The 121896-nt window shown below is 36.6% G+C and overlaps 1 protein-coding gene across 4 annotated transcripts; it reads right to left on the reverse strand.

Annotated features, from left to right (window-relative positions):
- Window positions 1–24777: 24777 nt before the first annotated feature.
- Window positions 24778–121621, reverse strand: LOC106139092 (ecdysone-inducible protein E75). 4 transcript variants are annotated; one of them, XM_013340454.2, is made up of 5 exons: window positions 121089–121621; window positions 36323–36411; window positions 30359–30503; window positions 26765–27000; window positions 24778–26655 (listed from the first exon to the last, which is right to left on the reverse strand). In XM_013340454.2, the coding sequence occupies exons 1-5, from the start codon at window positions 121348–121350 to the stop codon at window positions 25108–25110; spliced, it is 2280 nt and encodes a 759-aa protein (XP_013195908.1). In that variant the 5' UTR covers window positions 121351–121621; the 3' UTR covers window positions 24778–25107. The 4 variants fall into 4 exon arrangements, with proteins under 4 accessions (XP_013195908.1, XP_060800482.1, XP_013195909.1 ...); XM_060944499.1 differs by lacking the exon at window positions 121089–121621 and adding an exon at window positions 69796–69940; XM_013340455.2 differs by lacking the exon at window positions 121089–121621 and adding an exon at window positions 39617–39958.
- Window positions 121622–121896: the final 275 nt, after the last annotated feature.

Here is a 121896-nt window from a genome sequence, read left to right on the forward strand (position 1 = left end):
TTTATCTCTATCGTTACACGTAATGCCATATGCGAGAATTTCTGTGTTACTTATAATATAGTTTTGTTATTTTTAAAAAAGACACAAGGACTTATTTAAAAAAAATCAAAAAATTACTTAATAGAAAAAAATCTAATAATGGCAAATATATATGCCATAAATTTATTGGTTTATATTTTATGTGTTTGTGAGTATAAACTATCCACAAGTTTATTTTCGTTCGTAACATAATTGTATAACATCATTTAGGAGTAGTTAAAAGATAAACAGATAGACAGAAGAGGTATGCTCAGTTCAGTGTCAGATGCAGAAATAAAAGTGGATTGAGTTTACAGTGTAAACTGACTTACAATATCTAGTTTGAAAAATACTTCCTGAAACAGATTACCTTGAATAAAAATGAAATAACGAGTAGATGCAGCGTGTACACGGGCGGCGCCGTAAATCACGCCGGCTCGCGGTAAACAGTCTGCCCACACTTCGCAAAAAACTAAACGTTTAAAAATGCGCCTTGAAAAACTACCAACCTTGTTGAAAATAAAAATCTAGGAGTTTCAGTGCCAAAGTCAAGACGAGAAAGCTGCGACGTTCTGTTTTTATTTAATATTACAAGCTAGTATTTTAGAACAGATTACCTTTTGTCCTCCTCAGTAAAGTCTACGAGATATAACTTTGAAACATGCTAACATGCTTTTTATGTTATTCCGACAAAATAAAATGCACTTTCAATATTTATATATTATGAGAAGGATGAGAAGGGTAACGCTCGTCCAATTTTAACTCTATAATTCGTAGCGTCAAGAATTCTTTGCAACTATGTAAGGCAGTTTCTAGAGATTCGCCATCAAATCTTAATTATTAGAATGCTTTTACAGTTAACGTTTAATTACGACTTATTTTAGACAGCTCAATAACTCATGTCATAATATAAAGGTTCGACTGGCAGAGAATGCCTTAAGTCAACCTATTGTACATTTTACGAGCAAAAAGTTTAAATAAATAAATAAATATTATTAATATTCGGGTAATTATTCAAAAAGAATCAGTCATACATAGAAGTAGTAAACGATTTCGATTTATGGTTTTCCTATTGACATGGAGCAGGCTGCGCCTTATTTTTCATTTCCAGCGTAATCTCGAAGCGTGTTTATGAATGTGACGCATGACGCTATTCTTGTTTTCCACCGATGACCTTGCTTTACTATTGTTTGGCCAATGAAAACATTCCCCTCTTGACAAATTGTTACCTAAATAGCGTAATTGTTAATTATATAAATATGAAAAAAAATACGAATTCATGTAGTTGTCATTGACATAAGGCATTCATAATATTGTTTGAAAATATGCCCTATGATGCGATAGGAAGTGCGTGCGTACCCTTAAACCACAGATTATATAATATAATAGTACAGAAATAGAAGTTATTAGTAGGTACTGACGAATAGATTATAAAACTATTGTAACTAGAGCTGTACTAAAATATTTTATTTTAATTAAGTATTCAATGAAAATTCATTGAATACTTACATGTGTAGGTATCTTGTGTAATGGTGCTCTTATTTTTGCACCGAGTGGAGTTGTATTTGTATCACGTTACGGTGCCGTGGCGCGCGCACGCTGACCGCCACGTGGCTATGATAACCGTACGCTTCTACGCCGTAATAACTCTATGCGATATATATATATATCTCGGCGTACATATATATATATAATTGACAGGGCTAGCACGTCATGCCCTTAATTATACAATCCTTTGATTAAAAAGCGAACATTATTTTTAAATGGTCTCCCAGTTGCGTTCACACTCAGGAGTATTTCGCAAATAATTCTTAACTTCGAGGTCCTGTTAATAAAATAAATTAACCTAGCTTAAATCATGGTTACCATTCATTTACCTTTCTCTCACGTCGTTACTTAATCCAAACATTATCCAGAAAAGTATGATTGGTCGAATGGCTTAAGTGATATTGGAACCCTAGGTTTACCTATTTGGGTTCGAATATCACTGTATGCATATAACAGAAGCTATTGAATTAATAAATATTTGGTGGACGCTCAGCGATGTTCATCAATTTCAAATTGTATCGGTACGGTCTTCTAATTGAGATTTAACGGGTACCATATGTCAATAAGAAGAACTCACTCTAGAAAAGTACGACGCCACCTCTTCCCCTCAGATGCAATTAAGGCGACAGATTGATCAACACCAATTTCTTCGCCAGCCTGGTAGCAGAGAAAAATATAGTGTGATCCAGCGCAGATTGTAAAAGGCTTGTGAACTTGGGATTGGGATTCTTCTCTTAGGCGACGGGCTAGCAATTAATCATTACCTCTGGGTCTCATTCCGTCATAATTAAGCCATCCAGCTAAGAGATATAGGATATCCTTAGGCAAATATAACCCATAGGACAATAATTTATAACTTAGTAAGTATAAATTATTGTCCTATGGGAATATTATTAGTTTTAATAATAAAAATATAAAGTTAGAACATCTTTAATTCTCTTAACTATCAGCTCTGTCTACCCCGTGAGATGTGATTGTACGTACTATGTATTTGTGGTATGCTCAAAGATTTATATATAAGATATTTCTATTAAAATTCACATTTATCATTATTCTCGCTGAAACGATGAAGATGACTGTATGTACATAAAATTTGGATTTACAAGGATTTCTTATCAAATTCCCAAAAATCTCATGTCCACATGATCGTTAGGCTCATTTGTCTTTATGTGTCATTTGTCACTTAATAAAAAAAAAATCCCCTTTGGAATGATCGCATCTGTAACAAATACGTTAATAAATGGCAATGAACTGGAAAGAGAGTATCGAAGAACAAGCAAGAAATGCAGGTCAGCGACCGCACAAAAATCACCTCACTGAGTTTCATATTGCGCTGAAATAAAACAAAATTGACCACTTTGTTACACCTAGAACGTAAATAAGGCCATGAAAGTGTGCCGCAAGTACAGCAAATGCTACTAGTACAATTTCATTTACAACCATTTTCACTTTATGAATTGTGAAAATTATTAGTAAATTCAGCATAGTCCTCATTTGTGTTTATTGACTCTTTTATTAAATTTACAATAAAAATATAAAACTTAAAGTACTTTTAGCGTATTTATTGCGAAGAGTGTGTGTGGAACGCAGTGGCGCGTGGCTGTGCGGCCCACTGCCCTGACCCACATCTCTGATGATTGTATGTAGATTTTGTAAGCCATAAGTCAAGCGGAGCTCGAGAGTGCGATGACAGCATTTATCCGTTTTCTCCGCCCATTGTGAAGTGCAGGCGGTGTCTCCTGCCGACCACACCGCGCCCTCGCTCGTTGCCTCGGAGAAATTGAGGTGATATCACTCATAACCATACATATGTACTTTCTACCCTAGTGGCCAACTAAGATGTTACAACAGATGCTAGGTGAAGTCCGCTCTCACTAACTCATCAGGCAATGTTGAGGAACTGTAGTTTCGATCATAAGCTTTAACGTTTCCTTACTCTTAACAGGTTCTATGGGAAGATATTTATTTACTGGCAATTAAATGCGTGACCTGAGGAACTTATTAATATTCTTCATCCGCGTCGAACATGGCGCGTTGACCTTATCTCACGTTAATCTGAATATTAAACTATATTCGGAGGTTATGAATGAAGTCGAGTACACATATGAAAGTCGTGTGACGAGCCCTCGCTGTGGGAACAGCTTTGTTCAGTAAGGACGAGGTCCTTTCTCTTGGCGTCGCCCACCAGTCTCGGTCTCGTAGCCTATAAGATTTCTCTCGCGGGCCGTATTTAGATTCAGGTCGTGTTCGCCTCACCCAAACGCAATCTGGTTTACTTTGTGTAAGGGAAAGTACTTACGAACAGTTGCTTTGGTATTATAACAACTTTTAGAAGCGGGGAACAGAATATTTTTTTTTATTAGATATCCAGAACACGTAAACAGAACATTTATGAAAAAATATACCAAAGTTATTGTTTGGATTGTTTATGGCATGACAATGATAATTCCAAAACCTATTTAGGCAATGTGTTTTATGTACTTATATATATAAGCATATAAGATTTTGCTTTTAAGGGATACTAAATTTTCAGGGATTATAGTGAGATTCTTTAATAAAAAAAATTCGACCTCCCATACAAAGTAGACACACGGCTGTAATCTAAACCTCAACACCAAGTTCTTGTCCTAAACTACCTAAAATTTTCGTTCTGTAAACCTCGAACCAGTCCAGTTGTTTTACTGAATTAATTATATATACAAACATGCTTATAGTTAAAACTAGTTTTTAGATAGAACGCGTTTTCCCTAGTTAGAACTAGTTTTTACTAAATGCCTTTGTTAAAACTAGAATTAACTAATGCTCAAAATTAAATATCAGTTAAAACAAGTTCTTACTAGACAACACGCGTTTTTCCGAAGAGAGCCAGTTAAAACTTTTCCGACCAAGGTCAAAAAGGTGTCTCTGCAAGAAAAATGGTTGCCTTTGTAACACAAAATGATCCTCAAGTGTGAGTAGATCCTCATCCTTTTTATAAATTTAAGATTGTTTAATTTTTATATTGTATGGCAGAGTTAAGAGGAATGAGTGTCTTAAACCACTCAGTGTGCGCTCGCACACTAAAAACTGGCTCTGGCTCTGGCTGGCTGGCTCTCTTCGCAAAAACGCGTGTTGTCTAGTAAGAACTTGTATTAACTGATATTTAATTTTGAGCATTAGTTAATTCTAGTTTTAACAAAGGCATTTAGTAAAAACTAGTTCTAACTAGGGAAAACGCGTTCTATCTAAAAAATAGCTTTAACTGTAACATATATAAACTGAAATGAAGTAATTCGTAGTTGTTGGTAACCTATTAATTTATACTAGCTGTGCCCGCGACTTCGTCCGCGTGAAATAGTTATTATGGGCATGATTGAAGCCCTCAAGGATGAATAATTTTCCCCGTTTTTTCACATTTTCCATTATTTCTTCGCTCCTTATAGTTGCAGCGTGATATTATATAGCCTAAAGCCTTCCTCTATAAATGGTCTATTCGACGCAAAAAGAATTTTTCAATTTGAACCAGTAGTTCCTGAGATTAGCTAAATAGATGATATTAATGTATATAAAATAAATTATATTTCACAGTGGATCGCAAAGATAAACCGACCACCTACGATTCGTCTGTCGCCCACTAACATAAATCAAATAAATTAAAATTTCTAATTGTCAACCAGAAATAGGTATGAAGTTACATTTCCATCGCCAAGGTTGGTAGTTATGTTTGCAATATAAGCGCAGTATAAATTGGCAATTTCAGCATTTTGCTCACGCGCGCACGTGTCTCCACATGCATTGGTACAACTTCTTATCGCTCTTATTTCTTATGTTGGATTGGAAAGTACATCTTTCGAAGCCCGTGTATTTTCAGCATTTCCTAGTAGGTAAAAGAAACGAAATTTATATTTTATTTATAGTCAATACCAAAACTATAAGGACTTATAAAGTTACTACGGGTATACTAGAATTATGACATCATTGCCGAAGATATATTTTTATCTATTGTTTGGAATCACTAACATACCGCTTAATTGATATCCTCCCAAAAAATATTATATGTTATGTACTATTTATATATGGCCAGGTCTTTATTTCAGCTATACCCGTTCAGTATTTCTTGTTGTGTCAATCTTCGGAATAATACGTGTATTATGACACGTTACCATAATTATTCCGGTTTCTTTTTTTTCCATAGACATGTTCTGATAAGTAAATACAGAATAGGTTCCTGGAGGTCAGTTTACCACCCATGCTACAGCAATATCAAAGCAAAATTATAATTTACAGTATCTGCGTCTGATAACATTATTTCCTATCCTTCCAATCGAAATCGAATAGCTAAGTCATCAACGAAAGGAAAATGGAAAAGCGACGCACAGTAATGCGATATTACACATGCACATATATATACACACGTTTGTGCCAATACCTATACGTAGAGCGGACATGCTTTATCTATTTGAGTTCGGCCTCGAGGTGTGAGGCGTGGTCAATGTTAACCACAGCTTCCTGGTTAGCAACTCAAAGATCGGGAAATCGTTTGAATGTCATGTTGATATTTTTGCACGGCCATGAACACACAAGGTCGGCACAATTTACGACCGGCAACGATAAGCATGTAGAAAGTGATCCGATCGCAGCTTATACTTGGCTGTGATCCAACAAGAATTGTTGGGACGATAATCGATGCTATTTGCGTTATTTTCGGCATCCCACTTTGTGGAAAATATGTTGATTTTTATATTTTAAGACAATAATTATGTAGGTATGTTTATTTCAAAATCATTGTAACAATTTAATTGAGATAATGAAGTTTGAATATTATCAGAACAATTAAGGGCTCTTCACTATTATTTTTCGTGTTGATTTATTAGGTAAGAGGAGTTTGATAAAAGTAGAAGAAGTTGTTACATCTGTACAACATCCTTATGAAGATCATTGGAAAAGTCCTATTCTATTGTACCAGAAACCACTCAGCAGTTAGCTAAAAATTAAACGTAGGTACAACATGAAATAAACAGCATGTAGTGTCGTCGGTTGGTATAGTACTGTTGGAATAGTTGTTGCGAAGGGTTGCGGAAGTGGTACGCAGCTGTGAACGGCGACGTGCAGCGGCTTCTGCGCGAGCGCTGCGCTATCGGTCGCCACCAGTATCTGGCCGCGTTATCTCGCGGGCACCTCGCGAAGGTCGCGCGCTTACGTCACGTTGATAACGATTTGCGCGGTGACCTTGTCGCGTGAGCCGAATCTCAAGGTTGCCGCTATTTGTACAGTCAGATAGAAACCGCCCGCGCCCGCGCCGCTCCGGGCATCTGCGTCACCCGGACTTGCCACTTTATTGATTATTATTTGCGGAGGCCACCTGGTTGACTACCTTATCGTTTTGTACCTGAATGTGTATATACATATATCGTCCTTTTTTCAATCATTTTCAAACGTCATCATCGGATAGGCACACAACAATCTATAGTCAGTGGCTCTTGCCTCAAGGATTCTTACCAGAAATCGCCTGGTTATCAAAATTCATCTTCTAAGGTATCTTCTTCTATCTCGCTCATCGTCTTCTTATTGACAATATCCATCGAAATTTCAGAACTACAACAAAAACCGGGACTTGTAATTTCAATTGCATCATTTAACCCATATAGAGACAGACAGTAGAAAGAGCCAACAGTCTTTTCAAACTACCTAGCAAGGGACATAGATATGTTTTGTTCATGCACACATATAGTCACATCTATGTCTTGTTGTCTGAGCATTTTTATATAAAACGCCTCACGACTCAACCTCTGACGTGGTCCTCAAATTGAATATTATAAAAAAGGCCCTATGTATGGCCTAATGTAGTTATGATAAGACTAGACTAGACAAACATTAAGAAGGTAGTTATTGTGACAATGGCAATGACTTGGACATGTCCAGTGTTCGCATAATAAAGATCGTTAATTGCTTATTGTCATCGCGGAAATGAAGTGATGGGGCCAGTCTCGTGGTCGAGGTCAAACATTAAATATTGTGCAGATGAGCTTCGTTATAAGATTTGCACGTGCACGTATTTCCTTAATATCGGTTTATGTGTTTATAGGCGCAAAGTCTACCAATCATAAACTGGGAACTCAAGAGAAGAAGTAAAAAAGTTCTTTGCTTAACATAATGGTAGACTGTTAGATAATTAAGTCCGCCTATTAAACTATACAGATTGTATTTTGTACAATAAAGTATAAATAAATAAAAATACTGTACTATTAATATCGATTGATAATTAAAAATCATTAATGGTACCTACAGTTTGAACTGCAACAATAGTCGTTAAGGAATTTAAAGAATTACAATTTAACAGTTCGTTATACATATATTTGGATGACTAGCAGCAAGTTTTACAATCATTAGCTTATAAAATAAACATATAAGAGCAAATAACAGTTATTTCCTATAATATAAGCTATGTGATTTAACATATTTGCAATAATCATAATTGTTACCTATATGGTCCACACCATAGACATGTCCAGAGAATCCTTTTATATATTTAGTGTAATTGCGTAGAACGAATACATAAGCGCCACAAAATATTATAAGTAATTTAAACCCCTTTTTGTTATACTTCTGTACTCTTTGGTTTGTTCCAGTCGTTGTAATAAAATATTGTTCTTACCCGGCAGCCTTGCGACGCGTCGCGGAAGCCACAGTTTGCAAATTAGTATGTTATATACAAGGACGTCCAACATAAAAATCTGTGTTTGGTAATGTCGACTTAGGATTCTTAAGATCTGACAAAAACGGGCTTTTACGTCATGTTTAGCAATGAGGAACTCGCATAATATGTTTGCTTTGACTAAGTATATCTTCCTGTTGATCAATTCTAACGGAAGACACTGTTTTGTTATCATTACAAAAATAACTATATGTATATAGACAAAACAAAGATCTTTAAGGTTGTTAGTATATATTCTTTTTTTATTGCTCCAAAATTAAATTCAAGTCGAATTCAAACTGTAATGTTTAAGTGATTTGATACTAAGATCATCCCATCTATATCCTATTTTATTTATTCTTCTTTACTTAATGTTTGTTTATGTTTAGTTATAGCTATATGCTATTTGGAAAAAATATAGTTTACTAGCTGTCTACGCAAACGTTGTTTTGCTATATAAATATTTTTTAAGTAATTTCTAGTTAAAAAAAATGTTAAGGGTGGACTTATCACTAAGGGTTATGGAAAATATGTTGGCCGCTTCTCAGACCTACTCAATATGCTCATAAAATTTCATGAGAATCAGTCAAACCGTTTCGGAGGAGTACGGGAACGAACATTGTGACATGATAATTTTATATATAAGATTTGAAAAAAGATGGTCCATGACGATCATTACTTTGGTATGAGTGTCACATCAATATCATGTAATTATTGTAGAGTCGAGGTTTGGGCGACGCAACCACGACGCAACTCATCGTGGCCGGCAAGTTCGCCTAGTGTCAATGTCATTGTCGAAATTAAGACACGTCACCATAGCATATTGATATTAGGTAGCAACTTTGGTAAGAACTGAGTGTAGAAAAGAGAGTTGGTGAAGATATCAGGTTTTGTGGTACCTTCATAAGTTAGTATTTTAAGGACATCAACGCATATTCGCACATGAGGCTACTTTGTCGTGTGCTTTTGATAGAGCAGATAAGGTACGTATTGTTTGGAGGCTCTTAATAGTACCTACCGCTTCTCTCCACTTGACCAAGTTTTAAATTACTTATTCTAAAACTTCAAGATTTATTTTATTGCATAGATATATTTATAATTTAGTCATAAGATATTTTATGAATTTTGACCCGTAGTATTAAAATTTTCGATCCAGCCGCTGACAGCCATAAACCATACACAGTAGAATTATGAGGCATATGATATACGAGTCCGACGACAACGGTTTCATTGGCCTGATGGGTCAATTTTCGGATCGGTGTGTCAGGCACGGACGTCGTATAAATTTATCTCCTCTAGATAAATTGGAGTGCTCACGCGGTTGCGGCTGTGAACCGGGCGTGGAGCGCGCGGTTACGCAACCCGCGCCCGCCGCGTGAAGTGTGAAGTTCAATGTCACACACACTCACACGCCGACCTTCACCATGTGTGCACACGACTCAAGTAGATATTTGAGTTAGTGTGCGTACTGCGATATCTGAATAATCACAGCTTACCCGTTATTCGCCTCTATCAGTACTTCCCGGAATTTTTCGCGAAAACAAAATTTTTCTCTTTTTTTCCGTTGTGCTAGCGCTAGCTAGCGGCGCTGATGTTAATGTCGATAGAAGTATTTTGGGCAAGGTCAGGGTAAAGTCATCCAGCTATTTTCAGTTGTTATTACGTTCTGTGTAATTACTTGGTTTATTTCATCACATACATGTCTCAATAATCTACATATATTAATATTTGATTATAATAGCTACGTTATTAATATTATAATTCTGTTACATATATAGCTTAAAACAATATTGGTTCGCTGGAGTATCAATTTAATGGATTTAGTCAATCAATTAATTTAATTAATTAAACTTTATTGTAACATCTGTAACAGTTGCCTCTAAAGCTCAGCAAACAATTGACACCTAACATGCGGTTCAAAGATTTGTGTATGTAATGGGTTTTACTTTTTGCTTCATGCCAGCTTATGAATAAGTGGAAAACCTTTTTAATAAGCAGTTTTAATTTAGTGTTTTTATAAGCAGAACAGTCTGATCTGGTTTTACGTGAGGCTGAAATGCTAACTAACCATAGTTAATGTTTTAGTTCCATTTATCATTTTGGTTCATTTATTTTCAATAATATACAGTTACTGGAAAAAATTCAGAAGCACATGCCCTAAATAAATTTTTCTGCCCTTGTCTACAGCTATTTGGCAGGCAGCGAGCATCGTGGCAAGCTCCGTCCTAGGTCAAGGGCGACCTTACTGACCTACATCCTCGCTAATGTGCCCTTAAAAGGTCGGCAGTCGACTCTATAGCCCTTCAAAGTAGTCAAACTATCGAGACATGATATTTATTGACTAAACATACATACAACAGTCTGTGTTGTATTCGTAACGTCTCTACATATTAGAGCCCAGAGTTTGCTTGACTTCTGTTTCATATGTTATTAAACATCAAAAATTTTAGATAAACACTGTTTTGTAACAATATTTATTTAAGAAGTGGCGGTGACTATCGACTACGGGGTAGGTGAAATCCTAGCTGCCACGACATTCGTAAACATCGAGCAACACTGGCTTCCGACTCGAAAGTCTCGGAAGCTCTAAGTTCATAAACGTAGGTAAAGATGTTGATGAATAATTTTGTGTTAAATAATTAGACCTCCAGTTATTTTCTAAGGTCATCATATAGATACAGCGGTATAGATACAGGTCATACATAGATACGTATATGAATTACTGACCTTGTCTAGGCAGGAATTCTGAAATGCATGCACACATTGGTAAATTATTAAAAGAAAATCACGTCTTCATCAGACATGTGTCCTTATCATTGTAGCAATATGCTATTGGTTTACTAATTAATTGAATACTTTATTATTTCACGCTTAATTGCACAAATAACGAACAAGTTGTATAATGTGTTTTGCTACTTACGTTGAAACTACGTCACGACATTATTCAAGGTGAATTTAAAAACAAATAAAATCAACAAAAGATACGTGTCACGTATGTATTTGCGATTAGGTAGAAATTGATATTATATGGCGTAAAGTACTATTTATATTTGCTAACTTTTATTTTATTCCAGAAACAACAAGGTCCATTCTTTTTCTAAATAAAGGATTTTTTCCAGTATGTATTAGTCGTACACACTTTGCTAATTTTTAACAGCATCATTTACCTAGTGTGAATTGTACCATGGTTCACGTCAAAGTTAATTATGATGACAATAGTGTGACAAAAGTAGTGCAATACAAATTTTGCTTAACAGAAATTTTAACTGCTTGTTATGATTTGGCTATCGTTATTACAGTAATGCAACTTACACTTAAATTGTTTTTTAATAACAAACTGAGAATGATGTCAACAATACAATAGTGTGTAACAGTGGTCGCTGCTCTCTCTTGTTATCTATATATATAAAACTCTTCCGTTACTGAGTGACTGACTGACAGACAACGCACAGTCGAAACTACTGGTCGTAGACAGCTGAAATTTGGAATGTAGGTTCCTTGGGATATGTAGGGGAGCACTAAGAAAGGATTTTTGGAAATTCAACCCTCAAGGGGGGGAAAAGGGGTAAAAACGTTTCTATGAAAAATCTTATTCCTTGGGTTTATAAACTTGAAACTTGGCATGAACACGTACATAGGCAAGTAAATATGTTTGACATTATAAGTTTTTTCAAACTACCCTCCAATCGTGATTTAGGGGGTGCGATTGGGTGACTGATTTATTAACGCACAGCCGAAACCGCTCGGTATAGGAGTCTGAGATTTTGAACAGAGGTTCCTTTAGTAACATAAGTGAGCACTAAGAAGGGATTTTTGAAATGTCAACCCCCAAGGGGTGGAAACGGGATAAACTGAGCCGGGGCTGCGGGAAAGTTCTAACGAGATACCGTGGCCCCGGAACGCAAAGGGCAACTGAAGGAACGAGGTGGGTTTTAGTCAGTAAAAGTCTGACACTCCCTTCCGTTCCACCCAGAGCGGGAGAGGTCATTTGATGATTTCCCATCCTTAAAAAAAAGACTTTGTATGACAACTTTCAGTCGTCTCTTTAACATACATAATAACATACATAATTATGTACATACATGCATAACATTAATGACATCACGCCTTTAAATCCTTATTTTGTGTTAACACTACCCATACAAACAGCTAAAAGGAAACAAGTGAAGAGACGAAATTTGTCCGCATCCATTTTCACCTAAATTCTTAACGTTAATGAGATTTACTTTTTATTATCAGGTCAACCTAATAGCCTCACATGTACGTATAACTTCGTAAGAATTTTCTTTCAACTCCTAACCGTTGAGGAGTTGTACCTTCCATCATCAGCTCATTCACATGGGATGATGACTATCAGACGCAAATACTTAAACAGATCTATGAAATTGTCAAAAACGTAGTTGCCTGTAAATTTGAGGTTTGCCCTTGATTTCCCTGGAATACCATCATCAGATCCTGACTAGGTAACAACGGGACCAACTTGAAAGTATACTCTACCGAACAAAAAAAGAATCACGTAAATATATGTATATATAACCGAATTACACGTGGGCGAAGCCGCGGGCGGAAAGCTAGTGGGTACATAACACTGCTTCCGCAGATGACCAATTACAGCCACTCTTTTTATTTTCCATGACTTTGAAAATCTAAATCATCTTGAAATGAAATCCTGAGTATCGTTTCCTCGTTGTCAATTATGTTTTTCCCGTTTTCAATATTTCCATTGGCCTATTTGTTGAGAATCAAATATTAAAATTAAAAAAATATCCTAAAACACATCTTCGCTTATATGTAATGAAGGTACTAACCGTGGCACCGGCATTATTTGGGTCAATTCGTTCCATTTGACGAACGAAGTCTGCTTGTCCTCGATCCCTACGCCTCCGCCCGACCTAGATCCGCGCCCAAATGCCTAAACCAAGGACAAAGAGGGAGGGATGCTCACCGACTTAATTAAATATAACACACATGGATGTTCAAGTAGGCCAAATTATCGTGAAATTGAAGTCACGGCCGCCTTTTATTAAAATATTTTCGGTTTACTGTCAGGTAGTCAACGGTTAAAGTGCCGAATCTGTATATCATGATAGAAATGTAACGAAAGTACTTGTATGATGTTCTTCACTTCAGCTAGGTTAGGATGTTACTGGGATTAACGCCAGGAGAGATTTGTAGTCTGGAATAAGATGGGAATGGAACATATTCATAAAATATTAAATATCAATTATATAAAAAGCTTGCTTGAAATTCCTGTAATAAATTACATACATCAAATCTGTTCGGGGTTTGCTTTTAGTTAGTTATTTAAAAAATCCTATAGGTATGTATTGTAAACATTCTTTGTAGGTTATGGGTTCGATAGGCAAAGGTGATTTTAAAAGGAAATACCAGAATACAATTCTTCGTATAACTGTATTTCCCTTATACCACTTGTAGTAGGTAGCAGAATTGAATTGTATTTATTTATACGAGTATTTTGCGGAAATCTTTGCGAAGTATTCACGATTAACATTGACATGCCAAAGTCAAGGCCACTGTATGTAAAGTAGGCATATACTTACTTATATTATTAATATATACGTTCACGTTTAGTATATTATAAGTAGAATAGTATGTAGGTAATATAAGTAGGAAATACTATAAGGAATAATAATTTGTTTATTAATAACCGATTTAAAAAAGGTTCTCAATTTTCTTTCAGGTGTTTATAATGCCTCGCTAGTTTGAATAGCCATTACGATAATATTTATATACGATACATTTACTGAATGAAAATTAATCGTGTACCAACGGTACATTGAGCCTATTTTTAAGGTATGATTTTGTATGACAAATTCTCCTCGCGTAATATCTCTTATATTTTCGTATTTCAATTTCATTCAAATATATACAGTATAAATACATTTTGTTTAATGTCGTTGCGTGAAGTTTACAGAGTTTATCATATAAATGAGAGGCCATTCAGTTTGTAGCTAAAAAGATATAAATTATTCACCCTAAATTTTATTTTTGTAAATTCCATAAAGCTATCTTTTATATGAATAAAAAAGTACTATAGTCAAAATTAAAGTGATGATCTTGTTAGAGAATAACCCCCCAACAAACATTTAGGCGACGATTAGAGCTTATTTTGTTACTTAGTGGGCTACAAAGGCATTACAGTAGCAACACTTATGACTATTGGCGATAAAGTGGCGTACCAAGTAACGTATATCACTTCTACTTATAATACAGAGTTACAAGCGCGACAATTAGGCGAGCTTAAAGGTTATGGATGTATTATGGCAAATCTTAACACTGTTGTACATGCACAGCATTTTGTGTTATAGCTTTAAGTGAATCTTAGAACTCTAAGATCTAAATAAGAATAAGAATTAGCTACTACCTCCAAAAGTGCTATGCAGGTGATAATAAACTCTTTACAAGAACCTAAAGTTGCACAATAGCGTTAATAAGCGCTACCAGCCTTACAATAGTGTTTATTTAATCTTATATAGAACCAAATGCTTGAAGTTATACAAAACTCTCTTGCATTACCTTAAGTCAAATAGGAGTATAATTTTTCGCTATAACAGATCCTATAGCGTCTATTGTTACTTTTTTGTGACTAAAGGTAAAGTAATAGCGCTTAAGGTCACTACTGTATTTCTTATATTGACTACTTGTTTTTGACAATGGCGTCGCAACCAAAATAAACAAAAATTGTTGTAAATACGTGGAAAAGTTTTCAGTAAATAGACAACATACATCGGGCGCTCGAATTATTTGCCAATAAATATGTAACATATTCACAGTGTACTTCCCTTCGCAGCAAAAATATGCTTCTTTTCTCACCATACAATATCACTTTTTTTTGTTTAATATAAAAATCATTAGTCGTAAACTTATAGCCATTGAAAATAAAATTATTTATTATTAGATCACAAAATTAGTTTAATTATTTTGAATAGCGTTCAGACCGTTACAAAACACCTATTTACCTCCCTTTTAGCGCTTGAAAATATAATTAACGCCTTTGTATCTCTACTGTACCGCTTAAGGAGTCAGTTGACGCTTATTTACCCCTCTTGTATCGCTAAGAGATCCTGTTACCGCTATAATAACTTTCTTATAGCACTAATTGTACCTCTTAGCCAATTACCATAACTCTTGTATACCGTCATTATACAACCTTAAGTAATATAAAAATTGTGCCCAATTCGGGGGTAAAGTAGGGTTAGAGCGCGCTCTAACACTAATTTGTTACACCCATAAACCACTTTAGAATCTAGTTAGCGCTTTTATAGACTTATTATAAATCTTACTTTAGCGCCTAATTGTTACTTGGGCCGGCAGTCGGTTGCGCGTGTACGACGAAGGTCAGGAGGTGACGCAGGGGGCTCCTGTAGGCGAAACTCCCGGGAAATTCACTTAGCATGGCCCACACCATTCATGTACAACTGTAGCTATACCAACATATTATGTCGGTAAAGAAATTGACTTTGAGCTGTATTGAAATTTTAGTTTTAATTATTATATTAGTTTAATTAGATTCATAATTAGCCATGAGCTGAATGTGGCCTATCAGATTTTTCAAGACTATTGGCTTTGTCTACCCCGCAAAGAATTTAGACGTGATATGTATGTACATACGTATGCATAATTAGTAATATTTATATGTATTTTCATTTTCATTTATATTTTATTTTATTCAGTTTATTTTATTTTATGGTATCAGCTATGTTGAACATAACTTAAACTGAATTTTGACGTTGTCAATAAAAGTTCAAGGAACTTGTCACTATTAAATTATCAATTTAAGCATAAACTCATACAGCTAAGCGAAGCCTTTAGTATTTTATAGGCTCTGTCTACCTCGCAAGGGATCAAGATGTGATTATATGTTTGTACCTATGTTATCAAAAATTTGTCAGGTAGTAATAATATATCAGTCTCATTGCCCAGTCGTTTGGGTAGTGTTGATTCCGTCGAATTCGCAATGATAAGACTACAGAAGTGGTAAGTACTGGTGGACGGGATGACGCAATATAAGGTTGTGGCTTGTGACGCTACAAGTTTTATATTATGTCTCGGTTCTTAGATTTGCTTAATCGCTCTACACTTGCACAGAAAACTGCTTGAGATGCAAGATAAAGATACATCATTCCTATAGTTTAATTAAAGTAATGCTACAATATGCCAATTTTTTATCGCCCGCGCGAATTTAACGCTACCTACACGCGCGATTTAGCACCATCTACATTACAATATAGGGTTTTCTCAAATTTCGGAACTTTAGTTTTAACCAGGATAACAAGTACCCTATGTTCTTCTCCAAACTCTAAATTTCAAGAAGTTTTTCCTCATAGAAGTCTAATGCGATCATTTCGAACAAGTAACAGATTGGTTAGTTTCTACAATTTGACCAATCTTACCACAAATTCCTACTACGAAGGAGGTTTGGTTGTTGTTGGTTAAGACTAAGGCTTGAGTCCTGAACATGGGTAATACCTATAATAATTGACTATCGAGTGCGTGTTACGTAGCTGTAGGTTGAAAAAAAAACATTAAGTATTTATACAATTATTCCCGAGGAGCGTGGATAAAGGTCACCTCCCACGCAAATCTAGGGTGTTATCGGGTGTGAGGGCAAGGGTGCGAGGCGGGGGCGGGCACGCGCGGGCACGCCGACCTTGCCCGGCTGTGACTCTGCGACCTTGGAGCCGACCAGCCCCGCCCCGCGCCCCCCGCGCCACACCGCCATCCACCCTGTGACACCAGCGCCCGGGCGCCCACGCTCACCCCACACCCCCTAACTCCCGCCACCCACACCTCGTGCAAAATTATATGTAGCTAGGTGTGTGGATCTACGGAACTAAAATACCAAACGTTGACCGACCCGGGTGACCGGATAACGACCAATTTGATATTTAACACATTTTCAGGTTGAGTAGGTTTCTTTAAATATTTAAGAGATAACAAATTTATTTGGTTCTATTATTGAGCTTACAGTAACCGGTACTAATGGCATCGTTATTCCGAAATGCTACGGGATCAGAACCTTTGAAATCAGTTGTTTTTGCAAAAACAAAACATACCTAAAAGAATAATAGTAACCTCAACTTAACCTTAAAATATATTTCTAAACTAGTGTTAGTCTAACTAGTTCGACGTGGAAAATTCTATTAAAAATTAAACCTAAATATGGCATATTTCACAGACTAAAAACATTACTTGAAGGCATATTTACATTTTAACTGGTAACACATCTACTTTGTCTGCATGTGTTTTGTGCGATAAGTAAATTAATTAAGTAAAAAATAATAAAATAAACCAGTCATCCTGTTTTTGGCTGAGGCAGTCTCAGACGTGACCTCGCTGGCGCAAGGTCGCGGGCAGTTGGGGGCTTTCCGTGTGTCGCCCGAAGGTCTTCGACATTGGCGATTATGCTCAAATATTATAACAAATATCTCATTATTACTAATAGCTAATTGACGCTTGGTGAATGATTTTTGAACTGATAATACCTATACAAGCGAAGTAGTCGCAGTTTATCGAAATCAAAGTATTTTTTTTTTTTTAATCTTGTCTCTACTTCTTATCACGGTACTGCCGATGAACAAGAGTAGTCCATGTTATTATACTTATATGTATAGCTAGTCCTACCAAGTGCCTTGGCCCTAAGCACGATATAGTTGGTAACAATAAGCTCCTTTATTTACGCGACTCGTTGGAGGAGTGACATAATGGGAACAGTTTCAAGGATGAGACCGATAATGAGAACAGAAGCTGATACATAGCACGAGGATAGAGGACCCATTGTCTAAATGTGACCCTATTTCCCACGTCCGTTCTAACAAAAGAAATATCGATATGAATAAATTTATAAATAGATATAGGTAATGTAATTGGAATAATATCTGAAGGTTTTATACTTGAACGTGCGTGGCCTTTCAGTCTCTCAAACATCTTGGTTCTTGGCTAATAATATGTATGTATACCTACGCCCATTATACAGATTATGAAAATTAAATGCATCTTGAACTTACTTTTTCTGATTGGCTTGGGTGTATGTTTTATTTGTATAAATAAAAATAAATTATCATTTATTTCATTATATCATACTATTTTACAAATAAATTACTATATGATTTGGTTTAATAAGGACTAATTTGATTTAAATGAACTGAAAAATGTATTTCTTTAATAAAAAAAATAGCATATATGCTTTTGGACCAGTATGAAATTAAGTTTTATGAAGAATGTTAACGCGGAAGGTATAAGGAACATGTTTATTTAATAAGCCAAGACAGATAATAATATTGTTATTTACTGTCTAACTACCTTATTGCGTTTAATAAGTTTAAATTAGTAAACTAAAAAGTTTTAAGAAGTTAATTATTAGTTAAGCAAAATAAATATATAAAATACAAATTTAAATTAAATAAATACAAATATAAATTAAAATGGTCAAATATGAAATTTAATCCTCACAAAGCTGATGATACCTATGTGGAAAGTGAAATCCACGGTAAATCACTATTAAAAACGTCAGTTAAAAACTACATCCGAAAAATCTTTCATAGATATAATGAATAAGTTTATCATATTACACAGAAAAAAGGATGTCAATTCTTGGCATTGGTTATCGAGCATAGCCCGGAATCTAGATATATTTGTAGATGCCAATGAGCTCACTAAGCGTTTGTCGTGCTTCGGAGAATGGTTGATGAGAATTGTTGATGGTTGTTGAAGATGCGACATCTTTATATTATTGTGCAAAGTTACAGCGTAAGATTATATGGGTTTATAGTTTAATTCTGCACTATATCGGATTTGCATAGATAGCAGATAATGCAGAATGCTCCACGGGGTCAGACATCGGACAGATCAGATGGATGTAGTGACCTTCAATTTAACATTACTTCTGTGCATTACCAGTTTAAAAAGGGTTCACTTTTTAAACTGGTAATGCAAACAATGATTTAAACATGAGAAAATGAAGTACTTCATATGTCGAAATTAGTATTGAAACTAAACCATGTTGTTAAAATATGTACAAAATTCTAAAATACTATAAAATTTCTACGCATTGTTTGCCCGCCCTTGTTTTAGAATATCTCTATTACCAGATTGGATAATGTCAACGTGAACTTTAAAACTAAGTGATAGTTCTTAGCATACAAGGGATGGATACTCTGAATAATCTCAATGTGAGCTATAAAACTAATTGGATTTTCTTAGTATAAAAGGGATTGAAAACTCAGTAACTCGTGTACAGGTATTAATATTTTCCTAGAAGTGGCTAGGGGTTTATTGCTTACAGTATCTCCGGGAAACATAGGTGATGCGGAGGCTGCGGACGGGAGAGTGGGAGAGGAGGGGTCTCGCGTGGCGGTACACGGGCGGGCGATGCACCGCGCGAGTCAAGTGCAGGGCCGCGCGCACTGCGCCGCCGCTGCACCCCGCTCGACATGCGCTCATACCCCGGTCAATAACATTTGCCCCTCGCGGACATCCTCAAGAGCCTATAACGCAGAACCTGAACTGCGTAGATATCTCAAACAAACAATTTTCTTTACAATATTGAATGCTTAGCATGCATTTGTAAAAGGTTACGACACCTTATGTGTTAGAATAACCTAATTATAAAACATTGTGAAATAAAGGAATCAACAGGTCCTGGATTATGAAAGTGCCGGATGATACTATTAATAGATGACTCTGCGACCTTTCAATTGCATCGATCGAATACCCGTAGGTAGTCAACTATCGTTTTACTCGTATATGATTCTGTTTATGAATATTTCGCAATGTCTCCGCACAATGATGAAACCTAAAGCCGATAATATTTTGAAACGCCTTAATAATTCATTTAATTTATTCTTCTTTCTGAAAGGTAAAGTTGTCTCTCATAATTCTCAATTGCATTTAATGCTTCTTTCGGTACGCGTAGGTGAGAATGGTTTGCTACCTGTCTAACGCCCAACAACTTTTGATGCACTAGTGCTTTGTCTTACAAAATCTATTTTTGGCAAATAATTTCCATTAAATTTTTTCAATATTTTTTTAAGTTATGGCAATTGATAATAATTTTAAGGTTGCTCACAAGAGAAATTAAAGAATGCTTCGTCTTTATTTTCTCTTGTGAGCAAGAGTAATGACAAAACAAGACAAGATATTGTCATTTATGTTAAGTACTACATACTGATAAGCTTTTTACAGCTGGAATGATTCAAAAATTAAAGAAATATGTTCATCAGGAAATGGTTTACATAACAGCAAGATAAATTGCGTCTAATATACATAGTTTATCAGTTTGTTTAAGATAAGCAGAAACGACACTTATTTACTTCCTAATCATTCGATATACGTCACAGTTAGATATAAATCACAACTCATAATATAGTACGAGAATCAAGAGGAAATATAAGGGACAATGTCAGTAAGTACCCGAACCTAATCTCCTTTTTAACCCAATATAGAAATAGAGAAAAAGAAATGTCGCCCGAGTCTGTTATGTTTAGTCATATCTTTGTAAGTCTTTCAATTTATTTTATTTTTTGAACAAAGAAAGTTCTTCGCAGAGTTCTTATTCAAATAAGTTACAAGTATCCCTAAAGAAAACCTGAATATACTCAGATGATGAATTGAAGTAATATTTATTTTTAAAGAACCTTTTCAGTACAATACTTTCACGGAAATGGTTTCCTCATTTTTGGTATTCCTAATAAACTATAAGCATAAAATACTTTGGTACGTTGTGCTAGTACAGCTCTTTTCCAAAACTTAAAATAATCGAGTGTTAGGCCCTATTTACATCTTTCGCCTAATATTTACCATTATCACACAAAACGGCAAAGTGTGACAATACAAGCGAGCACCAAATCTGCAAGTATTTCTTGACTTTAGCAGAAGACTCGCTCCATCGGTCCTCAGATTCATTCCTGCACTGGTACTCATCTCTTGATTCTTCTCAAGTCCTCTACAACCTTTCTTTTCTTTCTTATCTTAGACGGCCTCTATGGCGCAGCGGTAATACGCTTGTCTGTGACACCAGAGATCGAACGAGAGAGAAACAAACTTACTATGATTGATTCTGGGTCTTGGATGCTTATCTAAGTATTTATTATAAAATTTTGTATCGTTGACTTAGTATCTCACAACACAAGTTTCGAACTTATTTCGAGGCTAACTCGATCTATGTAATTCGTCCCGTATATATTAATTAATTTATTTATTTATTTTCTTTCTACAACCCGCGGCACAAGAACTAGCATCTGGTGCCGCGGGTTGTAAAAATAAAATTTCTGTATAGGGCAAAGTTGAACCATGACGTGTCAGGGTGCTCTAAGTAAGAACTATGACTTATGAGAAAGGACGCGCTGTTAGAGTGCAAGAGCAGCGCAAAAAATTAACAGATCGGGCACCTCTGGAAATCCCCAAGAATTTTTGGTACATGAAAATGTATTTCGTTTACCAAAAATTCTCGTCGGAGATAACAATACCATTTTTGTTTGTTACTCTCAATTGTTCCTGGTTACTAAACTTTTATCTTTGTATTTTTTTTCATGATCTTTTAGGTGAAAAATACAATAATGAAATGAAATAGATTTGAAGTCTTAGATCAGTTTTTACAACAAAAATCTACTTTCTCCCCAAATACTATACGCGTGATGGCTCTTTACAAGATGTAATACATTCAGTCAGAAAAGTATCGGGAATGGATTATTTATTTATGGTTCCAAATTCAAATTTTTGTTTTTTTTGTTGTTGTTAGATTGGCACAACTGTTTTCCATTTTGGCGCGGAGTTTGAGTTGCATTTGTTGTTTACATTAAATACAGTGCTATTTTTAGTTATATCATATCTAGTGTGTATTGCTAATTTCATAATGGATAAAAACATCGAACAAAGAGTTTGTCTTAAATTTTGCATTGCCAATGGAATATCGTGTTCGGAGTCACTGAAAATGTTACAGAAGGCTTACGGTGAATCGACTTTATCAAAAACTCGTGCTTATGAGTGGTACAAAGCGTTCAAAAGCGGTCGAGATGTGATGGAAGATTTGCCTCGCTCTGGTAGGCCATCAACGTCTGCAACTGAAGTTAACATCGCAAAAGTGAAGGAAATAGTGACTGAAAATCCTCATTCAACTTTGAGAGAGATAGCCACCGAACTTTCTGTATCTCACGAGTCGATCCGTACCATTTTAACTAATAATTTGGGTATGAAACATGTTGCCGCTCGGCTAGTCCCAAAAGACCTGAATTTTTTTCAAAAACTCAATCGCATGAGAGTCGCTGAGGACATGCTAGAACGAGTGAATTCCGACCTAACATTCATGAAACGCATTGTTACTGGTGACGAGACGTGGGTTTACGAGTTTGACATGCAAACTAGTCAACAAGCTTCGGAGTGGCGCCTTCCAACTGAACCGAAACCGAAAAAACCACGCCAAAGTCATTCAAAAGTCAAAGTCATGTTGACTGTTTTCTTTGACTATCGCGGTGTTGTGCACTCGGAATTCTTGCCGGAAGGTCAAACGGTAAATAAGGAATATTATTTGAGTGTTATGCGGAGTTTAAGAGAGCAAATCCGACGAAAAAGGCCAGATTTGTGGAAAGAAAATTCTTGGATTTTGCACCATGATAATGCACCTTCGCACAAGGCCATCATTGTGAACGAATTTTTAACCAAACACTCAACAAATACCATCGAGCAACCACCATATTCACCAGATATGGCTCCAGCCGACTTTTTTCTTTTTCCTAAACTCAAATTACCACTTCGTGGCACCCGTTTTCAATCGGTAGAAGACATAAAAGAGAATTCGCGGCGAGAACTGACCTCAATTCCGGAAACAGCGTTTAAAAAATGTTTTGATGATTGGATTATTCGTTGGCGTAAGTGTATCGTTTCTAAAGGAGCATATTTTGAAGGTGATAAAATAAATTTGGATGAAAAACAAACAGATTGTGTATTATTGATCTTTTCCTGCTACTTTCTTGACAGAGTAGTACTCGTATAAACGCTAATCAAACAAGCGATTATTTACCGCAGACCTTGGTCAATCATTGCTATTGAGAACACGGAACTAGCGCGGGGGTCAGGTATCCCAGTTTTGTATGTGTCCCTCAATTGTTTATTCTACACTCTATCTTAGACGCTATTATTTTTTAATTTATATTTTTTTAATTATGTAGCTAGTTTTGACATCTTAATGTGTTTCTGCTACAAAAACTCCACTTCCTCTAAAATTTCTATAAAAAAGGAGATATAATAAAAACGCTAATTATATCAACCCGGTTATTTACCACAAACCTTGGTCAATCATTGTATGGAAGTGGTATTGAGAACACGGAACCACGGGGGTCAGCTGGAAGCGGCAGTGGTACGGAAGTCGGCGCGTCGCGGCCATCGGCCGTAGGTCGACGACCGACACCGCCCTTCTAGTTTTAGACGCCGTTTGAAAAGAAATAGCAGGTTTTGCGGTAAGCCATTTTTTATACTGGCAAAATGCTTTAGTCAGATGAACTTGATTGGTTAATCTGTAGTGAAAAATTTCTTTTTTTGCTTAACTATCTGTATTTCTTAGTCAAAGTCACGGTAAAGTCGATGAAAATTTATATTACGCTTACTTCGGTTTTTTATTTTGGTGATATACAGTCAGACTATTGATGAGTGAAAAAATACTTTGTTTTAAGGTTTCTCTATGTTTTACTTATTGCACAAATTTACCAGTATGTCTCTCGAGTGGCTGGATTAAACTTTGTTTAAATGCGTGTTGCGACTTTTTTTCATTTTTAGTCTTTTTTGTCGTCGCATCATTACCGAATGGCGCCGTTTATACAGATAATATTTTTAAATTAGATACTGTTTGGGTGTAATCAGTAATTTAAGAATGTAAATTGAGCCTATGACTATCGGTACTGGTACGAGTACGTAGCGGTGTCTCAATTCGTAGTGGTTCTAGCATGTGCTACGACGCGTGTAGAGCCGATAATAAAGGCGATCGCAGACTGTGCTACAAAATCGTCAAGTCAGTGATAAAAATTGATTGTTGAAACTTTGAATTTATCCAATCTCATAAAAAAAACCTAAAAATTACAATAATGATTTTGATGAAGTTTTCATCAGATCTAGACGGACACAGGACCTTCAAGAGCACTTACTGCATCAGCATAAACTTTGAATTACAATTTATTGAAGAACTTGTTTGTCTACAACATTCGAACATTGGCATTCTAAGGTGGCCCTTAGAACCAAAAAACTAAATAATTCAATTATACCTAAGTGATTCATAATTTATTTTTTGTAGCATTTCTGTCACATATAAGTGGAAATTTAGTTCTAGAATAGAGTATAAATGTCAAATCGGGAGTGTACATTATATAATGTGAATTAATGTGACATTAATAATAACAATTATAAATACTAAGTCAGTATCTATCTGTTGGTATTTGATTATTCTTATGTATCTTATTTCCTTCAATTAGACTTCAATTTTCATATAGTTCAAGTAAATTTAAGGATGTATGTAAGGAATAAAAAACATGTTTAAATTTTTACAAGTTTGTTTTATTTTAATTCGACAACCTGTCATATTAACAAACAAATGACTGAGCACGCTCACATACGCACATACAATACACACACAAACACACCGCGACCGGCGCTGCATTGCATATAAATTACACTTATAGTCTTAAATTATTTTTCAGTCTATTGCGCTCTCCTCGTCCGGCGCCGGCCACGCACGCACGCGTCCTAAACGAATTATCACATATAATATATTAAAACGATCTGCGAACGATTAAACTAGTTTTTCATTAATTTAAAGTAGGTCGGGGTGGGGTGGCGGAGACGTGCGGCTCCGCGGGCCGGCCTCACGCCGGTAACATGGGTGGCATGTAGGAGCGCGGGGGCGGCGGAGGCGGCGATGGCGATGGCGACTTTTTGGATAGGTTCAAGGGCTGTGGCGCATCGGCCTCCGCCACGTCTACTTGGAGCGCTAGCACTGACTGCGGCGCCGGCGAAGTACCCCGGTAGCAAGTTAGCAGACCGCCAGCTCGCAGCGGGCAGCCTTCAGCGGCGCTGGTCTCACCGCGTCGCATATACTGTTGGATGATGTCTGTGCGCTTTAGCTGCTCAGGGGTCATCCGTGGGCCTTCCATCAAACTTTTAGCCAATACAGAATGCGTTGATGAAAGAGATGCTCGCATTGGCCGCGGCGAATGGGCTGGGTGTACAGGACTCGCGGGATGTGGGTGCTGCGGTGGCTGCGGCGACGGCGTCGGCCTCACTGGGCGTGCCTCGGCTTCACCTGTGTCACGACGCATTGCTCGGAATTTCTTGTGCGGTTTGTAAGCTTCGTCCATTAGCAAACCGGCGTCATATAGAGGTGGCGCCTGCAGAACGCGCTTGAGCACAGGCATATCGTCTGCTGGTGCAATTGGTCGTCTGTCCTCAGAGTGTTCTTCGAGGGACGACCTGGGGCTGGAGCAGCCAGAGCCGGGGCCGACTATTCTCTCATGTTTCTCATTGCCAGACTCGATACCAGAATCTGTAGGCGAATCGAGCTTTCGGTAGCGTGGCGGTGGACGCACGGGAGTGACAGTGAGTCCATTGTGAGCAAGATGAGCCACGCCTAGCGCTTCTTCATCGACGGAGCCTCGGGAGTCGAGGCGTCGTCTGCCAGCTAGAGTTGCGGCCAAAAGTGGAGTGCCGCAATCACCAGCCGTTTCTCCAGATTCACTGCTGGATACTGACCCTATAGGGCTTCGTGCGGATTCATCTGCAACTGAGTCTGCCCATGATACCCCTTCTTCTTCGCCCCACATTTGTTGCCGCAACAGCTCTTTATGCTCCGTGCGAAATACAACCAACTTTTCCGTGTGGAGTGTACTAAGTGTTCGTAAATCAGGAAGAGTATCCATCAACTCGCGAAGGAAGCCAGGTCTGTCAGACCTATTCTGTGCGATTACAGTCTGTAAGCACGCCTTGAGTCTTGAATGCATTCTCTCAACTAGTTCAATATTCCGTAAACCTGGCCTGTCAGGCGTAATGAGAACGATAGCGCAGAATAAGCCGATTTCCGCATCTGTTAAGTTCATAGAATTCATACGCTCGGCAAATTTAAATGTAGAGTCTACAAGGAACCTTGCATTGGCACCGCTCTGGATGGAGTCCCGCTTCATGAGCTGGCCGTTTAGACAGATAATGCTATTGAGCGGCGCGTCAAACATGCAGATGAGTCGCACGAATAGCGCATCAAAGAGGCCACTCTTGAGCAACGTGAACTTGTCGTCCTGAGTGAGCAGCTGGAAACCGGGAATGAGACCGGCGAAGTCGATCACACCACGAATCACGTGTGCAAATCTTTGTGAAAATTCTTTTTCTGACTGCAACTCTGGCGCCGGGTTTAGTGGGCATGCCTGTAACAATAGGAGAATGGGTATAAGCATAAAATAAATAACAAAATAGTATTCATCATTAAAGTATTGTCAAAATGCTTAATTAAAATGTTTATTCTAGAATACTCACCAAAGTTGGTTGTGAATAGGTGGGACAATCGCGAGCACGCTTGCGCATCGCAGCGACGCGTTCTCTGGTGAACTCGCAGGTGTCGAGATGAGCTCGCACCACCCGCGCCAGCAGCCGGGGGCCGTCGTCCAGCTCCGCGGCCGCCAGTGCCTCGTGGGCGCGGCTCGTCGACGACTGCTGCATGGCAGCAAGGATTCGCGCTTTCTCGCGCTTTGGCACGCGTCCGAATCGGACGGCTGCAACAAAAGAAAACGTAATTCAGAATATGCAAATAAGTCGTTTTAACAAATATGTATGCAAATGCACCAGACGACATGTATTCAAATAAAAAGCGGGAGCTAACAAGAGAAACGTTGCGCAAGGTCGTGGCTAAATATACGAATAGGTCGGGTAGCAGCTGTCTCGGAGTGCGCATGTATGCGGGCACACACTGAGCCATGTGCATATGCAGCTGACGGCACGAGGGTAGAGTTCATCGCCCGTCGGCGGCCACCCTTGTTGCCAAATCCGTGGGGCTGAGAGCGGTGAAATGAACTAGTTTGCATGAAGAGTGACAAAGCGCGAAACGCGAAGTCACGTTAAAAAGTGTTACGACTTTCTCAGTAGACATGCCGCGAACCGAAAGGTAGTAAGTGGTAGGAACGCACGCGGCGGTTGCGACATTTGTGCGCCCGCGCCGGTGAAAGTGTTGTCCGCGGCGCGCTGTTGAAAATGAAAGCGGAGAGCGCCCTCTCGCCATTTCTCCCGACTTTCGCTGCGGGATGTGGGCCGCGGCCGCGACAGATGCACTACACCTACTTATTGTTCGCTCGATATTATATCGTGCTATGTATATATTATCATTCAATGTTAAATCTTTTTTATGCAACCTTTAATTTAGAAAATGTATTTCTTTTTTATTTCCAATATTATGAATCAGCATATATTATAAACCACACAACTCATTGTTTACGTGAAGGAAGTTGTATCACGGTAGGTTTAATTTTGTGACGCTATTTATCGTTAACGCTGTATTAATTGATGAAGTCCGTTTGAGTAGTTTATTATAGTGGCGACTTAATACGAAACAATCTAAACATATTCATAAAATATGTAAACATACAAACACTATCACACGTTTTAAATCATTAAAACGTATTTTCATTCATTGAAATTTAAATACAATAGTAACAAAGTAAGCAATGAATACATAAATATTAATTATTTATAAATTTATAATTTATAATAATATATAAATAAGTAATATAAATAATAATCTCATAAAAAATATTGACTGTCTATAAAAAGTTATAACAAGAATTGGAAGTGCTACGAACTTCGTAGCAGAAGCTACGATAGTCGAAATAAATTAGCAAAAATTTTAAAAATATACGTCTACTATAAAAAAAATACATACGAGCATTGTGATATTTCACGACTCCATTGAGGATGCCTTTAAGGATTGGCAAATCTTCTCCCATGTCTGACACCATATCAGTTTATCACTAATACTAATTCACAGCCAATGGCCACAGATAACTATAAGTTGGTAACTATTTGTTAGTTTATGACTAATTTGAATTAATCACTAGGTAGAATGTCACATAGCACTCGTATTATATTTATTTTATAAGCACAGACACTGTAATCCCAACAGGCAGTAATCCAAAAGCGCAAGTAGGGCTTAGTCGGAGCCTACACTGGAGCAGTCACTGTGAGCGATGGTCGCGTACTCGTGGCCGACTGCGAAGCGTCGTAATGACATAGCGATAGCAAAGAGGGCTGACGACCGGTGCGCGGGCCGGACTCCCTCGCACTGCGCCGCGGCGCGCGCCGAGCCAACCTTGAACTTGATGCGGGGGGAGAAGGAGGGGGGGAGCCGTCAATAAACTCCGCGCAGGCCCCTGCCCCCGCGAATATACCTCCCCTCCCCTTCCGCCCCGCAAACCCCTCTACCAGCACGCGCTACCTAACATTTGAACCTTGACGATTTGTGAACATATGCGAATGAGGACCATTACCAATTTACCTAACAAAATTGCAATGGAAACTTTATTTTATTGCAATCGCTCGATCTCATGTCGTAGTGATTTACATTTATTTTATTGTTTTTAGATTTCTGCATTGTAAAAGTTTGAAAAACTATTTTATTTTGTGCCTATCTGGACCTTTTAATTTACACGTAGTTATTCAAAATTCGTGTACGTAGCATGTAGCGCTATTAAGTGATTTATGTTCGATTTTCTTTTTTAATGTATTTTGTAAGATAACTCATCACTCTTTATAAAGAAACATTTTTTTTTTAATAATAATTATGACGCCGTGAGTCCAGGTTACAAATAATTTACTTTTTGATAGACTCCAATTAAGACAGCTGAAATGAAATAAAATGATCGAAGAATTAATTATTATGAATACCTACAATATTAGAAGCAGGGGGACTAAATTTAAAATAAGTGGGATATAAAAGAAAGCGAAATCATGTTCTGTTATTGAACATGATTACTAAATTATTAAAAGGATAAAAAAATATTGTGATCAACAAAAGTATTGACATAGTTCAGGAAAATGCCGCAAGTTTAATGATAGCGCTGTGGTCGGCAGCGCGCCATCTATCGTCGAGCGGCAGAACTAATGTTACAATTTATAAATCAAACTAGTGTTTGTGATAAGATTTGTAAGGACTTTTGAGACTTTTTATATTATTAAATTACAATAATTAAAATTGAATTCACATTTTTTAGTTTTAATTTCAACCAAATCACACTGATAATGTGATTTATTAATTTTCTTAAAAAAATTCTTTGATTTAATTAATGTATAAGTATTTTTTAACCTGTTATTTACCAGATTGCATTAAATTTCTTAAAAATCGTAATAAAGCATTCTTATTGGTTCTCTCCGTATCCATGATCATAATATAGAAATCGTAAATGTCGTATACTGGAATGATCACAAAATTTAATTTGCATGCAGTGAATCTATCAAAGAGCAACGAACTTTATTACGAAAGTGAAAACATAAATTTCACTCTCGCGCTTACGAAATGCGCCTTTCTCCGCTTTCACCGCGGTTTAGCGGGTACAGGCGGGCGAGTGTCGCAACAACGGCGGGTACGCAGTGCACGGCCGTCGACCCGCTTAGCGTGCGCTCACCCGCGCTTGCATAACCGACCTCCCACACGATGCGCCCCCCTACGCTCGCGAAATAGGATCTGTCCGCGCCAGAGGCGCACGCGTCTTGCGCTGCGTCTCGCTCGTCCCACTTGGCGCATTGAGATGGCGCGCGGACGACCTTCCCTTGCTAATTGCGTAGGCAGTCGGTGACTCGTTGCATACGTGTTCACGCATCTACGAGTACCATACTACACCAATTAACACTTAGTTACATAATTTCGCACAGGCTGATATGTGCCGCCGCGACCTATTTCTTGCCTATTTATTTTACGTTTACTCAATGAATATAATTTTATTTTGAGATTTCAATAAGATGACAAAATTTTAAAAATTTGATAAAAATTTTATACAATAAGTTTACAATGAATTGATTTTGACTTTATAATATTATAATATATATATATTTTTCTTAATACAAATAAAAATATTTTCTACTCACCATCTCTGCTCATGCCAACAGCGATGCATTTTTTCAGTCTGCAATACTGACACCGATTTCTGTTGATTCTAAGGATGGAGCACTGTTGGTTTTTCGTGCAGGGCCTGTACTGGATCTTCTGTTGTATGGACCGCCGAAAGAAGCCCTGGGGATCACAGCGACAGTTAGAATCTCGCTCAATGTCCGAGCTCTCGTCACTGGAGCAGCCAGAGTCCGAGGACTCCCGGCGCGCCTCCAACATGCTCACTAGTACCGAGTGTCGCTCGCGCAGTTCAGCGCCGCACGACATCGCACGCACCATTCACTAGCACACACTCGCCACAAGCACCACCACTCTCCTAGCTCACTGTGACGTGACTGTTCTCTGCAATAGGCTTTCGACTGCACCGACACGGTTGGCGACTGACAGCGTACTGTGCGGCGCTGCGTCGCTCGGCGCACAGTTACCCGCGCGACCTACTTGTCGGACGCCGACCCAACCGAGAAAGTGAGAGTGCCCCCGGCCCCCTCGCAATCCCTCCGTTCGCGCTCCTAACGGTCCACGCCGCTCTAGAATGCGCTGCTGCCGCTGCACCGGTGCGGCGGATATAGGCCGGGCGCATCCCGGCGGCGTCGCGGCGCACGGCCGTTCACCCCGGGTCGTCGACCGTTCGATTGCACAACCACCGCCCTTCCCCTCCGCACCCCTATGGCCCGGGAGCTAGGGCGCAGCTCGCTCAGGTCGTCGACCGGCTTTACGCCTGATGACGTCAGGACACGTCACGGCCTACCTCAATGCGCGCGCGCTCTTCTCTAGGGGGTTGTATTGTAATATAATTAACCATCGAATTGATACGAGTGCTTATGTATATATTAATTATTTAATATATTTTTAATATGATCTTTCTTGAGGGTGATTTTGTTTAAGTTGAAGTGAAGGCGGGATTTATTATTAAAACTCTTTTTTAATATGGTAAATATATATATGCCTACTAGTAGTGAATAATAAATTTCATAATAAATAATATTTGCCCTACTTTATACTAGACACTAATTCTTTATTCCAACGGTTGTTTGGTGGGGTTCAAATAATTTTGTAGTATTTTGTGTTTACGTGCATACCTACTAATTACATGGATTCGTGAGTACGGTACGGAGGCTGCGCCGTAGTAAGAGAGCGAGCGTTCAGCGCGAGAGGCGTTCGGGTCATTGGCCCAATTTCGCGTTGCCATCGATCCATTGTACTGTGCGAGTGGCCCATAATTGGTCGCAGTGCGGGCACTGACCGACCGCGCGGTCGTCGACCTGATGCCGCGAAAACAAAACCTTCCTCGCTCGTCCCTCACCTCCTCTCACATCTATGATAAATATCAGTCGAATTATTTCGCGTTGTATTAGCCATGCATATTCGTGAATTGTTATATTGACATTCCTTTTGGTACGCTAGACACGTTAGAAAATGACGTTAAAAGTTCGTGAGTCGGTTAACTATTTTATGACACATCTACGTTTTCCCGGCATTTTCATAAAATCAATCGTTATAATTGTCACCGCCATAACGTTATTTATGCCAAATTGGTTCCGAAACCTTTTCCTGTTATTTATACAGAATATATGATAATGACTAATTTTGTATCGAAGCAAAGGTTCCATATTAAATGTTTATAAATGAAGACTATCATATCAAAAGGTCTTTAAGTTTTAATTAAAATAAGCACAATATGTCAACGACCGCTGACTAATTAACACGGTGACTTCAATATAAGCTCTGAAAATCATCCTGTTTGCATTCCGTTCTTACTAAAATCAACTAACACTAAAACCCAAATAAAATACACATTTTGTATAAAGGTATTTTAACAATTTTCCTGATTAATATAACGTTTTTGCTGATTTAATAATGATAACTTGATCAATCAATCAATCAATGAAGTACATCTACAACAGCGTTTTTGCTGAAAGCAGTTGTTTCTTGTCACATCGTTTATTTGTTCTCACAAAGTTATGGGCTAGATATAGATACATTGAGTCATACAAAGCGAAAAGTAGAACAAATAAATATAGCGTTATATAGAGAAGGTTTCGTCAGTCGTATGTAGGTCGAGCCGCCATCCATCTATGCTTTTCGACATAGCGACTTTGCTGATTGTAGGCCGCCCAGCCACGGCGCTTGCTCGGTCAGTCGCCGCGATAAGCGATCGCCCATTTTTTTGGTCGTTAACGTTACATTGACATAGATTGCTTTGGATTATTGCTAACTGTAGAGTATTGTAAGTAGTCTTTGCTTATTATAATTGTGAAGAATAACATAGCATAGCAAGTTATGAATTGATTAGTATTTTCATTCAAATATCTTGAACGCGAATGTTGATAAGTCTGTACCTGACTACTTTAATAGTTACTGAGTAAATTTAAAAATAATAAATATGACTGTCTATAAGAACATCTTAACATTCATGACATGAATGTTATTAAATATTTTTTTTATTAATTGCTACAAATGGTTTTAATGAAAACAGAGAACACTCCAAATTTCGTAAGTGACGTCAGCTCATTCAACATGTAACGGCGCAGGGCAATGACTTGAGCGAAGTCTGCTGACGCATCAGTTTCTTAGCAAGCGACCTCCTGGCTAACAGTCCCCTACGTGCCTGTCGGTGCAGATGTTTATTTGATAAGGCTTGGCCTACCTGAGTCATACTGATAGGTTTACTGATTCATTTTCTGCTCACGAATTATGAAAAGCCGATACATTCACTCTTTCCGTAAAATTTTAAATAGTAGCACCAATGAGATAGTTATATTAATTTTTAATGTTATTGTGGGAAATAAAATAATGTTTTGCTTTCCTATATTAGGTGATCCAGTGTTAAGCTGAATAAAAGCTTTTGACAAAAATAATAGACAAATATGTAAAATAAATATATAATAATAAGTTCGTTTTATTTAAATAGATTAATTGCTTGCATTATTTTAATTGTTTCATCAGATTAGGCGATTAGTAAACAATCAAGTTCAGCAAATATACTACCTACATATATATTCAACAGGAAATCATAAATGGACACTCGCGCGATGATCCCAATAAATATGGCTGCTCAAAAGATCAATGAACTTTAAAAGCTGACAGTTCAAAAATAATGTGGGTTACGTTCACGTTGCGCGTACATTCGTTGTCCGTAAAAGTTGTTTACGGGCGTCGTGAAGCGAATGCCGGGGTCGACGCCCGCAAGCCCTGCACCACGAATTGGTGCCGAAAAATAAGCGACCCACAACATTCGAAAATAAGTCGGTCATGAAAGAACAAAGAAAACCTTTGTATATATCACACCACTGATATTTGTGTTCATTCGTGCAATGTTTATGTTTCGTGATTGTTACTTTTAGGCATTTATATATAGGTACATACTAATTAAAAGTATTAAAAAAATAATTAATGGAAACGGAAACAAATATAGAATACAACGTCTGAATTTATTAGTATAACTTGAATACCCCACATATTTCACTACGAACGAGTACCTTTGATTAATACAAACATTATTATTGAATAAACCGAGTTCATTGACTTCCAAACTATGTTTCCATACGCTACGCCGCCGCTGCGAAGTAACGATACATCGTCATTTACTTTCCATACGTTTCCACAAACTTGGTGGCAGCACTGTCGCTATAGTAAACATAGCGCCATCTCGCGCTTAGTAGCTGAACTTTTAAAATGAAAGTTTCATACTTTTATCGCTAGTTGGCGCTTACAGTCCGAATGACAATTTTTCCAAGTTAAAAAGATTTGAAATTTTTGAATTACTGCTATAAACGAGGTGAGTTACTTCGTATTTACCACTTTTTTAACATTTTGTATTTTTATTAAACTCTATTCAGTAATTATATAATTCCTTTTTTCAGGCTTAATTTTTTTTTAATCGAATCCTGAACGGTTATCCTACCTCAAATAGGGGTGTCTCAGCACATTAATTATACATTTTACATATCATACGTATATCATCTATGATGCGTTAATTTTTGGTGTCATTTTGGTTCACCTTGACTCGGAGTATATTCACATATATGTACTTAAGTATGGTTGTCGACAAACTACCGATAAATTATCTGCAGCCAGTGAGTGATCTTGAGACTATTATCATCTGAAAGTCGTCTGGTTAATAGCTGCACAATGCACCAGACGGCCGAGAGCCGAAGGACATGCTTTGTACCACAGGGCAAAGAAGAGCCCCGACGGTCGTTGGGCGATTTAGTGCTCTGTGCTTTGTCCCATCGAGCTCCAAACTAACTTGTTAAGTACAAAACCAGTTTATTGTACACTTGCACTTCTAAAATAGCCGTCTGCTTCCTTTCTTGTATCGCTGTCACGCTCATGTATGCAACCTTTGTCGGGTCAGCATCGGTTACTGACTCTAATGCAAATTGAATTTAATGGAATCATTAATTATCCGATTATTGCTTCTTTAGATGGTTAATTTAATTGCAGCAAGAAAATACATGCGCCCGAACGATACAAACGTCCTTGCACGTGTTATTTTAAAATATATATTTTACATATAAATTAAGGTAATTTGTTTATATTTTATGTTAATTTACATCTTACTAGAGGTAGAAAATAGTTTTTACTATTAAAGTATTATCGTTTATAAAAAGTTAATATTATTTATATGATTTCGTCTTTTATAACCTATCATCGGTCTGTCAGGTCAGTTTATACCTAGCTTCGTATGGTACTTATATTTTAAAGCGTATTTTGATATTTTCTGTTTGTTGACATTAGTTGGCAGTCGCGCCGGGGACGGCCGGGTCTGGCCTGAGCCCACGACCTTGACGCGTCATCTTTTATTTGGATCCGAGATGCTCGACCTGTTTGGTTTTTCTACTTTTATTTTTTCGCTCGTTCATTTATAAATATCCTGTAAGGCAACGGCATATTTTCATAAAGAAATTTTAAAGTAACGTTTTTCTTTGTATAAAAATGATGGACTTTGTTTAAAAAAAAGCAATAAGTATGCGGGCGCAGTCTTTATTGTAAATATGACAAGACAATGTATCTCAAGTGTCCATTCCATACATCAGTCTCCGTGTGAGCCCGTGACCCAACGATTACCGGGAACCTGCCATATGTTGCATACACAAATAGTGGTCGAAAATAATAGGGGAAGTAATAAATATTCTTACACCGAGGGTCTTTTTTCTAAGTGACGGCGTTTAACCTCGTCATTTGAGTTGACCTCGTTCTATGCACTTTAAAAATGTAAGTTAATTTAAAAGAGCGCTGGTTCCCGTGTGATTGTGATTGCTACGGGACAGGTATCGATACAAAAATTAAATATAAAAGAATTGGGGCGATGGGCCGGCCTCCGCCATCAGGACGAAGCAGGTACCAACTTGTCTGTTGTCGACCCGGGATCGAAAACAGCTTTTTTAACAAGTTCACACGATTGTTTATGGATTTTGTAATTCATATTTCATTAAGAGACCACCCTATCCGCAAATTGATGTGTTTTATTTTATCAAGGATATAAAAAAGTGTCAGTAGCGATAGTGCAATCAGATTTACATGTTTGTATTTATTAAGGTCACCTGGTCAGGCTTTGTTCTCTGAATGCAAGGAGATTGTTTTCCGTGTATTGCGACCTTGGTGTTAGTGCACTAGCAGCTGGTATGAGACGAGACATACCCAGGGGGCGGGGGAGAGGGGCGGAGGTCTGATCTGTCACCCGCAGCCACGCTTCCTGCTTGCCGACGCAGACAATCGACATCGAGACTACCCGTATGCATGACTCAATTAAATTACTTCTATCTTCTGACACTAACAGTCACTATACCTAAACAAGTTCATTAATTACAGAGAACAAAGAGTGGTGAGACAGCTTGAAATTAATGTGGTGCTAGTGAGCATTATAAAGACGAGACTCGTATTGAATAAACATTAAATTTAAGATATTGAAATGAGGCAAAAGAAAGTTCAATAATTACCTTGCACCCTTCACAGGAATGGACACCGTAATGGAACCCACTGGCTTTGTCGCCACAAACTCTGCATAACACTGTAGTTCCATCGAATTCTGAAACAAGCAAAGGATAAAGTTAGATAACATATACATCTTTAATACTTGAGAGTTGAAAAAAAAAAAAAATATAACAGTAGATCCTTAATGGAGCTGCCAAACTTTAATTACCTGTAAAGTAAAAAAACTTGACAAAACATGTGAACAATCAGTTTTCGTAATAAGCAAAGTATTGCATGTTATTTATAGCTTCGTTAAGATTACGTTTTCGACCGAGTTTGGTAAAACATCCTGACTGACGAGCGAGGCTTGTATAACAAACATTTGCACGTGATTTAACCGATAACTCGGTGACCTTGTCGACTAACGAACGTTCAACTTGCGCTCATAATAAATTAGTCACAGCTTTTGTAATGTGATGAGTTGTCGTCAATTGGTAGTCATATGACTACATCAGCTATAATATGAATTGCAATGATCGATATTGTCTTATTGTCTATCTCTTCCTTAAAACATTAATTTTTGAAAAGTACCTACCTAAACGTACCCGTATTTTCGCAGTACGTCAGAAAAGTAATCGGGATCATTAGCAACTACGTTTTAATATTGACATTAAGATTAGAAAAGCAAACCAAAACAAAGACTAGGAAGTTAAATGTTATCAGCAGCACGTGCTTTTACACGTCGCGTGATTTGTGTTTCTCTCTTAGCTAATACCGCTAATCTGAATAGAATTCGTTTGCACTGAATGATTGAAAAATACTCACTTGTAAAATATAATCTAGAAATTATCTAAAAATTTTAATGAAGCCAGCAGAAATCACTTTAACTAACGAAGCAGTGACGCAACCATCATGTTGCGTGCGTCAAGGTGACACTGAATAGCTATTTTAGAAAGTCCCTATTCAAGTTGGATAAAGTCAACGACCCTTCAACGCTGCATAACAATGTTATTTATGATTATGCTAAATTGATAATAAATTCCTTTATTGTTCTTAATAATGTGGCAGCAGGTCAGGCGACAGCTATTATTATCTAACACATAATTGAACATAGTACTATTAGTAAAGTGCTATCATTAGTGATGTAAAATTCGGCGAAGCCGTTAACGAGCGAAGTCGTTTCGTTAGTAGGTCAGAGATAGAGACGTCCCGAAACTACAACAGGTGATTTACAATGACGGCGAGCAAGAGGGCCGCGGGGCGAGCAGGAAGGGCGCGGCGTCTCGATCGGGAAACTGGTTCGAGCGCCCTCGCTGCTCTCACTTTCCTCGCCCCGGAGTTTGTTTATTAGTTAAAGGAACACCATGGGCTTTTGGAAGAAACTTTCTATTTCTGGCGCACACCACTCGCCGCGGGTCGACGTTCGCCGCCGTCGCTTTCTATAATGTTACTTTCTTTTTTCTAGAGGCGGTTACGCGAGGGCTGTAAGTGATTCGATCTCATCTCGTGCATCACTTTCGTCGGTGCGTATACATAGTAAAGTGGGGATCACAATAGAGCAGGGAAAGCGCCGTGGAACGTAACTAGTGCAGTTGCAACAGAGTCGGTGGCATGCAGCCATTTCTCCTCGTGTGATGCAACTGGCGCGTTTTTCTTTCCAGCGTGTGTGAGAGTCGTTCGTTCGTTACGTCAATTAAGAGGCGAGGAAAGCGAACGAGAAAGTGCTGCGACCACGTAACGCGGCGAGCTCGACCGTGCGAGCCACTGACGCGGCTGTTCTGACCGCCTACTGCCCCATCTATGTCAGGGCGATGTTTGTTTGTAAATAAATACTCTACCATTAACATCAGCACGTCTTAAATGTGTCCTTAAAAATAACATGAACACGCCTGATAAAATGTAACTCGTAGCAGTTTTTTCAATAATACCTACGTGATTATATAAATTTTGCAATTTGTCATATTTACATCTCATCATGTCACGATTGGACCACTAATAATATACCTATATTGATTTTGCATAGAGCCAATCAGGCTTATACCTACTTTGGCTTATACTCTTACTGATATTACCGCCTATGGCTGAATAGTTAGCTAGCGGGTGTGATGTGACGGCAACCCAGCGAGAGAAAAGTAAAAGTGGTGTGACCAGGCAGCTGTCGCCGAGCGAACCTGCTCTCTAAGCGTTTATTTACTTCGTACAATTTCTTACATCATTAGTCTGTTATTGTTATAACTCCGTGATATTTGATCGTTGCTGATAATGATCATTAGTAAAAATATTTTCTGTTAACGGTTAACTCTTTGTCAACTTTATAGAAAAGGTTGGGAAATTTTCGTAGAAGAAATCGATTACCGATAAGATCATTAGTAATCGATTGCAAGTATACAGGGACTCCCTGCAGTTACGGTTCGATTTGAACCCGATCATTGTATGCAGGGGCTAAAATGGCATTATTTGACGATTGCAGTACAAGTTTTGCACAATGCAGTTTTAATTGTTTTCCATGAGGCCCTGCCGTGTGGAAATGACATGGTGATTAATCAAATATTAGTTCTGCGAATGGTTTTGACAATGGAATACAAACTTGTATGTAGTCTTTATGTCAGTAACCCTTTTATTTGTAGTAAAGAAATGATCATTAATCAAGTGAAACGTAGGTAGGTATTTTGATGAAATAACTTGGAGAGAACTGAGGGATATGTCTAAAAACGCCGGCTAATATTTCCATGATATAGTTAAGTAGGTAAAAAGTTCATTATATGGATAATATTTAAAAAAAATATTATCCATATAATAATTTTTCTTCATATTTTACGAAGCTAAACACTCTTTACAATTAATTGGTGCAAGTCTTTAGCAAAATTTTCTGAAAAAAGTAAAGCTCCAATATCTTTTGCGTAATAACTAATAACCTATGTACCTACGTACGCAATTAATATAGACGATATATGTAAATACGAGAATCTATAGTTTGCTATTATTGTATTCTATTATTTTCTATTATTGTGTTGTACACATCGTCTCAAATGTTATTAATCCAATGAAATCTCATAAGGTACGATCGTCAAGATAGAAACTGTTGATAGGACTACAAAAGCACATTTGATAAATAAGATGTTAGCAAGTAACAAATTATTGAAAATTGATATGAAAATCTAGGTAGGTATACCTTAGTAAGTACCTACCCACCCACTAAGCGAAGCTCTACACTACGTAGGAAGTTCTATTTCGCGATTCTACTATGCCGTAAATTAGGTAAATTATGTTAATGTTGATCCGAAACTTTTGTAAACAATGTTTATTATAGTATGTCCCACCTATATGCAGTTCTGGTTCCCGCTCCTTATGAACAGGACTCATCATTCTGCTGTCTGTTGGCGTAGGCGCATCGTAGCGCCCGTAGCTACTGTCGGGAGACATCACTAAAGTCATACGTAGGTACTTAAAACTATTTAATTGTCTTTTCTCACTACACTACACGTAAGCCACATCCGAGCCTGATGGCTCCAGCTGTCACAAACGTCCTCCCGGCTCTACCTCCGAATATAGGACAGGAGTGCATGGGCCGAGATGCGCGGCCGGTCCGTCACGAGTCGGGAGGGATGAAGGTCGCTCGCCCGCGATATTACCGCTGCACGCGCCGCGTGCGACTCACTCGAGCTCGATCGACGAACTGAACGAGGGCCGCGCGCGCTCTTGCTTCAAGTCGCGCGAGCCTTCCTATAAGAGTGAAAGTCTGCAAAAAGATCAGCGCTCCGTACGATACAATCAGTTCGACGACTAAGCGCGGCTCGCCAAGCGATATTCGCTCCTACGAGCCACCGAAGCCTGCCGGTCTGCGCTTCGAAGCGAGGATCGGCGCGCTTCGAACTCCGGTCTCCGAGGTCATTGCCGCGCGCCGCACGGACCAATCGCTGGCGCGCACAATCGTGCGCGGTGAGCGATTGGAGGGTTGCGAGCCCCCGTTCCCCTCGGCCCGCTCCGCGTTCGAGTTCGAAGACCCGAACCTTGCGGCGCACCGCGGCCAAGGTCGCGCGAGAGCGGCACCGACAGAGACTCCAACGAACGTTCGAGTGGGACGCGACTGCCGGTTGCGTCACACTACAAAAATATTTCTGGTGATGGAACGCGACTGAACTTGAACACGAAATCGAGCTAATGGATGGCAGGCGCTGTAGGTCGCTGTGTGACGGACTGACCCGCTGCCCGCTTGCCTCTATCCTCCTACCCCCTTAAATATACGCAACACTTCCGGGATTCAAAACAACGGATCACTTTCTCTATGTGATAATATTCTCAACACAAACTGACCAGTCATATTAGGTATTATATAGGTAGGTAGAGTCACAAAATAACTGAAAGTTTGTGAGTTGTGACAATGCAAAATTAAATTAAAATAAACGTAGGTAGGTACATATAAAAATAAATAATTTAAATTCTTATGTAACTTGAAGAAGTAAATAAGCATAAGTATACATACCTACTTCTTTCAAGACGCCATAAGAAGTGTAACGTTATCGTCTGATAACAAGGTATAGATACGTAACAAGGTGTTTTTATAACTTCACATAATTATCACGCACCTACGACGTATTCCTATCAACAATGGATACATAAACACTGCCTTTATATAACAGCGTGTTACGGTTATACTTTTAATACAGAGCCTTATTAATGGCATGATAGAGTGTAGTTTTGTTTAGCGTACGTGTTATTTATGTGAGATCTGCCAAGCGGCGGTGGGCGGCGCGGAGGGTGAATGACCTGGAAATTTTGGCGCAGGCCGGTCAAGGCCAGCCGCGCTACAGGCTTAGCACACTTGTTGGTCTGAATTGTAGCATTTGAACTCCTTTATTTAATTTAGGCAATGAATTTACAATATTTAATGCAATATTCTTCCTACATGATTGGAAACCGCATTTATTTGTCTGCTTTTTTGCTAATAAATCAGTATCGTATTGAAAACTATTTTTTTTCATGTAGATAAACATAGATCGGCTAATAACTCAAGTAAGATGGCACCGTTGAATAACGAAATAATTATAATAAGCGAAGCTACATGGCTACGACAAAGCTACGATGTGCTACGAAATATTATTTTATATGAATTTACTTTTTGGAGCAGAGTGATGAATAATATGTTGTTTTGTTCAAATTTAGCTTAATATTTTCGCTATATTCGAAGCATTTAATTATAAGAGTCAACTTTGCATACGCTAAAACTAGTAACTCTAACTTTGGGTTTTATGACGCAATTATTTCAGTCTTGCGGTTCGATATAGCGTTAAAGAAAATAATAGAGTAGAACGAACACGTCATTGTGTAGGTGCCCTTAGATGGCAGCTTCGCCGGCCGTGTAGAGATTTTATTGGCTTTTTATAATATATACACATTTGCTACTTAATGTAACTAGTCTTTACCAAACACGAAATGATCGATCAAAATATTGCCAGATTTTAGGAGCGTTTTCATTCAAAGCAAGGTGTAAACATGTTTTTGTTCCATTATAGAAATTTTGCGCAATATTTTTATCTCAAAATATGGTAGGTTATCTCATATTTGTTGCTATTATTATCCCGCCAGATGCACGCACACGTGTTTTAAAAAATAGTAGCAGATTATGAATTGTTATAAAAGGGTTAGAATTGTATGTGCGTGGGCTCCGCGCCGTGTCACAGAAAGATGTTCACCCATTTGGCTGTATTTACAATTTTTTGCCACAATTATTTCGCTTCGATACTTTCCCTTTTGCACAAAAGGAAGCTTTTTTAAAAGGTTTCGCAAACATCCACCTACCTGCATTCGATCCCTAACTCTTTCATAAAAACACCGGATTGAACAAAAATCCGTTGATATCATTTAACAATTTTTAGTTAAATATAGAAGTATGTATGTTAAAGAGCATAATTATGTGATAATAATTATAAGCATAAATTGATCTTTTCTTAATTTTGGTATGCTGGAAGAACGATTAAAATATATACATACACATATATATATACATAAACCGTTCAATATGAAAGAAAATATCTACAAAAATTCTTAAAGTCAAAAAAAAAAATGTTTCCTTTTTCTTATTTTTTACCTACTTTGTTTTTAGAAGTCAACCGCTTGACCTTTCTATACACAATGAGGTGGATAATAAAAGCACAAAAAGTGCACCATATGTGAATAGCGATTAACGTGAAAGTGAATAGGAACCCTGTTTTTTCCTTCCTTCCGCTGCCCTCACTTTTTAATATCGGGGTGCGAATATCGAATTTCAAGCTAGAGTCGTAATATTATCAAACGTGCAAAGGAATATGAACCGTATTTGGATAATAATAAGGCCTTTATCGGCTTAATAGTTTGAAGTGACAAAAAGTTGGAGACGGGTGCCGTCAGTCGGTAGCCACATGTACGGTTTGCATTGTTCGCTGTGACCACGGCCGCAGCCAGGAGACGGGACTCGCTTTCGATGATCTCGATTGATCGAACGATTTTTTACCAAATTGTAAAAAGTCGATGCCATATTGTTTGCAATTTATGGCTTCTGTTTTTTTGAACTTCCGGATTAGTTTTTCGTATCCGTAAGATGGTATTATTTTATCAGTTATAAAACTATACATCATGGACAAAATTCAAGTTAAAGTATGGTTTAGACATATCATGTGAAACTCGTTAAACCAAACGAGTTTTTAGTCTTTTGTGAAAGAAATATATAAAGGGGTACCAAATATGGTACAAGGATGAAGGGGGCGAGTGGCGGCCGGCCTTCTTGTGACAGGCGAAGGACACGTGCACAATGGCAGAGCGTGCCCGATGAATGCCTCAACGGGACTGCATACTTTTTATTTACTATCCCGGTCGTAAATTAGTTTAACAACTTTTCTGCTCAAAGAATGTGGTCAAGGATACCTTTTATGACCGACAACCGCAAGGGCCTTGTGAAATGACGTGCGATGTCATTATTTCTTGAGGGTAACGCGCACAATCTTAAGATTGTGTTGCTAACAATAACAATCAAAGCAGAATACAATTTTTATAATATTTACAAATTTTAAGTTGTCCGATCAAAGTACGTGATACATTTGCCAACTGAGAAAAAAGGAAACAAATAGTAAATGCCCTTCATTGGAGAAATGAGGTCGAGGTTGCACTTGAAGTATCAATTAAGTACAGACATATGTACATGATGATTGATTAATTGTTATATACCTAAACGTGCACGTGTCTTCTAAATAAACATTTGTAACGAACGCGCAATAACATTGTAATCGAATGCCACGTTTGAGTCGGCTGGAAATTTCTGTGGAATCACGAGGAGCTTCGTTGGCAGTCCGGCTTGGGGCGAAGCCCGAATGTTTGCAGGCGGCGCGGTCAAGGTCTCCGAGGCGGCGACGCTGCGAAACATGATCCTGGACGATTGATACTTCACCATATTCCATTCCAAAACAATATTTTGACACCACGTTTAAGTTGAACAAAATATTTATAAGTAGGTTGTAAAATATTTAGGTGTAAAGTGAAAAATTTATGACGTAATTATTCATTATTTCAATTATTTAGGTAAATGATAATCATTCGTTTTTTATTTAATAAAAGATATTAAATAATAATTAGATATGACCTATGAACGTTGATTGACTATTTGACTACGTTACGATGCCTACGTGTCATGTTGTATGGAAAATCAATATCTTGATAGCTTAGGTATTGATGTAGTACTTCCTAATGCTAGGTCTGTTTGTTCTGTTTTGTTTTTTTTTAGGTCTGTTTTTTTACTGAAGTGTCAGTAAGCGACGAAGAGTACCGAGAATCTCCGAGTTTTTCCGAGTCAGCGCGAGGTCAGCACAAGTCAATTACCCCATTGGTTGCGGAGCCATGCGGCGACAACAGGCGCGCACCTCAACATCACACATCAATAACCTACCGATTTCTCCCTGATTAAGAATTACAGTGTGAATTTCTCGAAATTAAAGACATTTAATTAAATATAATTCAATTTAGAGAATTTTTTTATTTAAATATTATTCTAAATTATAATGTTAGCCAAAATGATTTGTAATCATTTTACTTCCTATGTTGCGAATAGTTGAAAGAATTTGGTTATTAGTGGGTGTTTATTGATTTCAATAGCTCATACAGACCGTGTGTCCGGACGCGCTCAATCGTGGTCGACCTCGGCTGATTCGGCAACCCGTGCCAAGGTTAAGGTCAACTCGTCGAGTGTGCTCAATTAATAGCCCAAAGCCTGGGGCCCCGCTCCGGCGCTGCCTTATTTAGGTAGTGGCAACTAATAATAATCTCCTTGTTAATCTTATGAGTTGGATAAGGAAAATGTCCTATATCTTTTGTGTTAAAATAATTTATTTACCCACATGTCATGTAAATTGGGAGATCGGTGAAGTCCAATGAGAAATACAATAATGTAGCTAAATTAGGCAAATGAGTAAATTAATTTGAAATACGATTTTACAATTTGTCGTTTCAAGATCTAACAAGAATAAAAATGATTTTTATAATGCGAGTATATTATTTCGACTGCAGCCATATTTACCTTAGAACGATACCTTACGATATCAAAATTATACAATGAGATATAGTACGACCACGCGGAAATGATTTATTCACTATTGCTTAGAAATAAATAGCACGATGCAAAACGTGCGACCCTGTCGAAAAACATGCTAGGATCGTTTCCTTGTTTCAAATATCGGAACATGTCAATGTCGACACCGAATTAGCCGCAATGTCGCGCCCAAGGCAACGTGACATGACACGGAAACCGCACTCGGTCTAACGCCATTATCAAACAATTTGGTCGAGGCCGCACTGATAATGTGTGAACTCTTTAAAATCGCAACAGCAAGATTAATTTGTAATGCTAATCACATGTAAGTGACGCGTAATTGTTTGTTCTTCTTATTGATTTGATATTTAAACAGTGGAATGTTTTTTAAATAATATCTTTACGTTGTGATCTTGAATCTTTTTTTTCTTAATAACTAAACGTAATAAAGTAAACATATTAAAGATAAGACCTAACTTATTACGTTTCTCACAATTATTTTCATACCAAAAAGTATCCTAATATTAAACCAATTAAATGTAACTATGTAACTTGTAATCGTAAAATAGTAGTCTTAATCAAGGATCGCCAACCCTTTCCCTATTTGGTCACCTCGCCTTGATATTAAACAGTGTTAAACTTCCTACTCCGTCTCTACGTCCCTACGTCGTCTCTACTCCGTCCGTACAGACAACAAGAAATCTGAATTTCGTAGATTCGATATTCAATATAACTTTCAGTGCAATCTAATAACACAAAAGAAATTTAATGGAACAGTCTAGTCTAGCCCGCTGACCGAAACACGAACGAACGCGAACGTGCCAATTAGAGCATTGAAATCGGATATTGGTCCAAGATTCCAGAGCTTTGTTTAATTAGACGTTATTATAACGCAATGAGTGGAAATGAGAGAAGACTTGTGCTTGCGCAGCAGATCCTCGCGGTACTCGCGTAATCAGAGCATTGCGGCTGTCCAGACGCTAGCGCATCATCGCTTGTATAATCTCCATGCGGTGTGCGCACGCGCAACGCTGCATTACGTTGTATTGCACCTACTCACCTACCCAACACGTAGCGCGCAAGAATGAGGAAGTGCATTCTCATTTCCTTGTGTTACATTTAACTCGACCTCATTATTGACAGATAATTCTTCATCATATTATTCCGAGACCTCAATTAGAGTATACTCAATACTCATTATCATCACCACATAATATGACGTTACATAATAAATGTTATTAAACGTTAATGTTCATCTTCCACCTCTTCCTTGTTGTTTATCTGTCATTAGGGAGATTATTATTAAAGATACGTGCGAAAATATAAGATCATTACATTAGATCAATTCGTGGAAAACTATCGCATTAGAATACTGTTTTAGTCAAAATTTCTTCAAGCGAGAATAATATCCATATTCAATGAACACGAGTCACTTGAACTCGGAACTAAACTAAATACATTTTTATGAACATCGTATGGTAAGATCATCAGTGAAGATGATAAGCCTGATAAAATACGTTAAAATTTTATTGTGATACATCTGTAATAATTTTGGTGAAATATCCATAAAAAACGCGGCCCAAGCGTTGTGTTGTCGCTATCACAATCATCTATCGTAGTTTAAAATCTGTTATGCCTTGAAGAGGCGAGGAGCTTAGAGGCGCGCGGGGAGAGCCGCAGTTGGAATATTGCGCAGCATTCGCTCCTGAAAACGTGTCCGAAGAAAGTTCACGGCCGCGCGTTGACGTTACCACCTGCCGCGCCCCGCGCCCGAACCTCTACCCGCGCTTCCGCTACCCGCCCAGCCTTCCGACTCCGACCATCTCGCCATACGCCCACAATGATAACGCCAACTACGAAATAATTCAGACTACAGATGATATCCTGATTTCTTGTTTGATAATTTGACTTTTTGTACATACAAACGTTCATGCACATTTTTGCTTCGCTCACATCCAAGTAAGCTCCTCGGTTTTTATATCACCTGTGGTGAAAGATGGGTTATTGGTATTTTACATATATTCAGCATGCTGAGATCCACTGAAATTACATTGATTTTATTTCTGAATGTATGAAACTGTGCTTGCCTAGAGCTTATTTGTATCTACACTAAATTACACTTGTAGGATAAAGACCTATTATTACAATTCTTGATATATTAAAATTCTTACTATGGCATTCAGCGCAGGTCTATGTGCGTGAACTGCGTAGTGAAACTATAATGAAAGATTGCGTTAGTCTCTATCATTTGTCACTTCTTGTCACAAAGAAGGTGACAGCTAAATCGTCAATCAATATTGATGAAATGTGTAAATATCCTTCATAATAATAGTACATTGTAATAACTTGGTATAGAAATTAATTGATTGTAACAAGTACTAGCATACCAGCCCCAAAACTTAAGGGTTGTTAAATTACTTTTGTACATTTCATTCGATAAAGGGATGATTAATAAAACTTTTGAGTTAGAATTAGTTGTTTCCTCGAGGTGTTGTTTAGCGTTTAGGGGATCCTCTTTCGGAGTGGTGTTGGCCTTGGCTCGTTCGTTGGCCGCGGCGGGCGGCGGGCGGCGGGCCCGTGTACCGCCCGCGATAATTTCGGCAGTTGCGTCGCTCTGAGTCTACTGACCCCGCAGTTGTTTGCGACGCAAATGATCCCCCTTGACTTTATTTAAATCATCCACTTTGTCAGCCGTTGTAGATACGTTCGAATTTGCTTTAAGTTCGGCGATGATATATACCTACGTAAGAAATAATGGTGTTCTCTTTGAGTTGGGTGAAGTCTTTCGGAAACTGGGAAACCTACGCTTGAACTTCAGAGATTAAGATTATATTAAATAGTAGTACTTTCATGATCAGTTAAACAGAAACTAAACTAATAGAGTAACATGAATTTTTACATACAATACGAAGATTCCATAACATAACTTTTTCTGATTACGTATAAAATCTTTGATAAGAAAATAATGGTAGTTACTATAGAAACTGCGTGTGCCAACTTCCCACGTTTTTCAGATTTGGTATTATTGAATCTTATGACACTTTCAATTTACATTATGTCATTAAAACAAGAAATTTATGACACAAAAATACGATTTAATCGAATTGCCTATATATTTAATAGGATATAATAATCAAGAGCAAGTAAGGAAGAATTCCACTTAAGTTTCCTGCTTGATTACACGGAGGTAGGTCCCTAATTTTTAGATTATAAAGATAATAAATATCATATGATATAGATGCACCTATGTAAATGTTGTTTAGTTAGATACGCGGGCGCAGCATGTAGAGAAAGTGCTGTGCATTACCTATAACCAACTTTCATTTGATCACAGACCGGTTTCAATCACTTTTTACTACATTACATGATAGTCCCGTGTCAACAACAAACGCCTACTATGCACAATGTGCACAATGACTGCTTTAATAATAATAACACTGTTGAAATTTTCAGTTAATAGATTGCTATTGAGTAAATTATCTTTTAATAGTTTTTAGTACATCTAATCCTTTTTTTCTAATTTAAATGTATAATTACTTGCAAAAACAGGCATGATTATAGGTTCAATTACATTTTACAGTTGGCTCGAATAGAAAGAATAAGAGGTGCTGCAAAAGTTCATCAAACTGATTGACATAAGAATGAGTTTTCCACCTACGCGGATATCACTGAATTTGGTATGTAATTACTAAATTTAATTACAAAAACGTGGTTCTAGATACGAGTATTCTTTAAATAAGGACTAATTCAGTCACAATGCAATCTTCGTTATTATGCTTAAAAAACATTGAACACCGTTTGTTTAGTAAATTCTGGCAAGTAAAAAAAATCAACCGGTGCTATTGACGTCGCGGTTTCGATTTTGGCAATCGGTAATTTGTGTCTCATGCATTGTGTGAGCTCACTTCCTCGTCTCCCAGCTGGCAGTGAAATGAGGCACCGAGTCGCACCATGTTATTAGTAAAAAGTGGATTGGCAGAAATTTCGTCATTTACATAGTCGAGTCTTTTGTGCTGTTTTTTTAGGAGGAAGAAGGCGGTATGATACACTTATGGCACGCCGAGCACACGACATACGTAAAGCCGCGTGCCCACACTACACATGTCAGTGAAATTTGGTAGGTGAATCGTTTAATTTTTTCCTACATTTATTATATTGTAATCGAAACAGCATATGGTTTTATAACAAAAGAAGTGCTTTCTTTTTTGGAGTAGGTATAATTTAAAGTATATTAGTAAAAACCTGCATCAGAACGATTGTTCCATGATAAGCATTGCTTTCATCTTTAACTGGCTAGCTCTAACAACTTAGTTTCTTACATTTATTCTTGTGGGATAAAATACGAATGTCACTTTGCACTGGCAATATTGTCAATGGGTTAGGTGGATATCACAGAAGGGGACGTGGGTCATAGCTGAAGTCGGCGACCGCGTGGCCGTGCACTCAACTCGCGAGTACGTAACGGTGTACCGCGCTTGCCTTAACATTTCAACAACATGTACTAGCTAAGACTATATACAGAATAGTCATATATAAGAACAAATATGAGCTTGAACAGTTGTTAATACGTAAACTGTTGATAATACCTTGATTTGAAGGACCTTGAAATGACGTTGAAGGGTGCCGTGGTAATGCGCTGTGGTAGTATTTTTTGCCTCGGTCCCGGGTTCGATCTTTGGCCTGGCCACGATGAAAAACATTTTTTTATCGCCTGAGTAAGTAATAATAAGTAGTTATTATAATGAAGTATACTTAAATAAGGCCCATAAAACAAGCCTTGAATTTATGTAGGTGCTAGCCCAATCTGTGTGATGTGTCCCGACTCGTATCAAACTCAAATTAGCGAGGGATAACCCAAATAAATGGGAACAAGGTTTAAAATAAGTAAGATGCAGGAGATAAACAAGCATAGGTAAAGGTTTGACAAAAGGATGACAATTCAAAAGGTTTAAAAATAATGCTACACTTCAGTTCTTAAAGTGAAGATTTATTGGAGAAATTATAACTTATAATGTCTTTTTTCTATTCTTAGTGTACTTTTTTGTTTTCTTAGAAACGAAACAACGACCCAGTTCTTTTGTTGATTTGAATTGTTACGAGCTATTGTGACGTAGTCGTTTACATTTCTAAAACCAAATCGAAGAAACTGTGACCAGCGTACGACCACAATGGGAAGTGGGAACTAGGATCGCGACGACGGTCGTGACCTATATTATTTTCAGATCAGAGAGCAACAAGCGAGCTTTAAAACCATCTGCTACTAAAAAAACCGTAGAAATCTGCCAACCCTTAAGCTGACTTCCTTTTTAATTTCGATTTTAAAGATTCCAAATTTTTACTTTTATTGAAAAAATAGCGCAGGTAAAATTAAACCCACTCATTGTTAAAAAAATCAAAGATGCGATTCGACCTACCCTTTCTTTGATATCGAGTTTCAACAACAGGTAACGTCCAAGTTTTTGCCGAATGGGTATCTTTGTGCAAATCCACGATATCCAACTCTTCTGTGAAGTCGTGAAAAAGTCCCAGCATTATTGTTTAATCGAACCTTTTGGTGCAAAAAATGTAAAGATTGAACTTTTTAAAGAATAGTTTTTTAACTTCCTTTTGTTGCGCGATTTCGTAACCGACATTCCCAGATAGGTGATGTATTGTGTCATCGCTAAACGATATCGCGATCGAGGGATACTTTTTAAATCCACGTCTTAATGATAAAATGTCAGCGGGGTACCACGAAATATTTTCACAACATTGTATTCTCATAATATAAGGCAATTGTTCTGAATTTGACGTTTAATTTATATTACATGTAAGACGGATGGCCACTAATAAATTAGATTTGATCAATTCAGTCAAAGTAATTAAAATTCTAGTAATGTGAATTTCTTCTTTTATAAGCAGACTTGAAAAAGATCAAATCCTGTTCAAATTATAAGAAATTGTCTTATTTTATTATTGTAAGAAACCTACGATAAACGCGGTTTGCGGTTTTATAACGTCAAAATGTATTGTGAATGCAGAATTCCTGATACAATATCGAAACAATGTAATGGACCTGGGGCAAAAAGTTTGGTCACTATTATTGAGTCGTTGTTCGATATTATGGTGATGTTTGAATGCAAATGAATGCGGTTTCGTTTATGGCATCAACAAATGGGGGTTTGTGCATTTCGATACATTTGCGTAAAAAGCCCGGCGGGAAGCTCGGACATCATTACTGTGGTTAATGGAGCAATGTTACTGGGGATATTTCATATGAAACGTTTAAATAGAAATTAAAAGCTCTCTTCTATTCATCGCCAATAGGCGTGTCTGTGACCGCCAAATAGACCGGAATGTCCATATTATGTATGCGTTAGGAGTCCAGTTGCAGTTGCATTAGTAAGCGCGATTGCACGACAATTGCAGCGTGATGACGGCAGTTCGCGCTCGGGCATAGGGCGAGCCCCGTTAGGACGGGGTGACTGACTCCACCACTGCAGCCTGGTGCATTGTGCTTTAACGAGAACACAGCATTACGTGCAATCATAAACGAGCCAACAAACTTTACCGCTGCGGCCTCTACACCATGTCGACACCACCTTACCTGCAATAAGGAAAATTGCAAATTAATATTTAAGCACTCAACTTCTTAATTTATTTACTGTGACACCATCACTCAAATTGATGTTACGTGGCTACGTGCCGCCTAACAATACGCAGTTGTATAACCATCGAGGACATTCACACTTCACCAAATCATTTTATATGCTAACGTGTTCATTGTGTCTAAGTCAAAGTCGATTAAATAGCGCGCATACATTAGTATTTAAATAGGAATTTAACCGATCTATTGAATGTGGCTTCAGTTGGCACAGGAAACGGGTAGGGTCAACGTTCGAAATGGTGTCATTCACTGTCGAAGGTAACTACTGAACCCGAGCTGGGTGTCCTTGAAACAGCCACAAAATTGCCAATCTCTCACACAGACACAGAAAGTTTGGTGTATCACGATGTTATAAAAAAGAGCACACACATGCAGTTAGTACTTATATACTCAAGAAAGTTAACCCACACAAGTGCCGGGCGAATAAAGTAACGTCGAATTTGGTTACCACCACACGCGAGCGTGGAGTCAACGGACCGCAAAGAGCCATGAAAACTGAACTAAACGTGTAAATAGCATTTGAGATATAGAAACAGAATGACGCTAATAAGTGTTCATTATACGTTGGCACGTAAAGCACAATATACCTAAAACACATTATGTGCAATTTGATCACACATTGTTACACTTTTGCATAATAATATATGTCGTAATTATGTTTTGTATTGGTATTAGGTCTGGAAGCTATTTAAACAGTACCTCGACTATGTCGTGAAATCTCTAAAAATAGGACTATTCTGCAATTTCCGTTCCCATACCTCAATACGAATACGAATTGTTGTATTTGGCCGAGTGACTAATTTCCAGTTAAATTTGGGCTATTTGCAAAGTTGTAATAAAAAGATATGGCGGGCCAGTGACCGCTGCCGAATCTCAAGGCCTGCACTCCGGGTAAACAAGTGCTCGTCGGCGACGCGTAGATAACCCACCTAGGTTGGAACGTGACTTAGGTACATACACAGAAATATTGTATCATTCTTTTTATACTAGACTAGTAAACTGATTTTGTATTACTGCAATGTTTTTATTTTATTATTTGACACCGTGGAGGGAATCAGCTTCGCGTCTATGAAGGTGTTTATGTGACATTTTATTTTACAACCGCGGATAATATCGTATTTATTGAATACACAGACATAAGCACAAGATTTTTGTTTATAATTAAAAATTAAAAACCGAATTTAAATTAAGGAGATGTGACCGACAAAATGTCATAAAAATCTGTAAATACCTACATAATAGATTTTGACGATAGCAAGTTCGATATCACTTGTAAATATGAGCGTGATACATACCTAATGTATGGGCTATTCTAAAATACAGCAGAAAAAATATACGAAAATATTGCTGAACTTATTTGAAATTAAAATATTCCATAGAATCATCTCTATTCCTGAATTATAAATTAATATAAACGCCTAAGAGTAAGAAATGCCCCATATCATTTTAAGAGTATACTTGAAGACACCAAGTAATTATCTATGTAAGAAAATTAAAAACAAAGGTAACTAATATAGGGTTGACCAAACTGTATGGCAAAGTAAAAAAATATATAAATTTTGATAGAAGTCGATTTCAGTACAAAGTGCTACGCTGCGTGTAGCTTTCTTCTACGGACTACGCGCGTCGTAGCTCGTAGACTGTAACGCGCGAAGCATAGTATACAGCAGGGTAGAAGGAAGGGGGGCATAGTGGTTCGGTCAGTGAGCCAGTATACCAGCGCAGCAGGCTTGTAGCTTTCGAGGTCTGTGTAAGACCAGCGCGAATTTGGGGAAATGGTCCAACAGTCACGCACGATGTCCAAACAAACGTGAATACCTAGTTCTGTTTTATGAACAGACGCACACATCGGTATTATTAATTTGGAGTATGGAACAGAAGTCGTTAATAATGGTTTTCGGTTAATATTACGTGTATAAGTGATCTAAAACAGGACCGGTAAGAACCAAAGTTTTTAGATAAAATACTAAAACACGTGTTCGGGTCGTGCTAGTAAATTTTATTTTATCAAGTTCATTGACATGTTATCATTTTGCCTTGAAATTATCACCATTGTCTGCAAAACACATTATGCTTGAGCAATGTACACAGATCAAGGAATATTTCAATGTAACCACTGTGTGGACAACGTTCGCCACACAAACTTTATGAGTTACGATAAAGGATGGCCGCGACGATTTTATACTTAAAGGACGTTAATGCCCATGTTATCACTTCCAGGGTCTTCTCGTGTATGTATATGAAATTTATATAAACGAAAGAATAACTTTTAATACTACTCTTATGTTGATTTATATAGAAAATGTTGACAATACCACACATGACGCCCTAGCCGCCTCTGTGCTATCCGATAGCCGGTGGCCCTTCCTGGTTTGTCGCCGATCAGAGCCATCGTAGAGCAGATTGAATGTCGCGAGAACATGCGATTTTCCAGCGACTGCGCAACAAAGTGCCGCCGGCGAAGTCGTTGCCCTCTTTGAACTTTCCACCGGTTAAACTTGATTATTGACACACGGTGGCTGCCAGCTTAGCTAACAAATTATGTAATAAGCGTATTAGATTTCAAAAAATATTTTGTGGAGAAAGCTCCTTAAAGAAGCATAAAATACTATTGATTTGACCTCAATTATAAAAAAAAAATATTTTGAATATGTTAAATATTATGTATATTTTTATTTAATCTTTAGTTTTTTTTTCTATTTTCTTTGGTTTTTTCATATATATAGAAAACAGAGTATATACAGATTATCAAAGTGGCCTTTTATTAAAAAATTAATTTCTTAACTTTGACGGTCGCTGTGGCGCAGTGGTAGTAGGTGCCGCCCGGTTCGAATCTCGGCCAGGGTATGTTGAGAAACGAACTTTTTTAATTAGCCTGGGTCTTGGATGTTTATTTATATAAGACAGAATAAAAACACAAAATCGCACAACAGCTAAAATTTAAAATACTGTTCATCAAAAATTCTATCCTATATATCGCCTCTTACACGGTCAGAGTGTTATGAATGTGGATGAAGCGAAGGAAGTATGCAGAGATCGTGGCAAGTGGCAAGATGTAGACTCTGCCTACCCCTGCAGGAAAGAGGCGTGATTTTATGTATGTTATGTATGTATATATAATCACGCCGATTTTATGTATGTACATGGTCACCTTTAACGATAAAGTTTGCTTAGAATTTCAACATTGTTTTTGTAAGTAATTTTTCCTGGTCACTTGGTTCACATGGGTTGCTATATCTATTGAACTGGTTTTATGTTCTAAAGAAGCCAGTTGATAGTGGCATACGCATGCACAACGCGTAATCAGACAGGATTCGCACGGTGCGGAGTGCATGCGATGCGTCGCGGGGTGCAGTGTGCAAGCAAGATAGAGAGAGTTCAATGGTATTTGATATAGTACATCAGAGTTCTTTAACCCCTTAGCCTACCTGCGATTCTTGCGAATGAGGCAGCCCGGCCGTTGTCCCTGACTGTACCACTATCGAGCACGTATCTTTTTAGGTCGGTGCTAGGTGCAGTACCGACAGCAGATTACGTTTTTGCAATAAATTAATTTTATATTAGTGAATTTTTGTGCGTCCTTTATTTACGGTAAGTAAAAATTGAAATAACAAATACATCGTTATGTTTTGAAGGAATAGCATAACAATTAAGAATATTGATTCCGTGTATGGGGTAAACATTCCACGTTACGGTGGAATTTGATGGAATTCGAGAATTTGGTTATTTATTTTAATTATTTCTTAGAACATTTGTTTTTGAAAAATTAATACAAATTAAATTATTATGAACTTAATGTATCTAAAAGTTGTCAATGTGAGCCTTCTCTAGAATAAAAAATGAATAATAATAAAAAACTCAAATAATTGCGATGCGAACTGACGTAGTGATGTAATCAATCATCTTCGAATGCTAATCACGTTGTGTAGTAGCTGGCCGCATGTCCACTATTAATCTAGCGAAGATTTTAAAAATTCGCAGCAGGTGTAGAGTGCGCACCGAGGCGGACTGCTGGACTGGTTTCCGTTGTTTCGCAATAACACGGGTTCACTGACGCCTCGGTAATTATAATTGCGGGAGTGACATGAACGCGCTTTAGACCCCATAGATTCTATCTAATAACGACACTTTACGACAAATTGTTAATCCCTGATTAAGTTAACACAAATGAAACATTATTTTAAGGATTGTGAAATGTGACACGATGATTGATTACTAATGAAGAAGAACAACGTAATAAATATAATAATTTAGGACCAGCGATGTCCCATGGTAATCTCCAATAGATACAAAAGGGTAAACAAACAAACACCCGAATATTTACTGTCTACTGACCTATAAAGCAGATAAGGAAGAAAGTCAATAGAGAGAACCAATAAATAATTCATATACAAAAGAAATACTAAATATTGTTTTGATATTGACCTCTTTACAATAATAACTTTACATAATCGATAGGAAGTATGAGGTCAGGCCCATCCGTCACGTCGGTTGATAAACAATAAATATTTAAAAGAAGTCTCAAATTCGACAGTCTTTTATTTACTATATTCTACATTTCTTTTAAAATTTTAGGTTTTCTGAATCTCAGTTCCATCATTAAGCCATCCAGCTAAACGTGGACTTGAGTCGTATGATTATTGGTTTTTGGTATCGCATAAGTGATAAATTCGTGTTATGTATGATATTAAAATAGAGAGTGGTTGAAATTATTCCCTTTTTCTTTGGGTGGTTATTTCTCACGTGAAAGCTATAAAGCTGGGGCAATGGTGGTGAATGGTGATGTGGTGGCGCCGCGGCGATGACCTCCGCGCGCGAACAACGACCCAGCGCGCCGTGCCAACTAGAAACTAGACCCGATACACCCAACTACTTTGAAATGGTTCTGGTACTAATGCTTAAACCTTGTTATGAGGGCAAATAGATTTTTATGACGCCGATCGTTAATGGTGTATGTATATGGTATTTAACTTTGTAATGGGTCTGCTGTCAGAATAATTTTTAGTACGAGTACATTTGCGAAAACTAAACTTCGCCGTATGTGGCCACATCATATAACATTTAGAGGGATATATAATGTCAAGGATTTGAGTAATCAATATTTTCCCGCTCCTCTGGGTATTCCAGTGAGAAAAGTGTTACCTAGAGTAAGTATGGCAAATGCATGGAACACTTTCATTGGTAACTTCAACGAAATCAGATCAAAGCTTTTAAATTTACGTTACAAATAAAAATACCAATGTCTCTCTTAACATTAAGGTATGGATAAATAATTCAAGAACGAAGACATACTGGTACACCACACCAGCAGTGTTTCGTAAGCACCTGTGGTCGTCGGCCGAACATTCTAGTCCCATCTCTCCGGGGTTACGCAACTTCGAGAAAGTTGACATCCGCCGACTGCGTTCCGTTCCGGCCAACATTTTCAGTTCAACGTACTGAGAATGCACCACAATTAGCACCTTTACACATAATAGCTAGAATGGTTACGACTTATTACGATCTTGTACAATGTCTTCAAAGAAAGTTGCCAGTACATTAAATGTATGTCTATATTTATATGAAGTTATTCATATTAGTATAAATTTACTTATCGCATTTTTATCAATAATATTTTTTGAGATTATCTTTTACAGTAATACTATAAGGTTCTAATCCTTTCAATACCTATTATGATCGATAAGGGTGCCGTTAATTTTTCATAAAATAATAAATGCAATAAACTACTAATAAAATAGTTCATTCAAATGTTTAAGGAACGAGAATAAACGAGTACGCGCAAACGGTAATAAAATTATGGGCATCATAATGTCATTGCCAGGGCGTTATCAACTTGGAGGACATTTTTATATAATTCTGGGTCAATGTACCGAGCCGGTGTTTTGTTCGGCTTATCGGGTTGTTGCTATCTCCCGAGCTATGTATGTCACTGATAGAGTTGCCTGTTCCCCTGTTTATATAATCACACAAAGAACCTCCATCCATATTTAGATTCTTTCTTTCTATCATGATATGCACATAACATGCTTGCTCGAGAAATGAATGCATAATCGGAACAAAATTCAACTAATTATTTCATTTACAAAAAGTTATTTTCCTAATAACATTTTCTGGTTGGCCTGTGTCTTGGATGTTTATCTCTATAAGTATTTATTATAAAATAAAGTATATCTCATAACACAACTCTCGATCTTATTTCGAGGCAAACTCAATTTGCGTATTTTTTCCTAACAAAATCATACGTAAGGGTATTTTTTGAAAGCTTATACGAAATTGTGTGACATACATACATACATACATAAAATCACGCCTCTTTCCCGGAGTGAGAAATTATGTTAATTTACTGAAAATTCCATAAGCTTAATTAGCGGGCCACTTCGTCGCAAGAGTTCCTTTCAAAAGCTATGTAATGTCGATGCACTCGTGTCGCGACCATCAGTGAGTCATCACATCACTAATGATCGCACAAACAGACACATAACATAACAACATAACCTCCGTAATTTTGCAACTAATGTACAGTAGCCTTCAGAGAAATCTGAATCCCTGTTCATATAAACCAAAACAATACCTATATATGTTAAAATTTTTCTAATTCAAATTCTTGCTAAGCCCATAAACCAAAAAGAAATCTAAGTTTATAAAGCCTTGATTGATTTTTACAATCTGCACTGCATCAGAACCAGCTGGCACATTATAAAAATTTTTGCAACGCCACTAAAGCAATTATAAGCAATTTGCCATTGTCAAAAATTCAAATTGTACGCGAAGCAAAACGTGACATCGTAATTAGAAAGGTATCTGGAAAACCTCCGAGAACAAGTAAATAGCCTCACTCGCGTTCCGGGCAGCGTGACTCTATCGCTGATTTTAGTTCGCGAGATTGTTGCCAAAATAATATAACATATCCAAACACGGAACTGGATATTTTTAGTAATTTCACGTAATTCTTTTTAGCTAATCAGTAGTAATAAATTTTTAAAGTGCCTGAATGTCCTTTCCAGCCAATATGTAAATTTAGAATTATAAGTGGGTAACGTGCTGTGCTGAGGTTACATTTAACTTTTTTGAAATATTATAAATTTAACATAGTATAGAAAGTTGCAGTATGCTATCATTTCTATTTGCTATCATTTGTTTTCTATTTCTTATAGCATAAATGTATAAGAAATAGAAAACAAAATCAGCAACTGTTGTTATACTTATTTATCAACAAGTGTAAACATATGTAACATATCGTATTTTTATGTCTTAGCGTTACACAAAACTTTAGAACGTATTTTGCATTTGAGAGTTAATATATATGGGTACTGAAATTCTAAAAACTACTGTTTCGTACATTTATTATATATAGATGTATGTGTTTTATCATTCGCTTATAAAGACGCTTATGTTTGGCCAAAGGTGAGTGACCTACTCATGGTAGTTGTTTGTACAATTGTGTATATAGATTCGCTTCAAGGACGCCTTTTACGTCAGCCAGGGTAATTGACTTATCGATGTTATCAAATATTACGAGCGATTTTCAGCTCTATCACCTTTAAGTAGTTGTATATTTAAAATTATAAACAAAAAACTACACGGATTGAGATGGTCGCTTCAAAGGTCAATGAAACATTATCCTTTATTTTTAAACGAAATACCAATAAATATTAATCATTTTAGATGAAACTCTACTAATGTCTTTAGCTTGTATCAAAAAAGTCATAGGCTTAGCTAATAGATGTTGTAAGCAGTTGAATGCGATTATTATGAATACTCTTAGTTTTAACAATATTAATTATATAACATAATTTCCAACCAAAAAAGACTGTCAGCTTAAGAAAGAAACGATGTAATAACAGTGTGACGACGACCGGGTCGTTCACCCTAGCGAACTAGCGCCCGCACCCCTACCCACCCTCACGCTCTAGTTATTCAACTATTTTCATAACTTTTATGTTAACATTTGACAAAACAAGGAAGTAAAATCAACGCTTTTTTGGAAGACATATTTTAAGTGCGACTGGCATTGATAAGTTGGAGAATCTCGGCACGGAAGCCGCATCGCGTAGGTGAATATATGACCTATTGTACTTTATAATACATATAATTAAAATAATCGAAGCCAAGGAATAGAGTCGGATGAAGAAGAAAAATAATGAAAGCCAGACATTTATTATAAACTTCTTCTAAATTAGGTTTTTACTTTTTATTATTTTTTCTACGTTATCGGTAGAGGTAGGTATATTGTGAACGGGAAATTTTATCTGATTTTGGGCGGGTTTAGACAGTGTGGTGTGATGTGACTATTTATCAATTCGAGGCATGTCGTTGGTGTAGTTGCCATACCCGCTTAGGATTGTTCTAGACTAGACGCATACAGTTAACTAACGGCACTGAAACGTTTCCGTGCCCATACGCAATCGTACGTCTTTTGTAATTTCTTGATTTTAATAGGTATATAATATTTTCTAATTCTGAATTCCAAAAATTGACAAGGAGGAAGAAGACTTAATTCCAAAAATATTTTAAATATCTGATTTGACATAAATTGTTAGGTAGGTATTTACTTTATTTGGAGCTTCTACCCTCTTGGCGCAAAAAATAACATACGTAAGGTACTTTAATGTTAGAATTAGATTAGCTAATATATCTAACTAAAGTCAAACAACTGCTATAATCGAAACAATCATTCGTACAATACGGGGCATCTCGAAATAATAGAAACGTGGCTGACTCAAATTTTTGTTAGTGCTCAAGAAGCACGACATACCTAGGCAGGCACTGACATATGGCGTCGAGTGACTGCGTTTAGTTTCCGCGTCACAGTTAACCGATATAGGGGAGTCGCGCACGCATCGGGCGGGCAACGACCGCGGGAACTTGTAACTACATCCGACGACCGGTGCTGTAAGGACACAAGTGCAGCAGTCGCCGGCGACGAAGCGACGTTGTTCCGTCGAGACTAAGGGAACGCTTTGAACCCGCACTCGACAAGGCACAGGCGTTCGCAATATCGATAGATCTTCCGCATTTTAACGTGCTAATTTTGTATACATACAACGAGAAATGTAGAAGTTAATTCATAAATTATATTGTTAGAGCGAATTGACAATATAGCCTTAGAACGCTTTTCGCAGCTCAGTATAAGAATTTGGTTAGGTACGCAAAGGAAAGGTAAATCCACCGAATTGTTCATGCCTATGACGTACCAAAATATGTTTTTATTATTTTTACTAATTTTCGTAATATAGTAACTTGCCCTACTACGATACACCTTATATTAATATATATTTAGAATAAATGAATGAATCAAATTTATTTTGATTGAGTTTGAATTACTCGTAATAAATATTAATTGTTAATGATATTAGGTTTAAGGCCTACACACATATAACTCCGCTTGTTTACAAAAATACTTATTCTTGCAGGTGGTTGCATCACAAATTATTTTTAGTATTGTGTGAATCTAAATTTTTTATTATTATTAATTTATTAATGTGTCATAAAAATGTATAACAGGGACTAGTATATTATGTCATGTATGTATGTGCTATGCCTAACAAACAAAAAATGTATTGCAGTGACAGAAGTTATTTGGTTCATGCAACGAATAAATCAATCGGCGCTTAGAATTTCATGGAACAGCATTCGTATCTGGGGTCAACAATATCGCGTTCGTCTTTGCCCGAAGATCGCAACGGCTTGTGGTCGGAGAAAGGTCTGAGATTTCCCTTCGTTACGACATCGGTTCGCGACACCGCTGGAATTAGCGAGCCCGACCACGATGGAAATGGAAAATCGCGAGGTGCAGCGGGGGTGCGTCGGGCGGGGGGATCCGGGCATTCGCGTGCACTGGCCTATATGCAGTGCGACGACACGGCGCCGGGAGCGATGCACTCTAAGTACATACTCGTAGCTCGTACTCGACGCACACTCAGCTATGCACCTATTTTCTATCCGCAGCTGTAGGACGAGCCTATACAGAAGTTTGCTTCAAAAGGTGCCTTTCAACAAGCTGAAGGAGATTGAAATGATGGTGTACAGAAATACGTAACATGATATAGGGCTTCCTGCAAAGGATAAAGATGTAAAGCTGTATAGAGACTTTAATGTAAAAATTAGAATGACTTAAGATTGCAATGACAGTAAGGTTCATATCACATTTAATCTTTGTTTCAGTTCAAAAGAAAAGAAAATTTCACTTAATATTATGGTTGAAGGGACTTCATTAAATGCTAATTTTTACTTTTGGATGTCGGGGTGTAGTTGATAATTGCAGACACCAAAGTTTCATATCTGTAATTTTATTGGCAGTAACTTTTTATAGTTTGTAAACCTTCTACTGTGACTATATATAAATAATCAATATGAGTTCGGACGGATGTAATCGATATGTATTGACATAGCATGAATTAAGCTTTATGCAATACATTATGCGTGTGTGATTGTACGAGTATTATGTTCGTAAAAGTGGAACGGATATCGATGCATTTGGAACAATAAAATATGCATAAAGTGCAATGAAGCGGTAGGCTATCAAAATAGTGAGGGCAAAGAATAAAATACTTTTGTTGGATAAATAATTTGGATAAACGTAATCTAAATTATTTTATGCTCTATTTAAGGAACTACCTATTAGGAAGTGTGTCTTCATATTTTAAATATATTTTTCTATTGGGAATTTGAGGGCGTTTAATCTCAATATATCGAAGTAATATTAAATGTTTCTAGATTCTATAATTTCTAGTCAACTGTTCAGTGATAATGCCACTGAGAACTAGTAAACTATTGACTTGTCCGCAATTTAATCTCAATAAAATATGTTCATTAAACCATAATGTAAAAAAGATTGTTTCTGTGCGATCGTGTTTTGTGGCACAGGGTGCACTGTGAGGTAACATGCTGTTCCGGTCTAAATGCCGTGAGTCAGAGCTATCGCCATGGATCACTGGTGGCCACCTGAACTCGACGCTAATGGCCTCCTTACATTATAATTCTTCGATAATTTTGAATTCGTTGAAGTACTTTTTATTTTTAGGAAATATATTTTCCAACTTAAAAGTGTCCGGTCTTTGGTTTCCGTAGGAATTCAATAGCCATTCAATCATAATATTTGCTACTAATTATCATGAATGCACGGCTTACATAGTGATTCGGTATTTAAACCAGAAAATTACACAAGTACAATTCAATTCCCTCATTGAAAAAAAAAAAAAGATTCATTTTTTAATTCCTTCGCCGTATCTTACAAATCCAAGATCAGTTGTTTCCATTCAAAATTCCAATCAAAATCATGCATTTGCTTTAGTTTGACGTGTTTCCGAGTCGTGAAATGATAACATTTTATTATTGATAAACGTGTATCAGGTTATTAATCTTTCACCGACAGCTGGTGATATGATAATATAGACAGCTTATAGTTCAGTGACCTAGTACGAGTAAAACTTATTTAAGTTGAAGTCTGTAAAGTTGAGTAACGTCGATATTTTTAGATTTCTTTGGGTAGCCTGTGCACAAGTTGCAAGGCCGGCTTTTGTATTAATTAAATGTCTTCATTTAATTATTATGAATGTTATTCCCGCTTGGTTAATATGGTTTAAGTAGAACCAATATAAACTTTTGTGTTACCTACCTAATAGTAAGTGCTTCCCTTTTATTTAATTTTTTTCGAAAAATAATCAATCGATTATTCTCTATTTATCATCGTGTCACATGATCCCATCTTATTTTATCAAATGGAATAGGCAAAAACACAAATTTAACTAAAGTTTCCACATTAGTTTTAAACTATGGCAAAATTTTGCTTTAAATTATAGCAAAGACACGTACGTAATATTTATTTCTTAGTGGGCGTACATTTCAAGAGCAGCTATAGGCACAGGACAAAGTTCAATGACCTCCAAAAATCTTTGCGCAAGTAAGTACCTAGTTATCACATGAAATAGAAAAAGTTAAATGCTAAAATTATTTATAACCTACCTGTTATGTTTATTTGTACTGAGGGCCCGTCACTTTTGAGTTCCATGTTAAATGACCACGTAAAATAAGATTTTAGATAAGGTTAAGAAAGTTAGGTTAGAACCGGCGCGCGATCGACAACCGTTTGGCGCGAAACGCTTCGCCTGGAGCTCGCGTGGGTGACTACCGCGCATGCGCCCCGTGACGTCAACGAATAACCCCCTTTTTGACACCCACCAGACTTCATATTGTTTAAATTCATTTATGTAATTTGAAACGTGAAGATAGTTGCGCAAATATCACACAGCAATGTTAATTGGATGAGCTGTTGTTTAACCGTTATTTTTTTATACCTACCTACGTCATTGTAATCCAGTTCAGCATAAATTTTGAAGTTCTCAAATTCATATAGTTAATTAGTAAAAAAGCCATGCAAAGGTTAAAATTACAAAGTCAATAAGTGCTTAGGTACCTTCAAGATTTTCTTTAATAAAAGAATCCTACTTCTACTTAAGAAACAATCTTGATAAACTCCATAAGTTACTTGAAGCCCCACATACCCTTAGTTCTATGTCAATCAAAGTCTTCTAATACTAACGGTGACATACTAATATTAGATTATTTCTGGAGAGGCTAATAGGAAACAGTCAGGGTGCTGGGGTCGGCAGAGTTCACGGTCACTCGTACCGCTCCCGCCACCCCCGCCCCAACACCCCATTCCCAACCCTCGCACCTGCCCAGACCTGAACCCGCGCTCTCTATTTTTAGGACCCAGCTAGATCGCCTAGAGTACCAGATTACCTTGCGCCCTATTTCTCTCTAGTTAATTATTTTCAGCCTTTAAAAATTTAATGTAATAAAATAAACATCATAATGAGTCGAGATGTACTTACAACTTCTTCAGTCAGCATGAATAGTACTTAAGGACATTATATGATCTTTGTCTGTGCCAATAATTAACCGAATATTAACCATACACTTATGTAATGTAACTATAAAAATAAAAAGAAAATATTATTTTAAATAAGTGAGAAAAAATGTCTTGTATAAATTTGTTTCCTTGATTTTTCTAAATTAAATTACGTATTTAAGTCATCGATCTTTTTTGGATAAATGTTGTTTACAACAACGCGAATTGATCCAATATTTGTAACTGGAAGCATAGGTATTGAATTACATGACCTTCTTAAACTTAGTTACATACTCTAAGTACGTTTAGTTTTATTTTTCTCTTTATATAATCTAAATAATTTTAATGTCTCTTAGAAACTATCCAAAAAGGCTCGACTGGCTGTGCACAGGGGCGTGTTGGTCCCGACATTAATGTATGGGAGTGAAAGTTGGGTATGGCAAAAGAAGCATGAAAGCAGAATAAATGCAGTGGAAATGAGAGCGTTAAGGAGTATGATGGGTGTGAAATTGAGTGACAGGATAAGGAACAGCGTGATAAGGGAATGTTGTGATGTGAAAGAAGATGTAGTTACAGGAATAGAAAAGGGTATGTTAAGATGGTTCGGTCATGTGGAGAGGATGAATGAAAGCAGGTTGACTAAGCAGATATACAAGGAGAGTGTGGAGGGAAAGGTCGGAGTGGGAAGACCTAGACGAACGTATCTTGATCAAATTAAGGACGTCCTGGTAAAGGGTCAGGTCAAAAGTACCCGAAACCGCCGAGCTTGTATGAAGAGAGTTATGAATGTGGACGAAGCGAAAGAAGTATGCAGAGATCGTGGCAAGTGGAAAGAGGTAGTCTCTGCCTACCCCTCCGGGAAAGAGGCGTGATTTTATGTATGTATGTATGTATGTCTCTTATATTAATTTCGATTACGCGGGAACTAGTACTCTACCAGGCTCTACATGCATACTAGCGACATCTGTCGGCGCGCCTCGTATCTGCTACTCGACACTAGATGGCGCTTACTATACTACGCTTTCTTTCAACAGTAAGATGAACCATAGCATAGGCTGAAAAACTTTTGCCAAAACCCTGATCTTTACTGAAAACTGTGATTAATTAAATAATTTTTTAGATGATAAACTTCCTAACTGGATCCATCTGTAATGGTAAAAAATACAGTTCGTCGAAATTAAATTCTTTTCGCTAACATATATTTTTAGTTTATTCAAATTCGAAAGTGTATTATCTTTTCAAATAAACAAATTAACTTCATTTAATTTTTTCTTCCTTCTAATTTGTCCCTAAAAAGACATCAACGACATACGAAGATATTTCTGATAGCTAGAGTATCAGAAATCTTCGTAGAAATACATTTCATCCCGAAGAAGAAATTGCGAAACAATTTGAGTTTTACTCTCTTGATGGAAAGATTTTTGATACCTAAGAAGATATGTAGACATATTACATTAATCTTATACATAAAATTCTCGTCTCACAATGTTCGTTCCCGTACTCCTCCGAAACGGCAGCTAGTTTTTCATATAATTCTTTGTGAGTAGCTAAATTTAGGTTTCTATACGTATTCTGCTGAAATGGGCCTGAAAGTTCATCGGGGTAGGTAGGTCTGGGGTCGTTGCCCTCGCTCCCTAACCTACTGGTGTATTTGGAACACGGCCGCGCTCCCGCACACCGTCGATACAGCCTGCTGCATCTGGGTCACCACAAATTAATGATACTACAGATGGATCAAATTCAGATTTTTTAAGTATTTACTTTTTATTTCGGTAAAATTTCTTATAATTTTTAAGGAAGCGAATGCAGAATATTTATGTTATTGAAGTCTGTTGTTGTCTCTGTCTACCCGTGAAAGAGGCGTGATTTATGTTTTTTTTTATTTAATGACCTATTTTGATGCTATGTTAAATACTTTTAAATTTTCAAGTAAATAAAAAGATTTGTTATGGACCGTGTTTTATTTAAATCACGATTTAAATAAAAAACTTTGCTGGATTAAAATAATCTGAGTTACAGCTTCAGTCCGATCGAATCATTAATGAATTTCGGTGTTGACTATACATCTATAACTTTGTTAAGTTTTGTCAACACACTGACTGACTCATGTTATGACCCACAATGTTTAATCATCTGACATAGAGTTAGCGTAACGGTTACATTAAAAAATAAAAAGAGCCTTAAAGTGCTGGCAGTTCTGTGAATCACCAAGACAAGCCGGTAGTATAAAAATAAACCTAGATTACTCAATTTAATATTGAAAAATAACTGAGCCTAACAATGTAAGTGTAATTAGAAACGTTGGAAAAGGAAGGCCGAAACGAACGTATCTTGATCAAATCGAGGACGTTACAGTGAAAGGGGTCAGGTCAAGACTTAAACTGACGAGCTTGTATTAAAAGATGCAGAAATCGTGAAAAGAGGAAAAGTTGTCCTTTGCATACTCCTGTATGTATTGACTGAACTCGAACAAACTTGCACCATTTAATTCTATAAATACGTATACACAAAAAATCTGAATATTTGTGCAAAGTCATATACCTACTCGTAAAAACATCATGACTCCCACATACTAGGTGTTGTTACACCGGCGTGTTATGTCGTGTACTTTCTTTTGTTACGCAACTAGCCGCTAACAATGATGCGTGGTTACGATGACGAATACTGATTCACTAACAAGTTAAAAAATACACAATCGATCATTGATCATAATATTACTGAGATCATTTTTTATTTGTTATTAAATTGAAACTTTTTAGTTTCAATTAATTTGATTTAATCGAAATAAATTACTGAGTAGAACATTATCAGAAAAACACAATCTGGATAAAAAATGAGGAAACTAATACAAAGTATGATACTTCAACAAAGTGTTGGCTCGTGAAGGAACTTGGCCAGGTTAGCAGGTTACGAGGAAAATATCACACGAAAAAATAACATGACTGACGTTTCTTAATCACATAAGGCCATCGGCCCACTTATAGACTTGATTCAGATGCGTATTCTTAATATTTGAAATTTATATTCAACAAAGAAAGTTTTGTGTTATATTTATGCAGCATGAAAATTTCATGAAGCTGTGTTGAAACTATGGTATTTTCCGTTGGTTGAGATCGCCTGGACTCGGTATGACGCGAGCGCAGAGCAAATTGGGGTCAGGGCGGCGCGGGCGTCGACCTGCAGCCTCTCGCCCTCCCCTCTCGCTACCACATCGCCCCCTCTTCAACCCCCACCCTGCAAAAACCCCCATTTGTCCTCCGTTTACTTGCTACTTTTCCTTGATAACTTTCTCTGAAGGTGACGAGCGTTTTATATCCATAGTAGTCTTTAAAATTAACACAAAAAATTTAAAGTGCGAAACAACAGCGTGAGAAATATGATCATAGTTTTATTTCCGAAAGTTATTATTTGGTTTTAGTTTTTTGAGGAAATAAAAAAATAATCCTAACTTTAGCATGAAAACCTTTATACTCGTATCTGATAGGAACCTCATTTAGTATCCTGCTTAGAAATTTGATTTTAGATCGGACGCTCCTATCATGTATATAAAGGTACTAATTTGTATATACAATATTTAAAGAAAAACTAAATATAAAAGCAAAAAATAAAAAATTGCCTTAGGCGTTCAGTAAAAGTTAAGGCAATCAAAATAATGACATCATACTCCTACATTTAACATGACAATCAAAATCATACAATATTAAAAATAAAATACAAAAATACTCATTTATAAAACAATAAATAAATACCTTGCATAATTTCACAGGGAAGGATTTTAGTAATTTAAACAGTTATTTGTGTGGTTCGCGGGGCGGACGGCGAGCGTGACCCAATTGTGGTCGGGTGAACGAACCCGGGGCCTTGATCGCAATACCGTGCCCCGCCGCCCGCCCCCCCGCGCGTCTAACCTACGTCACTCCACTCACACACCACGCCAGGCAACACATTGTTTTAATATTTTTAAATTACTACACCATTTTATAGATTTACAACTCAAATTGTATAAGTGAACTTCTTTTTAATGATTACGATAGCTCTTTTAATTTGATGAATGGACGCCTACTACTGTAGTAGTAATTGCTGATTACTAACAAGTATAGTTTGCGATGAATAAAGAAGAAAAGTAACATGTTCGTTAATAGGTATATGTTATGTTCATTATTTATATGCATCAATATGCATAGTTAAGTAATTATTACTAAAAGTAAATTTAAATAAACTGAATTAACATGATGTTTTTAATAACTTTTTATTCATTTTCTTTCTTGAGTTGTCGTTAATTATACTGAATAAATTATAATTCATTTATCATTTGAGTATTATGTAGACTCAATGTGAATTATCCAGTAATATTATGAACCTAGTCTAGAAATTTCCATGTTACTTAAGACCTAGGCATATAAGCGTGAGGAAAAGAGATAGTTAATTCTGGTTAGCTGCGCGCATACTGAGTTTGGAACGGTGTTGCGAAAGATATGTTGTCGCTATTTGCAAGTGCGGTGGAGTCCTGAGCGAGAGTGGGACAACATAATATTCCAAGGTTTCGTGTGGATTATTATTAGAGTATCGGCGTTAGGTTATTCTGAGGCGACCTAGATAACGCGCGGGGCCGTTGACCGCGGGCCCTCCGGCTGCGCGCGCGGCCTCCAAAATAAAATGGCATTCAGCGATGGGCTCTACTTGCGAAACGCGACTCGACCATGATGTTGAGCGCAGAGGCTCGCTGATCTTTGCAAATAATGCAATCAGTATTGGTTGACTAACCTATATTTGTTTGTTCATTATATTATTTTTATGATGATGATAACTTTTTTTAATAAACAGATTTCTAAATGTTTACATTTGAGCTTCAAATGGAATTGTTTTTTCTTTTAATTCTGTTAAACTTTTACTTTTAAATATGACAATGTTTTGGTTATGATATAATGCCCCAACGTATAAAATCTGTTTATTTAAAAGATGGAAATAAATCTTTTAAATAAATTCCATAACGTTTAGAGTTCGTCTCTGTTCTTTTCTTATGAAGTAGCGACGCGCGGGGCGGCGGTGATTAGCGACGTCGAATATAGCCGGGAAGGCCGAGGGCAACGAACTCCGATTGACCCAGATCTTCGAAGGCCCCGCGCGCCGCATATTCCCCCCCCCCTTCCCCCTTCTTAGTAAGAAAGTGAAAAGGACGTAGTTTATTCCTATGATTTTATCAATGACTAATAAAAAAAGAAATAATGGCTATTCATTAACAACACATTAGAGTACTAGTCATCCTCGACAAAACAACATGTAGTGAGGTAGATTATATATAAATAAAGATGTATGATAATTTTTACGTAACAATGAATAATTCATATTCCTATGCGCCGCTCGAAAATACACGTGAAACATCACATCACTCTAGAAAAAAAAAACAATGTTCACGTGTGTCGAACAGCTGATATTGACAGCTCACCTGCTAAAACCCTGCCGAGCAGTTCATCAGAGTCGTTCGGAGGCGGAGGCTGCTGGGTCTCGTAGGGCTCCAGGTGGTGCTGGCTGCACTCGGTCACTGTCATGTTCGGCGTCGTCAGCGGGAGACGCATGAGCCGGCGCGGAGATAGCGCGTGCGGCCGGCGGCGGCGTCGGCGCGAATGGCGCGCGGTCCCGCCAGCTACGACAATCGCTACGCGGCCCGCGCCCGCTCGTAGACCCGCTCGTAGGCCCGCTACGTGCCGCCCGCCCCTTGCAAGTTCCCCTGAGCCTACGAGCTTTAGGGGTTTAAGCTCGTCACACACTTAGATTATTTAAAAACAAATTAGAACCATAAAATTTGTATAGAAATTTCCGACTGTACATATTTCTATGACGACATCAATTATATAATAAATATTATATTATGTGGGACAAATTATATTGATTAAGCTAGCACCAAAGTACGTTCGAGCCTTGTGTTATAGAATAATAACTGAAAGACACTATAATTTATAATTAATACTTAAATAGATAAACCCTGTAAAACTGTTATGCTCTGTCCTCCCCGCAAGGATATATAGGATATAGAAGTGACCTTGTACGTATGTTTGTACAAGTAGATAAGCATCCAAGAACCAGATCAATCAGAGTTCTTTTTATTTCAAGTTTTACCTTGATATGTATAAAATACTATTGTATATTTTAGGTAACTATCAATGAAATGAAGGCAAAATATGTATTAAAGCATCAAGTGTGTAGCTTGCTATATCTAACATTTGATATATTAATAAACATTATAGCTAAGTCTGTGACGGCCTATACGGTACGACAAATTTTCAAAGCTTTTACTCCCTATTAACTCCAGTCACAGTAAATGCGACTTTATTCTGCTTTCATAAATTTAATGTCAATATATTTATCGGTAAACGGTATTGTATTATTGTCGCAAGCATCCATTATTTCAATTTATCTCCATTTTTCGGGTTCTAATAATCTTTGCGAGTTTGCGACTTAACACTTAATACGAGTATCGCTTCGCGAAAATCGGCATAATTTAAGAGAATGCCACTTAAGTTTTATTTGTTAATAAATGTAATTAAATGATTCTACAGGTTTTATTTTTTTTATTCATCTTCATCTTCGAGTTCTATTTATAAATATCTAATATTTATATTATATTATATTATAGGCTAAATAGTTAGGAATTTAAATATTTATTCTTACAAAGACAGATCGAATATTAAAGGTTTTTAATTTATTGCTTAAATATAGCTTTTGCCAATGATAATATTTTCACATTTCCCGTGAACTGTTCAAACTGTATCCGAAATTAATAATACAACATGAAAACGATACCTAACAAACTCACTTGCACGTGTATAATACTCGTATCGGCAGTCGTTGAGTTTTTTCACTGATCAAAAATCCTTTCTACATAAATTCTGCGGGTTGGAAAGCACGTTATGCCCTATGTCGTCATATGACGGTAACTGTATAATTTTACACATATTGATAAATTTTTCACGTCTAACATACATACATACATATGGTCACGTCTATCTCCCTTGCGGGGTAGACAGAGCCAACAGTCTTGAAAAGACTTAATGGCCACGTTCAGCTATTTGGCTTAACGATAGAATTGAGTGAATCTCTAGTGACAGGTTGCTAGTGTTGGTTGTTTTCACGTCTAACATTAGTATCATTCCTATTATTGTGATAACGGTTGTTTTATCCTCATAAAACAAGTATTCAAGCTATTCAATTTATTTTAGAAGCCACAAATAAGTGTGATTTTGTGTCAATCGGCAGGCGGCGGACCGATGCCGAAGATTGGAAGCGTCAAGTCCAACCCACTGAACTGAAAACCTAAATCTAGAACTGAATTCATTCGCTAGCGGAGAGCCGAGTTTATAGGCCAAGGCAACCAATTATGCCACTAGGAATCTTGTTCGCAAGTACACCTATTCTGTTCTAAATTTTCGTATACAAATTTTTGTAGCCGTGTGGTTCCCGGCACCAATACAAAAATGAATAGGACCACTCCATCTCTTACCCATGGATGTCGTAAAAGGCGACTAAGAGATAGGCTTACAAACTTGGGATTCTTTTTTAGGCGATGGGCTAGAAACCTGTCACTATTTGAATCTCAATTCTATCATAAAGCCAAATAGCTGAACGTGGCCATTCAGACTTTTCAAGACTATTGTCTCTGTCTACCCCGCAAGGGATATAGACGTGACCATATGTATATATGTATGTACAAATCTTTATTCGCGAATTCAACGCTAGCTAATTTTTAACCTAGAGTCAACCAACGCAATCTGAATATATTCTTGAACTACATTTCAAAATGGTACCTCCATTTTGAATTTAGAGTGTAAAAGATTTCGTCTTTACAATTGAATATGGAGTATAAGTGGAAGGAAAAATGTTAGAAACCGTCCATAATTCTATCACATGTTCTTCTCTAACCATCTTGGATTTACACATTTACGTGTGTTAAACTTTTCTTTTGTCTTAACAAATTGTTCTTGGTTATATAAAAGCGCAAACAATGTGACCCTGAACTTATTAAAGATTTTAACGTCTGCGACTGTGAATAAAACGATAAATTTCCGAAGATGAAGAAACTTCATAATAAATGTAATTTTTGGATAACTGAACGAAGAACACAGAACTGTAGATTCAGTGACAAATAAAAAACCATTTTTTATTTAGTTATATCTTCTTTATTCTTGTATTTATAAAAGAAGAAGCTGAGGAACCGCATGCGTACTCTAGGAGAAAATAAAAACCTATTATAAAAGAGAGCAAATCAATCAATTTTATCATCGTTAATATTCAGTGGTCTCGTCATTTCGTACATGTTATATAATATACGAGTGTATGAGGTCAAAGTTCGGGTAAAGCTTTACAGGGCAGCATCAGGTCGTGCTGACGTCATTGCCGGTCGTCCACCCCGGTTCAACCCCCCCCTCCTCCACTTTATTATTTGTCCCACATTTCCCTGCACAAGTACCTACCTAATGCCCATTGCAATTAGAAAAAAAAGTCATGCTAAAGACTGGATATTTTAAAAAATAGGAAGTTTGATATTCTTTCTTCGGCTAGAGATAAAACAAGCAAAGAACATTCTCCAGACTCCAGCGTTCGCCCGCGTGGAAATTAGGTAACTTGTGCTTTTCTGTACCACACACTATATTTATGTATATAAAATTTCATTAAAATTAGTTTAATGGTTAAGCTGTGAATAAATACCAAACAAACTTACTTTCACAGTTTTGATATTAGTTAAAAATCATAGAGTCCTAGATTTTTGGAAATTCGGCTCAAGAGTTGACTTAACAGCATGGCCATGTTAATTAGCAATGTAGATTATCGTTTTGGTCACGGAATCCCTGATCTATAAACTCTCGAACTGCGCTGCAGTATTAATAAAATTATAGCGTAATAATCAAACACAACATTTGCGTACAACTGAAATTAATATTTTGAAAGTTAAAGTTCTTGTATAAGACCAACATTTAATATTACATCTGCTTTGTTTACCCGTACATAATCAACATGTTAACATAACAGCAAGGTTGCAGGGGCAGGTAATTAAGTCAAGCTTAGAAGCAGTGCCGGAGTCAGTGACCCTTCTGGAAAGTGGACCATAATGACACCACCACTTTCATTTTCGCACAACTCTCACCGATACGCGAGTTGAGATCGAAAGTGTACTACTTTTGCTGCTGCGTGCGCGCACCTCCCCCCTTTTTCCCCTCTCCCACTCTCCCAACTTTCCTACGACAGTCGCGCTTTCTTCGGAGCAAGCGGCGAGAACGGCACTTGTGCAATTCGCTTTCTAATTGCATTATGATCGCATTGTGAGTGACGCTAAACATCATCTCAATGGCCCACTTTCCTAAGCATTGTATTAGTGGTCATATTTCTGATGTCATAACAATAGAGTAGCGTGTCATGTCTTCAGATAAAAATAAAACAAAACCGTAAGACCGTAACAGAGTATTTAGCATCGTTTGTTTATAGCTATAAATGTCAGGGCTCTTGATTTTACAAAAAAGTAATGCAGCTAATTTTACAATGAAACGTATTAATGGCACGAATGCATATTAAGTTATAACAACATTGACAAATGTTCAATAAAGAATTGGCAAACAAACAATACATAAAATAAAGACAGACAAAGTAGAGTGCCTGTACATTAAATATTTTTCCAAAAAACTAATGGTGGGCGATTCAACGAGAGGATGGGAATAAATATATTTTTTTGAAGTTTTGTCTGTCTGTATAGGATAATTTTGAAACTTCTCAATGGATATGATCGCGGTTTCTGCAAGTGGATAACATATTATTAGGTGCGTTGTCAAATTTGTACTTAAACTAACTACGGATACGCGGGCAACAGCTAGTCTGTAAATATGTCAGTATGTGATTTTATTTAAAGCTAATCCAAGAAAACAACTCGTGACAATGTTACTAAATGTCATTTAATCACATTTTAGAAATCGTGAGTTTAACTCTCCATAGCACTTAATAAACATGTGTATTAATTGAGATAAAATCAATACCTGTTTTCGGTTGATAACAAACTTATTTATAACTACATCGTCTTGGATACAGTTATCAATCAAGTTCTTAGCAACAAACCTACAGAAGCCGAGAAGCAATTTTATAATACAAGATTATTTAGTCCTCAGTGTCGTAGTATGTCAGTGCTAATTTAAAAACAGCACAAAGTCGAAAGCAGGGTCGAGAAGCAAGGGTTTTGTGTATATTTATGGTTGCAGAAGAATAAAAATAATAATATTTTCGTTGCAACTATGATATACTTAAAATTGAAGCGGTGTTTCCCAATAACAGGGCAGGGGTCGGCGAGGGCTCCCATTCAATGTAAATGATCTTTTCTCTTGGCACCACGTCGCATGCATATGCAATAATACGCATTCACGTGCCGCCGGAAATGACTTGAAAAACTGAACTACATACATGTAAATAAATATACAGTTCGCTTTTGTTCAAATAACGGGACTGGTTTAGCATCCAGGGCCGTCAGTTTTATGCCTCGTAAAGTTTACTACAGGTCCAAGGTTTATATAGTGAACGATTTATTTGTATACTTTATGTTTCATTATTAAAGTTCTATTTATTGGAATGAATGTATATATATCTATAATACTTAGTTAAAGGGAAACATTTCCATTGTAGGAAATTTGCTGAAATAATAATAATATTTAGCAGATATACAAGGAGAGTGTGGAGGGAAAGGTCGGGGTGGGAAGACCTAGACGAACATATCTTGATCAAATTAAGGACGTCCTGGTGAAGGGTTAGGTCAAAAGTGCCCGAAACCGCCGAGCTTGCATGAAGAGAGTTATGAATGTGGATGAAGCAAAGGAAGTATGCAGGGATCGTGGCAAGTGGAAAGAGGTAGTCTCTGCCTACCCCTCTGGGAAAGAGGCGTGAGTTTATGTATGTATGTATGTATAATAATAATTGCGCTGGATAAAAAGATGATTACTTTTTTAAATACATTTCTCTTATTTTAAACTTTTTGGTTCTTTAGATAAGGAGTTCGTGACATCCATCATACTTTATTTACATATTCTTTAACAGATTGAAACATAAGAATGTATTCAGTTGTTGTTAATTTTATAGCGGTTAGACAGTTACAAGTAACGTTTGATTTTGTATTACATAGTTTTGAATAATCAAGGTATTTTTTGATATGTTTAAAATATTATTTTGGCTTTATAAACATATTTTTATCGCGATACGTTTCCTTATCACACAAAAACTCCCGACGCATTGCCCCAGTTGATACTTTTAGTTCTTTTTAAATGAATGGAAATCCAAATTTGTAGACAAAATACAAATTACGCATTGACAAATAATTATTTATAATAATGTGTATATTTTTGCAGCATAATATTTCTAAATTGAATTAAATAAAAGAGGGTACGAGGGTCCTTCTAATGAGCCGGATATAAGTACATAGTTACATCACACTAGTTTGACCGGTAGCAGCCCTAAATAAACAGGTCGATGTCCGTATCCGTAATTTGATTTTGGATTGTTTGCGTTTGTGCCGTAATTACAATACAGATTGACATTTATTTCATTCATATAGAACTAGGTTACAAATAAATAAATATTACTATTAATAGACTGGCAGAAATAACGCATAGCCGAAAACAATTGTGTCTATAGATTTAAAATTTGGCATGTAGGCTTTAAAGAATAGGTATTATATAGATTAGGTAATATAAAGCTAATAAATCGAAAAAAATAATCCAAGTTTAAAGTTAAGTTTAAGTTTTCATATTTAGAACATAAAATCGATCATATCTCCATATAATTGATTATTATGCTGCCAAACATAAATGCACCTCCAGACAAAATCCGATCGTTTTAGATAAAGCTAACCGTGTTGCCGGCCGTGATCTAGGTTTTGAGAACGTCACTTTGTGGGTCTGTATGGTTGTAGGCACAATATGTATGTGTGTCAAACGTATTGAGGTCGTTTACGTAGGTACCCTCTTTATTCTTTTGTTTATCGCCATAACTGGTGTTGTGCCACAGGGCTCCGTTCATGATACAAATGAGAGCCATGGAATGTCCATTGTGCACGCAATATCTATGAAGCTGCCAAATGCCTTATGATAGCAAATTCGTGAACCATATAATGCTTGGAATGTTTATTCCGTTGGAATTAGTACCTATTCCAACTGTTGATATTCTCATATCCATATATCAAGAAAGGTGTTGGAAAAGTAAACTTGAACACCAAAACCATGTTTATCATTAACTGTGTCCCTGTCCAATACATAATATAACAAAGGTTACAGATACAAAAAAACATAAAACGGTTCCAAAGTTTATAAAAGTAACCACTTGAAACGCATTTATGAAGCCCCTGAAATTTATGAACCAATTACCTTATTTCAGTGTTTATGACACGTGTAAGCCTACAAATGTTTATGAGCATGCGTTCAGTTTCACGGCTATTTCATAACGACGTCCAACTATTTATATCCGATGGAAGGCCGCGTATGTTGTGTAGGTACACAAGTGTAGTTAAACACGATAAGATTTATTGCCAACGGCAAACAATCACGGTCAATTTGTACCATCCTTACCTTGCATGAAAGAAATTAATAAATAAGCCAGATTCTAACTGCCCTTCAGTCGATATTGCTATCCTAGATACTAAAATAAAACAATCGTGTTGAGTTCAATAAGACTTATACATTATATCCTACAATCTGCGAGAGTTAAATAAATATTTCAGCTTCGCACGTTTTTTCACAATTGTATTTTTAATTAGTTTCAGGTTTGTATCTTGCAATATAATAGCTTTAGTTAAACTGTGTTGATTGCAATAACGTATTTTTTAAGCCTAAAATCACTAACTTAAACTTAAAAATCTTATTATTACTTAGATATTAAAACTGTATGACGCCGTGCCGTGTTTTTTAACTGAAATAAAGTTGTATGAATTTGCGTGCTCATTATTTTTTGCCTGAAATCGGTTAAAAATGTACTACGAGTAGTTTAACTATTGTAATAATAAATCTCAATTCTCATAAAAATGAAGAATATTTTTTTTGACACTAAGTAATTTACTTTCGGAACTTTTTCATTTTATCTTCTGACGCTAATAAGTCTTCCATTAAATATAATAAATATGTAGGTACATTTGGATAACCGTCAATAATGTTTTTACTCAATGCATTTGTGTTTTCAATAATTCTACGATAAAATTGAAAAGTAAAAGGCTGGTGGCTGGCAGCCTTGATCGCGCTGAATTGGCAATATCCTGGAGCTACGAGAAGCCCGATTGGCGAAACCTTGCGACCTGCAAAACTCGGTCGATGAACTCTGCAAGGCCGGCCTGCTGCCGCTTTCTTTGTTCGGCTGTCGCAACTTTGGGCCTGCGCCTCGGATCACTATATCAAGCCTTCACTCATCCAAATTACAATGGCCCGTAAACATTATCCGCGCTGATTCCCTATGACCCAATTTAGGGACAATGCGTACGGGAACGGTACAAATAAAACGATACGAGTTATTTTAGGCGAATGCCCATGACTAACAAATAATCTAGTGATGTTATATGAAGTGAATTACAACTTTTTATTTCAGTATTGCACGTAAGCAAGTTCCGAAGCAAGCACGGTGGAGGGTGCAACTGGAATCTAGCTTACATATGTAACTATATGTATGTATGTAATTCAAATGTATTAGACATTTGAATAACATACATACATATAGTTACATCTTCATCCCTTGCCGGGAAGACAGAGCTAACAGTCTTGAAAAGACTGTAAGGCCACATTCAGCTGTATGGATTTATGATAAGTTTGAGATTCAAATAGTGACAGGTTGCTAGCTCATCACCTGCAAAGAGGAATCCCAAGTTTATAAGCCTATTCTCTACAATTATTACAGAATCGAAATCGCTGATTGATTTCATTAATAGCTTACTTAATACAAAATGAGGCATATGCTTTATATAGAGTATGATATTAAACGTTGTGGCAAATAAACAAAATAGAACAGCTTAACCTTGTAGGTTGTAGATAAAAGATCTCGCGTCATTCCAAGAAAATGTGCTAAGCGGATTTGATTGTTATCCTAGTTAGCTACAATGCTTTGTATGACTTTAGTCTTTAAAATGTTATCCGCCGTATGCTAAAATTAATAACGATTTAATTTCATTATCAGCGATAAAACAGAACATGTTTGTTTGTACAACAAAAACTCAAATGTACTAATTGAACGGAAACTATTGTTTATTTAGAATTGCGTGTAGAATGGCACATTAACAAATAAAATCATTAATCCTGTCCGTAAGGTAACGAACTTTATTTAGGTAAGTGCGTTATACTTACGTAAGACGGGCATAGCCTATTCAATCACTAGCTACGCTGACGTCTTCACGTTACGTAAAGTTTTGCGTATCGTTCGCAAATTCATTGTTCAGTATGCGAGTTATACAAGCAAATGTGTTCACTTCAGGATCTAGAACATCGACAATTTTGTAATAGGATGTACTTGTACATACTTATTTGTGGGAAGCTGCGAACTCATTGATTTATTGTTTAATTAAACCCATAAAATGAATGTACGAGTATGTAGTAATTAAAGGATGTATATTTTACCTGTTGCGAAACGTAATAAAAATTATTTCCTTATATATTATTTACTGTAGGTAGTAATTGTAGCTTATTAAAAATAATAAATTAAGTATCTTGCGTTGATCGTAGCGTCGTAGCCTTTTCGTAGCACTACAATGCTACGAAAAGTTTTGACAACATTTAATAATATAATACATTGAAAATGAATAAACTTATATGTTTAGTTACACCAAAAAATAATTCGAAAGTTCAAAAACCTAAAAAGATACATATTTTTAAGTTTTGTTACTTATTTGTGTGATTGAATAATAGCTTACAAATAAAGGCCATGTTTGCATTTGGAACTGTTTCGTAGTTATCGTAATTCGTAATAGGTTCCATGGCCAAGTTGCAAAAAGTAGGCGCGTGCGCAGGTACCATACCGCCATCAGTGGAGGGGAGCGCGGGGACGAGGAGGGCCACTTTCACCTGGCGAGGCTGCGCGGGCGTCGACCCCCGGTGCCCTACTCCGCTGACCCACAATGAACTAACCGAAACGCTACTCACTTTCATTTCTACGAGACCATCATTAGACCTGAGGATGCGCCTTGCACCATACTTACCAGACATGTACTATTTTATCTGTGTTTCTCAAACTTTTGTAACCGCATCCTTTTTACATAATTCTGGATTATTTTGAAAAGTTGCGAAAATAATGATATAATGGAAAGTTCGGTACACTGAATTTAAGCTTTGCTTTGCTCTCAGTTGTGTTCTCGCTTGCTTCCTCTTCTATACTTTTAGGTCCAGGGTTTGTGGGGTATTATGATTTCATTTCATCAATGACTTTACCTTACCTTAGGTAGGTATCTGTACTGCATGAATATTTAAGTGTTTCAGTAAAGAAACCTGACTTTATGTTTGATCAGATAAGCTATACATATATATTTAGAAAAGCACTTGTTCTTTCTCTCATGTGATGCCGGGTAAAACGTCTTACATCTTGGAGAGAGTTGCAGAGTGACGGTGACTTGCGTAAGATTTGTTGTCGGTGAGAGTGAAAGTGGCGAGGCGCTGTCCGGTCCGCTGTCTCCATACTAATGAGCGCGAAACGGGTGCGTCGCACTAGTCAGCTCCGGAATATACAACACTGGGTTTGAGTGTCATGAGACTACTTTCTGCCGAGTTACATAATCTGACTTTTGCTTTTCAAGAGGGAAATTGTAAACATAGATTATGAATAGTTTATTGCTATTGAAGAACCCACTAGGGTTCTTACTCATACTACTCATCCATACTCATACTCCTCATACTTATTTACTAAAACAGTAGTTTAACTAGTTAAAGGTGTTTTAGTAAATAAGTATATAGTTAAAAGAGACGATTTATATATATTGTCTAGTCATAAATGACATATACGCTCATTCAATGAATTAAACCCAACTGCCTAGGTATTTATTTTATAGATGTAAGAGAACTTAGGTATTGCAATAATAACGGTTGCAGTGCCTGCCTCTGAAAATCAAAGTCCTGGATACTTTTGATTGGGATTCTTATTAAACTTTTGCATTTCAGCTGCTTTACGAGTATTTAGTATGAATTATGGCCTGTTATTTCACTTACGTGAAACAATAGCATTAAAAATAAATTTCGCGCCAACAGGCTAATCGGCAATATCCGTCAGAGCTCGGAGGCGCTCGGATCACCAACGTCGCTCGCGTTGTGGCGACCTCGGCGCCACGGGGCAACGAACGCTGACTAGGCCGAATGTATTACAAAGTCCGAGTCGCGGCCGCTCCCTGCCATCATAAAATAAGGAGACTATAGGTTTGACTTCTATAATATACTCTCTGGCAACAAAGACTTTGGCAACACTAACTGAACCTGACAAGATCTTAATAAGTCATGTCTTGTACGGTAAATTCGCTTTAATTTCACCGACATGTAAAGGCAAACTCTAAGACTTGTACTGTTAAATTTAGCTTCAGAATGTCAGGTCAACTCAAATGATGAAACAGTCTAACCGATAGATTAATTTTTTTGTGGCAATGTGAAAACAAAAAATATTATCTATAACCTTCAATCATCTAATCTTTAATCACTTGGAACTTTTAAAATAAGGGTCATCATTGCCTATAGCAACCATATGTACCTATGTTTTCAAGATTTAAGAAGGCTCTTCTATATTATTGCATTCATTCAAATAATCATGTCTATATTCTTTGCGGGGTAGACATAGCTAGCAGTCTTGAAAGACTGATAGATCACGTTCAGCTGTTGGGCTTAATGATAGCATTGAAATTCAAATAGTGACAGGTTGCAAATCCATCGCCTAAAAGAAGAATCCCAAGTTTATAAGCCCATTCCTTAGTCGCCTTTTAAGACATCCATGGGAAAGAGATGGAGTGATCCTATTCTTTTTTATATTGGTGCCAGGAACCACACGCCACTTCTTCTATACTCTCATTGTTTTGTCCTGCCTTTGAGATCCAGCCTAGCTCGCCTCTTACTGTACAACCTATGCTTGTAACTCATTACATCAAGGTGAAACAAACAGCCTACAGTCGTTAGCACAATGATTTGCTATTGCTAATGCCAAAGACACTATATCTACCTATATAGCATAAGATTATACCTATGTATTCGATATCTCAAGGCATTATTGAATCTCTATATCTTCTCTTGTCATATATTCATATCTTTTTCCCTTGAAGATTCGACTGTGAACAAAAACATATAATACTTATAATTTGGAAACACATTTCAGTTTGACCTAGTTTCTGGTTTGGAAATAGCGCGGAACAAATTAGGTTAACTGTTAGACGAGGTGAAGGGGTGAAATGTTAAAAAAGTAAAAACGTAAAAATATCATTTTCATAGCCAAATACCTAAAAACAAAGAAATTGCAAGTGAAAAAGTTTCTATTCAGAAGTTTTATAATGTAAATGCCATATTGCTTAAAATAAATAAAGCATAACAAACACGACGAAAATTAAGATCGTAGTCTTTCTGCAAGTTGTTTACTTTAATAATTGTTATAAAATCATGCAAAATAGAACTTGACATAAAGTCAGGTTGTACAAATGCGCAGATCCTTTAATCAGGCACTCTGAAGTAAACAAGTCACAGGATTTTGTTACATCAAGCAATATTTATGTACTGTTGATGTGGCTAGAAAAGTCAAGTATTATTTATTTGGGTTTACTTAAGATAAAAAAACTAACTACAAATATACCCACCAACCAACAATATACCTTCGGTTAATATTTTTATCCATGTAACGAATAACGTCGGATATACCTACATTACATGGATCGTCACATAATATCACAGTCGGATAAAAATCTTAAAAGCAATATGTTTTTAATACGTCACAAAAGTTATGAAGATTTTAAATTAAAAGTGAAAAAGAGAAACTTGTTTATTATTGTAGTTACTTACTTTAGGCAATGTTTCTTACATAGCACCCGTATACTTAAATATAAATTGGTGGTAATACTTTATTTTATCTGAATATCAGCAAATTAGTTAATAACTGTTTACCAATCTTCGATCCATCATCCATTTTTATTAAATTTTATTATATTAATTAACCTGAATTTAATTAATTCAGGTTAATTAATATATTGGCTATATATAAATTATCACTATAGTTGCACGTGTCGTATCACTAAATTAGTGTGCTAAAATTAATGATACAATAGATTAAAAGAAAATTTGTGAAGCGGATTACGACCTAGTTCATTCAACTCCACGTTTTGGGTGTTACAACACTCCTAAAGGACGGCACAAAGATGTCCGTTGCAATGCAACAATAAGCCCGCGGTTGTAAAATTCGCTAGCATTAGAATGCGAATTTGCAGCGCACGTTCGCAAGATAAGTCAGTCAGGGTCGGCGCGGTGCCGACGGCCGGCCATGCACCCGCGCCGCTTGCGTTGCGACACCCCCCGCACCGCGCCCCGCATGCCCCGCACCCAGCAAAGCCAACATAAGCTATGGGGAAAACAGAAAACAACACCCACGCAACATCGTTGACGTGGCCAGCCACTGACGACTGCAGGTTGCACTAATTCTGGACCTAGAATGGATCCTTGCGTCGGCTGCCAACGAAAATAAACGTTGAAAAGCTTGGAAATTTTCCTACGCTTTGTGCTAGTTCATCACGCTTTTTATGTACATTTCTCGTTGTCACAGAACATTTGCGCTATGTCTCTACATCGGTTGTGTTTGTGATCGCATCGATCGATGATGTGAACGCAGCCTTCAAACATATCAGTAAAATCAACAACACTTTATTATTTATGCAAACAACAAAATCTTGTCACTCTATTCAATTCACTTATATGTAAATAACAAGTTAGTTGTTTAACATTTTTTTTATTTTTGTAACTCTACTTTTAAAGTCGGATAAAACGAAATAAGAACATGATTGTTATGAAAACGAAAATAGACATCAAGCATTATGGAAACACGTATACCAACATGGGTGGATCAAACCCACTCGTCGCTTTGTAGAAATATGAAACTTTTAGGTACTAGACTGTACTATAATAAATTTTCTATCAATTTTTTCCTAGTCACAAATTAACATAAAATTAGATTTTTTTGACATGTTACGTAATATACGAGTAAAAAATTATTACACTCAATGGTATTCTAATATCTAGTATTCCGGAATTAAATATTTTATTAATCTGAATAAGAAAACTGAACATACAGCTGAACGTGGCCTTTCACTCTTTTCAAGACTGGTAGCACTGTCTACCCCGCGAAGGGATACATGTAAGTATGTATGTATTTAACAAACTGCAAAAATAACTACACGGGGATGCTTTAAGAATAGCATGCATATAATTTTGGACGAATTTTTATATTTACCTTTTTTAACGTATATTACATGTATTTTATCAAATACCTAGCCATTTCATTCGTTACAGATTCATTATTCCTAGGGGTGGCGTACGAGTGTTACGTGGTGGGCGAGGGAGGGGGGCACAGGGAGCGACCCACTTACAGTTCGACGACCGTTGGTATTTTTAGCTCCACTCCCGGCCCGCGGTGCATCCTACACTCATTTTCCATTGCAGTCGCTAGCGCATGCAAACCGCATACGTGACGCGATTCAAAACTAGATCTTGATATTTATAACGCAATAAACAACGTAATTTCAAATGATAAGCGAATCAATGTGGGATTTTCCGTGACAGTACGTTTTTATTAATAAATTTCTTGATTAAACTGTGATTGTAGATTTGTTGGAACTTACGTATGCGATGTGACTGTTACCAAATTATTGAGAAAAGTTTTCAAAGTATTTGATAAAAGAAACAAAAGATTTTCAGTCGATAAGCACGCAAAATTTATGGCAAAACAATGTACATCTGTATTTTCGAATAAGATGTTTACTTGCCATGTTCAATCAATTAATAAATTTGAAGGACAGTTCTGAAACAGCCGACTTACCTGAAACAAAAGAATTATAAATTAGCTTCGTTATTCACTTCTGCGTGCGTCATTTATTTTATTGTTATAATTTTTATCGTAACGATAATACGGTTATATATTTAGAACAGCACCATCATGATTATACGACACAAACAACAATGGTTTCTCAAATTACTAAGGTCAAAGTCATATTTAGCTAAAATCAAATCAATTATGGGAAACTTATTCAGCACATTCTGCCGGTCAATATTCTATAGCTACGGTGAAACGCAGTTAGGTTCCTAAATACCTAATGCTATAATTTTAATTATAAAAAGTAGCTTAATAAAGTATACTATACATTTATATATTGCGACTAAATACTTGAATATATATTTTAAAAGAATATCCCTTATGTTTATCTTGTAGCACGTGCTACGAGCTACGAAGCTCGTAGCAGTTACACTAATGTAGTTACATTTTCATCTTTTATTTTTTCTATGTTAATAAATAAAAGTCATTAAAGTTACACTTGGGATTTGTCTTGTAGGCAATGAGCAAGCAACCTGTCACTATTTGAATCTCAATTCCATAATAAAGACAAGCAGCTGAACGTGGTCTTTCAGGCTTTTCAAGATTGTTGGCTCTGTCTACCCCGCAAGGGATATAGACTTATTGAATGGATTAACAATTAATTATATATATATATATTCTTTCGCTTCAGCCACGAACGTGGCTAGTAAAAAGATGTGGTTTCTGCCTACCTCTCCGTGAAAGAGGTTTGATTTGATATATGCAATATGTATGTATTCAACTATTCTTGATATAGAATCTCTATAGCTGGCTGGCCAGTTGCACACTTCACTGCTATGTTTCGGGGCCTGGGGTCCGCCGTTGATATAAGTAGTCTACCGAATCTCTTAAACTATTCAACTATATCGACTATTCGATTATTCAACTTTGGGTTCTTCATTTAGGCGATGGGGTAGCAATCTATCACTATTTGAATCTTAATTATATCATTAGGCCAACCAGCTGAACGTGGCCTGTCAGTCTTTTAGGACCGTTGGCTCTGTCTATGATTATATGGATGTATGGGTATACAGTTTTGGTTCCATTTTTTTTTTACAGAATGACCAGGTCAATCGATCGTAGACATCTTGGTATCCGTGTTCTTAATTAACTAATATAATCAAGGATAAACTCGCTTCAAAATGAGGTGCGGTTTTCCGGCCGATTTATTAGCGGATGTATTGGTCAGAACAACAAACATTTTTGTAATATTATTTATTACCCGGATTGCCCTGACATAACCCTTGTAATAAATATTTCGAAGTCTGTTATTTAATAAGTACAATTAACATTAGGTTGTGATACTTTCGAGGTAAAGGGACTTAAATGTACAGTCCCGTAGTCTTGTTTTGTTTTTTTAGTAAAAATAAATTCTCACCCTTGGGAGAAGCCGTATGAATAACTACGGCCCAGTGAGGAAAAGTCAGTTATTCGAATTAAAGTTATACGTTATTAAAGTTTTAGAAACAGTCACTCGTCTGACCTTTGCGACCATATTAATAGGATAATAAATTCTTGAATCATAGTCGCTGCTCTAGTTGAAAATTCTAATTCCTTTAGTCGCCTCTTCTAGAGAAAACAATAAAGTGCCTGTTCCAAATTGCCGAGACTCAAACGATACAAGTAAATTCTTCGAATAGATTAATAACCATTATTGTCATGTACTGAAACACTTCAACACAGCTCTCTGCTGTTAGAGTCAGCGTATTTGCCTAATTGATCAAATACATGTAGTCCAATGCTTTGCAGCGATGAATTTTAAACTTTAAAACTGTGAGTTAAAGTCGCAACTCGTTTGCATGGTGCTGGCGCTCGAGTCATTACGTTGTCATCGTCCTAATTTTGCAGTGTCCTCGTTTTTGAGGTCAGCCTGTATAGGGCAACGAACCCGTGCCCTTATCGCAGGGAGAGCGGCGCGGGCGGAGCTGGCTAAGCGCCTCGTAGCATAGTATTAAAACAGATTCCTCTACTCTACAGTAGATGGCGTTAGATTGATTAATAGACAAATAGGCATACGGCCCACAAATTTGAATGTATCACATCAACTGCTGTAATATATATGCGATGAAAATAAAAATAATGAAATGCTATCAAATCCCTTTTGAAACTATACTATATTGGCAATAAATCTATTTTTATATATCATCGCATTTAAGGTTATCATAGAAACAAATAATTTAAAAATATTCTTTTCTCTTGAAGGGATGGAAGAAAGGCTATGAAAGAGTCCCGAAAATATTTTAAGGTCTTATAATATGGCTTATCTACGACTATTATTAATTGTTTTCATGCATCTCCATTACTAGCAATGGTGAAGTAAATATAGCACTAATACTAACAAAATGATAAGTGTATACAGAGGTAAACGCATTTCCATTTAACACTTTATTATAATAATGATAAATAAAAAATAAGACAAACGAAGAGTATAGTTTTTAATTAATAGTTGATCATTCTTCCCTTTCATTGTTCAATGAGATACCACGGGAAGCATGAGTACCTACCAGTGATTTTTGTGACCTATCTATGCTTTATACAATTTATATTTTACTACGGTCGCTCACACGCGCGTACTCATAGGTACCAAGTCGGGTCGACGGCCGGTAACCGGGGCAGCCTTGCTCTGTCCTCAGCGCCCTATTTCTGTCGCCACAGACCCCTTCCCCTCCCGACCCCTACTCCTCGCCTTCACCAACCCCTAACCCGAAATTACACGAAAATAATATCATTTCAACGTGATTCCAGTTTCAGTAATTATTAAGTTGTAGTTAGTGTAGAAATATTGGAATTACTGTCGTCAATAGAATGAATGAATTTTATATGTCGAACCGCAGTATTCGCCATGTACGTCCAGTAGACATTACTATTTAGCTACTTGTTTCAAACCGACATTAACGAAAATTCATAATTATATATTTTTTGTTATTTGTTGTTTCGAGAAAATCGTTCCCATCTGCTCTTTCATTCCGTTTAGTCTTCGTATCAATATTATTAATAGCTCCAATTAGTACCATAGTTTACCGTTCGTTTGTAATGAAGTGTCGTCAGTGCATAAACACAGAATAACACATATACATATGTATAAGGCTGTGCGCACACTCACGCGTGCATGTGTGACGTTGGCCGCGCGGTGACGCACGGTTGCGTCAACTTTTACTCGCACTTTCTCGCGGCTCTTGCGCAACTCTCTACAACGCAATACTGGTTCAGCAACTGACTACGTACCAGTGACAGCATTTCTCCTGCCACAGAGCCCCTAATCTTATGTGTGCAGTGAACTATCTAGTTGCTTTTACTGCCTTAGGTGAAATTATGTTTGTGTTTTATATATATTTGTATGTGTTATATTTAAGGAGCTAATCTTTTTTTAACTTTACTATTCCAAACTTATAATTGTAAGAGTTTTGTACTTTCAAATTTGATTTATGACAGATATTATGTAAAAAGAACGAATTATATTATTTATAATAACGAAACTTCGTTCTTCTCTGAAATAAATAACAATGTTATGCGCATATAATTTTAACTAATATCCATCATCGCACATTATTCCTGTAGTTACTAATGGGTACATTTCAATGAAAAGCTAGTGGTAGGTAACGGGACGAAGAGGGGGCGGTGAGGTCGGCGGGGAGCACGCGGTACGTGCCCCAGTTTCGCGCGGGTGCATGAACTCAAACGAGGTAAGGCCACCGACCGACGGCAGCGGACACGGTAAACTATGCCTTAGGTTTAACGTAATAAAAATTGTTTTCTCTTACAGTGGTATCGGCGAGTAATCGTCACAAGCTACCTAACTATTGATATCACTCGGAGGAGCTGGGCGTGTGAGTCGGGATCCAGCTGCGGCACGACACGACCTTCGCAATTATCGCCCGCGCTATGTCCAACTGCGCTTTGTACGTTTTGGTGCAATCGAATACATATCTTTTGATACGACTCCCAGGACTCAGGAGTCAACTGGCTATTTAGTTTTCAATTGAGAAAATAAATTTTTTTTTATTAGGTATGTTAGAACCCTCAGAACTATGACAATATGATTAAAATCTTTTGATTTCATGAGCACAAAAGAAATGCAACGCATTTTTTTAAATTTATTTATTGTATCATAACTTAAAATAATCATTTAACGTGTGACATAGTACTGTAGGTATATGATTCACGTTCCACTTATAATGTAAAAGTTGAATATAACGCGTTAGCAGCAACGACTGCAGCCTTGTGTTACATAGAGAGGTAAATAACCGGTCAAGGACAGTAGGGTGGCCATTCTTTGTTCTGGAAAAATCAACGGAGCGTTATTCTACCGGTTGGAATATATGGGTCATCGCCGATATCCACCAAGTTTCAGCGGCGGCGGTGTGTTTAAACATACATTACATATAACTGTTATTATATTAAACCCGCTGTTGCAGAAAAATGAGTATTTCCGAAATATTTTTCTTGAAAAAAATCATATATATATCAAACAAACATATCCTAGAATTTAGTAATAGAAATTAGAAATAGACGAGACTTTGAAAGTCCAAGGCTTCTTTTTTATTGATTGATAAAAAAATATTGGCACAAAGACACGTCACAAAATCTTATTAAACATTTCACTTGAACCTCAGATTAATTAAAATCTACAATTTCTTTGATATGTTCTTATCGTTCAACTACAAAGTCTACAAAATCAAAATAACTATTATTTACAAATTAATTAGTCCTGTACCAATAAAATAAGCTCAGCTCATGGTAGAGTCAGAAGAGTAGACAAAGGTTTTGTCATGTGGGTCAACGGGCGAGAGTGGCACACCAATTCGCATCACTAACACTCCAGAAATAGCTCGACCAAATATTCCCGACTATTACTAGCGGAATTTAAAATTTAAATGCAACGCGAACCACACTCCAATTGTTTGATATAAATTTAAATAATTTCTTACATATAAACGAATTTTACACATTTAAATTATTAAAAAAGTTTATGTGTGCGAAAATTTATAAGATTTTTTTTGTAAGTGTTTTGTATACATGTATGGCACGTGATACGTATTTACAAGTGACGGGAAAAAAGTTATTAAAAAGATGTCTGTTTGTTGATGATAGAATAAAGGCGCTTGACAGAGTTCATGAATAATTCTATTGTATTGGTATATAGGTCAAGCTGGCGTCGGATGCGTAAACAGTAGTGGCCGCAGCTCGGGGGGACGCGGGAATAATCTCCACTAAAGCTAAACGATTTGTTTAAAAAGTAGGGCGTCCCTACTGAAAACAACTAGACTACATTCGCTGGATACAACTAAAATAATAACAACAAGGTTTGATTGCTTTGTTTTATCTTTGTTTACTAGATGCGACAGCGCTTGTCCAGGGCGGCCCTGCCCTCTTTTCGATGCCACATCAAATAAGTTTCGAATGGAAAGCCATGAAAGAATACTTTGTCTAGCCAGTTATTGCAAATTGTGGGAGCCGATAATTGTTTGTTTTGAACTATTACTTTATTTTTATTCATATTTCTGATGTAAATAACTTAATAAATAAACGAAGATGAATCTCAAAATTCAATATTTTACAAAGTAATTTTACTTTATAGATAATTAGTGAGTTATCAAATTTATGCCACGGATTTTGAATAATTTATAGGAGAAGCTCGAGCGATGCAACAGCATGCACTGAAGTAAACAACCTGCAATTAGGACAATAAACTTCATCAAGAACAAACTATAATTTGTACGATAGTTAACTAATTATCTAATTATGTTTTCGAACAAATAGACGGTTATCGCGGCATTTGCATATTAATGCACGCATTCGCACGGCAAAGAATGCGCTGCAGCTAGACAACAGGGGATCGTTGATGTCAACCTACTTACATCTGTGTGAAGGTGGAACCTACCTTCTCCTGTGAACAAGTTAATATAAAAGAAGAACGTGTTTAAGATAAATCGGAACGATAGTAGAAGGAACCAGTGTCTTAACAACAGAAGCCAAATCACAAAGGAACTGAATTGCGAATTCAGTTTGTCTACGGTGGAAATATCGAACTTATCAAGCAAGTATAAATGCAGTATCAAATAAGGTTTAACAGATAAAGATCTTGAATAAGATCTTAAAAAATATATAATCAAAATAAATACATATATGAAATATGATATAATAAAACATTGCTCCTTATTTTTTATCATACAAAAAATTAGGAGCCTAGTTTTATCGTCAAGTTAACAAAGTCAATCAAGTACTAACATATATGTAGATTCATCGTGTTGAAAAGACAGTGAATATTATAATTTCACCACTTCTTTTCTATCACCCTACATAAAAATTCCTTTTTTCAAATACTTGAATAACATTTACACATAAAAGGTATTTGAGATCTATTTAGCCTTATTATTGAATTGAAAACCGTGTCATTTTCCAAAAGAAATACATAATTCTTTAAATAAACATAATGTAAATTTATGCTTATTAAAAAAATACATGGTTTTCTCGATTAAGTGTTAAAGTTCATTCATATTCATTTTAAAAGGATTCCATTAAAATGGTTGCACTACACATTTCAAGTCTGTGGTTGTGTGCAGTTTAGTTAGAGCGTGTCAGTGGAGGTTACAGTTCCCTCCCCCTGCCTGCCCCTCCCCCGCTCCGGAGCAACAAACTCCGCAAGGTTGCACGGCGACCGACTGCGATATCGCTGGCCATAGTTACGATATCGCCCGCCCGCCCTTCTCCTACAAACTATTTTATTTTATTACTGTCATATCGGTATTATGTTCGAAGGTCTTACAGATTATTATTACACTTGAAATGCTGTTTCGCAAATCCGCAACTTAAGAAGAAATGTAGTTAAGATCATTGATAGCTTAATTTGGTCATTAGTTATTACTGCAAATTTTGTTGTTGGATAATCAAAGCAACACACCAAAATCGTTATTATGAAAAGTAATATCAGCTTATTCATATGATTGGTATCAGGAACTTCTTATTAAAATACACTTTGGCTCTAATGGTCATTGGAAAAGTAACGCAAAATATTAACTAATTTAAAAAGTTATATCTGTATACCTACAAAAAAAAACTAAAAAAAATCATATGACTAAGAAAAAATATAATTATTTCTGGTATGCTGATATCGGAAAACATACAGTAATTCAAAAATTCAACAATCTACTGGCACCATCTAGCGGCGAGTAGCGAAAGTGAATTTCGCTTAATTGAACAGTTTTGTTAACTGGGTGGATTCTTTTTATATACCATTTAAAAATAATAAATATATCGTTGTCTTTATAGGAGAGAACAGAAATATTTTAATACATGAATTATGGTCAATTTTTGTCTATTTTCTTTGAATAACTTGGAAACTATTTATTTTAAAATTACAAAAAATTACATTTAAGATCTTCTCAACAAGACCTTTCATTTGATATGCCACACGATGCAGTTTTCAGAATTTTTTTTTTTAATTTTCCCTTCCCCCCCAAAAATGACCCCCCATATACAGATTGCTCACGTCACACTTCTGTGTTTGGGTCACAGGAATTGATATGTGTACCAAATTTCAACTTAATCGGTTTAATAGATTCGGAGATAATTGACTGTAAGCGACGGACGGACAGACACACGAGTGATCCTATAAGGGTTCCGTTTTTGTATTCAGACGTACGGAACCCTAAAAAGACCTAAATGTTCAAAAGAAACAGAAGATTGCAGTAAAACAATTTTCATCATTTTAGATTTAAAAAAAACTTTATTGTTTCCACATTTTTCAGTTTCCATATGTAAGTAAATGTTTCAAATACAAATAATTCTATAACGACGACGATGCCGTAGTGTGTATTGCCGGAATTTTATAAATAACCTATATCCAGTCATTATCAATAATCAATTTGATAATACTTGGAAAACAAAATCGGCCCTAAACACACGTGTAAATGATAAAACAAATGAGTCAGATGGTCAGTCATTTGTTTCTATATGGGGAGCGACGACCGCGTGACGCACGCACGCACGTAAACATATACGTGGCGCATGCAAACAATCACAGAGCCCAGAGCAAGGTACTGTGCTCTGTGTAGACAACAAAGCGGTTGCCGTGACTGACCTAACTATTAGCGGTGCTTAGACATGTCTTTATCTTTACGGAGAAGACAGAGCCAATAGTCTGGAAAAGATTCAAATGCGTAACTTAGTAGAATGGCTCAATTATATAATAGACAGACTGTTAGCCTAAAAAATCGACTTCAAATCTGAACTTTTTAAGTTTGTTTTCGTAATAACATACAAGGTACTTATGTGATTGAAGTCCTTCATTTATCCTTTATTGATGTCGGTAACGTAGATCCCATAGTACCTTCATTATTTATTAAGTTTACTTTTTTATCCATCGTATAGTTTCGTAGAATAGAAAAGAGGACGAAAGGATGCAGGACTTTAAAAAAATCACGTCGTTCACCGACGAACAAAGGTTATTGAAAATAATGACTTTACTTAAAATCCTGTAACAATACACAAATTAACTCAATATTTCTAAATTCAATGCAATTATATTAGAGTGAATGCAATTACCTATCTGAAATAATTTGTAATCTCAAGAAAACGAAACCAATGGTTACTCCAGTAATGTTTCATTTTTTCAATCGGTTAAAATCTCTCATAATTTTTTCGTTTTTAAGTTACTAGTGCGATTCACTGTTCAGTGTCTGTCAAGTAGCGTACATACTAGCGACATCTATGAAAAGAACTGGTAAGTGCGCAATGAAGCAACTTGAGCGTACAACGCCATCTACGGGAATTTCCACCAACTACGAAGGCTTCACGGGGTGAATGTTACTAAGAACATTGTGAAAGTGCTACTAGATTTCGCTGTTCCTGAACATGGATTTCTGTTAGTTTTGCAATTGCAACACAAAATTGTTATATTATTTTACCCATTTAAAATCATCTTTCTTCCGTAATATATATTATGTATGTACGGATCCTGAAAGTGTGGAACTCATACATTTACTAGTTTTTGATCTGGCTTTTGCTACCATAGGAAATACGTTATATACTAATTTATGTACTTTGTTCTATTTAGCAAAATTTTAGCGGAATATGTTCAGTGGTTTTATCATAACGAATTTTTCTTTTCAACCATTTTAAACTCGGCAGAAGCCAAACTTTAACCATATATTTCTATATCTAGCTCAATGATGCGTTGTTTCGTGAGTCTTCTAAATTAAAGACTACTTCCTTGAACTTATGATAAGTTCATGGGAGTGTTTGTGTGTTGAGTTAGTGAGTACAGTGACGTGCACGGACATTTGTCGTAGTGGCAGGTAAACAGTTTTGCGATTGACCACTTGACTATGCCTGTAATTATGTTTTATTTATACGGGTCGCATGTTCGTATTTCTTATTATATTTTCTGTATAGGGATCGTCCCTGCATACTTCTTTCGCTTTGTCCACATTCGTCACTATCTTCTCTATGTTGTTTCGTCACTGTATGTATATACTTATTTATATATTAAGGATAGGGTAGACACTGTCTAGTCTTTAGTTTGTTTAAAGAACACATATCGCAGGAGTTACGTAGAGCATAAACATGAAGTGAAAACATTGATTGATTTTCATGAATTTTGATGAGATCATACTTCCGGTGAATAAGAAAGAGATTAAAATTTCAGTGTATATGTGCATAATATGTCTATTTTACTATGCGCACAATAATTAGAAGGTTCAGCTTCAGAGCTGGTTATTAGAAAAGTAAAACCATTTTTTCTTTTCAACAACGTAATTTGACGAGTAATAAACTCGCAACATATAACAATATTTTTTTTTCGCTTGCATATGGAAAAATGGGTAAAAAGCGCAGTATGAATAATGAATGTAGTAACCGAATACTTGATAGAATCTGATAATCTACTTAAAAGTAAAATTTTCTTTGTCATTTAATCTTGTAATCCTAAACTTTATACTGTCAATTATATAGAGGACAAAAAAGGAAGTCAGGTAAGTAAGTACCTACATACATACATACATATAGTCACGCCTATATCCCTTGCGGGGTAGACAGAGCCAACAATCTTGAAAAGACTGAATGGCCACGTTCAGCTATTTGGCTTAATGATAGAATTGAGATTCAAATAGTGACAGGTTGCTAGCCTATCGCCTAAAGAAGAATCCCAAGTTTGTAAGCCTATCCCTTAGTCGCCTTTTACGACAACAATGGGAAAGAGATGGAGTGGTCCTATTCTTTTTTGTATTGGTGCCGGGAACCACACGACACCCGGGAACCACACGACACCTATAGTAAGTACCTATGTAACCAAATACTGCGAAATATTTTCCGTCTCGCTCAATGTGCTAAAAATCTTGATTCGGCATATTAGAGCAGTGTTATATTTGCGCAGACGCAAATTATGCTGACTTCCAATGTAAATATCTACGTAATGTAACCTCCAGTCGACTTTCGGACTGTCCGGAACAAATACACGACTGACCTACAAACAGACGGGAACGCAGAATGATACATCATCTCTCCTTTTCCCGCCAGTTCACGGCGACTGGGTGCGGAAGAGATGACGAACATCGTTGCGATGACGAGCCTCCGCTCTCAATGTCAAGTTCACCGATTATTATTAGTGTTCAATGCCACATAATCACAATAAGAAAAGTACAGAAACGACACGTAATCGCAGTAGGGTAACAATTAATCTGGGGAACGATTAAAAATCAAACAATTTAATTTTTATTCATTATAAGATAATTTTATTCAATTAAGACATTTTGGAAACTAAAACTATGGCTCAGAAAAATAGAATAGAAGAAGTAACATCACAATTGGCTGATATAAAATAAGACAACTATTAAAACCAGTACAAGTAGGTATAACTTGCTTAAAAAATATTTTGGACGATGTAAAAGAAGTATGCAAGGACCGTAGCAAAGTGGAATAGGAAATATATGCCCCGTAACAATAGTTATACATCTGTTTTCTAATTATTTTGATGTTGCTAAACAAACATACATAAGTGTGTTTATATGTAAACAACACAAGAACCGATCTCATTTAAATACTTAAAAAAGTATGCTTGCATTTGCAATGGTGATGTTCGGTCAATGTGGTCACATCACGGACATGTTTATACGACCTTAAATTAAGCAACGGACTTGGTAAACTTCAGTGCTCTGTGTTACGACTTTGACCTCTATTACTATAAGGTTATTGGCGACTTTGCTCACGTGAACTTGTTTTATTTTAATTTAAGTACCTAGTTATTATCCGGATGCGTTCCATACTAATATTATAAATCGTAAAGTTTAGTCTGTCTGTTACAATTTCAAGGCTTTTTGGTGAAATTTAACCTCAGCTAATGGCATATACATAGATATATATGTATAGGCCATATCCGAGGTCAATATTAAGATATTTCAGGAAATTCCACGAGGAGCGATGCTTTACTGTTTTTTCAGATTTTTTGATATACTCCTGTAAAATGCCTTCAATTAAAATACAGAAATTACTGATATCATTTTATGTTAAATTGAAACTCTGCCGTTATCAATTGACAAACTGATATACACTTGCAAAATTACTGAGCATAGAAATAAGGTTGACACTTGGGCATGTAAACTCTTTAGAAAATATAGGAAACCAAATATTTAGACGATAAGGTAAACTCAACGTAAAGTAACTAAAAATAATCTACATATACGTAGATGTCAATACGTATGTTTTCGTTAAGGAAGTTAAAAATATTTTGTTGTCGCGTTGGTTGCATTCATTATTCCTGAATGTATTCACGTAGTACAAACAAAAATCTTCCTAGACCACTATACAATCTCGAGTCTTTTAGGACCACATCACATTACTTCTGATTCGAATCATTGAGTTATTTCGAACGAGAAGACCGCTACGACGTAGCTGCACTAACTCTAGACACCCAAGTCCAAGGTTTCTGAAGTAATTGTTGTACACATTCAATTTATACCGAAAACAAAATCTATGTAGGGTACTGACATTCTCAAGCAACTTTAAATTTCATTTTTTTGAGATATTTTCCTCATTGCCAGTTTGACAGTGAATCTATTTTCAACATACCGCATTATTGAGATTAGCCATTGGTTTAGAGTACGGAAATAGTTGTCCGACCTTGCCTGGAGCTGGCATGATCTATGTATTCGTGCGCCCGATTGTACCTGCCTGAAAAATATTCTTAGACGCAGAATATCTTTATATATGACAGTACGTGTTATGTCATTTAATGTTAATACTTATTTTGCTTGAAAAGATCATCTTTCTTTTATGAATAATAAATTCTATTCCATCATAATATTTGAAGCAGCGCACAGTCGATGAACCAGTTTGGCGCTGTCGGCCAAATGGCTCGTATCCAAAATGCTCACGTTGTAAATGCATTTCCCGTAATGGTTAGAGTGCACAATTATTCGAGTCTAGAATTCGGCGCGTTATAATTATTGTCGTTTCATAGTTAGGCATACAATGCTGATATGTGTTTACAAAAACAAAATGCCTTGGACCTGTATCTGAATTAGATCGTATTTAATTTCTGCTAAACATATTATCTTTATCAAATACCGAAAACATTTCGTTTAAAATATTTTTTTAAGTTCAATATTTACTGGAGTTCTGGTAAACAACACTCCTTCTATAGCCTTTAAAAAGTCGTTTATCGTTAAACCACTTACCTATGGACGCGGCCTTGTTGCTTTAATACATTTTTGTTTTTTTCCTGGATTTATTGTATTGAGAGTTATGAATGTGGATGAAGCAAAGGAAGTATGCAGGGATCGTGGCAAGTGGAAAGAGGTGTGATTTTATGTATGTATGTATTTATTGTACCCTGTGTCTTTATCAGTACGCTCAACTATCTATTAGTGAAAATTTACTATTATTGGTCATTCACATTTGTAAGAATGGATATGTAACGCCAAGGAAAAACCGATGTAACAAAGTTTCAGATGCATTAAAATATTTAATGCAATTTCGGGCGCATTGCCGTTGCACGCATTTCTTGCAGTATTGATCGGTGGCGGCCGTGACTCACGCCGCCCTTGCCCGACATTCAACCACCCCCACCCCCGCTGCACGCGTTATCACAACCCATCCCCCTATTATCTATTTCTCTAACAATAGGGTTGCCTTTTTTATCCACCCATACTAATATTATAAAGAGAAAATAAAATGTGTTTTTGTTATCTTTTTGTTTGTAACGAACACACTCAAAAATAACTGGACCTATTTTAATGATATTTTGCATAGAGAGAGACAAAAAGGCCATATAAATCCTTAGTGACTTAGAGGAAGTCTAGTCATGGGTTCAAATTAAGAGTCTGGTAGAATTTAAAGCAACCTTATAGGTGATTAAATCCATTTTCTCAAGGAAAGTTCTTTGTGTGAACAATCTTATGTCTCTGTCTACCTCAGAGAGATAAAAATATAGCAATACGTCTGCACTTTAAATGGGTAATATCTACAGGAAGAAATCCAAAGGTGCTACAAAATAATCATTATACACCAAAATACTTGAATGCACAAGAGCATAAAATTTCCCCAAACCCCGTCTTAGTAACACATAACTATACCTTCCCGGAACGAAGCCGGCATCCCGTCTACCCCCGTGACCAGACACACCCTACTAACTTTTATTCCGTCGGAGGGATCTTGAACACGGCATTTATAGCGTTTCAACCTTCTTTATTATTTAGGGTAGTGTGTGAGTAATATATTTTAATTAATTTATTAGAAGACAAGTACTTATGTACCTATTATTTAAATAAGCAATTTTATCGTTTAGCCATACAGCTGAACGTGACCTTTCAGTCTAATCAAAACTTTTAATCTTACCTCGTAAGAGATAAAGTGATTATAAGTGTGTATACATGTTCGTTTAGCATTATGTTTGACGCCTTTTTTATAGAATTGTCTTTGTTCCGTGCAGAATTTACTAATCACTCATAACACTTTCATTAACCTTAGAAAATATGGTATATAAAACTCAAAGATAATGGATAAATATATTTCTATATTTTTCTGATTTGTATGATGAAACTTTATTTTGTTTTACTGTAAGATTGTAAATGTTCCTTCCTGTTTATGATTTCAATTTAAGATTGGTATTATCAAACAGTAATAAATACCACCTGGACTGTTACTCCACTTATGTTATAAAAATAAGCCAAGTTATTTTGATATGACCGTGACTAACCCGCCGTGCCCGCCCGCGTACCGTATGACACTGTGAGAGACTTAGAGGGGTGAGACCTACCCTAAGAATTTTATTAGTACCTTGTCTCTAAATTATTTGTTTGATTACTTTCAACTTTCGTGCTAAAAAATATACATGAATAGTGATTACTATTCGAGACGCGCACATTGACAAGGATCAATACTATGCGAATACTTAATAGGTTCTTATACTTCGAGACTCTTGGAACTTTTGACTCAGTCTAACCAGAAATGGTGTAAGACGTTATATATGTGACATGTATGTACTATTACTAGTGAAAACAAAGAAAGCAGTGATGATTATACTTCAGTGTCATATGACTTCGTTACATAAGGAATAGTCCTTGGCCTAACAGCCCTGAGAAGTTCCAATCATATTCAAACCTAGTCCCTTACAGTCGGCGTAGAGACGTGACAGCCGCGTACGTACATTGCGTGTCAGATAACATCGTATTTCATAAATAGTTCGAGTAAAAGCAACGCAGCTCCACTTCATTATTACTTTTATTACACAGTCTTACTAAGATATTAAATCAGAATAATTTAAAACTGTAAATTCTTTGATTGACAAATTACAGAGTAGCTATGCAATTGAAAGTGTTTTATAAAAATAAGTATCATTTGTGTTAAAATGTACTTACCTAGTAAAATGTAATCACTAATTTGCACTTAATGCTCAGCAGGGCTAGATAAGTGACATTCGTTATAAATAAATATATACAGGACTCATAGAGCTACCCTCAAAGTAAGTTCGAGACTTGTGCTATGTGATGCCAGCGTAAAAGCTTCATATTCCTTCTTATAATTTTAATGACAGACTTTATTGCTGTATTAGACGTTCTTGATTCTTGGTTAACACCCAGGGTTAAAACACCAGGAGCAAGCTGATCGATATCCGCTATTTTAAGCGTAATATCTCAGACCGAATCTGAGCAAGAGACAAGAAAATACACGCATCTTTTTATATCATGAGATTCATGTGATTTCATACAGTGACTTTTTAATTCGCGCGGTGTGGTTTAATATAAAAAAGAAGAGGACCACTCTATATTTTTCCCATGGATGTTGTAAAAGGCGACTAAGGGCTTATAAACTTGGGATTCATTTTTAAGGCGATGGGCAACCTGTCACTATTTGAATCTCAATTCTATCATTAAGGCTAACATCTGAACGTGGACTATCAGTCTTTCAAGACTGCTCGCTCTGTTTACTCCGCAAGGGATATAAACGTGATTATATGATTTTTTTACTAGGACGCACTTTGAATTTTGTGTTTTGTCATGGAACAAATAATAATGGTGGTGCAATTTGTCCTGGATCTACCTAAAGATCGGCATGCAGACTTCCTCGGTATTTGATGCCGTGACAACCGGCATACACTTTCCCGTTGCGCGAGGGTATGGCTGGTGGATCGATACCGCCCCACGTTCACGGTCAACGCCCTCCGCCCGCCCTACGTTTTCGCGTCACCGACGCCGCCACCCCCCTCACCCCCTCCGCACGCCTCGCTAAATATAGGTACATCGGACCGACCCTTCAGCCCGCTGTTACGAAACACAATTAACTTTACTATTTCCAGACAAGTATTTTGTCTTCATCCGTTAATACTACACGACGTTAATTTAGATTTTCTTATGATTTAACTATAAGTACAATACTGCAGAATATTATTGCCACGTACTCTAAGTAAGCGCACTTAATTGGATACAACAACTATTACTACTGCATCTAAATCAATTCAAGCTTTATTACCCAATTAAATTTCGAGTATCCAAATTTAAGGTTATCTTCAGAAGCGATCAACTGAAACCCACCACCAATCACAAAAGATTTACAAAATTAAAAAGGATGTCATTTTAAAGATGAATATTTGTCTCAAAATGTCGACGGCTTACCTACGACAAAAAAGGTATAAACCGACCGACTGGTGTATTGTAAGGATCGGCTCCTTTTTGTCACTTCTTACATTTTGTAGCCATGCGATCAATGCAAAATAGTGACGTGGATCGGTGATTTCTGCCTTACGAAAATTATTTTACTTTTTATTTCCTTTTCTCTTTTTATTTCGCCCGCGTAAAATTAGGGCCAAAAAGCGACGTTTTTCAATTTTACGCTATCTAACAAAATTAGTACCACGTACGAAAAGCATCGAATCGCCACCTCAAAAAGCGACTATTATTGCGTCACTTTCTTAAGAATACAGCGGTTTTTCGCAAATCCCACGGGAACTGTAGATTTCACCGGTATTAAGAACTCATTAGATTTATTCAATAGATAACCTGTGAAGGGGTAATTAACAAACAATGCGAGTAAACTAACTTTTGCATTTATAATATTAGTTGGGATGGGATTATATATTATAGCTAGAAGAAAAATTGTCTGCCATTTAGAAAATAAAAAATAATTGTCAATTAGCAAGGCCAAGGTCTAAAAGATACGGCGAAGACGAGGCGGACGAAGCCTTAAACGAGAAAATTTTATTATGCAATTACTTTCATTCGCTCGCTGAGGATACGACGCTGAAATGATGAATATTTGGAGAAAGCAAGAAAACCACTTAGTACATAAAGCTTATTTGATTCCATATAAGTATGATAAAGATAGGCTTACAAACTTGGAATTCTTTTTTAGGCGATGGGCTAGCAACCTGTCGCTATTTGAATCTCAATTCTATCATTAAGCCAAATAGCTGAACGTGGCCATTCAGTCTTCTCAAGACTGTTGGCTCTGTCTACCCCGCAAGGGATATAGACTTGACCATATGTATTATAAAGATACAAAAATACATACATAATCACTTTTTATCCCTTACGAGTAGACAGAGCCAGTCGACTAGAAAAGACACTTTCCTTTGTTAGCCCATCATTTATTAGCCTTTCCATTGATTAACTCCTACAATCTACACGGGAAGAGAAGCAGTTGGCACATAGTAGTTTTTTCTCTTCGATACCAGCATGGAAGTTAAAAGATGATCAAAATCAATATACTTATTGAACGTCACATGCCGTAAGCTACGAAATAAAAACCGTATAAAAAAATCTTTGATTGCATACAGGCAGATAGGCGAGATAGTTTCTTTAAAGGTGATGTTTAGTAGGATTATATAGTTTTAATACACAAACATATCACGTCTTTATTTTCATAGGGTAGACCGAGCAGAGACACAAAATTCGAAATGTTTATTTAACTTTTTTACATATATTGAACTTTAGCTGAAACAACACATGAACTTTTCTCTGACAGTTATCTGTGATTCTTAATGCGTTTGAGCCTAATATTGTCAATTATTGATATACATATATTCTTTCGTGGTTTCATTTGTATCTTGAAACTTTCAAACTCAGTAAAATACGAAAGTACGTATAATCGAGCACAAGTAACTATCGTACATACTTTTAATGTTACCCATAAACATGGTGGGATTCGTGGGTCGATGTCACAAAGGCTTATTAGAAGGAAATAGCCTATTGTTATAGATTAATAGGCGCACCTATTAATGCACGCTAAACCTATGAATGCAATGTTTAACTTGCAACCAGAAACCGCAGCTAGCGAGAATCGGCAAGGATGTGTTTGTCAATGAATTGGATACTTCATAGAAATGTCACCACGTTACATGCATTTCGTGTTAGTAAGCCCATAACAATAGTTGCCATAATTTAGCAATATTAATTGTATTGATTATTAGCTTTTGCGCGAAGCTTCGCTCCCGTGAAACGTTTCAGAAAAAATATATGTTACTCCCGAAGGTCTATTCTATATATGTGCCAAGATTTGTGAAAATCAATCCACTAGTATTTTTTTTATTCGTTACAAATAAACAAATGTTTTGTTGTGGGATGCAACCTGTGTGAGTACGTATTCGGCATCCTGTTTTAACAGTAGCACACGGTCAGCTGGTTCGACTGCGCAAGGGGCGGCTGCTCAAAAGTTAAATTAATACTCTGTTTTATTAAATCAATATGAGTTTATATCAGGCGTCGTCGGGACAGCTGGCCCGTGGTGCCCAGAAGCAAAAAGCATCGTTACAGAAATAGAGCGCCGTTTATGAGACAAAGGGTATGACCACCGCTTCGGATGGTACCTAGTTCAAAGGATATCCATAGCCATCCAAAGAGGAAACGCGGCTAGTGTGATGGGTAGAAATCCCATGGGAACAGCAGTTTTTTAGGATCAACGGTATCCTCTTCTCAGTACTCTCAACTATATGTGTACAAAATATCAGATAAGTCAAGAAGATATGTAAAGAGTGAACAAACCGTTTTATAAAATAAGTATATTTCTATAATTTCGAAGTTTGAATCGTTTGTGCGTTTTTAATATAAAAATCGTGGTCTTGTTATTATTAATTGATTTTTATAGAATCAATTAATAATAAAAACACATCAGCCATTGATCTTCGCTCTAATGCTTCCCTACTGACTTGCGCTCGTATTCCATCACCCCACATTCAATGCTCCGTAGTTACTTATATCTAAGTACAGAGCACAAAACTGCTTCTGACGCGACGAGGGCCCTCAGACGGTTGTATGTATATCTTTAGCTACAGTGCAGTGAGTGGGTGAGCAGACTGCAGTCAAAGCCGCTGAATCCCGGAAAACTACCGACCCAGTCTAGACATGGGGGCACTTCCCCTCGCGACCCCGCACCCCGCGCATACCCTGCTACCCCGGCGCTTTCACCGACTTGCAGACATTATAAAAAAGAACGCATTTGAGGGATGCGGTGTGTGACATGCGAACAAAAACCCGGGAAATGGAGATGAAAAATCACAAAAGGTGTTTTCAGCGCAGCACTTTCAAGAAGGTCTGAGAGGGCTGAATTAAAAATGCAAATTTTTAACGCAGTACATGACGAAACCAAAAATGCATGAACAATTTATTGATTGAAACTGACAATGTTTTTATTTGTAAATTAAGGAATTCCATTCTCACTTTATTCAAACGGGGAAAAACTTTTTATTCCATTGTCTATCATAGTTATACTTACAACATATATTGTAAGTATAACTATATATAAGAAATAAAAGACGATATTTGAAGTATATTTGCATATCACCAACAAACCTTAAGTTGCTTTTTTGAAAAGTTTGATGACGCTTCTATTTTTGAAATAACACTAGCTTTTGCTCCCTGCTTTCTGAGTAACACTAAAATCTCTAAATTTTTCGCTCCCGTGGAAATTATGAAAAATGTGTGTGTATGTAAAATCATCTCTTAGTCCAACTCAATACAATATGGGCTAATTTTGGTTTGTTACGCGACACGCCCAGTTAATCACGCGAGAGATTTGTTTCTATTGATATTAAATTGATTTCATAGTAACTCCTCCGCCAACGTAATAAGGATTGGTGGTGTGATTAGATTATTATTACAATACGAGCGTATTTAAGTAATTAAACCGGAAATTGGCCTTCTATGTAACATTTTTTAACAACTTCACCAGATTTATTTAAAATCAAACGCAATTTAAATTAAAAAATTATAGAGGAGTTTATATATTTTTACCTCCATTGGGAAACATAAAATCCCATGCGCAGAGATGAAGAACTCTAAAAGGGTAGACAGTCAATAGTCAGAAGACTCAAAGGCTATGTCTAGCTGGCTAAAGTAGACATGTTAATATTTTACAAACAAAAAATGTTTCTTATCTTGTGAAGTGATTTTATATTATTTAGTTCATCAGTTTAACATTGAGCCTTTTTACTATTTGTTCAATAAAATTTATGAATGTAATGAAACTCATGCCGTCAATGCAAGAGCACAACAGGTGATTTTTGAAAAGGAAAAAACTGTTATTAGATACAATTTTATTGTACAATTTTGTAGCTGAAAAAGGTTTTTTTCATAATGTTTCAACTCTTTTACGCAAACACTTCTGAACGTGTTCACGAACAAGCCGTGTGGTTTACGGCACTATAGAATAGAACCATTCCTTAACTTTCCCATAGATGACGTAGAAGGCTACTAAGGCCTAGGCTTATAAACTTGGGATTCATCTTGTAGGCGATAGGGCTAGCAACCTGTCACTATTTGAATCTCGATTCCATCATGAAGCCATACAGCTGAACGTGGCCTTTCAATTTTTTTGAGATTGTTGGCTCTGTCTACCCCGCAAGGGATATAGATGTAACTGTATATGTGTTTTTCTAAACCGAATTTTATGACATTTAGTACGCGTATAGTATATACCTTGAAATAACATGTAGGGTACTTTAAACCCGAATTCCAACCGGCCACCCCGGGGCGAATCTAGTATATAATATTCCGAAATAGAAGAAGTAAGGAAATTACAAGCCAAAGAAATATTGTAATGCAGGCATTGACATCATCTTTAATTATATAGACGTTGCGATATGCATGATTGACTGTTCTGCAGTGGGTTAGTGAGAGTGAATTACATTGGGCGTTGGGGGTGGTGCACACGGGGGCCTGCAGACAGGGAGGGAAGGTGGAGTGAGCCAGACGGGAGAAGCCGACGCACCTCGCTTCCGTGCCGGCGTGTAACCGAACGAACATACACAAAAACATATGCACTACGAGGGTAATAGCAGCACACAATGTAGTCTAGAACTCTGGGGATATACTATATGACAAACGGAACTATTCGAACTGTTCCAGACAAAGTAGATTAACATAAGCTAATAATTATACTTTAAGAGCTAAATAAGGCGATAGTTTTTTATAGGGATACATACGTATATCTTATTATCCCTTACGGGGTAGACAGAATCAACAGACTTGGAATGACTGAAAGGCCACGTTCTTTTCAGCTGTCTGGATAAAAGATGTATTTCTCAAATTAAAATAAATAATTACGCGTAGTAAGTTTTGTTATACAAATATAGTGTTTAAATAAGTGGAAAAAGTTCAAGAATTTTGCAGTTACAAAGCTTTTTATTTATTTCCTAGTTTTCAAGTAAAACTTAACAATAATGTTAACAGCCGAATCACAAAGTCACAACACAAACAAGGCTTATATTTAAAACTAAGAACTTCATCGCCCAAGGTGTTCACAGGATAACACTTTCAATCCCGTGTCGAAAAGTAGCCAAAGCTCGTTAACTGTCGAAAAGATGTGTGTTGAAGTAGAAAATGATGTTATTGTATGTGACGTGAATATACAAGAGCTAGTAGGAGGCATTGGCATAATCGAGATAGATATCGCGTCCCTGACCGTACGGGCCTTGGCCGCGGCCGTCGACTCCACAGCTTCGCTTAGATATACCGAATAAATCTTGTATCTCTCTTCTAACAACAAGCGTAACGAAGACGGGAATATATTGCAAACTTATTGATATCTACACTGGCTTCAGACTGGATCGCTGGTTCAATTGTTATTGTATGATAGTGATATATAGCATCGCTAGAACTTTCTATTGCAACTTGAGTCTTATTATTCTAGCATAAGGACATCTTGTTCATGTAAGTTACATTGATTTAACAAGTTTCTTTTCCAGAAATGGTTCTTTAATTTAATAGACACAATAAATAACCTTTAAGACCCCTCATTTTGGTGCATGGTTAATAAAAACGATTCTATCTCCATTGACAGAGCTTTGAGCTTTTCTCTTGAATCTCTGTATGTCAGAAGAAGTGGAGACGAAACCTAAATACTAGAAACATTAATAGGTTGTGCCGTGTGGTTTTCGGCACCAATGAAAAAAGAAAAGAACCACTCCCTCTCTTTCCCATAGATGTCGTAAAAGGCGACCAAGGGATAGACTAATAAATTGTTGTAATTCTGGTTTTAGGCGATGGGCTTGCAACCTGTCACTATTTGAATTTTAATTCTATCATTAATCCAAACAGCTGAACGTGGCCTATAATAAGTCTTTTCAATACTGTTGACTCTGTTTTCCCCGCATATGATGTGGATATGGACGTGATTATATGTATGTTTGTTTGTATTAATAGGTTAAAAATGGCCATGCAGACTAGGGGATGTGTTCGTCTGAAAAATCTAATATCAACACCTGTCGAGCATTGTGTCAATGACATAGTCTTTCTCACCCGATTGGGCAAATGTTAAACTACTGCACATGACCCAACCAAAGTAAATCACACATATTGAGCTAAGGCACCTTAATACGAGACTCATTTCATAAGATATGTCATATATCAGAAAAATATTATACATACATATGTATGTATGTATAATATTTTTCTGATATATGACATATCTTACGGGGTAGACAGAGCCAATAGTCCCGAAAAGACTGAATGGCCACGTTCAGCTGCTCGACTTAATGATGGAATTGAGATCCGAATAGTGACAGGTTGCTAGCCCATCGCCTAAAAAAAGGATCGCAATTTTATAAGCCTATCCCTTAGTCGCCTTTTACGACATCCATGGGAAAGAGATGGAGTGGTCCTATTCTTTTTTGTATTGGTGCCGGGAACCACACGGCACAAAAATATTATGTTTTTCATTATTTATTGTCCATAGATCAAAATCAAGTCCTTGTATCGCATGCTACTGTGTAATAGATGGATATGTCAATGAAGCCAAGGAAGGCAGGGATCGTGGCAAAGGGAAAGATCTTACCTCAACAGAAGATGCGTGATTATAATGGTATCTATGTATGGTTATAGGCAAAACCCTAATAATACTCAAGTTTAGTCTTCGAATAACATGGCGAATGTATCGTTAAGGTTAGAAATCTTTTTCAAAGTCTTGTCTTAGGTAGGTATTTCCTTGGAGTACGAACTGAGCGTAGCAGCGTGGTTGTCGTGCTAGCACCGGGGTCAACCGCCGGGCGCGGCGGGTCGTCGGCCGCGGGTCGCTCGCATCGCCTGCATTGCATCTGTATGCGCCCTGAGCCGCCGCCACAAAATAACGACGGTACGGATGCCTCTTTTTAATAGAAAAAATCATAAACAAGTTAACAGTACAGCCCCCTAATAGTTTGTAGGTCTGCGGTACCTAATGACATTTAACAGACTTGACTACAGAAATTCTGATCCCAAAACTGTAACGATTCTGATTTATTTATTCAAAATAACGATATTATTTTACGCCATTGTTCAAATTAGTATCAAGTTTCAATTCTGTTTCCTCCTCATTTCGTGGCCCTAGGCTTCCAACAGCAAAAACTGACCGTGCGTCTTTACCGCACTGAATTAATATCGCGACAGATCTCCATTATCATCTTTCTTTACTGCCCTAACATACGTGATCCAAATTTAAATGGCTGTTTATGAACTGTTTCAATTTTGTAACTACCTTCTTAATCTTTTTTTAAGGAAAAAGGAGTGGCTTTTTTTACAATATATCTGTTAGGTCCTATAAATAAGAATACTGTGCCAAAGTCAAAAATGCTCACAATACTACCATTACTACTCTGCCACTCTCATTATAACACTCAAAGTCAAATTATCGTAGTTTGTGGGTAGCTTATGGTCTAAGGAAGGTGTGTGAAGCTGTAATACTAACGCAAGGCAGAACAAGTGTGAAATAAACTACATACATACATACATACATATGGTCACGTCCATATCCCATGCGGGGTAGAAAGAGCCAACAGTCTTGAAGACTAAATGGCCACGTTCAGCTATTTGGCTTAAGGATAGAATTGAGATTCAAATAGTGACAGGTTGCTAGCCCATCGCCTAAAAGAAAGAATCCCAAGTTTATAAGCCTATCCCTTAGTCACCTTTTACGACATCCTTGGGAAAGAGATGGAGTGGTCCTATTCTTTTTTGTATTGGTGCCGGGAACCACACGGCACTAATATACGGGGAAATAAACTACCCCTGTTTAAAATTGCAGTTGTACCGGCTCTGTGTTACCTGTATTGCTAAAGTCAGCAAATTGATAAGTTTACAATCCGTAGACGTTGGAAAGCTGAGGAAACCGCCAGTAGAGGCAACGTTGTTGACATTCAGCAATTTGTAGTAATGGCGACTTGCAGGTGTTCCGGTGCACATAATTGCATATAAACCACCAGCCTAATATGTGGTTTTCCACTTCACCGTAGTTTTCCTTACACTTTCCATTTAGGTTATAACCTTTTTGCGCAAATTGATTCTTTTACCACTTTGTGAGGCGCAAGTGAATAGACCTGTGTCTGTATGTTTCTATGTGTTTTGCTCTCAAAGATCTATTTGATCTACTCGTAGAAATACTCTTACAAACTGAAAAGTAATTTAAAAAACTAACTATGGAGGAGATATTGGCTACATTTTAAAGTCTTTCTATGTACCTATATGTATGTATATATGTATGTAAACTCTTGTCTCAAATCGGTCAAAACACAATAAAACTACTTTCGCTACTAACCATTCTTTATTTAATATTAATACTATTAGGATTTGTTACCTTTTATTCAGCTTTCATTATACCTAAAGAAATGGTCTATTGCAGTTGTATGGCTGGTAATAACACAAAAAACAAGAAAGTAAGTTATGGGTTTTATACGGTGTACTTGTCATTCGCCACGAACGTAGACTTGGCGAACACTTTCAAAAACGACTGAACCGATTCTGTTGCTTTTCAAAATTCTTTCAGACCAGGGGTTCGAAAGTTATCGCGTTACAAATATAGAAAAATATATTGTTCGCCACAAGTTGATTGGTAGATCGCTCGCTCAGACAAATATACGATGGATACACAAACTTTATTTATTTTCTATCGTGGTGATACTTTAATTGAATGATAACTCTATCAATACAAACTTACAATTATTATTATAATAATATTTGCTTATACTTTCAATAAAACATGATTAATATTTTTCAAGTAATAGCGACGACCATGCGTCACCGTCCCAATAGACTCAGAGGAATTCCCAGTATCGATCTGGCCACGTCATGGGTCACCCTGGAGAGAGCCGGGATGAAACAGCCTTTTACGACCTTATTATTCGAACTTCTGGAATGAAACTCATAAATATAAGTGTAATCTAACTCCTTAGACAAATTGTGCAATCTGTACCATTTAATATGAAAATGTTTTATAAGTAGTAGCAGCGATAAATTGTTGGGCCTATTTTATGACATGTAATTATGATTTGACTAGACTATGAGCATTTTTTCCAATAATTTAAATAAGTAGAAACTATGTAGTGTTAATTTACTGACTAATTATTCATCATTAGTATTATGATTAAAGTCAACAATTGATAAACAAATCAATTGATGATTAACGATGAAAATTACATACATATGTATGTATGTAATTTTTAGGTCTATATCCCCTGCGGGGTAAACAGAGCGACCAGTCAACCCCGCAATGAAATGAAAATTAAAATTTATTAAATAAGAAAAAGAAATAATTATAGAATTGTATTTATGTATTATATTATTACGAAACATAAATCCGTTACAAGCCTCGTGGCCGCAAAAGAAAATCGGGAAACGGTTAAGTGAGCGTTTCGTAGCAACCTCGTAGCACAGTGCTACGAGAGCGCCCGCGCAGGCCTCGAGTCGCTACAGGTCACTGGCACTGGCCATGCCGCGGACACTGCACCCGACTTGCTTAGATACTTCTAACATTGCAACTTTTTTCTATTACACACATTCCCAGAGCGAAGCCGATTGACTGCACCGCGCTGAGCAAAACAAAATAAACTAGGAGAAAATTGCAACCGACTCTCATTTGCTTTTAAATACATTTTTGTTAAGAACTGCAAATTCTATTTGTTAAAGAATAGTCTCTTTTTGTGAAGCAAATAAACATTTCCTTTCCTTGAGCATTATTTATTGGAAACTTATCTTAAATTAGCTTTTGTCCGTTAATAGAAAAACCCAAGGAAACAGTACTATTTTCGTGATGAAAGGTGTCCCTCCCTATACATGAGTATAAGGGGCAAAATTTAATCAAGACGGGTCAAGTAGAAAGTAAAGCGTGAAGGGTGGTTAAACACTTTCAAATAACATTAGTGTGGATGGACTGTAACTTTACAGATTAAATATTGGCATTGGAACTTCCAATTTTTTAAGTTTATGTTCAATATCCAGTTTATAGTTAACTAAATATTTCAATTAAATAAGTATGAGAAATTGCAGTTCCAACTTTTCGTGAGTAGTTTATATAAAGCCCTATAATGTGTCTATTATTTTTTATACATTCGAGTATGTTGTGAAGCACAGAAGACAATTCTACGCGTAAAGCCGCGGGCGAAAAGAATAACATGCAAAAAACGTCTTGCGCTTATTAAACCTAAACTAACGAGTAATAACGAACCATAACCCTGCAGTTTCATTTTATTTTAATGAATTGAAACCTCCAAAAGTTCGACCGTCTAACTTTTAGATTTTATTTTACCAGGATTTTAAGCGTTATAAAAACTCGTACGAACCTCTAACATTTATTTAAAATGCTGAAATTTGACATATTGAACACGCAATAATTTATAATAAACAAAACTTTTTCATAATAGTAACTTAACACATGTTAGAAAATAAAGTCAGGTAAAAGTAAGGAGAGCTAATGTATTGAATGGATAATGTGAACCGCGCCGGTCGGATCGCATTATGAATCACTTTCGCGCGGGCGCAGTCGACTCGCATCGAAAGTGCAACGCCCCGCTGAACTTCGCGCTGCTAAGTGGGACGGACAAGCGCATCTATGCAACTATGCAACTGCTTCACATTACACGCTGCCTTCATTTTGATTTTTTTTTCTGTAATTTCACAAAATTGTCAAACTTAAACTCAACGGTCCGGTGCTATGTGAAACGCCTTGATAAGAATACAATTTAATATTAAGGTGGTAGTCCAAGATATTTACGTTCACTCCCATGTAACTAGACCCTCTGAACCAATTTCTGTTAAACACAGATTTTTCATAAAGTAATATTTTGATGCCACTCAATTATAATTTATTTACGCCAATAATACAACAGTTCTAGCTCACCTCTTGAAGTATTTGGCAAATAATTCTTAAATTAATAAATTGTTATAAAGAAGACGATGAGTGGTACTCATTGAAAAAAAAATATTTATATAACTTCTTACCTATGCATAAACATTTTACTATTATGAATGCATATACCTTAGTTGATTCTCCATCTGTCGCTTTATAAAAATAGACTATACACGGACGTTTTTTTTCGTTCTCACGTTACAGGTAAGTCGTTAGTTGGATAAAAGCAATGCTGCGAGTAGTTTCTAAGCAAAGGCGTGCTCTGAAATAGTCGGGACGGGATCTATTTCCCGGGCAGCTGCGCGCGTTCGTTGCCCCGGCGCAGGGCGTTAGAAGTACAACGATCTCTGCAATTATTGCTCGTGCAACTAAACTTGAACTGCGAGCGATGCGACGCCGAGCGTGCACCTCACCTTCACTGCTTAGAAAGCAACACCTAGGTATTACGTGTAACGCTCGCTTCGATACATAATAACACTATAAGAGACTAGAACAATGCACTCGTGGTAAAAGCGAGAGCAATATTGGTTTTGATTCATGTAAATATGAGTGCGACTGCTCTCGTTCAGGGATTTTATGCAATCACGCAATGGAATAGGTATTAGGTACATAAAACGCTTTGGTAAAAAGTTATATTTTATTGAATATTCTAAAATATAGACTGCTTTTCATGTATAATTAACTTTATGTTTAAAGTATATATTAAATATAGATAAATAGATAGTCAATATAAGTTATAAATTTACACTGTCAAGACTATGGAAAAGAGCTGGTTATAAGATCCCTAAATATAAAAATTATTTGTGCATAACTACTAATATTATTATAATAATATTATGAAATAACTTCTGTCACAGAAGCCTTAACCTCGAGGCGTCGACGTCCTAAATTAAATTTTGTAACATTGTTCAGTGGCTCATTTTGTTCCCACGCTTTTCTCATGCCTGTTTGTATTAATATCTCTTGTCATATGTACTTCGGTAACAAGAAGAAAAATATTTGGGCAAGTGAAAATGTTTTGATATCACAATCAAAATTGGGTTGTATGCATTTGTACTCTCCGACGACTCTCTCCAACTGTTTTTTAAAACATTATCGTCTGAATGAATATCTTTCATTGTTGACAAAACCATATCCCCTGCAATAATAACAAAATACGGTTAAGGTATTAACGCATTATTTACTTGATATTCCTGACATGAGTATTACATTGGTATTTAGGGATTTTATAACCAGCTCATTTCCATAATCTTGACAACGTATGCCGTGTGGTTCCAGTCACCAATATAAAAAAGAATAGGACCACTCCGTCTCATTTCCCATGGAAGTTGTAAGAGGTGATTAAGGGATATGCTTTTAAACTTGTGATTCTGATTTTAGGCGATGGGCTGGCAACGTGTCTCTATTTTAATCTCAGTTTTATTATAAAGTCAAACAGCTGAACGTGGCCTGTCAGTCTATTAAAGACTGTTGGCTCTGTCTACCCCGCAAGGGATATAGACGTGACTATATGAATGAATGAATTGACAACGTTTATTTTAAATACATGATTTTCCAATGCTTTGATAGATGTTTACTTAAAAATATAATTTAGATAAGTATGTACATACATTTCTGAAAAAGTGTTATTTGTAAAAACAAAATGTCTTATTTTTCTTCATGGATTCCATAAATCACACAAACCATAAAATTAAAAAGAATAGTTTACCTTATAATTATTTATTTTAATGATTAAATGATAACATATATGATGATTGCTAATATCCTTAAAATAAAGTTCCATAGTATGCACTTTATGCACAAAATGTGAAGTGCGTTAAGAGTTTCTGTAGCTTTATGATACCTTAGTAGTCGGTTGCACTAAAACGCATCGTGATTTGCACCGTGCAGCCACAGCGCAGTAGAATTGAAATTCTAAAACTATATTTAATTTTAAGATGCGCTATACTCGAAACCATTTAAAAATATAAACCTTCAATTTTATTTAACCCATTCATAGTCCTATGATAAAAAATTATTAATTCACTTTATACTTCTACTTTAATTTAATTTATTTATGAAGTCCGCGGGTAAGTAAGTAATCTTTTCAACATTTATGTCTAGGGGACAGTTACAAAGCATGTATAACTATAGTATAATCGTTTTTCATTCAGGTTAGTTTAATAATCGTCAACTGAGTTTTCACTTTAATGTACCAGGCTTGTAGATCCATCGAGGAGTTCGTTCGTGCTAAGAAAATGGCGCGATGCACTCGTATGCAGTTGGAACGAGTAACGATAATCTGTAAGTGCGAAAGGGATAGTTTGTTTTGCGCTTGTGTTTGCCGAATACGAATACGTGTGTGCTAAGTGCATATGTACACAGCGACGCATTTTCCATTGGCTGCATTCAATGTAGAGGTGCGTATTTCCACATCACTTGCATGTTGTACTCGTAAGCAGAACGAAGTGTCAGCGCAATGACATCCATTGATAACTTGACTTCATATCCATTAGCGTAGACGCAATCAACTTTTTATTATTTAAAATAATAATGTAAACTACTACAGGGTAAAGTTAGTTTTTTGCACTTTGCGCTAATATGTGCATTGTTATCTCCGTATAAACAATAGTTTTTTAATGTAAGCTTTTATACAGTATAAATGCGTTTTATCATCTGTACGTAACCAAGTTATCAATGTAATATACACAAGCAGGGAACTAATAAAGTGAAATAAATGCATGCATCGTGATGAAATGCAGTCTGCCTGCTTCAGAGGTATGATATTATGAAAATATGTAATAAAATATGAAAATAAAAACTAAATCAATAATGTGAAGAGGTCTATGCAAATATAACCATTTCTTTATATTTTAAATTGTATTAACTCATAATTTAATAATTTAATTTATTTGTAAATTAAGAATGATCAAGCAAATCAAGCAAAAGCTGACATCACGATATATAGGCGTAATAATAAAGAATGCTCGCGCGCCACAACAAGGGCATTACTGGCAATCGCTTCACGCATCATGTTTTCCTGGTAGCAAAGGTTCGTTTACTACACAACCCTTTTCTGGTCCTAAACCAGTGCATTCTGAAAACGACTTACAAGGATTGTTTGTAAATGTCCCTGTCTGTTCTCGTAGAAGCTATATACATACGAGTATAACGATGAACCAGTTTCTTTGAACCAAACGTTCGTTGCGTGAATTTAACTGTAGTTTAATTAAAGGCAATAAATCATATTACATTCAAAATTTCAATAACACATATTATAATAAATCTTATCCCTTATGAAATATACAAAGCCCATATAAAACCATGTTTAACTGTTCATACCCATCGTTTAAAAGAAGAATCCAAGTTTATAAGCCTTCACCCTTGTTTGTCTTTTACAATTTGGGCGGAAAAAGAAGCAGCTGGCGTACTAGGTTTTAAGGTTCCGTACCTTAAGGTAAACATGAGACCGTATTACTAAACCTCCGCTCTCTGTCTGTCCGTCTATCAGTCTCATATACCGTTATAGCTAGAAAGCTCAAATTTTCCCTAAATATATAAAAGTCCGTTAGCTAGAAAGCTCTATTTTTCACTTATAATATAAAAATTCCGTTGCCGCTGCCGTATAACATCAATACTAAAAATTAAAATATTAAAGGGGATCCACATACAATAAACGTGATTTTTTTCATATTTTTTGCTCAATATTAATAACGGTAACAGGTAGACGTTTAAAATTTTCACAGAATATTTACTTCTATATTACTATTCAAAATTAATAGTTAAAAAAGAATAAAGTAATTTTTGAAGGGAGGCACACCCACACAACAAACGTAATTTTTTGGTCCATTTTAATAAAATAAAATAACTATTTAAGTAACAAACCTGATGATGGTACGCAACCATTCACTTTTTCAATGTTAGAGCAACAAGGAAGATGTACAACAATATTTTAATCAATAATTTAAATATTGAATATATTTAGAAGCAAAAGTAGTTGGTTATAATATATTTAATGGTTATGGTTTTATGGTTAATTATTATATATACTCGTATGTATAAAATGTTTGTAGTTTCAATCAGTTCACTTAATTTAAAATTCATTGTTCCAGCACAACCTGGTCTTTCAATCTCGTGACTATTGGCTCTATCTATCCCATAAACGATGAAAACGTGATTTTCGTATGTATGTTTTCAATCTCATAGCAGTAAACCTCAATAACACACTAACGCGATGAACGAGGAAGCGGCGCCTTGCGTTCCGGGTGCATCCCGCATCGATCGGCCGTGACCATGGCAACTCTGCGTGGGTCAGGGGCGCAGCCTCGTCCTCATACTCACTCTACCTAGTCTACGCCAGATATGTGAGCATTTAATTCGTTTTCAAATGTAATTTGAGAATATTTACGAGATATTATAATAACCAAGATTTGTGAGTAGGAATTACAAATAAATACAAGCCAGTTTAAATAAGAGTAGTAGTACGAATTTTAACCGATTACGACCCTAGGATTTTTTTTACGCTTTTCATGCATTCTCCTTCTTTGTTCATCCTTGGTGCTCCCTATTAATTAATAATAGAAACCCGTTTACTATTTAATACAAAATGATAAGAATGACTTCAACATTTTATCTGTACGAAGAAAATGATTAGAATAATTCAAGCAAGCTATGGATCAATTCCCTTAACCCTACAAAAAACAGAAATGAGCATCATTGTATCGTACTCCAATTATGGAGGAGTACCTATATTTTCGTAGGTAATGAATTATTATCACTTACTTAATAGCTCTATGTTTGTAATGTAGCGATGATTTTCCATCGTAGCACAAAATTCGAAGCATCGGATGTTCTCTTTTTTCTATTTCATATCACTTATAATGAGTGACTGTCACAGATTTTTATACCAATGTTTTTATATTACTTGCATTGCAAACATCAGAAGTGGTTCTTTGCAGTAGCGGAGTGAGGATTTTAGGAATTAAAAAGCTCCTATGAAATAAAATTTATTACCAAGTTGATGGGACATAGATAATATGTGACAATTATATATAAGCTATATATATCTTTCGTCAATATATAGCATTATTTATGTCAGGAAATATCTCATTGTAATTATCACTACGCCCACAACGATACGCGGTAGCTCTTAGACTCGTGTAAAGTTGGTTGGTTACGCTATGTTTTATGACATCGATACACAAGGTGTATAAAATGGCGCTTATACTGTTGACTTCTTATCAGGTGACCTTCAGTACACCAGCAAAATCATGCAAATAAAAACTCGCGCACTCTTTGTTTTCTGTGCCTTGATAATTTTTAGATTGCGAAAGTATCAAGAATCTTATCTTTGACATTAACACAATAATTTACAAAGTACCTTTATTTTTACCCTCGTTGTCCGCGACCTTCATTACTGATAAGCTGCTTCCTTCTGTTTGATAATTTGTGACAGTGACCGTAACCTTTTTTTAATGTCAAACTTTATTACCCATTCACTCTGTTTGCAAATAAATTCTACGCTGACTATTTTCAAGGATGTTAGCAAAATCTTGTTTAATACATAATAAGTTAATTTTGGTGAACATAATTTAAAAAGAATCATAACAATGGGTAACTTTGTAACGTGAACTATATTTTTGGTAGCATGTACAAATTTTATGTTGTTAATCATTTTAAGGGCCTATATTAGAAAATAAACACGTGTTTCTGAATACGGGTGGCCGTGACCCTTGCTCGGTCAGACCAGCCAGGGTTGAGCGGCGCGTGGGAGGGGTTCAAAGCGAAGGACGCGGGGGAGAGGAACGGGGAGCGGGGTGTAGGCGGCACGATGAATAGACGATTCTGAATTTCAGTTGTTTCTATGTACCAAAAATGGTTTCAGAAATAGCACGTAGGTAAATTCTTCGCAAAACGGCGATGTTATGAAACCATTTACAGTAAGTGTTGTGAGTGACGCGCCGCGACCTCGGCCAAGGTTGCCAACCAGCACTTCCCTGTGTACTCACTCATTTATAGCATGGCCAACACATAGATACAATACAAGTATGTGCCAGCACCAACATGTCTAGATTTCTTCATATTACACTATTTATGTATGATTTCTGTTATATATTAAGAAAAAATACCATTTTATAATTTTATTATCAAAGCATATAGGTAAGACTCTTGTTCGCATAATCAATAATTAAACTATTGTAAAGAATGCATATAATTACAAGACATTTTATGCAATGTACATAATACATATCATTATGCTTATGTAACCAATGGTATTAAAATCCTTTGATGCGCAGTAAATACACGACAAAAACATTAGGGATTAATAAAGTCCTTGCAGATAGCGCGAAATTTGCAAATACAGATATTGAATCAGGAAGCGAGTGCGTTGATTGTATCGCACGTTATTATCAGAGGGAAGTAATTTGCTCTTAGAGAAGGTTATGATGATAACGCATAAAGCGTCATGCGCCCTGTGGCTCTCGTGCGCATAATGTGACAAGTATTTGAAATAAATATATGTATAATTATAATAAATGATTAAATTATAATTTAATGAATATCATAATAACGAAGGCCCAGAGAATGTGCTTACTGAATAATGAGCCCATCCTAAATGAAGGAATAAAACTAGACCAAAAGAAAAGAAACAACAGTCGCTATTACTGTTTATTAACTAACAGAATGTTTTATTGTTGTCTCAATTTTTGTTATACATAATTTCACTGCCTGTAAAGGAATAACCAAAATGCATCTTACAAGCTATCCAAAGCAACAGCTGTAAGTGGAAATATCGATATTACTTATTGAAGTTGAAATTTTAACAAATATGCAGGGTGCAGGGGTCGCTAGCACCTGTTGCGCCCGCGCATTTGACATTGCCAGATAAGATACGGCTATTATTTTGTCACTGCTATCCAATGTCACAGTGACCTTAATGACACGAATGACGCGTCGTCACCACACACCGCACCGACCTTGTGATATTTATCTAATCTTCCATTTGCGAAAATAGGTACTGTTAGAACAGGGATTATTTTCCATGAGATTTAGATTATTTAGCAAAAAAGAAATGTATATGTATTGTATATGCACATTTTGTACATATCATTAAAAAGAGGTATATATAAATCAATAAATAGCTAAAACTAAAAAAAAAGGATTTGAGTAGTTTTAGAATTATTTACCGTCGGAACCCTCAGTATCATTTTTTACTTGCATAAAAAAAGTAAATTGATGTGAAATTATTTTGAGGCTTCCGTCTGTAGTGAAGAAATAACTTTTTGGTAATTGCAACTTTCGAAGAGACAGCATTAAAATTATTATCACTATCTAAGTCACGTGCATTGTCTCGTGATTTTTTTCGTTTTTATATCTTTGCGTGTCAATACATGTGTTTTTTTTTTGTTATTTGTATCCCAATCGGCAATCATAAGAAAATTATTAGGGCATTTTTTAAACATTTCATCAATTTTCACGGTAGCCACAACATGTCACGTACGCTCTCCAACATTGTTTATATGTAAGTATGTACATTATATTAGCAAGCAATAACTGATCAATCCGATAATAGGTACCTATGTATGTGTCGTTCAAATAGGACGACCTTCATCAAACGTCATCACCCGGAAACTGCTTTATAGATGTAAACCGCGTTACAATTTTCCGAAGCAGGAAGTATGGAGCGACGGCCAAGGTAAAGTAAAATTGTACTTTAATCGTCATATTGTCTCGACATTATACCTTTTTCATTATGTACCTTCAAGGCTAGAACTTGTCTTTAAGTACTTTGTTACGAACGGTTACAGCGTGTTAAACCCATTGACACTCCCACAACTTTTATTATAAGGTTTTTAGTGGTCTATATAACTTATCCAAATTGGGATTTCTTCCAGTCAACCAAATTACAATAGGAAAATATCAAATCTAAAAGGCAGCGCAGATAAAAAGCATTGAGGATGCGCTGCAACAATTAATAATTTCAATAAACATACATAAATAAAATATTCAAAAACATACATAAATGTTTATATTATGTCATATCTCAAATATCAGATGCTTCAGAATAGTCTTTTTTATGTTATTTTATTTCGTTTTTAAAGAATCAAGGCTACGAGCAGATCTCATTTCTTGGAGCAGGTTATTCAAAAGCTATGTATGTTATATGTTATACAAGCAGTATGCATTAAGTTTACACAAAAAATACAGTGAATAATTAAAAAACCTTTCTTACCGATACTGTAAACTCTGATGATAAAGTTTCTAAACTTATAGGCATTTGATCTTTATGCATGTTTGTCTTCGATGACTTTAATTGTATGTCGCCAGCAATGTATAAATTTTGTAACTTTTCTCGTATAAGTATATCTACCTAACTTTTTTAATAACATTACGTTTAAACCAGTAACTAAACCACTACACCTATACTCTTTATAACGAAACCTTTACTTTGAAAATCAAATTTTGCCGTGATATTTTCGTACATCGACAAATGAGGGTTATCATCCATTCTTCGCATTTAGTATTTTTATCAGTGACCTGTTATTTTACAAATATTATTGTAAATTATCCACCTTGTAGCCGCAATTATATTGAAAATACATTTAACCTTGAGTACAGTAATTGTTATATAGTTTAAAACTGGTAGGTACCCGTGATTACAAATGATAAATCTAGGGTCCAATCAATGTCGACAAAGAATTTTTTCGTGTAATAGAACATACATTTGAACTTTAGATTTTTTAACATCATTATTGATACTAAAGCTTGTCTTTTTCAAACTCAGCTGACCTTTACGTTTTAAGGCTACAATAACATCATCACGATGAATGTAAGATACAGCAGGTTGCTGACCTAGATCCATTTCGATCGATCCAGGTTCCCATAAAATTTCAAACTCATACAGTCACAGATCTGAGTTTGTGTAAAGAACAAAAAAACACTCCTTGTCAGTCCGTTAACAGCCTACCATCAATGAAATCTTCATTCTCAGTAAATACATTTGTTTCATCTTCGATGCATCAAACTTGGTGTAAAATACCTATAAACATTTTCCCACCGCAATATCTAAATGTCTTCCGATACGAGTATGATAGTCACCCTTTGGTGTAGGAAGAGATGGGCCGCGACTATTCCAGAATTATTTTTTCAAATATTTTTTAAAACAATACACAATAAGATATTCAGTTCTTTATTAAATTACTAGATTAACTATCAAATTATATTACTAATTAAAAAAAAATTGATTTTGCAAGAATAAATTTAAAGCGTAGACGCAGCGTCATCGTAGCCCGTAGCAAGTCTACGAAGTTTGTAACTAAAAAAACAGTAGGTACTAAAAATAAAAGTTTATTCCACTTTGATCACCCAGATGATACCACCCGAGATACCTATCTACTAGTATAAACGAACTATGTTGCGATTGTCTGAAATAATTTTGAGATATAGAAATAAATTGATCTTGAAAAGGATATAGTTATCTCTGGTTACAGAAAACATCAGAGCGGGTTCTAATGCTGGAAACTCTTTTAAAGAAAATCGATACTAGGTGATAGCAAACGAGGGCTTTAGCCATAGGTACGTTCTGTACTCAGTTAACTTCAATTCATGTTGACTTACCTAAATCTGGAATGGAGCTGGAAGGTTCTTCAAAGGAAGGCGGCTTGAGCATCCTTGGCGGCGGCGGTGGCGGCGGTGGAGGTGGAGGCCGCATGCACTGGATCACCGAATGGTTCGGCGCCGGCGGCATCAGCACGGGCGCACGGAACTCCTTGCCCGGGGGCGCCGGTAGCTCAAGTCGACGCGCGCCCGGCAACATCTCTCCCTCGTAGCCTCCGTCGGATGGCTCTCGCTTAGGTGACAACTTAGGATAGCACTGCATCGTCCTTTAAAAACAGTCCTACTGTCTAATTCCTAGTCCCAATTAATTGTCAAAAGTTTTCATTCACACATACATAATTATAACACATAGAATGCGGAAATTTTCATAGAGTTTTTATAGACATTCAGCCGCATTTGTTTAGCTGAAGTGCAAGGGCAGCGATGCCGGGCGCCGGTATTCGAGTCGTGCGCGATCGTAGCGTGCGCGGCGCGCCGCAAACCGCGAGACTCGTTCGCTCGCCGCGGCCAACTTTCTCTCACTGGCGTGGCGGGCGGCCGTGGACGGACGAAAGTGAATCTGCAGCGAGCCCCGCGCGCGCCCCCAGGTGCCGCGCGGTGCACCGCCCGCCCAGCGCCGCCGCCGCTGTCGTTGCAACGCCCATCCGACATCAACTTTAACCTTAACTCTGACCTTTGCTCGAGTGCACTGCACTCACTGAGCCTTACCTTCTAATTTTAAATATTGCATTTTCCATATTTTCGCACAGTAAAATATCCAACATTTTATATAAAGAAATATTGATATCGATCAGTGCCGTGTGGTTCC

This window comes from Amyelois transitella, chromosome 5 (assembly GCF_032362555.1).
Source record: "Amyelois transitella isolate CPQ chromosome 5, ilAmyTran1.1, whole genome shotgun sequence".
Classification (NCBI taxonomy): Eukaryota; Metazoa; Arthropoda; class Insecta; order Lepidoptera; family Pyralidae; genus Amyelois; species Amyelois transitella.

Excerpts from the sequence above, each read along its gene's own strand:
- LOC106139092 (XM_013340454.2), bottom strand. The coding sequence starts at position 121,350 with ATGCAGTGCTATCCTAAGTTGTCACCTAAGCGAGAGCCATCCGACGGA. Across the intron at positions 36,412-121,088 it reads CAGCTCCATTCCAGATTTAG|AATTCGATGGAACTACAGTG; the intron begins GTAAGTCAACAT and ends TGCTTGTTTCAG. Across the intron at positions 27,001-30,358 it reads TGTTGGCATGAGCAGAGATG|CCGTCCGATTCGGACGCGTG; the intron begins GTGAGTAGAAAA and ends CTTTTGTTGCAG.